This window comes from Rhyacophila brunnea, unplaced genomic scaffold (genome assembly GCF_057557595.1).
Source record: "Rhyacophila brunnea isolate RB1 unplaced genomic scaffold, BYU_Rbru_1.0 scaffold_1, whole genome shotgun sequence".
NCBI classification, from domain to species: Eukaryota; Metazoa; Arthropoda; class Insecta; order Trichoptera; family Rhyacophilidae; genus Rhyacophila; species Rhyacophila brunnea.
The window spans coordinates 39,669,159-39,793,022 of NW_028232751.1; the positions used below are offsets into that span (position 1 = coordinate 39,669,159).

The 123,864-nt window shown below is 34.4% G+C and overlaps 2 protein-coding genes and 3 long non-coding RNA genes across 11 annotated transcripts in view; 2 read left to right on the plus strand and 3 right to left on the minus strand.

The window, feature by feature from the left end:
- Nucleotides 1-956, minus strand: part of LOC147079762 (uncharacterized) — a 2,418-nt gene extending 1,462 nt beyond the window's left edge. Inside the window, exons 1-2 of the long non-coding RNA XR_015070545.1 lie at nucleotides 813-956; nucleotides 1-197 (exon numbers count right to left, since the gene is read on the minus strand). The exon at nucleotides 1-197 is cut by the window's left edge and continues 1,462 nt beyond it. This is a non-coding gene — a long non-coding RNA (uncharacterized LOC147079762). The remainder of the gene's footprint in view (nucleotides 198-812) is intronic.
- Nucleotides 957-7,007: 6,051 nt separating this feature from the next.
- LOC147079763 (uncharacterized) lies at nucleotides 7,008-13,371 on the plus strand. Its single transcript, XR_015070312.1, has 2 exons — nucleotides 7,008-9,778; nucleotides 12,632-13,371. It is a non-coding gene; the product is annotated as an uncharacterized LOC147079763 (long non-coding RNA).
- Nucleotides 12,938-59,682, minus strand: LOC147079764 (cohesin subunit SA-1-like). Of its 6 annotated transcripts, none has more exons than XM_085944013.1 (24): nucleotides 59,609-59,682; nucleotides 59,129-59,355; nucleotides 57,076-57,191; nucleotides 55,481-55,704; nucleotides 38,027-38,197; nucleotides 37,685-37,889; nucleotides 36,904-37,129; nucleotides 36,270-36,393; nucleotides 35,679-35,857; nucleotides 34,578-34,659; nucleotides 34,346-34,483; nucleotides 32,584-32,835; nucleotides 31,772-31,927; nucleotides 31,333-31,545; nucleotides 30,315-30,473; nucleotides 30,045-30,233; nucleotides 29,374-29,542; nucleotides 27,565-27,686; nucleotides 26,463-26,636; nucleotides 25,452-25,693; nucleotides 24,655-24,815; nucleotides 23,049-23,106; nucleotides 17,849-18,079; nucleotides 12,938-13,328 (listed from the first exon to the last, which is right to left on the minus strand). In XM_085944013.1, the coding sequence occupies exons 2-24, from the start codon at nucleotides 59,299-59,301 to the stop codon at nucleotides 13,100-13,102; spliced, it is 3,993 nt and encodes a 1,330-aa protein (XP_085800139.1). In that variant the 5' UTR covers nucleotides 59,302-59,355; nucleotides 59,609-59,682; the 3' UTR covers nucleotides 12,938-13,099. The 6 variants fall into 6 exon arrangements, with proteins under 6 accessions (XP_085800139.1, XP_085800127.1, XP_085800145.1 ...); XM_085944001.1 differs by having other exon boundaries at nucleotides 27,565-27,695; XM_085944019.1 differs by having other exon boundaries at nucleotides 59,570-59,682.
- A 27,495-nt stretch (nucleotides 59,683-87,177) lies between these two features.
- Nucleotides 87,178-99,287, minus strand: LOC147079765 (uncharacterized). The gene is made up of 3 exons (XR_015070314.1): nucleotides 99,138-99,287; nucleotides 88,524-88,675; nucleotides 87,178-88,360 (listed from the first exon to the last, which is right to left on the minus strand). It is a non-coding gene; the product is annotated as an uncharacterized LOC147079765 (long non-coding RNA).
- A 6,001-nt stretch (nucleotides 99,288-105,288) lies between these two features.
- Nucleotides 105,289-118,578, plus strand: LOC147079766 (uncharacterized). 2 transcript variants are annotated; one of them, XM_085943800.1, is made up of 8 exons: nucleotides 105,289-105,701; nucleotides 106,831-107,109; nucleotides 107,204-108,615; nucleotides 108,764-109,465; nucleotides 110,103-110,277; nucleotides 110,692-113,209; nucleotides 114,495-114,598; nucleotides 116,251-118,578. In XM_085943800.1, exons 6-8 carry the CDS (start codon nucleotides 110,692-110,694, stop codon nucleotides 116,911-116,913), a joined length of 3,285 nt encoding a protein of 1,094 aa, XP_085799926.1. In that variant the 5' UTR covers nucleotides 105,289-105,701; nucleotides 106,831-107,109; nucleotides 107,204-108,615; nucleotides 108,764-109,465; nucleotides 110,103-110,277; the 3' UTR covers nucleotides 116,914-118,578. The 2 variants fall into 2 exon arrangements, with proteins under 2 accessions (XP_085799926.1, XP_085799921.1); XM_085943795.1 differs by lacking the exon at nucleotides 110,103-110,277.
- The last annotated feature ends 5,286 nt before the right edge of the window (nucleotides 118,579-123,864 follow it).

The following is a 123,864-nucleotide window of genomic DNA, read 5'->3' on the forward strand; positions in this document are numbered from 1 at the left end:
TGCCGGTGAATACGAATTTCGAATTCGTATTCACCGACCACAAGTCCCTTTTTTGTGCTGAATATAAATTTGTCTGCTCAGCTATTTTTTCGAAGAGAGTGAGGTTGAAGTATTCGAAAAAGGAGCTGAGGACATTGTCAGCAACATGCCCTCTCACCAACAAATCTTCCTCCAATTCCGGACCAGCATTCGGCATACTGAAACAATAGGAAAAAAATATTATTACATTATCCATATTTCCTCATTAATTCAAGTATTTAGCAGTAAAAATACAAATAATGATGGGCAATAATATGTCAACTCCTCATTCGAGACAATCGCTACATCATGTGTACAAGATGTAATGAATTCTTGTTTTTATGCCAAAGCATGTAATGAAAATGAATCTAGTGTATGACCGGATGGTCTATAAAACCAATAAATATATTATTAAGAAAATTGTAAACCTACCATTTTGTGAGCCAGGGAAGATTATTTTATTAAATTCGGTTCTACAATCATATTATGCGAATGAAAGAAATTCACTATCTATTAGATAATTTACAAAACGTACAAGATGGGCTCGATGACATTTGTCATAAACATAACCTCAAACTAACGTAAAGTATTTATAATTCTACGAAAACGATGAGTCTACGCCTAAAATAATATATATTGATGATAAATGCATGATGGTGATTGAAAATACAGTATATGTAACTCTTTTCAATAATTTTTGAATGTTTGTTTGACAATCAAAACTGCGTGACATAGTTTGTCATTTTGATGTACGATAATAATATTATTTATTATACACTGAAAAGTTTACTTACTTGACAAAAATGTTACTGATGAGTCGATTCCTTCCTGTTTTCAAACAATATACCTAATAATGGCCAAATAAAGAAGAATAATTGTCATAAACCCGATATTCGATCTTCGATCGAGAGCACGAATGCTACCATATGTTAAAATGCGAGATTTGTTTATTATTTTTATCATAAATAATGATAAAAAACAGTTGTAATTTAAGCAAATACTAATTGCAAATAATTCGCAGTTTCAAATTTTGAATATAGGCAGGTTTCTACGTAAATTAAGTTAATATTGTAATTTCAATTATTAAGTTATTTGTATTCATATGGCAATTTCGCCTCAAACTGATAAACTGATTTTTGTCAAAATGCAGAGAAATGTTATTTTGTCTTGTCTATGTGTGAGTTTCATTTTCAACGTCATGTTATGGTTGTGTGTGTATTTTGTATGAAGATATTTTGTTTCCAAATAATTCCACGACGGCAGCACTATACGGCCAAGCGTCGGCTAAGTGTTGTCAGCATGTTGCCAATTCGAGCAATTATTATGGTTTCGATTTCTATCGATTCGTTAATATACAAAAATACAAGATTAAATTTAAATAACTGCCGTAAAAATTAATAAATAATATTTTTAATAGAAACGCTAATCGTTTTTTGCGATAAATTGCGTCTAAACCGACATATTTCGATTTTAATTGCATGCTTTCTAACCTCTAAATCGATGTTTTTTAAATTAAAAAAAAAAAGATATAAGGATATATCAAATTCCAATTTACGTTTAGCGTTTCGCTAGGTAATAGATTTAGGTATATTTTTATCGTAATTTTGATAATAAATCTTATGTCATTCATTCTTACCACCCGATAGAAATGTACCGAATTTGACACGTATTTTTGGTATATAGAACTCCACGATACATCTTAATTTTTTATTTTATTTTTATCATTACTTTTGAATATATATCTACCGATTAATAAACTTTTCTAGCTATTTTTCGATAACAACTTTACCTAGAGACATCACCTTTCGATTTTTCTAAAAAAGAAAGATGTGTATTTCTTCTTTTTTAAGTGTATCGAATTTAGTTTTGGTAGGTATGGAATCATGGCCACCACAAGGGAGGGGCTGACAGGGCTCTAGCCTGGGGGCCCGGCGTGGCGAGTCTACCGAATACGTGAGATAACACACATAGTTAAAGTGGCGCAATTTTACTTACAATTTATATATGCGATGAGTTTTTGACTATTGTGTTGATACTTGACAAGTCTATAATTTTATTATTCAAGTGGATCTGGGTATTAAAAAATACAATGAATACATACCCTTAATTTTATCTCGAACACCACTTGGAAAAAGCATCACACTGCCTTTAACCTCAGCAATAAGTAGTGAGGCCCTCCCAAAGATTCTGGCCTCGGGGACCGTTTCAGGATTTGGGGGCCATGGTTACAATATTGAAACTTGATTTGAACACTTTTTGTGATGTTTTAAAAAAATTGCCCAGATGCAAACGATAAGTGTTTATTTTGCTACAAACGTATCTGCTGTGTGAATTGACTTACATTTAATATTCAATCATTAGTCTTAGAAATTTTTGATTCAACTTTACTCATAATATAATATTTTTTAGGCTTTTATTCCACGTCATTAGTAGAGATCTATAATATTATGATTCATCCATCATCGGCCAATGATTCCATGGTGCTGGACCATAAACACGTGTGATGTCAAATTGACGGTTCGGCTTCCAGAATACATACCATTGCCCCGTTCAAACGCTTCTTTGTGTCAACATCAGATATCTATCACCAAACACTCATGCGCCATGAACTCGAGTGTTCGTGTCACTGCTGTATAAGTTCAGCCCTAGAATCTATTGGTAACATCAGTTCTCAAAATTCAGAAGCTGAGATATTGAGCTTTGGTAAAATTCCAGTGTAACAGGAAAGTGTTGCTGTATCTTGTAAATTAGTAAAAACAAAAGATATTTCGTATCATCGAATATCTACCTTGTGTAAGATTCTAATACCCATGTTTAATCATTTAAGAAATCAATCCACAAAACCTTTGGTATTCGTACTCATACAATAGACTAGATTTAAACTTAATAAATACCAGCGCATCTATTCTATACACAAGGCTGCTATCGAGGGTAGTTTATCATATTTATGCATTGAGGTATTATAATTGTTACAATAAATTAACCGTCCGAACTGTCAAAAAGTGCTATGTTTTAACAGCACCTCTCTTGGCTGTGTTAATTTTTAGAGCGAGATAGACAGTTTAGATGGCTAACTTATTGTAACAATTATAATACTTACCTCAATAAATAAATATGTTAAACTACCCTCGATAGCTGCCTTGTGTATAGAATAGATGCGCTGGAATAGCTATCATTTTATATAGACTTTGCTATTAACCCATTATTTAAATTTCGACAATCTATTTGGGCAGCTCAGAGCACAATACATTCCACTCGTTGTGGGTACGTGAAATAAAAGCGCTGGTTACGAGTGTAACAATATTTATACAGACTAGCTGAGCCAGCTGGCTCTCGCCAGTCTGTCTCGCTAGGTCTTGCAGACAGCTTTTCGTCATAGTGACTTGGTGTTGGATTTTAATATAATAATTGTAAAGCGTGTATAGACGGCGCCATAGTTTTCCCTTCGGGATGGATTTTCATTCACGTCAGACAATTGAAAATTTATCTGATTTGTCAGTTTTACGATCTGCATGTCGTCACTGCCAATACAAATTTGGGGTCATGTGCGTAGTCTATTCTGGAGTCTGGCCTTCTCAATTTCATCTGACACCATTTCTGGCTGCTAAGCCTAGCAGAACAGCTGGCAATCGCCGATTGCTACCACTATCATTTTAATTTTAATTTAATATATGTGTATGTATGTGCATTTAAATATTATAAATAATTATACATCTCAATCGTGATTATCATAAATAGCGATCCAATATAACGCAAATTTTAATCTCTTTCGGGTCCCATTTATATAATAGAAAAAGGTTAGCAGCATAAAAAATAAATTTAAACATTATTTTGTTTCATTGTCTTTAAAAAATAAATGCTTGGAGCCATAGAATAATATTTTAAAAATCATATTTTGTTTTAAAAATTAACCTTAAACAATATAGTTTCCCGGTGTGGGACATTCATATCAAGACAAATGTTAATAAATAATGAAGCAATATATATTATATCTGATAAGAATAGGAATTTATAACACCTAAAGATGTGGAATCAGCATAAAGAGGCCTTCATCCAGCAGTGGATTGATACAGGTTTATGACGATAATGACGATATAAATGGGTAGGTATATAAAATCACAAATTTAAAAAAATATTGCGGTTTATATGACCAAGAAGAGTAGAATTAGGTTGGGATAACCTTCATCCAGCAGTGGATTAATCTTGGTTGATGATGATAATGACGATATTATGAATAGGTAAATATAATATCAGCAATTTTGATAAATATAGCAATTCATATGACCGACAGAAATTCAAACAACTTAGAGAGGCCTTCATCCACCGGTGGATTGATTCAGGCTCATAATGATATTGGAAATATAAATAGATATAATATAATATCACCGATTTTGATAAATACAGCAATTCAAATGACAGAAAGGAGTATAATCAGGCATGGGAGGCCTTTATCCAGCAGTAGATGGGTTCAGGTCAATGATGATAAGGACGATAGAAATAGGTATAATATAGTAGTAGAATCAGGTTGCGGAACTCTTCATCCAGCAGTGAATTGATCCTGGTTGATGATGATGACGATATGAATATGTAGATAAATGTAATATCACCGATTTTGATAAATACAGAAATTCATATCACAGAAAGGAGTAGAATCAGGCTAAGGAGGTCTTTAAGTAGTGGATTGGTTTAGGTCGATGATGATGATGATATGAATATGTAAATAAATATAATATCACCGATTTTGATAAATACAGAAATTCATATGACAGAAAAGAGTAGAATCAGGCTAGCGAGGTCTTTATTAAGCAGTGGATTGTTTCAGGTCGATGATGATGATGATGATGATGATAATGATGATAATGACGATATGAATATGTAAATAAATATAATATCACCGATTTTGATAAATACAGCAATTCATATGACAGAAAGGAGTAGAATCAAGCTAGGGAGGTCTTTATTAAGCAGTGGATTGGTTTAGGTCGATGATGATGGTGATGACGATATGAATATGTAGATAAATATAATATCACCGATTTTGATAAATACAGCAATTCATATGACAGAAAGGAGTAGAATCTGGCTAGGGAGGTCTTTATTAAGCAGTGGATTGGTTCAGGTCAATGATGATGATAATGATAATGACCATATGAATATGTAGATAAATATAATATCACCGATTTTGATAAATACAGCAATGCATATGACAGAAAGGAGTAGAATCAGGCTAAGGAGGTCTTTAAGTAGTGGATTGGTTCAGGTCAATGATGATGATGATGACGATATGAATATGTAAATAAATATAATATCACCGATTTTGATAAATACAGAAATCCATATGACAGAAAGGAGTAGAATCTGGCTAGGGAGGTCTTTATTAAGCAGTGGATTTGTTCAGGTCGATGATGATGATGATGATGACGATATGAATATGTAGATAAATATAATATCACCGATTTTGATAAATACAGAAATTCATATGACAGAAAGGAGGAGAATTAGGCTAAGGGGGTCTTTATTAAGCAGTGGATTGGTTCAGGTATATGATAATGATGATGATGATGATGATGACGATATGAATGTGTAGATACATATAATATCACAGATTTTGATAAATACATACATTCATATGACAAAAGGAGTAGAATCAGGCTAGAAGGTCTTTATTAAGCAGTGGATGGATCCTGGTTGATGATGATGATGACGATATGAATATGTTTTTAAATATAATATCACCGATTTTGATAAATACAGCAATTCATATGACAGAAAGGAGTAGAACCGGGCTAGGGAGGCCATTATCTAGCAGTGGATTGGTTCAGGTCGATGATATAAGTATGATAGAAATAGGTATAATATCACAAATTCGTTAAACCGATAGTAGTAGAATCAGGTTGCGGAACCCTTCATCCAGTAGTGGATTGATCCTAGTTGATGATGATGATGATTATGATGACGATATGAATATGTAGATAAATAACATTAGAAATTAAATACTGTCAAGAATACAATCAACGTAGAGAGGCCTTCATCCAGCAGTGGATTTATTGAGGCTCGTGATAATAATGGCATTATATATAGTTAGGTAGATAATAATATTATATCACTGATTTTGATAAATATAACAATTCATGTGTAAGTAAGGAGTAGAATAAGGCTGAGGAGGCCTTCATCCAGCAGTGTATAGGTCAAGATTGATGATGATAGGGACGAAAAAAATAGGTAGATATTATACAATATCACACATTTTGATAACTATAACAATTCGTATTAATTTCTTTCATTGTTTGCAATGGCAACTTTTTTAGTATGGAAATTAGTAGCCTAGGTAATTATTCAATAACAAAAATAGTGGGTGAACAGCCACAAAGAAGTATTTAAAAAAATCAAATTTGGAATATCACGTTATCTATGATATGGCGGACAGTGGCGGACACACCTGTCAGATTTTTATTTACGCAGTGAATTGTGGCAAGATTATGGTTTTTTCACCGGAAAAAAGTGCGCCAATGCCTACATTACGATATTTGAATAAAAATAATCGAATCCGTTTGTCAAATAAAGGATTAGAAGGTCTTAAGCGACGAAGACGTCATTCACGCTATATGAGAAAATATCAGTTATAAACGTCACGTACCTGTAAAATCATTGAAAATTTGTGAAATGTGGTCAATTCAAACGGTAGATGAATCGGTAGCGCACATTTCGAAGTGAAGATGTAAAAATAACAATAAAATGTCGCTTAAATGAGCCGTTAGTGAATTTTCCAAAATCTCTTAGGATAATAATAATGAAAGATAATAGGTATCCCAATTAATTTAAAAAAGTGTGTTATTCATAAATTTAATAGCAGCGTACAAAATAATCTTAACATTTAGAAGGACCTCAACTAAGAAATATTGCACATACCATGCATGTTATACTTAAGAAATATTAAGTTTATATATAATATGAAACGTGTTTTTACCATGAGAAATTAAATAAACAATGAAACAACATAGAATAATATAATTATACAATATGTATCAGTGAGGATCAGAAAACATGAATTGACACTTAAAACATGCAATATATTTTATTTTGCTATACATATATAGGAAAAAGAAAGTCCGTTACCACATTGATTATTTAATGAGTACGAAAAAAAATTCAATATATAATATATGAGTGTCTAATTACAAAAAGCGACATGTCCACAATTCGATATTTGCGGGAAACAACGTTTTTATGTTTCCAGCTTCAATTATTTGTTTTAACGTAAGATTATTTTTTTATTTTTTCCGTTGTATTCTATGTCGAAATTAGAACCAAATGGCAATTTGTTTCAGCCGATAAACTCTTAAATGTAATAAATATAGTCAATCTCTATATATATAAAAATCTCGTGTCACGATGTTTGTGGTCGAACTCCTCCGAAATGGCTCGACCGATTTTTATGAATTTTTTTATGTATATTTGTTAGGTATGAGAATAGGTCAACAAGTATATTTCATAACGCTAGGTGATTAGGGTATCTCTATCCAGAAAAATTTTCTTTTATTTTTTTGACAATTTTTTTTATTATTTGGCATAAAAAATACCTATAACCCCAAATTTTTACCCTCCTACCCCCACCCACCCATTTTTTAATCGCGATTTTATTATTTTTGTATGAACAAATTTAACCGTCGTTAGTATTTAAAACAGAACAAAATAATTTATGTTGTTGAATGACAGATGGCGCTACGTCCGAGACGAATTCAAGAGAAGCGTCGCGTCATTTCGACATTTCATCCGGCATATCACAACGCAGTGCGTGCAAAATTTTGTACGATTTATTTTAATTTATCTATTTTTATGTGCGTGTATTACAGTGAACAATGCCAGCAAGACGCAAGGGAGGCCATTTGGGCCGTCGAACGAATAAAGCAACAAACATGCGAAATAGTAGAGCAGAAATAACAGACGAACAAATCCAACAAGATAAGAAAAATGTGCGTGTAAGCATGTCGCAATTGCGTGCATCTCAATCACAAGAGGCACGAGCTGAACGAAATCAACAACGACAATTGGAACGGAGCCAAGCGCGCCGGTTCGTAGTTAACACACGCAGAGAAAATGACCGACAACGCCAACAAGCACATCGAACATTTACATCCGCTTCGTTCCTTCGTCTCGCATTCGAGTACGAGCCAGATATTGAATATTCCGCTCATCCAAAAGTGCTGATTGGTGCTATGGACAAAGAATGTCCCCATTGTCATGCGGTCAAATTCAAACATGAGTCAGCCGGGATGTGTTGCGCATCAGGAAAAGTGCAACTACCAGAAATTGAGATACCACCAGAACTATTGAACGGCTTGCTCATCGGCACGGTTCCAGATTCAAACCTGTTCCTGAAGTCTATTCGCACATTCAATTCATGCTTCCAAATGACTTCGTCCGGAGCAACAGATACTGCGGAGAACAATACTGCGGCAAATGGTCAACAATTCCATTCTACGTTCAAAATAAAAGGCCAAGTATACCACAAAGTAGGCTCATTGCTGCCAATGCCAAACGAACCACATACATTTTTACAAATCTACTTCATGGGCGCGGTGGCGGTGAGGACATAAATCATGTGGATGCACGTTGCGGCTACAATAGCCTCAACTCGCCTAATGCCAGGCGCATCGTCGGCGAACTGGACGCCCTGTTGAATGAGCACAATGAATTATTGAAATTCTTCAAAGCACACATGCACGAATTGTAAAGAGACAATCACGCTATTGTCATCAATCCTGATAAAACACCAGCTGGAGAGCACGTACGTCGATTCAATGCGACTGTTGTTGACGACATTGCTGGAATCATGGTTGGCGACCGCACATCGATGCGAGAAATCGTGATTCGAAGAAGAAACAATAATCTGTAGTTCATCGCTGACACACACCGTTCATAGGAAGCTCTCCAATATCCGCTAATTTTCTGGAAGGGACAAGACGGATATTGCATAAACATTAAACAACGAGATCCTGTCACAGGTAATTCATTCATTATGAACATCATTACTCATTTTGAATTGAGAAAATGAATGGTTGATGTTTTTTTGTTTTCATCGGCGGTCATCGTCTACAGCGCTCTATTCCTCTTTCTGTTATAGATCCCATCCCCACACACTTACGATACATTCGTTATTTTTTATTTAACAACCAAAATATTCACTAGAAATAATTTATATGGCAGAACAACGTGTGCCGGGTCAGCTAGTAATAGTATAATAATAAGTATAATAGCGCTACTTGTACCTCACTTTTTAATTTTGTCCGCATAAGGCACATATTTCCGTGGCGCTGTCATGAATTTACCGGATGCTACAGCATGGGAGACGCCATTTGTAATACTGAACGATCCTTTATTGGTTGACTTAAACACGCGCGAAATCAACCAAGCTTTAAATAATATGAAACACGGACGTGGCGCAAAATATTTTTTTTCGTAGGGTTTTGTCGCGTTTTGGAATTTATAGATCAATACATAATGTGTAAAATTACACAAAGAATATGTCCGTATTTTTTTCTCGATTTTGACCAAATGTGGACTTATCGCTTTTTGGAATTAGACGCCTCATATTATGAATTATGACCATTACTGTGGTTACATTGTACAATAGTGTATTATACCACGGCGTTATAGTCCAACGCTTAAGCCGCGCGGCCACCGTGGGCAATGTAGGCCTCCGAATCCTCGGCTAGCTCTGGGCCTGGAGTGGAGGTACATTCAGATGTAGGAAGAACAGGTAGGCACTTATTATAGTCCAGTAAAAGAAATTTCACGATATTAAAACAATTTATTAAGTCCCACAATCACATAAAAATAAACAAAAGTTCAAATTACGAAAGTTCAGAACCACAAATTATTATCAGAGAAACTAAATTATTATGTAGCACTAATTATAGAAATTAATTATTTATTTATTTAAGAATTATTTATTATAAAGTGCGAGCGAGATTGCGCGAGCGCGGGTCACTGTCTGGAAAAGGTTGGGGACCGGGTCCGGTAATGAGAAATGAAAATTATGCGCAAAACGACTAAGTCGCTGACTGACACTTCGCGTAGGTACCGACGTACGAGTACCGACCAATAGGTATTTCTACCCTGGCGAACACTTCCACACAAGTCTCAGCGACTTGTATGTATAAAAATCCGGATAAAATTACGCCGCTGACCTTCGCAGGTTCAGGGTCGTAAACGAGAGCGAAGACTGATATAGAAATTAAAAATATTGGGTTTATATGCAAATCTGGCCGATTTCATCCCTTAGCTCAACGTTTTTCGGGTGACAAAATTAATTAACGGTTTCCTTACGAGAGTGGCGGAAATTGTACGATGACTAATTACCCGCGACATCTACGTAAGGGCCGACTAAGTAAAATTATGGGCGCGAGTCGACGCTCGCCGGTGGGCGGCGTCGCTCACTCGTCACATACGTCCTTCGAGTACCTAGGAGTACCGAGAGTGTGTAATTGGTGTAGCAGTACTGCAGTGTTTCTGGGCCAGCCCCACGAAAAACGCACCTACGAAGGCGTGCGAGGCATCGACGGATTCGTGGTTGAATTACCTATCGATACAGCACACCCCCCGCGTGGTGGCGCTCTTCATGGCTGAGGGAGGGGCGTTCCCGCGGCGGCCGGCTTTACGGGCCCTAGCGGCGCGAAGGTACCTCTCACCCAGAAACAAGAGTACTACAAAGTTAGCCTGGATGATAAGGCGTCATATGCCAGTGGTTAACTTGGCATATTTGCGGCACCAGGCCTTCGACAGCGCATACCAATCCTTCGGCCAACTACCGTTGGGGGGCTCAACTTTGAGGCACCCCGACGGCCTGAATACCTACTTGACGTTGGTCTAAGAATATGAACTCGGTAGATTGGTAATTTAACTACAAAATAAAAGCTTAATATAAAACAATATCACGCGGGGAAGTTACTTGATTCTAATATATAAATGTACTGGTCGCGCAATCTTTCTCACATTAACAACTAATATAGCTCGGTGTCGCCACAGGCACATACTTACGACTAGTTGACGGATGTCATTCCGTCAACCAAACATATAGGCAGTAATAATTGCTTAGTACATACTCATACCTAGCCGATCAAAGATTTCCCGTACTTTATTCCAGTACGTGGTCTCCTTGATCGACCAAAATCATTGATCCGATTCTCCCGTCGCGCGTGAGCGTGATGCCGTCATACACGCGAGCGAGAGGGGCTCTGTCACTGCAAAGCGAGCAAATTTGTATCGCGAAATCGGTTTCTACACATACGACAGAGACGCCGTCGTATGTGAGAGCAGGAAAGCTGCCAGAATACCGATTCGGAAACGCCGCGCGCGGAATGACCGCGGATATTAATGATCAGAATTGATATGCAAATTAATTACGCGGGATCGTGATTATAATCGGATCGATGATTGCCCAAGTGTTGCTATGCTTTGTGATTGCACATACGTGCAAATGGGAGCCTTCGCAACAGGCCTATGAGCATATGTTAACAATTACTGTGCCGTGTACGTGCGACGTGTAGCGACATCGATCTATATACCCTTATCATTACGTACATCTTAACTATCTTATATTACATACCATCAACGCCCATCCATAAGTCCCCCTTTATTACTATTTAATCCTTTGCCTTACATATGAATATTATATTACGATTTACACTATACATTATCATTACAAACAAATCATATTTAATTTAATTACCCTTTACCATATTATATTCGACAATCAAAAAATTCAATCTTATACTATATTACCTATTACCTATTATTTACATGGTCTGTGGTGACCGACTTAACCATCCACAGTTCACTCTGAGAAGCCGTGGGGCCTGTCAGAGCAAACTGCGGGACTTGACATATGAAATATTTTGTTCAGCTTTGCCAAGGGTCATCATCATTTCATCGGTGGCGCATTGACTACCAGGGTCAGACCGAGCGGCTGGGTGGCACTACTCCTTATGGGAGCGCCCCCCACAGGGGCGGAAAAACCTGTCGGTGACAGCAACTTATAATTTACAATCGCATATTTAACTCTACTTGGTCACCAGTACACTTGTATCCGTTCAATCCTCAGGACCTTAGGTCATAATAAGTTCTATGACAAGGTATACAAAATATTATTACTGCAATACTGACAAACTTGGAGTTGCCGCTGCCATTTAAGGCGGAATGACAATACTGGAGACCATCAAAATAACACGAAAACTATATTAAATTGTACGCTTCGTATTCTGTCGATAGATGTCTCTAGTAGAACTTCAGTGACACTGCATTTCAACAATAATTAAAAGAATGGTGACATTTTTATTTAAATAAAGCCAATCAGGGTGAATATTGGGTATTCCACGATAGTAGATGATAAATATTTGACATGTAATAGTTAACTGCTTTTGACTTATTACTAAAACATGAATGTTTTCTTACAAATTCTATATTTTAAAAATGGTTTTATTTTAACGAAAGTTTAAAAACACTAAATTCCATGGTAGTGAAGAGATTTAATATGATATCATATAACCCCACATGCTTATATATTTATTTGTAGAAAAATATTATTATTCATGGTAGTTATTTTCGTGAGCAGACACAACAGCCTTCGGTGATTGAAGTTATCACGAAGAGACGATTCACGTGGCTGGGACATGTATTCCGGATGCCGCCAAAGAGTGCGGCACTTCGTACCCTTGTGACACAGCCTCAAGGGTTCCGTCGCCGTGGCCGGCCCTCCCTCACCCTGCAGCGATGCTACAAAAGCGACCTACGTGCTGCAGGTCTGACATGGCGGGAGGCACAGGAGTTGGCGATGGACCGAGGGAAGTGGCGCCAACTTGTGCTTGCCCTATGCCCCAACGTTGGGACGTGACAGGGTGAAAGAAAGAAGAAGTTATTTTGACAAATCACGTTTATTGAGACATTAGTGGGTGCAATGAGCACACATGACAGAAGTGAAACTTTTTTTTTGTGACAATTTAAAAACATATATTATATTCTTTATAACACAACCTCAAAAACTAAAAATAACAAAAATTTCCAATTACATCAGTGACTAATTTTACTCCATGTCTTCATCTGTATCCATATGAACATTTCTGAATGAAAAATTTAGACTGCCTGTATCACTGCTTTCCGAGTGATGTGAGCTTTCTCTGGACTTCTTACTTTCAGGGAAATGAGCAATGGCCGAATCGTCAAGTTCTGCAGGCTCACTCCTTTCCGAGTGATGTGAACTTTCTCGTGGCTTCTCATTTTCAGCGGGATCATCTCCTGTGAGATGACCACTCCTGTAGGATGTTAATTTGTATAAATATAAAGCTTAATAAAACATCTACCTGTTTCTATTTTAATTTAATGACAGAAAATACCCGTGGCCACAAAAACCATTAATTCTAACACACATTAATATAACGGTTTTGAATCATTTTTTTTGGTTAAGGGGGGACATGCTCAGCGTAGGTCAAAATGGAACTTTTATTCCATTTTCAAACCATGATCCTGGACATTCCTTAAACGTTGTAGATAATCTATTTATATAATTTTGAAGCCTTGTTATCCTTTATATTTATTTATATTAATAACTCACAATACACTGACAAATAATAGTGACAATAAACCTTTTTTTACCTTTACATTCATAATTTTACGGTGTCTTATAGAGAAAGTTTTCTTCAACAAAACCAATAAATTAATATGTAACATTGAAAGTAACGAGACCAACACCTAAAGAGTCACCTACACTGCCAGAAGAATCTGACACCATTCTATTAAATATTACGAGTATTTCTAATGCAGACTTTATTAAGAAAATCTGGGATTTTTAACTACTACAGTGAGCTATTAGAAATGCAAAGCAATTTGGAAAGTAATAGCGCCTGTACACATCAGTGGCGAAGGGTGGAGGTAGGCTGTTAAGATCCGCCATAAAAAGTGCACATTAAACTTTGTTAGTCATACTTATTTGTTTTTGTTGAACTAAGACCACAATTTTACAGATATTGGTTAATTTTTAAAAATCAATTAAACGCTACCTAAACAAAACCATAATAGTTTTGGTATATTTTGGGCGATACGACAAAACTATGCACACTCTTTCATTCATACTTATTTGTTTTCGTTGGATTAAGTATACATATTACACATATTGCCGGTTAATTTTTTTAAATTCATTAACCCAATGGTTCCCGTGTTCATGGGTTCAGGGGTTCATGGTTTCCAAACTTCATGTTACTACGCCTCCCTTTAAAAAAAATCTAATCTTGGCGCCTCCCCCCCTTTATTACATTAAATAATACAGACACCTTTTTAAATAGTCAACAATGTACTAATACAAAAATGAAAAAAAAATATTATATAAATTTTAATAAACAAGGTTTTACTACTTATATTATATTCATTTATAAATTAATTTGTTTTTCCTGCAATGAATGTGCTTGTTTATTAGCACAATCAATTTCAATAGTTTTTTTTTTTTTTTTTTTCGACCATGTCCGATCCTGATCATATGGGCCTCCACAGAGTGGAGATTTGTATTGACAGATTTTGTTTTTTACGAGAAATGGATGTCAGCCACTTGCTCAACCTATTAGGTCCATACCCTGACACACACAAATTGAAAAACAATTTTTGTACTTGCCAGACCCAGGATTCGAACCTGGGACCCACGGCTTTGTAGTCCAACGCTTATGCCGCGCGGCCAGTCAATCCAAATTCATCACCGTTTATTGACAGATGGATTCTATCTATCACAGGCCCCACATCCTGAAGCGGGCCCCCAGGCCAGGATCTTTGGCGGGCCCACCTACCTATCGCTGAGGTTAAGAGCAGTATGGTGCTCTAATGTAATGTTTCCTAAATTATACACGGGAGTTATCATTTAAGTATTTTAATATCATATAGGTATCACATCACAGCCCTGAAATAAAGCAGCTCCGCAGGCGACTTTTTTTACTATTAATAAAATAATGTGAAAAGGAAACTAACCAAGAACTCAGCAAATAGATTTTTGTTTGCTTAAATATATCTGGCGCAGAAATCATTTAAAAGTGGAAACATGGCGAACTTATTTTTTTTGTAATTTTGATTTCCAAAGCTCCAACTTTTTATGAATGCTTTCACTTTGTCTTTTTAAATCAGTGAATGCATTAGTGGTCCTTGCATTGATTTATTCACTCAATTTTTTAAAATTTCAACCAAATAGACAAGTTTAACAACAAAATTATCATTCCTAAACAAATTGCCTCAAATTTCAACATTATGATTGGACCCTTTTATGTCATTTTTTCATGAGATAGCCAGCGCGCTTCACAATAGTATGGAAGTGAGGTATTATAAAATTAGTCTGAACTATACTGAACTGACTATAGATACATCTAGACGCCACCCGTTGCATTGCTAAATGAAGCCGCGTGCCTTGCGTTTGGTTTATGGGCGAGCGAACGCATTCGTCTACAAATGTTCGAGACCATAGACCATTTCGCTAGTGCTCGCCCGAAGTGCTCGCACTAGACGCTCAGAATTAAAATATAATTTTCTATTTTTTTATGTTATATAGAATTTTTAAGCGGTCAAACTGCAACCATTAGATAAAGATATCCATAATTTAAGTTATTTTAAAGAAACACTAGGTCACTGATATTAAAATATCTAATAAAATACAAATAAATTATCACGAATATGTATCAACTTACCTATGAAACGTAATACCATCTTCTTGCTTATCAGTACGGCTACCACATTTTAAGACAACACACAGAACCATCTTTTCTACTTAATTATCTAAAAATATTTACCACTGACTTTATGTTTAACACAAAAAATATCAATTTTAGCAACACGAGCTCGCAAGTTATCAACGCTATGTGAAGCGTTTCGCCCCGATTTTATGGCGATACTTTTGGAAACTAGCCCACACATGTGTAGACCGTTTATCTTACTCTAGCGCGTGTCGCAGAGATTGTAAGGGTGCCGAATACTTTCTCACTCGCACTCATGCATCGTTTTTGTTCAGGCCTTGGTCTGAATATTTACAGACAGGTTTGCAAACAACTTTTTCTATGACTCTTTTTTATGTAGTTTATAACTAGCAACCGTTATATAAATTTTGCAAACTGGAAACCTGTGGCTACATCAATTGTGTTAAACTTATCGCGCCACCCTTTGCAACACTCCGCGCCTCCCAGTTTGGAAATCGCTGCATTAACCCCTGCCTAACCAAACTATAACAGATAAAAAATATTATTGTATCTATAAAATATTCAAAGTTATGTATGATTTAATTGCGTAATTTTAGATATTTAGATATACGAGTATTTTTTGACTATTATCTATTATGGCTTGCTTTTCGCAGGGGGTTCAGTTGAATTTTAAAAAGTAACCAACATCATCTGTAAATTGTAGCCTTATTTCAATGAAAAAAAATATGTATGACTGACAAAGTTTAGTATGCACCATTTATGGTGAATCTTAACAGCCTACCTCCACCCTCCGCCACTGGTACACATGCATGGATTTAATGGGAATAGCGCATAAATTAAACTATCGTGACAAATTTACAAGTCATGAACACGTGCATCATAAAATTTGATAAACGACAAGAACAACTTGACACGTAACCTCAAAGAATTAGCCAAAGACACTTTATTATCTCAAACAATGAATGAATGAAATGAATGAGTGAAATCGATGAATGAATTTATTTTTTATTGGAATTTGAAATAACTAAATTTCAACTGCAAAAAATCTAAAACTGGAGCCGATCATGAGTCGCTTAGTCGTCAAAACTGCTCTGGGCAATTTTTCAATCAAATTAGTTTTGAATGTACATATCGCACCATGAGTGTAGAACCAAGGCATCTGCAAATTTTTCAATTTCGAGATTAAATGTAAAACAACTACAAAAGTCGTGAACTTGATAATGTAAAAGTGAAGTAACTGAAAAACATGCAATACATTGTAGATATAAACCAAATATTATGGTTTTTTTAAGAAACTCTATTTCTCCTAACAAAACGAAGACTTCAAACCCTATTATATCCAAAATATGTCTTTTGCAGATGCCTTGGTTTTACACTCACAGTGCGATATGTGCTATATCGATAGGTCTACCAGCCTATCAAGGTGAGTTTTAAATTCTGCTGTTTCATCAAAAAATCTAAATGAATATTGTCTCGAGTCACCGAATCCGCTATAAGATAAATAACAGGTTACTAAATCTGCTCTACATAGCCAACCAATCAGACGTCATGATTCAAATCGCTATACAAATGTCACCACTCAATATCATCGTAAATGCACAAAACAGTTTTTCGTGATTTACTCGAAACTCAAAATAACCTCCAGAATGGGTTTAGCGACTCATATGGTTTGTGTGGAATTAAATGATTCGTAATAAGGCATTTTGTTTTATGGCAAAATTTCCAGGAATGTATTTCCGTAAAATTAAGTATTGGAGTCGTTTCACACTTCACTAGCCACTGCATATACACATAAATGAATGGGCGCGTTCGGACGGAGCCACTAGTGTCTCGGGTTATATGTATATGCAGTATCCAGAGACACTGGTGTTTCTGGTGAAACAGCTCTTGGTCTATTATTATGTGAATGTCTGAGATATCATTTTCGACCGATTGATCTTTTGACATCACATTTAAAGACCGTTTCACAAAAGTGAATTGTTCATCCTGTAACATAGTCAAAATAACTGGCCAATACACAACATGGTGATATTACCTATTACTTTCCCTCTGATTCGATGAATACATAAAATTTCGGACTGGGGAGAAAATGCCATGTTTGTAATACTCACGTATTCATTGATACAGAAGAAATCCTATTCGCCAACTCTTCAATGGAAACTCGCTTCGGCTCAACAGGAGTAGGTTGCCTTGAGGATACACTCTCTATGCAAGGACTTTGAAACTCTTCTGAATCCTTATAAACGTTTTCGGAATCAACCACCGTTTTTATTGTGGGCATTTCCGTCTTACGTTTACTCATTAACTGCGACCCCTTGTTTGTCAACCTCCTTTTTCGGTAACTGTCAACGATAACAAATAACATCCGATAAGAAACAAAATCATAACAGATGAGAAGAAAAGTTCAGCATGGTTATAGAAAATGAAAGGAAAAAAGCGAGACTTCAAAGTGCTGAAATAATAAGTTTTATTAACATAGAAACCAGATTAAATTTGGATATCTAACAGGAAAAGTGGGATGTTATCTGTAAGGAAAAAAATATTAACAATGACAAAGGAATTGAACTTCAATAATATAATACAGTGAGCATAATAATCATAATGAGCATAATTCATTTCAGAATCTTACTCATAATGTGAAACACTCGTTAAGCGAAACAATTTTTCCCACATACATTAATGTAAAATATGATAATGCATTCCACGTGGAAAACAATTCTCAATATTTTTTATTTGTAACGTTTATTCAAAGAAAATTACTTATTATTATTTATTAATTCATGACAATAACTAATTTTTTTTTTGTGCTAGAAAACTGTCTAGACATTTGTTTTTGCCAATGCTTCAAAATTTGGTGAAAATGTGACACATAGCCACCGCATTATTAGGGTGATGCTTCTCAATATACGACGCAACAGTTTCCCATGCTTTCAGCATTTGCCAAAAGATTGTTGCTTTACTACCTCCTCCTCCACTGACAAACTCTTCTCCACAACCACAAACATGATTCAATTCCATAAGCTCTTCCGCATCACTCATTATGAGGATTGCTCGTAATGAGAGGTTCCACTGTAATTGAAGGGTGTCAAGCGTTTTGTATTTTATATTAAGCATCTTATTCCATGAACTAATTGAGGTAAGGATTAGAGCATCAAAGTTAAATATCATGTAATTATAAATTCTACAAAAATCTTTCAACATTCTGTCAATGGTCTCGAGTCTTGTCTTCAAATAATTAATATATTATTCCGATACCAAGAAGAAATATTGATAATTCTTTAATGTTTAAAGGGGTATAAGCAAAGAAAACAGCCAAATCAAATAATAAAATGTTTTTGTGAAAATAATGAGTTCAAGAAATGTTTTTAATACATAAAAAATAAAATAATTATAACGTTCCATGCAAAGCAGTCCCATAGTTCAAACCTTATTCACCCACAAATATGTATATGGTGATGTGTGCTCTTATGTTACTTCTACTTATTTTATCCTCGGTACCTCAATAATTCATTTAAGATTTTTCAATATACGCATAGCCAAGGATCGTTGCGCATGGTGGAAAAGTGAAATCTACATTTTGATAAAACCTATTAGACAAAAATTAATCCTGATCACAGCTATCCAAGCAGACTTCCGGGCAAGGTCCAAATAATACGTGAAGTCTGATGAGTATCACCCGCATGATCCAAGCAGCAAAAATCCATATAACGGCAGACATCACAAAGCCGTTGAAATCCATTATACATATTTTATCTTTATAATATATTGGGCTCGACGTCTATAGATACTGACAGGTATAACATGAGATGCGGCAGTTTGAAGAACTAATAGCTCGCAGCACACCATCAATGCTCACTATGTGTCTGTAGCGATATCGCCGCGCCTCAAGTTATAGTTGTCGGTATAAGTTTAAATATTGATGCAATTAATGACGGAACATGTTAATATTTATGATGTAATTTAATTACACAAGCAGACTTGTAGATGTATGCCGATCCTGAGCAATAATCAACCCTAAACAACAATAATTACACATAATGATTCAGATACCAATTCGATTGTGTCGACGTTCATATTATTTAGCAGCATATTATTTTTGTTTTGTATTATTACTACATATTATGTATCTATTAAAATAATGAATAGTCAGGCGACTTATAAATTATGAGATTATAAAATGTAAACAAATATCAGAGCAACATATGTACTTCAACACATATGTTATTGTTATAGCTTCAAGCTAATCTGTCACCCAGATCATTGAGTTGTCAGGCTAAAGTAGAAATTGTTCTATTCTGCCCACGACTCATTGAAAAGATTCGTAATGACATTTCTATCGGCGAGACTGGTCGTGTAATCTGTGCTTTAGGGATCCCATAGTAAAGCACTTATCTGCCACATTGCCCGTCCATAAAGAAACCAACACTCGGAATAAAAAAGAAATCGACGGGTCCTGCAGATGGGTCGAGTCTTGGAGTCAGCAGCATCAGGATCGAGAATTATTGAGTCATATTACCAACCATTTATCTCTAGATTGATTAGAGAAGAAAAATTAGTGTAAAGCACTTTCGATTCAAATTTATTTTGACTACTCCAATTTCCAAAAATACTGATGTCTTAACTCTTGTGAAATGGAAATTTCAATTTCCAAGTTTTCTGTAAATCAAAATTTGCAGTTTTCTCGCAGACTGCATAACAATCCTAAATTGGGAGTTTGTAGAATAATTTTTCAATTCGTTATAGCGAAATTCCATATAACGTTAAGCAAAAGTTGAGTGTACTATATAATTTTATACTACAAAGGTCAAGTCAACCATTTTAACTAGGCATTTCCTTGTTAATTAATCCATATCCTGTAAAAAAAATATCTATGGTTCAAAGGAAATGTTGGTGAAATAGGACAAAAAAAATATTCTTCAATTGTTTGATTTATTTCTTAAAATATTTAAAATACATACAAAATTTTAAGAAAACTTAAAAATATCGCTTCATTTTTAGTACTATATTTCTAGCTAAGACCATTTTTATAAATATATTGTGTTAGTGTACAGATGTTGTAAGTGCAATTTTTACCTAGATTAAAGTTATTAAACACAAAACACCCATTTTACGACATTCATGCTGTAAAAATATACATCCAAATGGGTATTCGAGAAGATATTGTCTTTTCAAATATATATCCATTTCTCTTTCAATTTGCGAAAACATACAAAACTGGACGTACAACATTTATCCACTAACACATTAATATGTATTTTTTTAATGTATGTAATAAAGACTGAATAATTACTATTCCTATGAACCTTGATATAAGAGACATGAAGTTGTATTAATTCTCAACTAAATCAGTCAGAATTCCAACAAAAAATTAAATGAATTCGCCTATTTCGTTGAGGATTTTTCCCTAATAATTTATTATGTCGTGTCATACCAAGATTGATAGAAGAATACGCTTGCCCAAAAGACACATAGGTCATATTCTTTGATATACTATTTCGTCACCGTTCAGGCAAAAGTCACCAACCCAAAAAACATCATTTCGAGATATCGTAATTTGAAAGTTTGGAGATGAAGGAAAAATCAGATTTTAATGTTTTTAAGGTATTATCTACATTACATAATTTTCTCATATCTTCTTAATAAGTTATTTAGGTTACTTTTACTTTTTGATGCTAATCAATACATCTGGAAGGTTTTGAAGGAGGCAAGATGGCTGATATGCGGTTTGGTGGCTTTTGCTCGTTAATAATCTGGACCAAAGCGATCTTATTATGACAAGTTAAAGTAACTATTCCTGTTTAGTTATTGTTGCCTGTTTCAGACAAGTATTAGAAATTTTCAAATGACAAATCAGTAAGTCACCATACATAGTTTAGTAACTTTTGCTTCTATATTTATAACGAAGGATTTATTTTTATAGTGTCAATAATGTCTATCTGCTAATAATGACTTATGCTTGTTAAGATTCTATCGAAAGTCATTCAGTGAAAAACAAATAATTCGGATTTAAGCAACATTTTACTAACTAATGTACCGTGGTGACTTTTGCATTTTCCGCTTCGCCGCTGAGCATTTAATTACCACATTTAATAACAAGCTAATTAAATCTAATGGCCCCCTAATGAGGGCACAACAGCTGTGCCGTCAGCGGTGAATGAGTTTTAAAGAACATAATTTTACGCTTCGGGTGACATACTCATAAAAAGGCAGTTTTTGAGGGTTGGTGACTGCCTGAACGGTGACGATTTGTTATGAGTAATTTTTAACAACGCATACACTCAAAATATTTTCGGCTGATTTTAAATATACGTTATGAAAAAAATTCCACTATTGGATATTATTATTCACATTAAATCATTCTTATCCTGAAACCACTTACACATGTTGATTGAAAAAAAACAACATGTGGATTTAAATCAATCAATGGGAAAGACCATCTGGATCTATCGGGCACAATGTTGCCAACTATAGATCCACCCGTATAAGTTGTCCGCTGAGTGAGGGCGGCCACATGCTAACATTAAAATTGACATATTATCATTTAATACTTTTTATACTGTGATGAGCTTAGTTCTAAATTCAAACACCCGACGAATTCTTGAATTAAAAACAATACTGTGAACAATTTATCATTAAAGTACTTATGTATTATTTAATTTAAATTTTAAAATTGTATCATGACCATATGTAGATCTTTTGGGGCTATGTTCCAAATAAAAATTAATGTACATACATACTACTTTTGGGTAGAAAATGCATTTGTATTGGTAGAATTGTGGTTTTTGTGAGGTCGTTTCAGCGGACGAGAAGGGTGTGGGGAAATTATTCAAAGGTAGATAAGAATTTCCACACGCCCATCACAACCACTTATACGAACTCACAAATGTCACAAATAAATGTAGCTACTCTACTTTAAAAAAAAAATACTAAATTTTATTGAAGATCGATGAATTAAAACGAAAGTCCACCTCAGTACCTGTTGAAATATGAAAAAAATTGTTAGATACTTCATTAGATAAAAAATTCATCAACGGAAAAATCTCCCACACCAGACCTAAATAAATTTTAAAATAATATAATATAAAAATATTGGTACAATATTATAAACAGTTTATAAAAGTTTAAAATTGAATACATAACAGTGTGATAAATGGATATTTTTCATTAAATCGATAGATTCCATAGTCGATATCATTTCTGTCATCATCCAATAATTCTTTATAGTGTCATAAAAATAAATAATTCTCACACTGACAAATTGATTTATGATGATTATTTTGGAAGAAAGCGGTACAAATTTGTAGGACTCACCCCTGATTCTCTTGATCAGAATCTGCATTCTCGTCTACATCATCATCGTCTGCTTGACCTGAAGATAAAAAAGATAATTAGTTAATATCTTAATACAGTATTATGTAAATCTATCCAGTGGAAGAAATTGATGGGTCATCGGAATTGTATAACTCTTTTACATTACGAAAACACTTTGCCGAGTTGGCAGCCTATTTTAACTCTTTTACTCCCAGCTGATTTAGCCTAGCATATGCGAAAACTCCCAAGCGTTTTTTGACAACAAATCGTCGATTTAGTTTTTTTTAAATAACTAATTCTACACATGTTTTAAAAATTTGAAACTTTTTTTGTGTGTTCTCAATGGTGTATAAAGCAATAATAAGTAATAATATTGATAGTTTACATCAATAAAACAAAAGAAAAAAATAATGTATCAATATTTATTTAGAAATGAACGGATAAAACTATGTTTGAACAACAAAACAAGTGTGACAACATTTTTTTATTTATAATTGATATATCAAATTTTATAATATAATCTATCCTTATGTAGTAACAGAAAAAAAAATAAACATATTATTATTTCTCTATGAAATAGAATTTTTATAAAGTAATCAAAAAAAATCGTATAGTGTCAAGGTATTCAAGAATATTATTCAATTCACGAAATCGCAAGAGAATTTGATACAGTATCGAGGACTAACTGATAAGGGAATGAAGTAATTTCAAAAAATAAGTCTCAAAGCACTAAATCATTTATAATAATATTTATATTCATGTATTTTTTCACCATCTTACCAAAAGTACAGTGGCATCCATTGTTAGTTCAAAAATTACAAAACCCATTTTGTAATCTGATATATGAATCATAAAACAACTAAAAGAAATATCAGAATTTAAAATGTGTCATAAAAATAATGTTTTATTATTTTTATGACCCTCTTTGGTCTCAAGTTCGACAGCAGAGCAATTATGACTTGTGAGTTATTAGGGTATGGCATAATTATAAACAATGCCGACACTAAAATAAATGTTACTCACCACCCAACACACAGTGAATATAAAGCTTCGTCTACATGAACGAAATATGACGGGAAAAAATTTGGAATAAATCGTAAATTTGGTTCCAAACTTTCGGCCGATGGATCGGCCCAGATGGAGTTTTCGCATAGGTATGGTGGGCCGAAATATCGGCCCCGTGGGAGTAAAAGGGTTAATATTACATATTTTGAGAAATGAATCTCCATTGTGAAATGAATTACAGTAAATTTATTCATTATTATTAGTAACCTGTTTTCAGCTCACTTTCATATATTTTTGTGGTTCTTTCTATATAGAAAAAGTTTTCACACATGTCTATGATTTTTATAAATTAAAATGGCGTTTACATGGTCGACTGAACTCCATTATCATTCTTTGAAATTTAAATGTTTTGTTAGTTCTATGAACCAATCCAACATCCAATGAATATACTAAAAAAATTAAACAGTGATCATTAACGATCAGCTAATCATGTGGAAAAAGAGGTTACTGTGTTAACAAATCTACTTTGGTCCTTGTACACGATGGTGGTCTAAGCACAAAATTAGAAAAACTTGTTGACGTTCAAACAATCAACACTCACCGTGGTCCTTACGTTTCCTAGTATACACTCGTTTGGATGGTTGAGGTTGAGTCTCGGCTTCCCCATGCACGAGAGAATTTCTATAGAGAAATAGCGGTTGCCAGTCTTCGCCTCGCGATGAAGGCATTCCTGCTGCGATTCTTTGGTCCAATAATTTTAATCTGCAAAAAGAAGTCCACTTAATATTGAAATCCCAGGAAAATAAACAAATAAGTGTAATCAGGGTTTTGGTTGTGATTTTCGCGGAGTATAGCATATCCTCATTAACCATCAAAACCGCTGTCCTGACAACTTTGTTAAAATATATTTTTTAATATTTTCTGTTCATTTATATTAGATTTGGCAATGTTTTTCTTTGTTTAGACATTATTTGAACGGGTGTAAACAAAAAAAATCGTAAAAATAAAAACTAAAAATGTCAGCAACAAATGACTGTATCATTCAAGCCGAAATGCAAAATGACAAACAATAACCATCGCCAATTGGCCAAAATAAAAGATCGTCCACCAATCACATTGTGTAACCTTTCTTTGCTTAGTTTAATGATTGCCATGCATTTAATTACATATAAGTAAATTTAATTTTTATTATTGTCCAAAACTTCTTGATGTATATGTACATAGCACCTATATTTGAAAAACAATAATTCAATTGAATTCAGAAGGCTAGCATTAAAAATATGACAACATGGTACTAATACGGCCATACTTATTATAAGGGGTTAATCCGATCATCGGTGAGTTTTGATTGGCAATAATGACACAAAAGAGGGGTGATTGAATTGAATTCATTCTTACACAACTCGTTTATCCTGCTTGAGGAGTTTGTTGGTGAACTCGGTGAGGATCTCCAAGAACATGAGGTGGGGCGGTGGAGAGGAGAGGTCCATCCCAGGCGTCATGCTGCCATCCTCTGTGCCATTTGCGCCTCCCCACTCCTGGACAGCAAACGTTATCCCCGCTCGGTGAAGTGCCGTTATTGCTTCTCTGTTCTTCAGAGCGTTCAAGCCAAACGACAAGGCGAACCGCTTCGCCAATTCCTTAAAGAAATTAGAACATTTTGGATCAAAATCTCCCATAAGTTATATCTTCCTCTTTGTAGATTTGAGCCATAACAACACATTATTGTGGAACAAATTAACCTTGAAATTGCGCAGATTGCGATTACTACTGTGTACGAATTACATAGGATAAATTTAATTATTTTCTGACTATTCTTGCAAGACGCATATTTCATCATTTTCTCTCGCTCAGCGTCGCTCTAACTACGTCATATTTTCTGTCAAAACAATTGAACTTCACGCTTATATGGTATGTTTGTAGTACACAGATGTTGTATGTTTTGAGAAATGAATTAATCAAAACAAATACAAACTCGTCTCGACTGCAATATGTAAAATTTGTCGATGTGATTTTGTTGGCATTCACAGAACACATGTAACTTAATCTATAGCATCAACACAACACTGATGATTGAAAAAAACTCACTACCACACATACCTAGAGTCCATACTATTTATAATACACCGATCACTTTTCAAGCTGGTATAAATGATTGCCTCATGCATGACTATGAGATCACGAAAGATCTTAAATAAAATTCATAATCAAATAACATTTCAGGTTAACAAATATTATTGGAACACTATGCATTGGTATATTTCAAATTGATAATAATTAATGTATTGCTCAGTTCACATATTTGAATAAAACAGTATCTTGCAGACAAGCTTATCGCGTATATTAACTCAATGTCAGTAAAAAGTGGATTTACAACCACATTAATAGAGCGACATGTTCTTAACTTACCTTCAAATCAATGAATTCCTGCATGTTCCGTGTGACTCTGCCATCGCAAAGGGGTAACATGTCAGTGAATAGACTCTGCATACTTAGAACCATGGTCAGCGCACAGTTCAGCTTATTTTGTTCACGTGCTTCACGTAGCGTCGCTTTGATAATATCTCCATAGTCATTGTAGCACTAGAAATAAACACAATTAATAATTAGTTTGAGATAATAAATGTATTCATATAGGATTACAATATCATTGTAGTTATGAAAATGAAGACATTGGATATGTGTTTCACGAACAGATAATATGCGTTATGTCCTTCGCTGTTAGAATCAGTAATGGAGTTTGCATTCGCAGTTGGAACTACCCAAGGATATTTGACAACCATATAACGAGGCTTAATTTTAGTGTTTTTAAGTTGTTAAATTTCTAATAAAACAACTATCTTATGTAAATTGTATGTCATCAGTTTTCCCACCAGCATGGTATTTATGAGTGGTTATACATTATATTTGTAAATTCAGAAATATCATACGAGTTGCAGTTTTCCTAATAAGCTAGCTAGCTATTTGCATGTTTGGCTTTCTATGGTAAATCAGATTATGATTTTAAATTTTAGTATGCTTGTAAATTCTCAAACTAAAATTTAAAAACATTTCTGATTTACCACATAATACCAACCTTACAAATATCTGCACTGAGAATTGACGTTTTTAGACTTATCAACATATCATCGGTGTTTTGTAAAAAGGGCGAATTAACCAAAATGCTATTTTACAGGAGGATTTTTAACTTTTGACATTTATTTGTTTATTACTTGTGGATGATTATAAATATCTAACAAGTTTATAATAAAGCTTCGAAAGAATACTTTCATTATAATTAGGCATTCGTAAATAACATTTTAAAAGGCACAAATATGTCACATTCGCTTTTTATTCGTAATTTTAATTAATTTAATTTTAGTCGATTATCGTTTTTAAGTACTTTTCTGTGAAGATTTTCGGTCCCATGGAATTCGTACTAAGGAGGTTTTGCTGTAAGTACATAATTTTGGCATTTATATACTGGAGATCTGATAACAAGGACAATATCAATTACATATATTTCTCTTACCTTCACGTAATGCTTAAAGATATCAGCTGCCCGTTTCGTAGGGAGTACATTGTAAACAATAAGTCTACAATAACCATTTAAAAAGATCCTCCGCTTGTGAAGCTCTTCTATTGTTCTTTCATCTTGGCCATCTAAAATAATAATCAAAGTATAATGAAGGCCTTCTTAACGTTAAAATAAAATGTTATTAGACTTATGTATGTGAATATATTTTCAACTAAAGGCCATTCGACAAGCAAGTTATTTCTAGGGTTAATAATAATAATATACTGTATGTTAAGAAAGCAGCGAAATAAATGCAATTGCTCGGTTATTTATTTTAAAATAATAAAAGGTTATAATTATTGTATATTAATAATAATTGTAGTAGGTACATTTTGAAACTGTTTCAAGCATTTGTTTAAAAAAATACAGTCGAAATTGGTTATTACAACGAAGAAGGGACCGACTGAATTTGCTCATTATAAGCGTTACTCGTTATATCAGAGAATAGGTATTTTTAAATGAGCGGTCACATAACACAAAAAGTTGAAAATAAAAAATCTGAAAACCATCGTAAAAATCCCCGAAACAAGCATGGCATTCATAAACAACAAAAGAAGTTGTTTATTGTAATGAACGCTGGTAGGTACCTACTGACTTCACAAGCCTTGGATTTTTTACTTATTTCAACCATATTATGCGTGGATACTTTTTCAATATTGTCGGCGAAAACACCAATTAGGTAGGTACTTAGACACTTAAATAGTGTCATAAACGTAATGTGATCCCGGCGGCATCCTGTAGAAATTTTTTTAAACGATTCACCAATCCAATATCCTCGTTACAACAGTGAATAAATGTATGGAGAATATCATAAACTAAAATGTCAACAAATGTTTCCTCATTATATCCGAGATCTCACTATATCCGTGATTGTAATAACCGAGTTCGACTGTATATTTAATAAAAGCGCTTTACCACAAAAGAAACAAACCAATATTACAATAAAATAAAAGTTAGATTAAATATTCTGAGTGCGGCATGAGTATGTAGTTGTTTTGACACTGGGGAAAAATGTTAATATAAAACATAACGAAACACAAACAAACTGAAGAAAAATTAATGCAACCGGGCTAATTTTTCCTTAGTAATGATTGCTGATGTGTCGTGACAATCTCGTGTAATCCCGAACTGTCCCGAATGATTTTATAAAACTATTTTTCGAAAAAAAAGAAAAATTTTCCACAAAAAAACATATGCATTATTTAGAATGTACGAATCCGAAATGTACCGTTTATATTAACAACGTATCCGTATGCGCCAGTATATGGTTTAATCGGTTCACGGAAATATCTACCATCGTCTGGAGTTATTTTGGAATCGTGTTAAATTTTGCAGACGCTAATTAACATGGCCGTTAGTCATTACTAAGGGAAAATAAGCAACCTTAATTTGGCAATGTGAGATAGACCATAATAATGTTCTTACCCAAATCGGAGCAATGAGTAAGCGGTCACGTTTTTTAATTGGTGTGACATGGAAAACAAAAAACAACAACACAAAACATGAGCCGAATGCTTTCGTAAACTACCAACTATGTCACTATGTCACACTATTCCACATCATCATCATTGTATGTATGGGGCAGTATTCTGAATAATGCATATTATCTTTTGGCAGATTTTCGCTGAGGATCGATACTGAAGGCATTCTTCCAGAATAAGAGCCATCTCGACCGAAACATCAAATAATAATAGCGCTTACATAAGATAACTGTACTCTTAAAATAAATGCAGTAAGTGATTTATTGGATATTGAAAGACCTACCGTAGTTCTGTTGATCGAAAACAAAGTGCTGGACAAACAGATTCAGTAATTCACACGTTTCTGAGTCAGGTTCGTACACGAGAGACTGCATTTTTGTTTCATCTTTATGGCGAACAGTGTAAAGTTGATCCGAGAAATATATGAGAAGATCGCAAACAGAAATGTAAGCCTAGGAAAAATATAGTACACCATTAAAATAATAAAATTATAAGAGGATTCGTCCACTTAATAGTCAGTCCCTTATTTATAGTACGAAATCGTGGGTTGTGATCAAAGTTTGATGTATGCTTTATTTAAGTTTACAATGACAATATAATTACTACGGCGAGTCTGATCATGTACCTAGATCAATCGACCAACTCTCTTGACTCTTGGCTGAACACAGCAAATCCATTTTCAGAGGTCAGTTAAGCAAAATTATTGTACTGAACTAGACGATCTACATCGTAGACTGAGCCGTACTCAATGATAACCGGGTGTCAAGTAGTCCTTTACATAGCAAAACGGGTGACCCCTTCTTTGCCTCTGCCTGAACAAGTGCGCGAGAAAGTATTTGACTACCCACGCGCTATTATATTAAAATCACGGATATGACATCAACATTGAGAGAAACACATTAGCCACAATAAACAAATTTTGCACTCTGAAGAAAGTGTTAAAGTTAAACTTACTTCTTCTTTAAGTCCTTTATCAAAGCTTTTGGCAATAATATTTTTACATTGTTCAATGTAACTATGGAGTCGATCTCTAAGAATCTCAACACTGGTAGTAATGTCCATGCCGGCTAGCATTTCATCTTCCAAGTCGATCAAGCCCCACGTGATTGAAGAGAAGCAGCATTTGATACAATACATGAGAGCCTGAAAAAATCAATGTTTCGATTATTTTTTTACCTTGTCTTGAGATCGGAATACTTTCATACTAACAGAAATATTCCATACCTGATTGGGAAGATCGGACGGTTCTATGCATTTGGGTAAATCGTGAAATATTGAATCCCATATATTTGTGTTGTTTAGATTGTGGCAGATGTACATTATGGAAATTTTCTTTAGAGAGTTCGTTACGCTGAAAGTTTCGTCAGCCTCTGACTCCTCCCCCTAAAGTAAAAAAAAACACATAAAATCACTATAAAAATACGACAAACCTATTTTTAAAAGTCCTAACTGCATTATATGTCACATAGATTCCCCCGATTATACATCAGTAAAGTCAGATATTTTCAGAACTGTTGAGTGTTGTAGAACAACACTATTAATTACATAAAACATTGTGATTGCAGGCATTAAACTATATTTCTACAATGGTCAGATGTCGAACTATCAAAGATCAGACAATCGGGAATCTCTTTTATTTCAATCAAGAAAATGCTTAACGAATTGGAATAAATGATGCTGGCGACGACTGCTGAGAGGATTCTGGACAAAGTGCAAAGCCAATACTATTTGCCTTCATACTGCAGGAGCTGAACATCAGTGAGACTGTCCTCGGTGTGCCTGTGTTGTATACACGATTCTTCAGACACAGTTCACTGAGCCACAGAAAACCTTGAATAGTTAATTGTTTTTGGCACGGTGTCAAGTAGGAGGCAGAGGGCGATCGCCGATTAGGTAGCCTATAAATAGCATCAGCTGTAAGGCTTGTTGACGATAGAGAAAGGCAGAGAAAACTAAAACTGAATTCCACAGTGTCCATTCCAGAGTAATCACGATCCAGTCATGAGTGACTACACAGAAGAAGATGAAATATGCATCTTTCAACAAAGATTATATTGACTGATTATAACATTTTGGTACCTTGGGAAATACTGTCTTAGGATCAAAAGATAAGTGTGCTAAATATTACAGTCTCTTTGAGTTGAGATCTAATTTCTCTTAATATAATAGATTGGTTAAGAATGGAAAAAAATTCAACTGTTTAGAGAGAAAATATTTACACTATTGTAGATAAAGCACTTACGTCTTCCATGAGAATCCACCAATCGTCAATGCCTTCTTTGTATTGGTTGACGCACATGTCTGTGATGGTGGACCGTGCAGCATTGCAGCGCGTGTAAATCGCCGTGCCTTCCGTGCAGAGGATTTCCAATGTCTTCCCACAATTCTCCAACACCTCATTTTCAGTTTGACAAGAGACAATGTCTTTTAATTTGTTCAGCAAGGCTGTCAAATTCTGTAAATAAAATCTCCATTATTATCTCAAGACATTGACTGCTGACTAGATAATTAGTAATTAATTACCACATTTAAATAGCATGCTAATTACATCTAATGGCCACCTGATCATTACGCGCTAGCGTCGAATGAGTTAATACTTTGGACGCTGAAGACGCACCTTACTAAATTACGAAAAATATGCGAAAACTATGTTAAAAAAGATATTAAAAAAAGAATCATACAGTTTCTTGATGAGAAGTAGTGTACACATCCAAGTCAAAATATTGAGGAATGGCGACGAGATTTGACAGTTTCTCAGCGTCAGCACCGTATTTCTCCAAAAGCGGCGGTAAGGTTTGTATGAAATGAGCTGTCAGTCGTTGTCTATCTTCAGAAACCTGAAACATTAAATTTGCATCTATGAGAATAACATATCGGATAGGTACGATATGATACAGAAGGCTGATATTTTTACGAGCCTCACAAAGAATTGTAGAATTCATGCTATCCACACAACATGTAGCACTAGTGAAAAAGAGTACCAACATACGTTAAGACTAAAATTTGTGGAGATCCGGATGTCACTTAGGAATCAAGGTAAGTGCCCATCAAGTAAGTGTTGATACCTTGATTCAATCCACAAAAGCCAGTCTTCAGTAGCATGAATACTATTTCATCGTAATTAGATAGTGCAGGTGGCTTAATTGGTACAGCACATTGGCCAGAATCTGATGGATGCAGGGTAAGTCCGGTCAAGATTTATTCTAATAGGTATGTTTCTGCGGTGTTTCAAATTATGGATGCTAAATATATAAGACACCCATGATAGCCAAACAGTTATATGCCGCCTTATAACGTGTGTCCAGGGTTTGAATTCAAGATCTGTCAAATTCACATGTCTTTTCTATGTGTGTTTGGACCGAGAGTATATATTCGGTCTAATGAATTTTTAATAACTCAAAAAATAACCATGAGAAATATTGAATTTTCGAATGGCTGGGTAAAATAAACTACATCACATGTAAAACCATCATTCAGAGAATTCGGCACAAACCTTGTTCTGTTCTTTATGTGAGTGGTGGCCCTGCTTTCTTTGGACGCCCCTGCCAAAGGGGAGCTCTCCCGTGGCGGCCTGTCTCGCGCAGCACACCATCAACTCGATGAGGGAAGACTCTTGCCGGTTGTCTAGTGCCTCTTCGCCTGCTCCCGCCTCTTCCAGGAGCAAATCTGTCATCGACTCCCAGTCTTTCATCATGGGATTGGATTCAATTAGAGAGTCCACTAAGTAGGCACCGTGTTCATGTAACTGAAATAACAAAATGTGCAATCTATTGAATCAGCACTCTATAATCACTGTTCTTGAGTTACTATAAGATGTAGAGTTCAAATTACTCAGTTTCAACATCAAGTTTTAATCGAGGGTTGACTACACGATGGTCTGGCCAAGTGAAGGATGCTACGGGGGCTTTTAATAACCTCAGCTATGCGGACAGCAGAATGCAGGGATCGTTAGAAAGACATATGTAACTAGGACATTTAAAAAGACAACAGTAGAGAATATGAAGATGAAATATTTAAACAGTATATCCCACCCTCGCAACTAAACTGCCACAATCCAAAAAACGTCAAACAGAGAAAATCAGCTTTGAAGTTTTTACCTTTCGCATTTTTGTACTGTGTTTTTGAAATATGTGTAGCTGTCAGTATATTAGCGATAATATATCAAATTATTCGACCATTCCCAGTGAATCATATTCCAGTAAACAACTTATCAGCGGATCGAATAGCGACATGAAATACGCTATCGCAATGGAAATGGATTCAAACATCTATTCCCATAATCTCATATTACATTACGACTGTAATAATATTATAACATTCACGGGTACTCGAATTTAATCTGCTGATTTCTGTAAGATAATTATGTACTAGAATATAATGTTATTGTTACTTTTGACTGTATAAATAACGAAGAATAGTTTATTCAAATGTCACTCGAAGATACGTAACTAGCCTGTTACCATCGCTGTCTCGATATCGCTTCGCTCAACATCTGATTGTACCGAGGTGCGGACCTCGGCTCCGTACCTATCATAAGTACTGTCATTGTAATCTGAACTGCTGTAACATCTATTGTACCGACCATTACGCTGCCAATAAAACTCGCTCCTGCATACGCCATTTACGACTTCATCATCATCATCCTACATCCCCCATATATGTTTAGATATTGTTGACTTGAATTTGATGACTTAGAGATATGAAATTTTCGGTACATATTATACTATGAACGATAGACAGACGTAGTAATTAACTCAAAACACGTAAATTTGGACTTGTGGCGGTTTAGTTGCGAGGGTGCGATATTATCTAGTGTGTCCACATCTGAATATGTGGTCCAGCGTTTAATAACGTTTGTATGTTGTTTTTTCAATGTATGCTTCGTTCATAGCAAAAACTCAATGGGTTAGGCAAATGGCTAACCACCATCCCTCATAAAAATCCTTAAACAACCTCCACTCTATGGAGGAGTAATCTGCAGTAGTGTTAATATAAAGTTTATATTATAAACCTTCATTTTACCAATTGTTAAACTCACAACTGTTTGCTTTGTGGTGATGATTAGCCAAATGATGCAGGTTTTTAATCATAGAAAAAAATACCGGAATTCGAAATTACGACATGACCCATGACGAAGAAATATGGTAATTTTTGCATATTTTTGTATGTTTCTCAAATTCTTTATACATAAACGAAAACATATTGAAGATAATAATTATATAATATAACATCTAATAGTAGATAAGTTTATTTACCTCAGATTCAATAAAGAACTGGACAAGATCTCTTATTAGCGGTGTATTAGGAAGCCGTCTTTTGCCTCTTTTTGTTCGAACACTCGGTGGGTCATCTTCTAGTCTGAATAATCTGACGTTCAGAAATTCGCCGGCCGCCTGAAATAATGCAATGTTGAGAAATGCTAACTTATAAACGGAGGAAGTCACAAACTTTTACTGTATAACGAAGAGCATCTTAATAACTCGTTACCTGGCCTACGGCTCGGTGAGATGAATAGACCAATTCACATACATGCTCACAGTCTTTGTCAGTCAAGATGTCATTATGAATTCTGAAAGAAGAAGAAACTATTAAGAGTTTGGAAAGTGATACACATTGAGTAATAAATGAGCCCAGCAAAGTCAGAATTATGTTAGATCTGCTTCAAAATTACAGCTGGGATTAAAATAACATAATACATACATAGATATAAATTTAAGTGGAGTAATTAATGAGTCGAGTGACGGACTCGAGATGAGTAGTGAGGAGTTATAGATTGTCTTCGCTATTTATTTAAACGAAATCAATACATTACAAGCAGAGTGTTGGAGCGGAGCTCGGAGCACGGAGCACTGGAGCAATGGGATTTTACCCAGAGCACGAGCACCGAAAATTTGTAGTGCTCCACTGCTCCGGATGTTTTTTTTTATTATTAAATTTTCATCCAAAAATCCAATGAATAGTATTTTGACTTAGCAACACTGGAATTATTTGAAATATGGCAACACTGCCGAGTGATAAATAGCTTTTTCGACAGAAGAGGCAAATAATGAGAGACGATTTGCTGTGGGAAATTTTGTTTAATAGAATTAACACAATGCTTACGGGCCCTTTTCATTAATTTTGTAATTAACGTGTTAATTTGCATTTGAAAAGCAATTAGCAAAAACACAATTTTGTGTGGCCCGTAAACAAATTGTTAATAATGAAAATGACAATTATTATTTAAAAACTACTTATTTTTTTAACATTTGTATACATATAATACCTACTTATTAAAACTTTTTACCCAGAGCGGAGCAGACCTTGGAGCGGAGTCGGAGCAAGTGTTAGGTCCCGGAGCGGAGCAACTCAAAAAAGGGTCCACTCCAACGCTCTGATTACAAGTCATTGTCGCAATTAAATAAATCATAATAGACACTGTTGATCTATGTTATGATTGAGGAAATCCTGACAATCGCTTCCGCCACTTTGATTTGTTTTGACAACAAAACATAAATATTGAAGTGTCACATTTGAAATGCTGAGTGGTATGATTGATCCACGTCTTAACTTGAAATTTGGTACAATCAATGAATTGTTTTTACTTACTTTAATATGCTTATGACTAGCTTGACAGCTTGTACAGCAACATCATATTCTTTGTCTAGTGTCATAAAAACGATGCGGTCCTTGTATTTGCTGGTGAACAGCTCCAGTTTTCCCTTCAGTTCTTCGCAACTATACAGAGGTTGCAACGCTTGCAAGCATTTCAGTCTCACCTCTCCCACCTGAAGCGAATATTTCATACGAAATGAAGATTTACTTTTCAAAGGCGAATATTTATATGACATGGAATGGCTGGGCGACAGTTCACTGAATGGCACAACCACACGCGTAAAATACAATATAAAATTATAGCGCAGAGCCACACCAGGCAGTCCATTTTATTGCCACGTGAGGCTCGTGCCACTTGAGAGTCAAGTTTTGGCAAAAAATCATTTTTTTTATTATTAATTATAAAATATATGCCGTTGATCTACTTTCCACAATATGTAATTGAAGGCAAATATATTAAGAAAAAATTTCTCTGGTGATGACATCGCATCTCAACTGTAGAGTGCGGTAGACATGCCACCCCACACCCTCTCCTGTGGGCTCTATGTAATATATTTCTCATTAAACATTTATGAAGAACCTTACTTTATCATCAAGGGTCCGTCCGATATATTTCAAATAGAGATCATCTAAAAAGTTTCCAGGGAATTTGTCCATCCAAACTCCAATCTCCGCCATCGTAATGGCACGTATCTCAGGTAACGTATCTCTAAAAATAAACATTGCAGATTCAAAAGGCTATGTATGAATTTGACATTAATACATTGGAAGCTAAAGATGCGCCTAGCGCGTAACAATTAGGAGGCCATTCGATATAATTAGCATGCTATTATAACATGCCTTCTTAAAATAAGTAATTTATGATGTTTTAAGAAAAGTCGGCCACAATTTATTTTCAATGACTGGCTCATGAAATAGAGTACTTTATTACGATTTATTGAATATTTTTATATGCCAAGACTCTGAAATGATTTCGAATTAAAGATATGGTTGTATATGAAAACAATGTTTAAGGGACTTTTTTTTCATGAAAATTTCGAACTATGGCAAATTTCGAATTATCCGTGTTCTTATTAACGGGGTTTTACTGTATAGCTTATACTGAAATTTTTTGAGTTAAGTAGAATATGGTGAGTACTGCATCGCTACAAATAGCGGTCATAGAATATATTATGAGAACCCATTAAAATACATTGTAACGAGTGAATCACATCATTACCTGTATCTGTGTACAAAGACTGACTTAAACATGACGGACAGCATATTTTTTATTTCGTCCATATACATTTCTATTTCTTGTTTCTTGTATCTTAACACCTCCAAGCGGTCACATGCTCTCTTGTCCCTGGCTTCATAACGCTCCGCTTCGTACTGCCTAAGGCAATTATCATAATTTACACTACCCAATAACGCGACGTCCACTAAAGCCGTCATTAACTTCATTACTGGAAAATAAAAAAAATTATTATCACCAAACGGTAGATGGAATTCTGAAGTAGTCATTCAAACTAGGACTAAAACATAGGGACACATCTTTTCTGATATCTGAGTGCATTAACTATATAGAAATAGAGTGATCACGTGGAAACAATGACAAAATCCCGATCGAAACAACCTTATTGTATTCTCGAGTAAAAACGTCTGCATCTTTACTGACATTTCTTTATTTTTGTGCTATGTTATTGACTGCAAATTAGGTTATGAGCTATCATAACAAGTGTTACCAATCCATTTTTCACTACTGACAACCCCACTTTTGAATATTATGTGAGCCATAAAATATTACCAGAATTTTTTTTTACGTTGCCGAAGGGCAAGTGATTTTTTTTAAATAAATTACTAACTAGAATAGATGATTTTATTTCTTGTACAATAGATATTCTGGTGCCATACGAGTTATGATGATTGGATACATCAATCAAACATGGGTTTTTTTTATAAATATATTATACTTTTATTTCATCAATCTATATTTAGAATTATTTATTGGAGAAACCTACTAGCTAATGTGGCAGTGTGTCTAAAGGCTCGGACTTGTGAATCGGAGAGACCGGTGAGGAGCGATATGATGTTGTCCATCAAGAATTCGTCGTAGATGATAGAGTGCTGACACAACTTCACCAGAGTCTGCACAAAGTCACAAAAGTTTGTGCGGAATTTCTTCCACGCCTGCCCGTTCATGATGAGAGGGTATTCACTGCTTTCCTAATAAAACATAAAGCAGTATAAATAAATCTTGAAAGTGTCCCCCGACTATATTGATCACCGCTGAACAGAAATTGTACATCAAAATAATATAATGAACACAACATGTCATAATTATTAAGATTGCAATGTCTTACCTGATCAAACTCCTCAGTCATTTTTCTGATAATCATGACGTGTTCCATTTCAGCCATTTCGGGTGTGATGTGTCCCTTACATCCGGATGCGTTAATAAAGAACTGCATAAGTTGTACGAACGCCGCCTCCTGGTTTGATTTGTAGCTTTCAATCCAATTGTCAACAATTGTCTGAAATTATAGTAAAAAAATGTTTTACAAATTTCCCTGGTAAAATTATAAATTTCGAATTCAGAGAATATGGTACTTCTGCCCATATTACATAGAGCATAATATAGGTACATATGTACACTGAATAACATCAAAATACAGTATAACCTCATTTTTACGTGCCCGAAATTCACGTTTTCCCGGCAATTGCGTGTAATTTTTTCAGTCCCGATGTATTTCAGTACGTTTAATACCTGCATTTACATTTTTCTTTCCCGCAATTTACATCGGAAATATTCAAAATATGCGAGTTACGCGCGCTTGACAATGATTGGGTCGAGACATTCGAACGGCGTAAGGTGTTTGAAGGGAAAGCTCTGTGTCTTTAGAACGGCGCCCGGTGATTGGTCTTTACATAACAAAAAAAACAAAAATGCAACAAACTATAGATCTACCATCGTAAGTTGGCAGCCGGTCGAATTTGAAAGTAAAATTGTCTATCAAGGATAAATTTGTCACAAACACCATTTAATTTTACAACATGTTTCTCGAATTATGGATTGCGCTTGCGTTCACTTAGCTCTCATGGCGTCAAAATATCAAAAACACATTATATTTAGTGTTGATAAATAAAATATACCTATTAAAAAAAGAGATCAACAAGTAAAAAAAGCTTTTTCTTTTTAAATAAGGAATGTACCTGATACATAATTTTATATTTGATATAGTATTTTATAATCGAATGAGTGCTTGTTGCTAATTTAGGTAGGTACGCTGTTATTCTTGCTCGCAAGATTTTTATTGTTTGTACATTTGAAACTTGCACCCACGATGGCCGCGTGGCTTAAGCTCCGGTCTATAGTGTCGAGGGTCCCGGGTTCGAATCCTGGGTCTGGCAAAGTAAACATATTGTTTTTCAATTTGTGTATGAGTCAAGAGTATGGACCTAATAGGTTGAGCAAGTGGCTGACATCCGTTTCTCGTAAAAAAAAACTGTTAATACAAACCTCCTCTCTGTGGAGGCCCATATGATCCTATTAGGATCGGACATGGTCGAAAGAAGAAAGAAGACATTTGAAAACATAAAGAGCATTTTAGATTATTAATAAACGAATGTGACCTTTTAATATTTGACATTATTCGATAGCTACTTAGCACCAATTATTTGTTAAGTATTTAAAGTAAGCTATATTTTAATATAATCAACAACGAATTATGTCTCCACGAAGAAATGAATGCAGACGAAGCGCAACCTGAAAATAACTCCGGGCGATCGGGCGTTACAACAAATTTATTCCAGACTGAGTCAAATGTTTACATTGTGAAACGTCAGCGTGCAGAATTCGGGATATATATTGTGTTATTTAAAATACAGAAGAAATACGTATAGTGCATAATGGCAAGTAGTTCTAAAACAGTTCGTGGGAATGCCAGATCATTCTAAACTATGGCAATTCTGCGATGACGAAAAAGGACAAAAAGAATTGATTATTTATATCGATAATGGAATACAGCGGCCAGCTGCCATGACAGTTGAAGATTTATTTTCAGTGTTTTTTTTTTTAGTTTTGTTCAAAGTTATGATATAAATAAAAATTAATGTCGGATAGCAATATAAATGAATACTTACTTATTATTTGTGTATGTAAACGAATTTATAAAGAAATTTAGTATAATAATTAAACTGACATTTACAAGTTTGAATTCCATAATATGACCACGACTAGTTTTATTTTTACCGTAAATGGTCCTCAGAGTGACACAGAATCGGATGATAGTCTATCTGGAATTGAACCATTATAGTATCTAGTTATATAATTTCTACATTGTTTGTGTAATTTATAGTTATCGTGTTTCATTTAAAATTCCATTTATATTGATACTATTTTACAGTCTTTAGAGTTAATTTAATTTATTTTCGCTCTTTTTATTATATTTTTTTCCATGACTTAAATATACACAATACTACTTTATATTTTCCAATTTCTGATTTTTCCAACTATGTATTTCTTCCTCGTGGTTATAAAAAAAGTAACACGTTTTTATTTTGATTGTGTTAATTTTTTATTTTAATAATATTTGTACATAAACCTATTACCAATAAAAAATTATAAATTACCATTTTTTTGTTAGTTATGGCAACATTCTCAATGTCATACTAGCGCCCTCGCTGAAATGCCAATTTATGATGGTAGATCTATAATATACATGATTTTTTTTTATAAAAAATAAAAAAAATTTCAATAAAATTTTTGATTGAATGTTGTTTTTTAATAAAACGTTATTTTTTTAGAAACATAAAATTTAAATATTCTTTTTTTCAATACCCCCCTTTTAAATTTTCCCTCCAATTAGGTTTTTTTTCTTCAGTCCCTTAAGGTGATGTCTCTAGGTAAAGTTGTTATCGAAAAATAGCTAGAAAAGTTTATTAATCGGTAAATATATATCGTCACCGTTTTAGCAAAATCATCTATGTGTCACTTTTATCAAAAATGACTTTTAAATACCGAGTCATTCCTTATTTTTTTCTCTATAGGCCAGTAAAATGATCTATGTGTTGGGTAAACTCGCTCCGAAGTTATTTCAAAAAATAAAAAACAGCTATGTGTAAGGTTCAAAAACCACGATTCACAAAAACAACTATGTGTATATTATAGTAACATATAAGTAAGATGGTATTTTGATATCGAGAGTGTAATGTTTTTTTACAGTTTGGCTACACATTGTTTGTTTCTATGTTATATGCTATGCATTATGGTCTTGCACGACGGTTTGAAAGATGCTTTCTCAAAAAGAGAGACAGGAAATATTCAATAATTTCTGGAAGATGCTTACATGGTCAATAGGGTATAGGCGAGAATTAATTTAAAAGTTGGATAAACAACTACAAACGTCTCGATGACAGTGGCCAATTGAAAGCAACAATGACAGGTAATAAGAATCTGACTGAAGATAAATAATTGGTAGTGCAACCAAAAATCAAAACGGAGAGATTTGTGGAAAAATGTTACATTATGGTTGGATCTAATTCCAAAGTTCCCAGCCATTATTGCAGAGAAAATACCTCCAGGGTGTATGTGGAATCGTGTTTCCGATCCAAAATACAAATGCATGATGCATATAAAAAATGGTCTCTGGAAAATGGTCATAAAGCAGCAGAATATACTCCAGTATATTTAGCACCAAAAAATCAGTATCCACCAACCACGTAAAGATCAGTGTGCCATCACTGCCATCTGCTGTACTTATAAAATGAAGAATGTTTCAGAAATGGAATACAATAGCCACATTATTAAAAAAAAAAAAAAAGATGCTAGAAGACTAAAAAATGAAATGAAGGAGAGTACCAGAAGTATTACTGGACGGTTAGTAATCACAATGGATCTCCAAAGTGTGCTGCTATGTCCAAAACACAGGCACAAATGTATTATAAACAAAAGCTGCAACTACACAATTTCACCATATACATTCTTCATAATGTATCTTCTAATGAATTTGTCTCATCTCATCGAAAGCAGGACAATACAATGAAATAATTCTAATATCGGATGGGTGTGGATATCAAAACCGAAATAAATTATTCGCTACTGCTCTAAGTTATTTAGAGAGAAAAAACATCGAGATTCAACAGCTTTTTCTGGAAAAAGGCCACACCATGATAGAGGCTGATAGTGCACATGCCACCTAAGAAAAGTATTTTAAGCCTCCAATATATTCACCATCTGATTATATAGCACGTATGCGGCTAGCAAGACCAAAACAACCTTATAAAATTAATGTCATTGATTTTTAATTTTTAAGAATTATGGATAAGATTAAATCTGGATTAAGTTCATTAAGACCAGGAAAACGAATCGGAGATCCTGTTGTATATGATATTAAAATGTTACAGTATCTACCAGATGGAACAATCTTTTACAAACTCAACTTTATCAGTGCAACCGTTTGACTGCCTTTGTAATATATATAATGAATCATTGCCAATATCGCAGTCGAAATACATACATCTTCAGGAATTAAAAAGTGTAATAGAGAAAGATCACCACTATTTCTACGATAACCTAACATTTAAACCTGCTAATAGAAAGTAAACGAACTTATAAATATAATATCATCTCACTATTGCATTAATAATTAATAAAATGATATTGCAATTTATCACTAACGCACTATGTATATTTCAACTATTATTTATGTAACAGTTTTTCATGAATTTATTATTATTCACATTTTGATGAATAAATTAAACTATGTGTATTTACAAAACGGTCAAAACAACTTATGTGACATCACAAACTGTATTTTTATTATTTTTGTATTAAAAATAAAAGATTTTTGTAAACAAAATAATAATCTTAGACCATTTTCTGATTATAATAAAGCATTCTTCATAATTTTAATGTTTAAATGTAACATTATTTTTTTATTCAGTTTTATCCTTCTCCTGCACAATTTGAGAAAGTGCACATAGATGCTTTTGCTAAAACGGTGACGATATTCAAAAGTAATGAGAAAAATAAAATAAAAAATTAAGAAGTATCGTGGAGTTCTATATACCAAAAATACGTGTCAAATTCGGTACATTTCTATCGGGTGGTAAGGATGAATGACATAAGATTTATTATCAAAATTACGATAAAAATGTACGTAAATCTATTACCTAGGGAAACGCTAAACGAAAATTGGAATTTATTATATCCTTATATCTTTTTTTTCAAATTTAAAAAACATCGATTTTGAGGTTAGAAAGCATGCAATTAAAATCGAAAAATCTCGGTTTGTACGCAATAAATGAGAAAAAACGTTTAGCGTTTCTATTAAAAATATTATTTATTAATTTTTAGGGTATTTATTTAAATTGAATCTTGTATTTGTATATATTAACTAATCGATTGTAGTGATAATGGCCCAAATTGGCCCGAAATAACAACAGTTGTGCGTGAGGTGCTGCCAGCGCGGAAATAAATGGAACCCAAAATACACACATACATTGAAAATAAAAACACACTCACACATAGATAAGACGTATGACGAATAACATTTTTCCAAGGCAATGGACTATCATATATCAACCTCCACTTTTTGACATAGTGTTGTATAATTATTTCAGATATTTATTACTGTTTTGACGTATCTACCTTTTATAAAGCGATTTTAAAATACGTATAGTTTCATAATAATATAAAGAAAGCATACGAGCGAAAATGCCTCAGATACTTCTGATACACATCAAATTTATTCTTTGTCTAGTGACTGTACAATTTATCCCTATTTATGTTTAAGTGTTTAAAATGTTATAAGTAAATAAAATTCGTCTATTCATGCGGTAGTTGCAAAAAATTATGAACAATATACAATGTTAAAAATAATAAGAATTGTTAAAATTTCTAGTCACAATATTATTCAAAGACAAATTAACCCGATCCAAACAGTCTCGACAAACTTCCGCTTTACTAACTTTTGTTCTATAATATGTTTATCCTGGATACAGCGGCAAACACATTTTGAAAATAGCCGATATACTGGATTATTTGTTAGTTTGGGTTAGTTTAAGTTAGATTAGGTAATCCTAACAAATAATCCAGTATATAGGCTATTTTCAAAATGTGTTTGCCGCTGTATCCAGGATAACCGACTTGTACCCTAACTTTAATTACATACATACTATTATACTATATTTGGGCCATCAAACGTTCATTCCTGTCTACGGCCTTAAAATTATTATCTACGTGCCTATATAACTGTATGCCGTCCTGTCAAAAAGTGGAGGTTGATAATTTAGTATGTAGAAAATAGAAGTTATTATTAGTCTCCGTAAAATATAGGGTAAACAATTCAGTGAATGAACACATAAGAGGTGAATTTGAAAATAAATTTAATTAAAAACGATTAAATGAACTAAGAAAATTATAACAATAGGTAGGTACAATAAATTGTGTATAACCGTGGTATTACTAATTTTATGCCGTGATACTTTGATAGTTGAACTTTTCATAATATTTGGATCACTATTTAGTTGCTCATTTATCTGCTACATCATAAAGTCGTAAATATTGTTTTTTTTATGAAGCAATCATAAATACAAAAAATTAAGATCTACTTTTCAATCATAGTAGATACCTAGGAATATGGTATAGGTGTTGATAATTTTTAATTATTTATTCGAGATCTTCAGGGAATTACAAAAGTCCACACCTAGAAACCACTGGGCCAATAAGGTTTCTTTTTATATCTCCAAATCCATTTCACTTACACATTTATTTATAGGTAAAATAAATAAAACTATCTTTTATTTTATCTTGCACTGTTCTTTAAAATCGACATTAGATTTTTTCAAAGAAATAACGTTCTGTCTTTTTCTTAGAATATTATGTAATCAGTGGTGCACTTACTTCAAATTCTAAATTTTTTTCTTACGTTTTACAATTTTTTTTTTAATTTGTCCTTGGGTTTGCTTATCAAGATTTGTTCGCATGTTTATTTACGTTTTTTCTTACCTCCAACTTCTTTTTTATTCAATTCGTTTACGTCTTACTTTATTCTTATCTCAGATATAGTTAGTTAGTTAATACAAACCGTCCACTCTGTGGAGGCCCATATGAACCCATTAGGATCGGACATGGTTGAAACGAAATGAATTGGGATGTCTATATAATATCGACTATGTGAGCACCTTATTATCAAAAGATACCTAACGACCATTTTCGAGTTTTTTCAAATTTTGATGCCAAACTGTTCTCTATGGCAATACCTATAGAATAAATATTCATTCGCTTGCGTAACTGCTTTAAATACAGAGATAATTCATGTTGAAAATCATGTTCAGTATCAAATCGTGCTCAAATCCTTAATGGTTTAGTTTCAAAATAGACTCATATCCATACAACCAATGACATCCGAGATGAAAACCGCCATTTTGATTTTTCGTCCAATTAAGACCGTAGAAGGAAAGGTCACTGCCTTTAGTCTAACCTTCAGGATTGTTGTGACAGTAATTTTCTCCGTGTTTTCACTGAATTCTTATTACATTTTTGAGATTTTTAAGACTATGAGTGGTTCAGTGTGTTCAACAATTCTACTAGCACATATTGGTAAAGCTAGAAATCGCCAGAGGAATCCGGAAAGATGAAAGATGAAGTCGATTACAAAAAAATGACAGGCAAGTTATCTTGAAGTTTTAACCAACATGGGTGTATTCTTATTTGTATCAATTTATTTGATTTTATTTTACGTAATAAAATTTTTCTTTAAAAAATGCTTTCATTAAGTATATGAATATAATATTTGTATAGATAGATAATAAAATGTACCTTATCCGCATGTAAATGTACATTATATGAATATAATATTTGTATAGGAATAAGTACCTGCCTACTTTTTTTACAAATGAGAAAATCAGAAAACATTCTACCTACTAATTGAAAGTATGTATTACTAAATTCTCTTTACTAAATAAAATTGAATTTACTAAAAATAGAATGATGTTTGACAGTTAAACATAAACTAACAATAATGACGTGATACGATATTTTATGATTGACATTGATAAAAACAAACATAATATCCATTACCACACTTTATTCATGAATACTTATGACTCTTATGAATCTTATAATGATACTATCATACTATCTATCATACTTCTTATGAAATTTTATGATAGTCATTGATAAAAACAAACATATTCATTACCTACCGCACTGTATTCATGAATAGGTACTGTGGGTATTTATACCTAGTATTAATTGTTATTATTAAGTGTCAGGCTAGCTATCATTAGCTGCTGCGTCGTAAAGATATTTAGCCATATTAGTTTAAATACCATTGGTGAACACGTGTAAATAATAATATTTCGCAACCTAAAATAATCGGAATACATCGAAATTTTATACACATTATACCCACAATACATAATAATATAATATAGGTATAATAAAGTATAAATAATGGAATGTAATGTGTAAAATTTAATGTGATAACTGATAAGTGATAAGAAAAAAAAATATTTTTTAAAATTACGTTTACCCATTATTAGTTCTACAAAAAAATGGTTTTTGTCTCTCGTGTAAAATTTGCGCAATTCAAGATAAGTGTTAAGATTGCGCAATTATTACTGTTTGTATTTTTAAGGATTTCGGACTTCGGGATTCCGGCCATTTAGGATTTCGACCGTTCGGGATTTCAGCATTCGGGATTTCGGCATTCGGGATTTCGGCTTAAGGAATTAAGGCTTTCGGGATATCGGCCATTCGGGATTTCAGCATTCGGGATTTCGGCCTTTGGGATTTCGGCTTTCGGGATTTCGGCCATTCGGGATTTCGGCATTCGGGATTTCGGCCTTCGGGATTTCGGCTTTAGGAATTTAGGCTTTCGGGATTTCAGCCATTCGGGATTTCGGCCTTTCGGGATTTCAGTATTCGGGATTTCGGCCTTCGGGATTTCGGCTTTCGGGATTTCGGAATTTCGGCTTTTAGGATTTCGGCCTTTTGGGATTTCGGCCATACGGGATTTCAGCATTCAGGATTTCGGCTTTAGGGATTTAGGCTTTCGGGATTTCAGCCATTCGGGATTTCAGCATTCGGGATTTCGGCCTTCGGGATTTCGTCCGGCACCCGGTATATTGTATTATCGTTTTATATTGCAAGTATGTAATGAAGACGTATAGTGTAAAGTTTTAATGTCGAAATTATTTTTTTAATTATCACTAATATTAATTATTGTATTTCAACAATTTTAGTTAGGTTAGGTACATATCTCTAAATTTTACATTTTTCATTTATTTGCTAGTTTTAATCATTATATTACATATACTATAATCACTATTACTATATTGTATTATCGTTTTATATTGCAATTATGTAATGAAAACGTATAATTTAAGTTGTAATGTCGAAATTATTTTACGCCCAATATTCTTTTTTCTTTGATAAAATAATAATTTTCCAAAATAAATAATACAACACATCTTTCATTATTTCTTACTCCGTCATACACCCCTGGCATAAACTTTTATTCCAATCCACTTTATTTCCTTTCAAAAAAGCCTATATCCATATGATTGACTTTCAAAACCTACTCAAATCCGATGTTAAGTATCAAAACCTACCTAAGTGAATTCTTAAACACTAAATAACTTTTTAAATGTTGCTTTTACATTAGTAACCCGGCAGGTGACGTGTTATTATCTACTTCTTTATTCATTAATTTTATCTTTTCTTATATTTTGCAATAATTAAGCCCACAGCAGTTTTTTCGCTTTTGCCAACAATTGTGTTTGTGGAGTTAAGCAGGTTTTGATAATATACGCCTCATGTCATAATTATAACTACAGTCGAACTCGGTTATTACAATCTCGGACACAGCGAGATCTCGGATGTAATGAGGAAACAGTCGTTGACATTTGGTATATGATTTTCTCCATACATTTTTATTCACTGTTATAACGAGATACTTATCGGATATACCGAGCTAAAATACTGGTAATGTGTTGATCGTTTAAAGACATTTCGACCCTAAGCAATAAAATCCGATCGGACAGGATGCCGCCGGGGACAGATTACGTTTATGACACTAGTTAAGTGTCTAATTGTTGTTTTCGCCGACAATAAAAATACCTATTCTCTGATATAACGAGTACCGCTTATAACGAGCAAGTTCAGCCGGTCCAACCTTCCTAGTAATAACCAAGTACAACTGTATATTCCTTATTTTGTTTAATAATAATTCGAATGGCATTTGTTTTGCTATTCATTTCATATCATTCTTTTATTCCACCTCTAGTAGAAATTCGATGTAATTGTCAATTGTACAAGATTAAACTCAATCTTATAAACATTTCGCACCGTGAGTGTAAAACCATAGCAAGTGCAAATTTTTCAATTTCGAGATTTAAATGCAAAACAACTGCAAAAGTCATAAACTTGATATTGTAAAATTGAAGTTACTGCAAACTTAAAAATTTTCATTAAAAAAGACAGATATTTGGGTTTTACAATACAAAGATTTACTTCCATTGTTAATGTAAAACCATAGTATCTGCAAATGATTATCCATGACTAATTGTGAAACCCGAGCATCAGACGCATTCTTTTGGTGAATGCAATGTGGCATTGTTTTTATTATTGTGATAGCAGGCAATTATTGAAATGATTCAGTGTTAAGACTTTGATAACGCATCCAGACGTATTCTACAACACATTATTGTTTCCTTTGATTCAAGTAATGTAGTGCAGTGTATTTTGTTTTTATCAAATATGAGTTTAAGGATTCGAATGATGGTGGAGTTAGCTTTAAAAGCTGAAAAACTTCTAAAAAGGTAAGACTTTGTGATAAATATTATACTAAAATGATATACAAAACTAACCTTAATATTATTATTGTTATGAAACTTATTATTATCGACTTATCTTATGTACCTATGTATTTATTTTATGCACCTACAATAATAAACTCTTTCAATTAACAAAACAGTATATCAATCAGATCTATGATATTTTTGTTTTTGCAATGTTACAGATTTTCAAAAATGTGACAAGTACATTTCCTGATGCTGAAGAACCCATGTTGGATATAGATAAGGATGCTGCTGGTTTGCAAGAGGAACAATACCCATTATAATATAGGCTTTTTTCAACCAAACAAGGAACTATGTGACTTTTGTGAAAAATATAAAAATTGCAGTAGCGAAGAGAAAAATATAATTCAAGTTAAATAATATATAACATTCATCAAAAAAAATAGAGAATTATCGAGAACACAGAAGGCGAAAGACGAATAAAATAGTATGTTGCTATAATGTGCAGGCCGTATTATAAACACCAAATGCCCAGATATTATAAAAGGGAGCTTTCAACCTATAATTTTACCATCTTACACACATTAATAATAAAAATGGTTACTGTTTTGTTTAGCATGAAAGGACTACAAACAAAGGGGCCAATGCAATTGGTTCTTGTGTTGTAAAATTCCAAAAAAGACCAATCAATTGGGAAGGAAGTCATTTTTTATTCGGATAATTATGCCGGACAGAATAAAAATAAAATTATTACAGCAATGTATTTATACGCCGTCCAGAATTTTAATATCCCGAAAATCACACACAACTTTTTGGTCGTAGGATTCACCTTGAACGAGGGTGACTCTACAACACTCTTGCATAGAGAAACAAAAAAATAGTCTTGAAGTCAGGTCCAATTTATATACCAATACAGTGGATTCCAGTGATTCACTGGAAATTGGCACTGACGAGATTTTTGATTTTCACAAGTTAGCAAATGAAATGGGCAATAATTTTCAACTCAACGAAAATAGTAAAAAGGTTAGTTGGGTAGACATTTGCGTTATTGAAGTGAGGAAAAACAATCCTTATTGCCTGTTCTATAAAAATAAGTATGAAACAGAAGTGTTTGATGTAATAAATATTAAAAAACGTCAGGGCGGACGTCAATCAGTACAACCTCAACTACACAAAGCATTTATAAAACCACCTCGGATCTCCGAAGCAAAATTAAATGACTTGATTTCCCTATGTTCATCAAAAGTGATACCAGAAATACACCACAATTTTTATAAAAAAAACTTTCATCTACACATTTAAATACAGATTCAGATAATAATTGACGTCGATAAAATTAATTATAAAAACATTACAATTATTGTAATTTGCTATTTTTATTTTGGTTTAAAATTGTATGCATCTATTTTAATAAATTATAGTAAGTAAGCTTAACCTATTCCTCGCGCGCGTCATGTAGAGATGCCGGTGATCGCCGTATATGTGAGCCGCGAGCGTCGCCTAGAGGTGACAGTAAGTTTCTACTGCTGTATTTTCGTTATTTGGTAAGCAACAGAGACGAAATTTGTTTTACGAACTTGCTTCATTATTATTCTACTGACATCTGTTGATTTTTGTCATCCAAACATTATGAAATAGTTCGTAATATAGCAAAGACTCGACCCATATCGACTTCCTTCAAAATACAAATAATCAGTTTTGTCAATTCAAATATCTCCGCTAGTTGGTTGCGCAATATGCGCAGGCGTGTGATGTCATTTCCGACTTCGGCTTTGTTTGGAATAGTGCGGTGATACTATTTCAACAGTGTGTGTCTGGTTTCGTACGGTTATCGATACCATTCAGTTTCGGCATTTATAAAATTACTTTGAATACGCGATTCTGTGATTAAGTGTAATTATTTTAATCATAATATTGGAGATTTCATACATTTTACCCATTGAAATTAGTGGAAAATGTGTGTAAAAGTAGTATTTTAAATTTCAATAATATAATTTCGAGTTCACAGATTCTTCATATATATTTTTATATACATTTGTAATAGTGACAATAAGTTCGTGTAGGTACATTGTGTAGTGAAATATTTAAAGTTAATTTTTGTACATTGCGATCAAAATGTCTGCGCGTGATAGTGTATCCGATGAGGAAGCCCAAGAATCCATTGAATACTTGGATTCCGATTATGAAATGGAAACTGATGATGAAGGAGAAACAGGGCTGGCAGAACCACACAATATTGACGACCCTTCTGATGTTGACCATAATGTGGGAGAGGCTTCCACTTCCACCTCTGGACATGAAGCACCAGAGGCTTCCACTTCCACCTCTGGACATGAAGCACCAGAGGCTCCACGTCAACCGTGGACCGCGGGACCATTTGTGCCAATTGTGTATGACTTTGACAGTTTTAACACTGGTGTTAATCCAAGTGTAGGCTTGAATGAGAATTCAAGTGAAATGGAGTTTTTCACACACTTTTTAAATGAAGATATAATGGGTAAAATAGTGAACTTTACCAACGGCTATCACGATCATCTGACCAACACACAAGTCCACACACCTAACGCCCGAATTCATAACTGGTATGATACTTCCATAAGCGAATTGTACATATTTTACGCTGTTACCCTATTGATGACGAGAAACCGCCGTCTTACAATAGAGGAACACTGGAGTACCGACCCTTTGTTAAATGCAAAAATTTTTAGCCAAACGATGGTCAGAGATCGTTATGAGCTAATTTTGCAAATGCTTCACTACTCTGACAGTGAAACCCCTGCCGGTGATAGACTTTACAAAATTAGAACACTTCTCGACCACTGCAGAAATTTGTTCAAAGACTAGATGTTGCCGAATGAAAACCTCTGTATAGATGAAAGTATTATAGTATTTAAAGGACGACTTATATTTAAGCAGTTTATACCTTCAAAAAGACATAGGTTTGGGATTAAGTTATTTGTTATTTGTGATGTTGAAACTGGATATATTTTAGATTTTATAATTTATTGTGGCGACGGAACTGAAATTACCGATAGTGAAAAGTTGGGTGTCTCTGGGGCTGTTGTGACCACATTGATGAGGGATTATTTTGGCAAAGGCCATAAACTTTTTTGCGACAATTGGTACAGCAGCCCAGAATTATTTGAACATTTGTTTAAACAAAAAACAAATGCGTGCGGGACAGTTCGCAGCAATCGGAAGCAAATGCCGAAAATTCAAAAATTAAAAAAGGGTGAAATAAAATCTTTAAACCGACACCCTTTGCTTGTGTTGAAATGGCATGACAAAAGGGAGGTACACATGATAACTACCATGCACGACGACTCAATGGTGCCCACACATAAAACCAATAGAGCCACGGGACTACCCATTATAAAACCGAAGTGCGTTGTTGATTACAACAAAAACATGGGCTCTGTCGATAAAGTTGACATGATGTTGAGTAGTCTGTCGTGCATGCGAAAAACAATTAAGTGGTACAAAAAAGTTGGTTTCCACATCATTGATTTATTTTTATTAAATGCTAGTATTATTTACACAGTCATAACCGGTAAAAAAACTTCTTTGGCCGATTTTCAGATTAAAGTAATTCGTCAATTAATAGAAAAATATGGTAGTGCCTCAAAACCTTCAACATCATTAAATATACCTTCTTCCAGTAATAATCCAAAAAGAATGTTAAAAACCGAACTTTTAAAACATTTGCCACGTCAAGTTCCCCCAACTGAGAAAAAAGTCAAAGCATTTAGGCGGTGTCGGGTATGTTCCCAATCTACCATTAAAAATACAAAAAGAAAAATGACAAATATTATGTGTCGAGAATGTGATGTAGCTTTGTGCCCTCAGCCCTGTTTTTACGATTACCATGAAACTATTAAATTTTAAATTCTTGTCCGATAAAATTTTATGTTAAGTGTTTTGAAATAACCCCTCAATAATAAATAAAGTGATTTCGTAATATTTTTTATGTGCTCTGTAAAATATTAATGTGTTCTGTGTTTGAAGTGGGGTTCCCACGTATCGTGCCCTAATAAACTTGTCATCGGCGCAAGTGTCCATGCCACTTGAAGCACGACAGTGGCCGCCTGGTATGTACCTATGCATGGTTTTTTTACTATGGGACGTGTTTGTTCAAGCTATATCGCCCCATTTAAGTCGTATTTGTTTATTTTTAGATGTCGTAAAATTATTAGGAATGTATATTTATCGGTTCTACTGCTTCTCGGATTTTTAATGACAGTTTTTAACGAGTTATGATATGATTTATGATTCGTAAAAATCACGCCGCTGACAAATGATATACATTGGGGCGACCATTGGCGCGACGAAAAGGTTAAAATATCAAAATATTATAGGTAAATATCATTATTGATTTATTTAATAATAATATAATATATTATATTATAATGGTATTACCAAAGTTCCCAATAAAAATCTTACTGCAATTCAGGTAACTGCGAAATATCAACATTTTCTATGCATCATGAAAGTGTAAAACCATAGCAACTGCTAAAACTTGTAATCTGGATGGATTTATATGAAAAAAAAATAAAATTAATAAAAGAAAATGTCATAATGTATACATACACCAAATATTATGGTTTTATTTTAGAAACTCTATTTATCCTGACCAAATGAAAACTTCAAACCCTTATATCTCCAAACTATGTAATTTGCACATACGTTGGTTTTACACTCACGGTGCGATTTGTACTTAAATGTTCATTTACTACTATAAATAAATTTTACTGTAGAAAAATATTTATATTAATTCGTATTGACAACGTAAAAAAATCTGGTTCATTGACTGGACAGGATACCCTTTTATTGCCACTGTAAAAAAAACTACGGTAAACAAAATGTAAAAATCATAAACACTTTAAATCAAATCAAATAGACATGTTAGAATTGTAAATATTTTATGGGGTGAATATTAATTGTAAATATATTTACATAGGTAAGTAAATATATAATAAATTTAAATGCATTTTTATCAAGCTTATGATTTTTAATATGTGGCGACACACAATATTTTATTTTATATTTTATTGCCATCTGGTTGCGATCGACGAAAGTTTTTAGTAACAAATTTTTAGAAATTCATGGTAGATGCCTGTAGATGCCTTTAGATGGCGTTGAAGTCACATTTGATCGTAAATTGAGGCAAAGAATTCGCCTTAAAAAACGTAAAATAGGGGTTATACTGTACACTTAACAGGTTGACATTATATCGATGGGTCAGTGCACATATGATAGTGTATGTTGTGTTTACCGAGATTAATACACAAAACATACGTCAGCATCATATCTCAACCTTTATGCTGTAAAGCATGGGTGGCCAACCTTTTCAGCAGCCGGGCCAGATTCTAAAAATGAGACTTCTCACCGGGCCGCACAACCGATTTTTTTTATTATACAAAACAAAAAATATATATTATATATTAATAAAATAAAACAAAAATGAGAATCCAACATATTTATTAGATTAGACTTTTAAATAATAAAAAATAAACAAAATAAATAAAATAATAAATTTTAGTGAGAAGTTTGATTTTGTGTGGCAGAACTAAGTGCATCAATATCGATGTCGAGTGAGGTTGTTCCTACACGCAAACAATTTTCCAAATGCACGTCAGTGATTCGTGTTCTCACTCGGGATTTGATATACTTCATCTGACTAAAAAGCTGTTCACACGTGTAGGTGTTTTCAAATAGCGAAGTCATCATTAGAGCATGTTTGTAAAATGCAGGATATTTCTCCTTGTCCAGATATGTTTTGTAAAACTCTTCCAAACTAACCCGATGGAATTTCTCCTTCAACTGTTCACATACATATTTCACAATGTTTCATTTGCAAATTTCCCGGTAATAAATTCACGTCTACGGAGAATGGAGTTGCAAATGTAGCAAAAAGCACATGGTGCTTTTTAAAATCTTGAGCCAATATCGAATCTCAATTTGCGAAATTAGCACATCTAGCGGCTGTATTTGACATTATTTTTATTTTCTCACTGCTCCATGGGCCACAAGTTGACACCCAGTGGGCCGCGGGTTGGCTACCCATGCTGTAAAGGATGAATGTTGTCTTACTCAAATCGACACCTCCTAAGTACCTAACTGCAAAATGGTACTTTTCAATAGTACGTTTTTCATCAATTTTAATGACCCCACAATGTTAATTCTCATTGCTGGAATCATAATTTTTTAGTTGAAATTATAGGTATATTATATTGATTGAATTTTTGTTTTTTTTTTCGATTATCATTATTGTATCTTTAAAATAATTTTATAAAGGCAATCAGGTCAAAATACCCTAAAACGCAATTCCGACCTTTTACGTAGGAGGTGTCGAAATACATAATGTCCATTTTGTCTTTGATTTGTTTTAAAACATACATAACTGGACATAAAACATCATTGCATTAACCAAACAATATTTTTTTTTGTAATTTCAAATCCTATGTAGTTTTTATAAAAGACATAAAATTGTATTAACTCTCAACTAAAAACCGCCCACGATGGTCTAGCACTAGCTGATTACGCGTCGGCTTATAATGTCGTGAGTCCCAGGTTCGAATCCTGGGACTGGCAAATACATATATGTATTGTTTTTCAATTTGTGTTTGGAGTCAGAGTATGGACCTTATTACGTTAGCCACTTGCTCAACCTATTGATTGAGCAAGTGGCTAACATACATTTCTCGTAAAAACAAAAATCTGTTAATACAATAATAAATACAATAATAATAAATGGTCAAAATAAAGAAATAGTAGCAAAAATGAGCATACACATTTTTCACTCTTCCACAGATTTTTACTTGATTCCATTGAGATTAGATAAGTAAACATCGCTTTGCATTATTTCAAGCACTAAAAACATTTCTTTATAACACAAGGCAAATGTTAAATAATCGCTTAATTAAAAGTTTTCGTTCACTACTAGTACACAATTTGTACTTTTGACGTGTGATTTTTGCGATTGTGAATGAGGCAAGTAATTTAAAACTTACATTTAAGGCTACTTTGTTGTTCCGGAGAACATAGTATAGACTGGTCTCATCGTCAGCAGTAGAAACAGTTTGCTGAACAGCGTAATTCACTTGGTTGGGTTTGCGACCAAGCTTGCGTTTCTTGACCGGCTGAGAGATGGCATCTGGGAGCACCGCGGGCGGTGGCATCCGAGCTGACGCTGACGCGTTGGCACTAGCGCTTGCACTCACCACATTATGAGGTACTTAAATAAATAAAAAAACATTTAGAGCCACATAACCAATGAATGTTTCCAATAACCTTAAGACTTAATTACATTGGCAGACGCGCAGACCCAACCCGATCCAACGAACCACGCCGACCGTGGCCAACGTTTTTACTCTATTTGCAATTACACGCAACGATTCAATCGCGTTGGTCCTAGTTTTTGATTGATTTAAAATGAACATAGTGTTGCTATTATTAAAAATATAGATTGACCGAAAACTATTTCTTCGTTAGATTGGTGGAAACACTGAACAGTATTCCTGTGCAAATTTACGTCAAAACTGAGCTGTCCTAGAAAACTAGTAAACTAGTGGGCGATGTTCGGATATCTTCGTACATTGTCAGCAATCTTCGCTTGGATCGGGACGACAGAAAATAGAAACTATCCCACTTTATTCACGATCGCTCCCGATCCTTGAAAACCATAGAGAATAGATTTTGACAGTCGTGGCAGACGATCGGGCCAGACGCAATCTGCCAATGTAATTTGAGCTTAAGAACATTCCTTTGTCATGGTTAGGCGTAAAGCTTACAGACGATCACACAACTTACAAGTGCAGAGCATACCGGTCTCGAATTCCTCACAAGACAGATTGAAAAAATTGTTGATCGATTTTCGAAAATTAACTTTTTGTTATTGATTTGAAATCTTCACACTGCGATTCTTTGATTGATTTACAGGTAGATATGTAAAAAAATATACATGCCGTTAACCTTCTTCTATAGGCTTGTCACTTGTTAACGATTGTGAACAGATCACCCCTGTGTGATCTTCATATTGATGTCTATCAAAGAGGTTGAAAAAACCTTCTACAAAGATGGAGCCAAAATGTATGAAATTGAAGGAAAAAAAGGATCACTGGTCCAGATATGAAGTTAGCTACAGGTGACTTCACATTGCAGGTTCATTTGCAGAAAACTTCACTGCTATAACATTTGTTTGCCAATTTGCAGGGTGTATAAAAAGACAATCCATCACAATGAGTAGATAAGCAGGCAGCATTTTATAAAATTTGTGTAAATAATCACAATGAACATAAAAAATGTCCCCCGTTGCAGTAAGAAAATCGGAATGGCAACTGAGCGCTCAGCTCAATGTTTACGGGATGCACAAAATTGTATTTTTGCTAATTGATTTGCATATAACACGTTAATTACAAAATTAATTAAAAGTGCCTGCAAATATTTGTGTAGTTTACCAACTAAAACACGATTCAAGCGCTTGCAAAATAATTTCAAATGTCATATCAGAAATAACATATAAGACTCCTTCTATCCTTCTGCAAAAATCTTTCAATGTTCTTTCATTTGATATAGGCAAAAATTAAAAGTGAAGGCAGTCACATACCTCTTCCTCTGCTTCGTGTAATCTTTTTAGTCGGCTGTGGAGTGGGCGGAGCATGTGGAGGTGGTCCTTCGAACGAGTCCCCATCTTTCCCGGTCTCGTCCATAACACTGTATTCTCTGCAATTGGTAAAAAATGTTATTATAGATCCACCAGTATAAATTGTCTGCTGAGTGAGGGCGCCACATGCTAACATTTGACATATAATTTAATACTTTTTATACTGTGATGGGTTTAGTTCTAAATTCGAACACCTGCCGATTTATAATAGTATATCTATACCAAGGCATGAACAAAACCGCCATGTAAGTGCGATGGAGAATGTCTTCGAAAGCACTTAGAGACAAGGACTCCAGTTGGTGAGTGCAGCCACTTTATCAATATTGACCTTGTAGGTGATCAGCCAAATACTACAATCACAGTACCATTTATTGTCATTTTTATGTTTGTGCAATGTGATAGGCAGAAGAGGCAACCACTTGAACTAAAAGCGATTTTGAACGAGACGAGACGAGACCGGACCAGACCAGACCACTAACCTATCCTACCCCAACCTAATATAATCTTAGTTTGTGATAATGATGCATCAAAATGTATGAAAATTTCAAATTTTAAATTAATAATTGGATCGAAAAGCCTATGCGCCGACAGAAAAAGGTATTTATTATAATTGTCTACATGGAATAAACTGTTTTCGTAAAAAAAAAAAAAATCATAAAAGCTCATGGCGGCATTTGCGGCACAATTACCCAAGTCGGTTATGGGGAAGCCGGCGCCAAACACATTTTGAAAATAGCCCATATACCTACTGGATTATTTGTTAGGTTGGGTTAGTTTAGGTTCATGAATTTTGACAAAATCGGCTATGACAATTAGCGCGGTTCCCGCCAGGCCACCCCATAATCGACATGTACCCAACTTTTTAAATTACACACTTCAGTAACATGTATGAGAACTTTGTAGCAAGTGCTATAGATTCACCAGTATAAGTTGTCCGCTAAGTGACGGCGCCACATGTTATCATTTGACATATTATCATTTCATACTTTTTATACTTACACCTTACGATTTATGTTATATCTATAACAGCTAACTTTTCAATGGACAATGTTGTGTAAGCCGGCTCTCACGTCAAAACTCATCTTGCCTAAAACGTGTTGAATATGTCGATGTGACGTCATCGTTATTCAACACAAACAATAAAACATACATTGCCAAATGGAGCTCTGCTCCGCAGATTGGTTGAATGCGACGGTTTTGTTTGAAAAAAACATCTGCTGTTGCAATCGACAAGTTGCATCCTTCTCGGGCTCCGAGTCCAAAATCACATATGAACACCTACATATTGGTCAAAAGTCATTTTTATTTGGTGTGCCGTGGAAAAAATCCCATTTACCAGTGTGCCGTGAAGTAAAAAAGTTTGGTAGACACTGATCTATACGTTTCGTTAGGTAGATGTGCGCGGTCATCACAAGCAAGTACTGTGCACATTAAGAAAATGTATAGGAAAACATGTACCTATTATCCTGCAGTTGGCAAGATTGCGTGCAAGAATCAAACAAGTTTGGAAGGTTCCAAATTCAACACGCCAGTAAGATTATTTTCGATCTGCGCCTGCGCAGTAGAGCGATAGGGGCAAACATGCCGGTAAAAAAACGAACTACTCATTTTGAGCTTAACCGTACAGAGTACGTATTATCGTACAAATTGCAAGACTGGATGCATGAATCAAAAAAGTTTAGAAGCTTCTGAATTTTCAAGTGACAATTTGGACTGAGCAATAGAACGATAGTAGCGAATCTGTTGGTAAAAAACGAACTACATCGCGCAGACTCATTTTAAGGTTAACTGATTATCACTACCTGTCAAATAGTACTATAAAATGACAACATCGCGCCTCGCTTACTCTTGAAGAATGACATTGGAGAGACAGTCAGCACTTAGACACGCACACAGTCGGCGCTATTATATGTTTGTAAATATTATGATTGTGAAACGTAAATACATGTTCATATCTTTGTTGTATCGAGTGGAGAAATTGAAGAAAGAAACTCACGTTGAATTAATTGCTTCATTTTGATTGAATGCCGAGTAATTCATTTGGAAAGGCTCTGGTTCGTGCGTCGGTTGTCCGCCATGTTCCACGATCGGGGTCATCGGCGTCATAGGATTTTCGTATTCCGGTGGAGGATCGTCCATCCGGATACGCTTTCCTCCGCGCCGCTGCATCTCTCAACGAATATTATTGTCTTCAATAAATAAAACAATGTCACTTTTACATTCCTGAAAGATAAAACGGACGTTTAGAAAATACGTGTATAGGCGTTGACTGATTTCAGACAATATGTGTTTGGCGGGAAAGGTATATACTAGCGTCTTGCTCTGTCTGGCAGATCAATAAAATTAATAACTGCAGACTGTATATTTCATTGAAATCTTTGCGGTTTTTTGCAAGTATCAAAAAGAATATTCATAACATTTGAATAAAACATATTACATAAACGAGCACAGTGAAAGGTGTGTTAAATAAATTTACTTTTTACGTCAACATAAATTTTCACAGCAACACAGAACACCACTGCCACCACGCCATCTTGTATCATACAATTCATACAATCAAAAGTATATTAGTCTATGATACTATCAATATCAATATATTAGTCTATGCATCAGTGTTGCCATATTTTGAAAGTGGAATTATAGTACAGTGCCTTCAAAATTATAGTATTTCGGCAAAAAATATAGTACGCGTTGAGTGACCGATAATTTTCTGCATTTTCATAAAATTATACATGAAGGGTAATTAACGTCTTGTTTTTTTAGACAAAAATTCAAATGTTAAGTCAGTGGTTTCCAAACTTTATGTTACTACGCCTCCCTTTAAAAAAAATCTAATCTAGGCGCCCTCCCCTCCCTTATTTCATTAAATAATACAGACACCTTTTTAAATAGTCAACAATGTACCTACCTACTTATGAATTCAAAAATGAAAAAAAAATAAACAAGGTTTTACTACTTACATTACATTAATTTTTGATGAATGTGCTTGTTTATTAGCACAATCAATTTCAATAATAGTCAATCCAAATTCATCTTCGTTCATTCACAAATGGATTCTATCATGGACCCCACATCCCGAAGCGGACCCCCCGGGCCTGGATTTTTCAGTCATATATTTAAAATATTTAATAGTTCCGAAAGAAAGCAGCGCCGCAGACGACTTTTTTTTGCTATTAATAAAATAATGTGAAAAGTCCATTAGCAAACTAACCAAGAACTCTGGTATAGAAATCATTTAAAAATAATACAGACATGGCGAACTTTTTTTTGTCATTTTGATTTCCAAAGCTCCAATTTTTTATTAATGCCCTCACTTTGTTGTTTTAAATCAGTGAATGCATTAGTGGTCCTTGGATATTAATATATTCATTTTTTTTTTTTTTAATTTCAACCAAATAGACAAGTTTAACAACAAAATTATCGTTCCTAAACAAATTTGCCCCAAATTTCAACATTATGATTAATTTGACCCTTTTATTTCATTTTTTACGAGATAGCCATTGCGCTTCACAATAGTATAGAAGTGAGGTATTATATAATTAGTCTCCATATTTGCAGAAAGATTTGGAAACAACCTTTTATAGAACTGTTTTTTTGTGTAGTTTATAACAAGCGGCCTTTAAACTTTGCATTTGCAAACTGCAAACTTGTGGCTACATTAATTGTATTAAATTTTTCGCGCCTCCCTTTGCAACATTCCGCAGTTTGGAAATCGCTGTGTTAAGTAATTAACGTCACCTTTTTTAGACATGCGGATTATTTTTTTTTTGCTTCTCACGGATTATTTTGGCGATGTTTTTCTTCTATTGGCAACTTTTTTTCCGATTTCTCAAAATTATAGTATTTTGGGCGTACTATACCTGTTTTATATCGTACATAGTACGCAGACGAAAACTATAGTACAAATACTATAATTATAGTACGGTTGGCAACACTGCTATGCATAGTTGCATACCAGTGTTGCCATATTTTGAAAGTAGAATTATAGTACAGAGCCTCCAAAACTATAGTATTTGGGGATAAAATATAGTACGCGTTGTCAAGTACGATTTTCAAAATTATAGTTTTTTGGGTGTACTATACCTATTTTAAATCGTACATAGTACGCGGACCAAAATTATAGTACAAATACTATAATTATAGTACGGTTGGCAACACTGCATTTGCACCAATGCAGTGTTGCCATATTTTGAAAGTGGAATTGTAGTACAGTGCATTCAAAATTATAGTATTTCGGCAAAAAACATAGTACGCGTTGAGTGACCAATAATTTTCTGCATTTTCAAAAAATTAAACGTGGGATAATTAACGTTTTGTTTTTTTAGACAAAATATCCATGAAGGGTATAAAATTTAACGTCTTGTTTTTTTTAGACAAAATTCAAATGTTAAGTCAGTGGTTTCCAAACTGTATGTTACTACGCCTCCCTTTTAAAAAAATCTAATGTAGGCGCCTCCCCCCCTTATTTCATTAAACACCTTTTCAAATAGTCAACAAAGTACCTACTTACGAATACAAAAATGAAAAAAAAAAATTCTAAAAAAGTCAGGATTTTTTAACCACATATGTATATAAAATATTTAATAGTTCTGCGTTTTTTGCTATTAAATAAAATAATGTGAAAAGTGCATTAGCAAACTAACCAAGAACTCTGACGTAGAAATCATTTAAAAATAATGGAGACATGGCGAAATTTTTTTTTTGTCATTTTGCTTTCCTAGGCTCCAATTTTTTATGAATGCCTTCACTTTGTCGTTTTAAATCAGTGAATGCATTAGTGGTCCTTGGATTGATTTATTCACTCAATTTTTTTAAAATTTCAACCAACTACACAAGTTTAACAACAAAATTATCGTTCCTAAACAAATTTGCCTCAATTTTCAACATTCTGATTAATTTGACCCTTTTATTTCATTTTGTTACAAGATAGCCATTGCGCTTCACAATAGTATAGAAGTGAGGGACTATAAAATTAGTCTCCATATTTGCAGAAAGGTTTGGAAACAACTTTTTATATGACTGTTTTTTTGTGTAGTTTATAACTAGCGGCCGTTTTATAAACTATGCATTTGGAAACTGCAAACCTGTGGCTACATTAATTGTTTTAAACTTTTCGCGCGTCCCTTTGCAACACTCCGCGCTCCCAGTTTGCAAATCGCTGTGTAATTAATGTCACCAATGTGTTTTTAAGAAATGGGGATTTTTTTTTTGGTTCTCACGGATTATTTTGGCGTTGTTTTTCTTCTATTGGCAACCGATTTCTCAAAATTATAGTATTTTTGGCGTATTATACCTGTTTTTTATCGTACATAGTACGCAGACGAAAATTATAGTACAAATACTATAATTATAGTACGGTTGGCAACACTGCTGTTAATGGCACAGGATGAAGATGCTAGGTTGCCAGCCCGAAGTTAGAGAAATGACACTAGTTACCTCCTTGCTCCGAACTCCCATTTCCAATTTTATTATTACTACCTAGGTAGGTACCTACGCCATCTCGTAATAATATCCCTGATTCCAATCTCTTTGCCTGATTCCTATTTTTATCTGAAACTTTATCGTTCAATTTATTAATGTAAACCTTTGTAAATTTAACATATTTCACGAGCTTTTTGCGCTGTTGGTGATGAACTTATTTCATGAGAAAAAATATTGAATAACTTTAAAATCCGATTAACACATTATTGTCAGTATTGTGTAGGTATCGCATTCATTGGATTGAAATATTGAACCTAATAAACCATTAATTTTATTGGATTTAAATATTATAGCATTTATTTATCATTAACCACAAGTGGTATACAATAACCCTTGTTCTTGGTTATTGGTTATGGTACCGCCGTTGCGAGATATTTTTGTAAACGGCAGTTGGCAGTACTGTCTCTATCTTTTCAGTGGATTCGTTTGAATGGCGGCTTTTTCTTGCTTGCTGAAAAAATAGTATTTGTTCGTCTTGAAAACTAAAAACTTAAATTCTGTGTTACTTTATAGTTACCTTTGTGAGTGATCATTGAAGTATTGCAACGAATTTTACGAAATTGTGTTCTTTGTCTCTTCTTCGCTAGTATTCAAAAGAAAGATACAACACGTCCATCGTCCATTAACTTTCAGGCGTTGTAAGTAAAGCAATAATTATATTATTATATTTTGTTTGTATTCTGTTAAACAACTGTTCAAAATAGTATCTTTATTCAACCACGCAGCAACAATAACCAATTTCCAAATATATTTCGATAACCATACAATCGTGAAAGTCTCAAATATTATAATTTTCAAACCGTGTAATTTACGAGTGGGCTCTATGTAGGTAAGTCTACATAACATGTATATCGTTTCGTTTAATAGATGATAACATTCATAACTATTTATAGGTAAGGATTGACTTATTTATGTTATAGTTTGATTTCATATTTATCCATCCTCCATTGTGTTAGGAGAATCATGGCGAGTGGCGTCGCCGAGACGTTAAATAAATTAACACATTTTTCAGCTCATGGGAACCTGTTAAAATAGCATTTTTCGGGTCATACGTTGCATGAATTGTCAGAAAAGGTTTGATTTGCAGGTTTAATAGTAACATAATCCGCATGTACTACCTTATTATTGTTGTCATTCTGTATATGGTTTTCCATGGTGGGTAGGTACTCGGCTCTTGCTTGGGAAAAAGGTGCCGCTAAGGTGGCGACCTTAGCGAGCACGACGTTAGCGCGCAATTTATTATTTTTATATGTTATATACTTATATTAATTAATTTATTTATTATATTCATGAAATGTGTTATAATTTATTATATACATAAAAAAGAACCCAAAATATTATAAATTACTTACATTATAAAAAAAAAACATGAAAAATTGAAATCAAAATAAAACATACATAATTATAAACTGTTTATTAAACACATATATTTATAAATACAAATTTAAATGTCATTATTATTAGCGATTCTTCTTAAGGGCGGACATGCTCAGCGTATGTCAAAATGGAGCTTTTTTTCTATTTTCAAAGCATGATTCTGGACATACTATTAAATGCTGTAGATAATCTATTTATATCATTTTGAAGCCTTATTATCCTTTATATTTATTTTAAAAATTTGATGACTGTATAAAGTATTTTTATTACATAAAATAGTTTTCTTTTAAACCTCTCGCTCTAATGTTTTAGAATATAGTCATATTTCAGTACACAAATGTGCAGTGGTGTTACGATTTTTTACATTTATTAATTTTCAAACGCATTTATAAAACCATCAGTATAATTTATATCGACATTATTATTGTGAAATATTTACGATAAAAAATTATATTGATAATCTCTTTGATCCCAAATTTGACAAGAATTGGGCATTTTATTATTAAGAAAATGGGTAAGATTAACACATTTGAAGATAATTCTAAAGATACTCATTATAAGCTATGTCTTTGACCATTCAAGTGTGATAAACATCTTACGAATAATGATTACTTTATAATAATTATTGACCTAAGAATAAGGTTGTGTTTTTTTTAAATACGCCATTTCTTTTGGCATTTCCCAGTGGTTAAGCTACAACATACGGCCATAGCCATAAATTGACAAACTATAATTGAAGTAGGGAGTAAAATGATCAGTGACGTCCCATGGGGGTATGCAGATTGAGCGTCGCTTGGGGGCGGCAGTTACTCGAACGGTGGCAAATCGAGGAAAATCATTTGGAATATACCTATATAAATAGCTACCTAAACTTAGTAATAACGAAAATATCTCTCCATTAAAAATTGAGCTCACTGGTTTTGTCGGATTCGCGATATCTAGTTTACTTCCGTTGCCCTTTGACGTCCTTGGTGACCAGAAACGACACGTGCAGATTTGCGAATATTAGTCTGATGTTTTGTTAGTAATGTATCCATACAACACATTTCTTAGATATTGGACTCATGGAAGGATGATAAAAATAATGTATAAAAAATGAGGCGGCATTTTAGCACTGCTTACGGGCGGCATTTTATCTAGGGACGTCACTGAAAATGATGTTAACGCTTGTGTTTGAACATGTACCTAACCGATTTTTTTGAACGGTACCTACATGGTCAAACACGCTCGTTAACATCATTTTACTCCCTACTTCAATTTTAGTTTGTCAATTTATGGCTACGGCCGTTCTCATTCTCATTCTTTAAAAGAATAGATATTATTTTATGTAATAAAAATACTTTATGCAGTCATCAAATGTTTAAAATAAATATAAAGGATAATAAGGCTTCAAAATTATATAAATAGAGTATCTACAACGTTTAAGAAATATCCAGGATCATGCTTTGAAAATAGAACAAAAGCTCTATTTTGACCTACGCTGAGCATGTCCCCCCCTTAAACATTCTGATTTACTGTCAACACTGTAAGTTGGAATTATCGCTTCCAATCTTTTATGTAATTTGGCGTATTTTGATTTTGAGGAATTTCCACGCCTGACGCCAGATTTATATCTTAGGGTTATAAACTCGGTATGGTCTTGCGCCACGAGAAATTGGTCGTACAATTTATATACTGTAGGATACATATGATTACAAGTTTGTTGAAAAGCACGGTGCCATGCTTCCATTGAATTGTTGGTTCGAGGAAAGTGGGAAGCCACTCTACTTCTCATGTTCCAAATTTTTATTGAAAACTTTGGGTTCGGTCGTCGGCCTCTTCGTTGTCGCCCAATACAATTGTCTTCCCAGTAATCTATTACTGACCTCAACTGAGGAGGACAGTCGTCTACCAAATCCTCAATTGCCGTAGGAACGTCGGCTACGGGCACGAAACTAAGTGCGAGGATCATTTTTAGATGAATTCCTATATTTTCATCTTCACTGTATTCGGTGGCGAGATTGCATTTGTGAGTTTTTCGCCAGAAATTCTGGCCAAGGTGAAAATATTACCCGACCATTTCAGCTCCAGGGAAATACAATAGAGCAAGCGTTTTGACTCGCTTTTTCAACGTCTGCCATTCTGCTGCTGGGATTTAGCGTCGGTTTTAATTGTTTCAGCTTCCAAAATATTCTGGCATAGCTATCTTCTGATTTATCAGGAAGCAAGATATAAATTAGTGGTAGAGCAGTTCCGTCGATGGGCGCATGAATCGTGAAGACTTGCAGAACAACGTACAGTCAGCGCCACTTTGAACGTCCCGTCAATGAACCAGTGATCATGCTCGTGAAGAATATCAAAGTTGGAAGAAGTCCCAAACATCAGAACTATTTTCGGAACAAAGCGCCGGAATCCAGAAATTCTTCGTCTCTTAATGTTTCTTTAAGAGAATTTGGAATATCGATATCGCCGATCTAATTTACTGCAGCATAAGAAACGGGATGTTTCTTTTTTTGTCTTTCAATCGTGCATTGCGATGATCTGTATTCCGGAAGATATCATGCTAACTCCAATGAAACTCCGGCTGTCGTTTGTTGTATTATTTGACGGGGTGCCTCACCAGTCGTTAACGCTCGTTGGCGCATTTTTGACACGATCTTAATCGCTGTGGCTTCGTTGGGATTTGGAGCATGATTATGTTTCGTTACCATAGAAACCACAGCATTCTGACTTATTTTCAGACGTCCAGAGCAAGTTCTTTTTGGAATGACGTCGCTCCATCAGCCAGAAGTCGGTCTTTATAATGACGATATCCTCAATGCAAAATATGATCTTTGTTCTTCCTTGATTCAATTCGTTCCATGGCTAAAATAAAAAAAATGTAAAAATTAAAAAATATAATATTATAAATGCATACCTGATCTTAAAAAAATCCAGACGTTTCTAGTCTCTGTAAAGCTGTAACACTAACATACCATAAAAATATTTGGAGTTTATATACCCAGTGGTTCCCCTTCTTCACCCTTTCTTATCCTTAATTCATGGAATTCTAAATTGTTAAATCTATGATTTTAGTATTATTTACGCTGGAAAAACCCGTAACTAATATTTTATAATAATTATATAAGTACCCTAATAATTAAACCTAGATAATATTAAACACTTAAAAGGTAATTATAAGATAATTTGAAATAACAATAATACATTTAATATCAATAGAATAATAACTGAAAAAACCTAGCGGAATTAATGGGCTAGCGACGTAATGGATACTCAATTCCAAGTAATTTAAATTGATAAACTTTCAATGGATTAAAGGTTTGTAAAAGTACTTACCAATTAATTTTAAATAAGATGTAATTTTGGATCAACTGTTATCTAAGGGGTTGTATTGCGCGCTAAAGTCGTGGTGCCAGCCGCCCCATAGTGCAATGCCCTACGGGGTCTCCGGGTTCGATCATTAGTGATCTCACAATACATACATATTGTAATTATCTCAGCGATGTATTTTGCCACTGTAATTGAACCTATGGTATGCCAATGATTGCGATTTCGCTAATTTATACCGAAATTTAATAAGTTTACAATAATGTAATCTCATTAATTAATTTATTAGCAAACGAGAATTAGTATCGAGTTAATATTGCAATTAAGAAATAAAGTAATGTAGGTACTACGATTCACTCAAGGACACTCAAGGAATATAGACAGGGCTCGAAATGGACCGGAGCGCCGTTCCTGTTCGTGAAATCGGTAAAATTATCGCTCCGTCTCGTGGAATAAATAATTTGACCGTCTGAGCTGGATAGGCCATATAATAAAAAATCTTACACACTTATTTTTATGAAAAAAAAACACATAAACTTTGATAACTTTACTATGTAAAAATCTTCAGAAAACTGTCGAGCGCTCCGGTTCGTAAATTTTTCCATTTCGAGCGCTGAATATAGAGAATATTGAACAGACAGGGTTAATGCTGAATTATTCACAAATATACCAATTCCCTGCATAAAAAAACTTAACAAAGTAAATTTGAATGACATACCTACATCGTGTGAAATAACAATAATATAATAAGCTATTTCTTTTATTCAACCAGTAACGGCGACGTTTAGTAGGTAATCGGACCACTCAATTATTGATAGCTTGACTTGAAACGCAAAAAGCGACAGCCAGACATAACGCAATTGATGTAGAAACTAAGTACCTACTAGTTAATTTCGTAGCAATCAGATAGGATGCCCGTAGTTTAATTATTGGGTAAGCACATTGGCGCGAATCCAGTGGTTACAGATTGAGGTCCCGTCGAGCGTCTTATATTTTTCTAGTATGTACCTATGTATTTTAGATGTTTTCAAATTATGTATGTACCTACATAGGTACTACTTATTTATATTATTCAAATAAAAAATGTATCAATAAATAAAATTAGCTACTTCGCATTTTATAACGTTATTTGTTAATTTATTGTAAGTTTATTTTAGAGATTTTTTGATTTTAGATACATCCTTCGATTGACTTCTTCCACAATGCTAAAGATGCTATAATCCAGGACCCACGAATTAGTAGTAACCCCGTAGCCGTAACAGTCGCCTCCTCGACAATCTCGAAGAAAGTAGGTAAACACCTTTAATAAACCAACTTTAACATTGAAATTATTTACGGAATGTGGGGGGGGACAGAAATATGTGCAAAAAATTACTCCTGTGAATGGAATATTACTTCTTCTTTGTCAGGACCTCATACCTGAGGATCGTGTGATTTGGTCATCGAATAGTCTTCTCAACGGATTGGCCTTCTCATCTCGGTATTCTACGACGCGAAGGCATGTGGTGGTAGAAGATCCATGACTCATGAATTGGTGCAACCGTCTTAGGCACTCGATGTTTGCTTTAATACAGGGCTCGAAAGGGACTGTAGCGCCATTCCGGTTCAAAAAATCACAAAAATTACTCTCCGTCTCGTGGAAATATGTATTTGACTGTTTGAGCTAGATGTGTGATATTATAAAAAATCTTAGACACTTATTTTTATAAAATAGACATACAATTAGATATTTATGTTAATATTTTGCTAAAACTATCGAGCTATCGAGATAAACTATCGTTTGTAAAATATTCTATTTCGAACGCTGCTTTAATATTATGGTTAAAAGACAAGACACAAACGGACACCAACAATCCTCGCAAGAAAAATCGCAATCACTTAGCTGCAGGTCAGGTCTTCATCGCTATACAATACAGAACGTGCTGAATATCTGGGTATATGGTCCCAGTGACGTCCCTAGATAAAATCTCGCCCCTAAGCAGCACTAAAATGCCGCCCCATTTTTTTATATAGTGTTTTTTTATCATCCTTTCATGATTCCAATATCTACGAAATGTGTTGAATGAAACAGACTAAAATCGTGCCAGGAGTGGAGGTGAGACGCTCTGTAAAATAGGGTACCTACATCTTTAGTTTCGACAGCCAACGCAACATCCGTGCGCACTGGTTAATAAGTCAGACTGTAATTATTCACAAATCTGCATGTGTTGTTTCTGGTTGAAGGACGTCGAAATGCAACGAAAGTAAACTAGACATCGCGAATCCGACAAAAAAATACAGTCATGTTAAACCTTTTATGTTAATTAATACATTTTATTTCCAACTAGTGAGCTGATTTTTTAATGGAAAAGATATTGTAGTAATTAAGTTTAGGTAGCTATTTCTATATATACCAAATGATTCTCCTCGATTTTCCGATCTTCAAGTAACTGTCGCCAAGTGACGCTCAATCTGCCTACCCCCACGGGACGCCATTGTATGGTCCACTAGGGAATCTTGCAATTTAAGACATTTTTTGTATTAATTTACTTTTTAAAGTGTTTTAATAAATTACTTAATACATAAGTATAATATTTTTTATTTAGAGTCATAGAAAACTCACAATTTAAAAAAAAAACGTTATAAAATTTTAATTCGGAAAAGGATAAGTTTAGTTTTATCTGATGTATTGAAAAGATTTTCGACCAATTGATAGTGTTAATGTTTTTTTTTATATTTAGATTTACAGAATTACATTACATTTACAGAATTAAAATATTATTTTCTATTTTTTTACATTATATAGTATTTTTAAGCAGTCAAAATGCAACCATTAGGTAAAGATATCCATAATTTAAGATATTAAAAAAAAAACACTAGGTCACTTGATATTAAAATATATTTATTTATATATCTCTATATATATAAAAATCTCGTGTCACGATGTTTGTAGTCGAACTCCTCCGAAATGGCTCGACCGATTTTTATGAATTATTTTATGTATATTTGTTATGTATGAGAATAGGTCAACAAGTATATTTCATACCGCTAGGTGATTAGGGTATCTCTATCCAGAAAAATTTTCTTTTATTTTTTTGACAATTTTTTTTTTGTATTTTTTTTATTATTTGGCATAAAAAAATACCTATAACTCTAAATTTATATTCTCCTACCCCCATCCTCTCATTTTTTAATCGTGATTTTATTAGTTTTGTATGAACAAATTTAACGGTCGTTCGTATTTCAAACAGAACGAAATTATTTATGTTGCTGAATGACAGATGGCGCTACGTCCGAGAAGAATTCAAGAGAAGCGTCGCGTCATTTTGACATTTCATTCGGCATATCACAACGAAGTGTGTGCAAAATTTTGTACGATTTATTTTAATTTATCTATTTTTATGTGCGTGTATCAAAGTCACAATGCCAGCAAGACGCAAGGTGGGGCATTTGGGCCGTCGAACGAATAAAGCAACAAACATATATACGAAATAGTAGAGCATAAAGAACAGACAAACAAATCCAACAAGATAACAAAAATGTGCGTGTTAGCATGTCGCAATTGCGTGCATCTCAATCACAAGAGGTACGAGCTGAACGAAATCAACAACGACAATTGGAACGGAGCCAAGCGCGCCGGTTCGTAGTTAACACACGCAGAGCAAATGACCAACAACGCCAACAAGTACATCAAACGTTTACATCCGCTTCGTTCCTTCGTCTCGCATTCGAGTACGAGACAGATATTGAATATTCCGCTCATCCGAAAGTGCTGATTGGTGCTATGGACAAAGAATGTCCCCATTGTCATGCGCTCAAATTCAAACATGAGTCAGCCGGGATGTGTTGCGCATCAGGAAAAGTGCAACTACCAGAAATTGAGATACCACCAGAACCATTGAACGGCTTGCTCATCGGCACGGTTCCAGATTCAAACCTGTTCCTGAAGTCCATTCGCACATTCAATTCATGCTTCCAAATGACTTCGTTTGGAGCAACAGAAATAGTTCACAATACTGCGGCAAATGGTCAACAATTCCATTCTACGTTCAAAATCAAAGGCCAAGTATATCACAAAGTAGGCTCATTGCTGCCAATGCCAAACGAACCACATATTTTTTTTATAAATCTACTTCATGGGCGGTGAGGACATCAATCATGTGGATGCACGTTGCGACTACAATAGCCTTAATTCGCCTAATGCCAGGCGCATCGTCGGCGAACTGGACGTCCTGTTGAATGAGCACAATGAATTATTGAAATTCTTCAAAGCACACATGCACGAATTGCAAAGTGACAATCACGCTATTGTCATCAATACTGATAAAACACCAGCTGGAGAGCACGTGCGTCGATTCTGGTGCCTGTTGTTGACGACATTGCTGGAATCATGGTTGGCGACCGCACATCGACGCGAGAAATCGTGATTCGAAGAAGAAACAATAATCTGGAGTTCACCGCTGACACACACCGTTCATACGACGCTCTCCAATATCCACTAATTTTCTGGAAGGGACAAGACGGATATTGCATAAACATTAAACAACGAGATCCTGTCACAGATAATTCATTCATTATGAACATCATTACTCATTTTGAATTGAGAAAATGAATGGTTGATGTTTTTTTGTTTTTATCGGCTGTCATCGTCTACAGCGCTCTATTCCTCTTTCTGTCATAGATCCCATCCCCACACACTTATAATACATTCGTTATTTTTTATTTAACAACCAAAATATTCACTAGAAATAATTTATATGGCAGAACAACGTTTGCCGGGTCAGCTAGTATATATATAAAACAAAGTCGGGTTAGTTACACCATTTATAACTCAGGAACGGCTGGACCGATTTTCATGATCTTTGATTTGTTGGATTTGTCTCCGCCCCGAATAGCAGAATAACTATTAAAACATCCGATAAATCACGGAAAAAATAAATTATGAAGAAAATTCATTTTCTCATATATTTTGTATGGAACGGCTTTTGACTGATATCGATGAATTTGAACGATGAAGCTCGCGCATTCGAAAATAAAAGAAAATCACAAAAAAATTTAATCCGTATAGGTACAACGCCATCTCTGATACATGACATAAACAATAAACAAACAAACAAAAGAAAGAATGATTGTCGAAATGTCTAACTGTCAATGGTGTAGTGTGCCCAAGCCCAACATTTCGTGCTTCATGTCAACAGCTCAATTTGCTTGAAAACGATACGAGTTACACCATTTATAACTCAAGAATGGCTGGACCGATTTTTATGATCATTGATTTGTTGGATTTGTCTCCATTCTGAAGAAAATTCATTTTATCGTACATTTCGTATGGAGCGACTTTTTTGATGATATCTCGAGAACTGATTGACTGATTTCGATGATTTTTTTGTTCGTCATTTGTTGTTTGTTTTGTACGTCAAAATCGAGACGGAGCGCTTCACTTTCGTTCGGTTGAACCAAGCCAAACTGCGTTCGGATGAGTATATTCATTTACGCGATGCAATCAGCACCGAAGGAGATGTAACTAATTTTGGTCGACTGACTATTCTACTGGCGACGTACATTGGCAGCCCGCGTCATATGCTCAATATGCAATGACATAATATTATGTTCATCATTACGGTCATCCAGATCTATTCATCACCTTTACGTGCAATCCGAAATGGATAGAAATTGTTCAATTGCTGCCCCCGGACAAACATCAAATGATCAGCACGACATCACCGCACGTGTCTTCAAACAAAAAATCCTGTCGCTGATTAACTATATTGTTAATCATCGCGTCTTTGGGGATATCGATGCTGGATGTATTCGATTGAATGGCAAAAACGAAGCTTACCGCATGCACACATTCTTATTTGGTTAGTTACATTAGAATTCGACCAGACCAAATAGATGACATCATATGTGACGAGATTCCTGATCCCGAAACCGATCCAGACCTGCATGATGCTGTAATTACTAACATGATTCACGGACCGTGTGGCGCCATCGACCCCCAATCACCATGCATGGTCGACGGCAAGTGTTACAAGCGTTATCCACAAAATTTGACGGCGGAGACTATCACTGCGAACGGTGGTTATCCACTATATCGGCGTCGATCACCCGATGATAATGGTAGCACTATCACAACGAAAATGAAAGGAAACGATATCGTGGTCGACAACACTTGGATTGTTCTGTATTTGCCACTTCTTTCCAAAACATTCAAGGCGCATTGCAACGTGGAGTATTGCAATCCATCAAATACATCTGCAAATATGTCACCAAAGGCAGCGATATGGCGGTTTTTGGTGTTCAAACTCCCAATACCAACGATAAAATCACGCACTATCAAGTTAGTCGATATGTGAGCTGCAATGAAGTGATTTGGCGTATTTTCTCATTCCCCATTCATGAACGTCATCACACCGATGTACATTTGGCGGTGCATCTGGAGAATGGTCAACGAATTTATTTCAATGCATAGAATGTTGTTGAACGTGCTGAAACACCTCCAGCGACAACATTGACCAGTTTCTTTTCGATTTTCCAAAGCGATCCGTTTGCGCGAACGTTGCTCTACTCTGAGATGCCACGTTATTACACTTGGAAAGCTTCATCGAAGAAATTTCAATGTCGGAAGCAAGGCGATGCAGTTCCTGATCATACGGATGTGCGTTTTGCTGATGCTCCTGGTCGCATTTACACAGTTCATCCGAAGAATGACGAATGCTTCTACTTGCGGTTGTTGCCGGTGAATATTCGTGGGCCGACATCATTTGAATCACTTCAAGCTGTCAATGGTGTAGTGTGCCCAATATTTCGTGCTGCATGTCAACAGCTCAATTTACTTGAAAACGATACTCATTGGGACATGACAATCGCTGAAGTAATTATTGTTTCTGCATCTCCAAGTCAGACACGCACATTATTTGCTATCATTATTTCGACATGCTTCCCATCGAATCCACCTGAACTGTGAAACAAGTACAAGGATGACATGTCAGAAGACATTTTACATTGAATTCGTGTCAATTCAGGGAATTCCGATCTCGGGGTGAATGAGTAGATACATAACCAGGCTTTGCTTTTGATCGAATACATGTGTTACCTCATGTGCGGCAGTTTTTTAGTCAAGTTAGGAATGCCAACGCCACATCGTGGAATAGACGACTCTTTCAATCTAGAATTGTAACGTGAACGTGAATATGATTGAGATGCATTGGACCAATCAGTTCGAACGAATGTACCACTGTTGAACCCCCAACATAAGGAAGTGTACGATACGTTAATGAAGGCAATTGATGATGAAAATGGTGGCTTATTTTTCCTCGATGCGCCCGGTAGAACTGGGAAGACATTCCTCATGTTCATGACTTCGCCACTGTTCGTGCGATATCCGAAATTGATGTAGCAGTTGCTTCTTCCGGGATAGCGGCCACGTTGCGCGAAGGATGCTGAACGGCTCATTCAGCGTTGAAATTGCCGTTAAACCTTCAAACGACTCAAAAACCGACATGCAACATTGCGAAACACTCAGCAACGGCCAAAGGTTTGGAAGCAAGTAAAATCATCACCTGGCATGAATGCACAATGGCGCACAAACGCGCATTGGAAGCACTCAATCGAACTATGAAAGATCTGCGATCAAGATGTTTTGGAGGCGCAATGATTCTACTATCTGGCGATTTCCGCCAAACACTACCAGTCATTCCAAGTCGACCGCTGCCGATGAAATAAGCCCTTGCCTCAAATCATCGACTCTGTGGCGCTATGTGAAGAAACTTCAGCTGACGACAAACATACGTTGCATTGCTAAACGATCCATCTGCCGAAGATTTCTCCAAGCAATTGCTGACTATCAGTAACGGCCGTGTTCCTGTCGACGAATCGAACGGATTGATTTCGTTTCCGCTGAATATTTGCAATTTCGTCTCAACGAAGGACGACCTCATCAACAAAGTGTTCCCGAACATCATTGCTAACCACGATCAACAAATCACAAGGCCAATCTATGAGTGTTCGTGGCCTGAACCTAGAAAATGAATGTTTCTCTCACTGTCAATAAAATTGTACGTAGCATGATCACGTGTCGGCAAACCATCCTTTTTGTTCGATCTCGCACTTTAGGACAAAACGAAAAATGTCGTATAGCACAAGTTACTTCAATGAAGGGAATCGACCCGAGTGCAACCCATCCACCAAATAGTTTAACAGAAAGTAGTGCAACAATGCTACGCGAATCATATCAATTCGCTTCAATAAAGCAAATGCCTTGCTGCCACTTGAATTACATTCATTTCAATGTAATTAAAATACTTTTCATTTTAATTTGATTTTTGCACATTTATTGAACTTAATTAATTTTGAGTATTCATAAAAACTGAATTAAATTCAGCTTATAAGTTAACACAAGATTTCTTGATTCAGAGGCGGTACGAAGCTCGCCGGGTCAGCTAGTAATAATATACAAATAAATTATCACAAACATGTATCAACTTACCTATGAAACGTAATACCATTTTCTTGCTTATCAGTACGGCTACCACATTTTTATACAGCAGACACAACCATCTTTTCTACTTAATTAACCAAATATTTGCCACTAACTTTATATTTAACACAAAAAATAGCAATTTTAGCAACACGCGCTTACAGGTTATCGACACTTAGCTATGAGACAAACTAAGATTTCATAGTGACACCATAGCAAGATATCTTACACATCTGTAAACCTTTTATCTTACTCTAGCGCATGTTGCAGAGATTATAAGAGTGCCGAATACTTTCTCACTCGCACTTATGCATCATTATTGTTCAGGCCTTGGTTTCAATACTGTGTCCATACCAAAATGAAATTTCATTTAAATAAAAGCATTTCAAGTACACATCTTTATTTTCTATAAACATGTTTTGTAAAATAAATATAAACAATACTAAAACTATGAATTAGTCAAAAATCTTTTCAATACATTAGTGAAAACTTGAACTAAATTTTACACGATCATAAAATAATAATTATTTTTATAACGCTTAAAGTTTATACTAAGTAGGTACCGTCTTTAAATAAAATGAAATAATTTTCATTTTAACGATTTTAGATGACTACATATTTAATAATTAAAATACTTTATAATGTAAATTATCAAAAAATTCTCAAATTGCAAGCATCTTCTATTATTATCGCTAGGTGGAGTATTCATGTTAATAATGGCGGCACGTTGCGTTGTGCGTGGTTCCCCCAGTAACTTTTTATGTCTATTTTTTACCATACAGGATCATAGTCAGATGACATGTTTCTGAATTAGTTTTAGTGGATGTTATGCTATTTACATAGGTAGTTAATTTGATTTCTTACATTGTTCATCTTCATCTTATGGAGATTTCGAAGTATACCTACAATTGCTTTTCTGGAAGTTGTATTATTGTGTTAGTCACAATCATACTTTGGTTAAAATAATTGCAATTGTAGTATTTTTCCCCGATCACTTCTCAATCCTACTAACTCACCATTTTTACCATTACCGATATTTGCATTGAAATCTCCTAATCAGTTTCAAACACCGACTTGTAATATGTACATATATTTTTACTTTTTTTTCAGATTTCTTCAACTTTCAAATAATATCTTCAATTCCTCAAGCCGCATTGATCGACAGCCAAAACCCTTCGCCACCATAACTTCACGTCATGGATCAACTTCCGCCAGAAATGTTGATGTTAATATTTTCCTACTTACCATACGAGTCGATAACAAATGCTGAGAGTGTATGTACACACTGGAAAGATGTGGCTAGAATTCCGGCAGTTTGGGATCGAATACCGATTCAATTCGATGGCAGTTGTCCTCAACCCGTGAAAATGTTTCTAGACGCATATGGTGCCCATAGTAATCGAATAAGAAAGCTTGAATTGACCAAGGTTGTGGGTTTTAATGTATTAAAAAGTATTTTGGAAATTTGTCCCAAAATTAAAATACTTACTCTGAGGAATTGCTTAAGTTTTGAGCTTTGTACAAGACTTGTTGAGACTCTTTCTCAATTGGAAGAGCTTAATATAACTGACGTTCATTGTGATATAGATGTTGCGATAACACTTGATTTCAGTCCACTGGCTAAATTAACTAGTCTCCGTAGCAATTTGCATTGGAGTGACCAAACGTTGAAGAGCCTTCTACACTGTGGAGAATTGGCTCATTTCAATATTACAGATACACTTGCAGAGGTACCCGAAAGTGGCATTATAAAATTGATAAAGCAGCAGAAGCTCAAATTAAAAACGTTGGGCTTGCCAAAGTGCACTGAAAGCATAATGCTTCATATATCAGATTGTCCCAATATTTACAAACTTGAACTCTCCCATATTCTTGGTGTGACGAATTTAACATTAACATCGTTAAAAAAAATTAATAATTTACAGGTTTTGATTTTGCTGGATAATCCTACGCTTAACTCCAATGAATTGATAGATTTATTCGTAAGTGGCGCGATGGATAACTTAGTTAGACTTGAAATTATCGGCGTTCAACATTTTAGCCAGGGCTCGAAATGGAACGGAACGCACCGGAGCGCCGTTTCGGCTCGTGAAATTTGTAAAATTATCGCTCTATCTCGTGGAAAAAATATGTTTACCGTCTGAGCTAGATAGGCCATTGAATAGAAAATCTGACACTTATTTTTATAAAATACACATACGATTCGATGACTGTGTAAATATCTTCAGAAAATTTGTCGAGCGTTCCGGTTCGTAAACTTTTCCATTTCGAGCGCTGATTTTAGCCCAGAAGTATTAGATCGAATTGCACAAAGGTGTCATCAAATCAGAAAATTAACGATTGGATTTTGTCCACTTATAAAGGACCGACCGACATTGTTTGAGATTAAGGAGAAATTTCAAAATATTAAAACTATAAATGACGTATTTGTCTTTTATGAACTGTAAAAATCAAAATGGGATGAACGTCGTGCATCCCATTTTGATTTTGCATAGGTACCCATTCCCATCAGATTGAATACACCTAATTCATATTGCGTAAAGTGAATTAAAAATGAATATCTATTCAATTCATAGTACTTATCAACAATTTTTATTTTATGTTAGCGTTAGATGTGTTTGATTATTTCGTGAAATAGGTCTTGACAAGTTTTTAAGACATTTCTCTAATAACATTGTATCTCATCTCTTTCTTTGGGGTTACTTGTGAACATTATGAAAAACAATAAAAATAGTAGGTATATCTAGCCAGTGTCCCATATTGGTTTTGCATATTAATATGTATTCATTATCGTCAGCTTGAGCACCACTCGCATTGCGTTAAGCGATTTAAAAAGTGACTATTCGTTGAAACACATTCTTTCATAGTATTAACAATTTTTATTTTATGTTGGCTGTTTTAAATTATTTAGTGAAAAAGTCTTGACAAGTTTTTAAAACATTGTCTAATAACGTTTTATCTTGTCTCTTTATTTATTAAATATTGTGTTAAATAAAGGGGGACTCTTGTAAACATTGTGGAAAAAGATAAAAATTAAAAAAATAGTAGGTATATCTAGCCATTGCTATCTAGCATTTTATTATTTCGTAAAATAAGTCTTGGCGAGTTTTTAAGACATCTAATAACATTGTATCTCGTCTCTTTCTTTGGGGATACTTGTGAACATTATGGAAAAAAATAAAAATAGTACCTATATCTAGCCATTGTCCTCTATTGGATTTACATCTTATTATGTATATATTATCGTCAGATTGAGCACAACTCACTCGCATTGCCTTAAGCGAATTAAAAATTAACTAACTATTTGTTGAATGTCATTCTTTCATAGTATTGATAATTTTTATTTTATGTTGGCTGTTTTATATTATTTAGTGAAATAAGTCTTGACAAGTTTTTAAAACATTGTCTAATAACGTTTTATCTTGTCTCTTTATTTATTAAATATTGTGTTAAATAAAGGGAGACTCTTGTAAGCATTGTGGAAAAAGATAAAAATTAAAAAAAATAGTAGGTATATCTAGCCATTGCTATCTAGCATTTTATTATTTCGTAAAATAAGTCTTGGCGAGTTTTTAAGACATCTAATAACATTGTATCTCGTCTCTTTCTTTGGGGATACTTGTGAACATTATGGAAAAAAATAAAAATAGTATATCTAGCCATTGTCCCCTATTGGTTTTACATATTATTATGTATATATTATCGTCAGATTGAGCACAACTCACTCGCATTGCGTTAAGCGAATTAAAAATTGACTAACTATTTGTTGAATGTCATTCTTTCATAGTATTGACAATTTTTATTTTATGTTGGCTGTTTTATATTATTTAGTGAAAAAAGTCTTGACAAGTTTTTAAAACATTGTCTAATAACGTTTTATCTCGTCTCTTTATTTATTAAATATTGTGTTAAATAAAGGGAGACTCTTGTAAACATTGTGGAAAAAGATAAAAATTAAAAAAAATAGTAGGTATATCTAGCCATTGCTATCTAGTATTTTATTATTTCGTAAAATAAGTCTTGGCGAGTTTTTAAGACATCTAATAACATTGTATCTCGTCTCTTTCTTTGGGGATACTTGTGAACATTATGGAAAAAAATAAAAATAGTATATCTAGACATTGTCCCCTATTGGTTTTACATATTATTATGTATATATTATCGTCAGATTGAGCACAACTCACTCGCATTGCGTTAAGCGAATTAAAAATTAACTAACTATTTGTTGAATGTCATTCTTTCATAGTATTAACAATTTTTATTTTATGTTGGCTGTTTTATATTATTTAGTGAAATTAGTCTTGACAAGTTTTTAAAACATTGTCTAATAACGTTTTATATATAATAATAATAATGATTGTGTATATTAGTAAAGTGTACCAAAAATAGTTTACTTTTGTTAAATAATATTATATAAGTTTTGTTTAAAACATTCAATTTCATTCCATTAATTAAAAGCTTTGATACCTATCTCTCAGTTGTGTTTTATTACTCACCCCTTACCTATCATACTACCTACTTCTTTCTGGCGGTACAGACCTATGTGGGTTTTCGCCTTCTTCAGCAACCACTTCCATCCAGGTGACATGACCCGGCTCACGGCTAGCTCAATAATGCTACCGGGCCGTCACTGAGGAGACTAGTGATGAACTAGGAGAGGTGGATCTCCTTTGTAGTATCACAACTTTTGAATTCCCGAATAAAACTCTCAGCTGGTGTGGTGCCGAATTTATTCAGGTACTAGAGTTCACGGTCACACAATAAGGTTAACTGTCATTGTTCCCGTAATTAAATCTCATTAAAGTATCAGCAAACTATTTATTTGTTCACTATAGGATCTCTGTGAAATCTTTCACAAGTTCCCAAAAAGTCACACCTAATTCAGAGAATGTATACGCAGATATTCTTTGGATATTTTTAATTCATGAAATATTTTCCCATAAGAAAGAAAATATAAATTATTCTTTGGTCACACAGTATTAGGTTTATAAAAGAATAGAATTATTTTATTGTTGTTTATAAAGTTTATTTATGTTCACAGTGTATTTACAAATATTTATTTGTGTTTACAGACTTGTTTACAAAAGGTTTGCATAATGTTTACAAATTTATTTACTAAAATTTGTTTTTATGTTTATGAATTTGTTTACTAAAATCTATTTTATGATTATGTTTACTTAATAAAGTTTCAAAAATTTATTTTATAATCCCGAAAAGATTTGTAAAATTTATTATTACAGACTGAGTTTATTAATTTGTTTTTGTAAAACAAATCCGATCGCGTAATTTATCCCGATTACGTCACCTCGTATGATGAGTAATGAAAAATAAAATTACTCCGCGTGTACGTCACTACCGGCAGATACGTGCTATTCGCGCAGCGTTTTAGCGGCCGACGTCACTACCGACAGATACGAGATATTCGCGCTACGTTTTGCCCGCCGGAGGGGACTTACTGGTACGTATGTATCGCGAATTTACTGAGAACCATGTCTCCCAACTTAGCAGTGAGGACTGCTGCTTGCTGAAGATCGCTGGTGAAGAGTGTAGAAACTAATGATTTTACGGGAAAAGTGGTCGCCTTTTATACCCTTCGGATAGAGGTTTAACAGGAAACAGTCCGTAAGGGATAGCAGATCTATATCTTTCTCTCACGGGATGAATTTACGTATATCTCCCGTTCCTGGCAACTTTCTAATAGAGATATCTTCTAATTTAGTCGGGTTAAATTTACTCTACTTTATTTTCGCAAAATTAAGACTCAATAGGGGTGTTTCAAGCACCCTCTAGAACATGTCCCTTAAATGCGCAGTTAGGATGACGTAAGCAAAATAGTTGATTTTATATGATTTTTCGTGTTCAAACGAAGGGGAAAGTTTCTAGCTTTCCATCGAGGTATCGGAATAAGTATTCGGGTACTAAATAAGGGAATGGCAGTCTTTAAATTTAAAATGTCAAAATGAAAGGTTGACACCCACGTACTAGTCCTTTCCACCACTCTTGGCCTTTTTAGGCCAATAGAATTTTACTAAGTTTTAATAAAACTGTTTGGAGCCGCAGAAACTTTCTCATTCGATATTTACTTTTCGGACGAATATTATTACGAGAAAATACTATAATATTATACTTAACATTTCAACTTAAATATATAAATGCTTAATCCTAACAAGATGTTATACACGAACAGTTACTAACTTATTTAATCTTGCATAGTGACTTTTATATAGTAATATGGATGTAACCTTGAATCTATTTTTACCTCGCGAGCCAGCACAGCTGGGCCGTAAATTCTAGTCGGACAGAATTCAGTTAAAGTTCAAGGTCACACGCCAATTTGTATTTTTAGTTGCAGTATTTAATTCTTTTATTTACCCAAGATCCGATTAAGATTTATTATTGTTTATGGGTAGAAACCCATCTATACCAGAATCTTAAGTTTTTCCAATTGTTACTTTTACAATATTCATTATAGTCAGCAAGTTATAGCATTAACAAAATCTATAATTATAATTACGCGTCTATAAATATAGGTACGCGTTTACAGTATTTTTATAACAGTAGTTAGCTTCTATCTTGTATTGATAAAATTAGTATAAAAATTCTTTATTCACAATTATACAGTACCTATATAAATTTATAAATATTCAATTTTCTTTTCCAATTTTCATACACTTCCATTATTGCTATAAAAGTTATTGAAGCATGTACTTGCTAAATTTTACGTAAACAATCTCTTCCATAACTTATTTTCTAAGTTTAATGGAGATTTCCCGGAAATTTATATTAAAAAATACATCGCGCTGATATTTCACGACGTGACATTTCGAGGTCTGTGGTCACAGCGTTCCAATTATACTGGAGCACTCTTGTTTTTCGGAGGCGAAAATGTTTTTACGTAAAATTTTATTACATTTACAAAGAAAAGGTTAACAACATACATTTTACTTCCTAATACTAAACGATTACGCTAGTGGTTACCTGTTCATGGTCTTTTTGACCATTTCATTCTTGATTCTTCCATAGTTTAGAACCATGGGACTTATATATCCTGTCTGAACCGTGTCGTGAGGTTGTCGCAAGGCTATTGAGAAGTAGAATTGACTACAAGGCTAGATTTGTATAGTTATGTCGTTAAACCATACTCTGCCACAAACACTAACTGAAGGTCGGCGTTTTTGTTCGTGTCACAGGGTACCAACTTTACCAACAATCCATTGTGCCCAAGGTCGACCAACTCTTCATTTTCTTTCTGGCTTTCTGAATATCAGTTGTTAAGAACAGATTTACTGGTGCATTAACAGTGCTCGAAATGGAAAATTTAGGGAACAGGAAGCTAATAATTTTTCAAAAATGTGCAATATTAGATATAATATCTATAATATAAACAATCTTAGTTTTACATAATGTACTTTATAAAACATTTTCATCATCACCTTCATGCGAATCATTTGTTGGTAACATAAAAATATAAGTTTACGAAATCGTTTACTAAAAAATTAAAAAAAAATCATTTATAATAATAATTATAAAAAAAAGCCTTTTTATTTCTTACACACAAAAGTAAATGACAGTTAATTGACTATATCTAATGAATATATAACCTATGAATATATATATTATGTATATATATCTATCTATGATTGTAGTATCTACTTATTTTCTAGTTTATATAAAATTAATTATTATTATTTTTGTATAATACATAAATATACCTATATTATGATTTTTTATTTTGTATATATACTATTAGATAATGTTTATAAATTAGACAGTGATATGTAATTAGTTTGTTTGGTTTGTAAGAACCCCTCTTCTGGTGAAGGCCTCCTCCAAAGAGTCCCACTGGACTCTGTTTGACTCTCTGACGACTGTTTTTGGCTATTTGTAGCCAATTTGGGCCCGCTGTTTTTATGATGTCGTCTTGCCATCTCACATGGGGTCTTCCTCTATAGCATTTCCCTTTTGGGCAGTTCCATGAAGTAATTATTTTTGTCCATCTCTCATCTTGTAGTCGTGCTACATGACCCGCCCATTTCCATTTAAGTTTTTGAGCATGGATTAGAGCGTTTGTGGCTTTTGAAATATTTCTTATTTTTGTGTGAAAAACACCAACAAAAACTCACAACCAAGTCACCATAATTATTATGGTACCTACTTGATTTAGATGGGTATGAACTTTTTTATAATTACAATGGTTTTATAAATAAATACTACGACGATGTAAACGACCTCTTGATAATCCAGGATTGCTGTTTAAACTAATATTTTGTAAGTAAATTTATTCTTTCAAAGCCCTCAAATCAAAAATTACATGTGCTATTTATTAGCTATTGTTTATAAAACCTTTTTTGAGACAAAAAAATCTCTTCCTTACGCAACAGTTTTGTGAATTTGAGAGCAATAAATCTTCACCTACAATTTTTTTTAATGCACAGTAGATAGGATTCATTGTATTATTATTGAATAGTAAACAGCTTTGCTACGAAGAAGTTTTGTGAAACAAAAATATGAACTAAGTACGTACCTACCTATATTGATTTATTTCAAAGGACCGTATCACTGTGGTTATTTTAATATCCTCAACAATTTATTTTTTCTTTTAGCATTATTTTCTGTATAACATGAAGGGATAGATATAGATAAGAGTTTAGGAAGGTACCTACCTACGCGTATTTTTTCACTGCGAAGTATTTCTGCCGAACTAAAATCGAAATTAAAAATAAAAGTAGCTCGGCATGATATGAGTCTATAAACGTTTAAATTTGTTCGTTATCTCTGATGAAGATGCCCATAGACGCAAAAATTGTACAGAAACCACTGATATTTTAATTTACTTGTACAATAGCGATAGAAAACCTCCTCGGATGCATATCGCTCCATACCGATGGGAAGACACCTCGTTGGTTGCATACCATCTAATATCAACAGGTCGACTAATGAACGGCCTCGATTATCTTGTGATGTATTGTCAAAACTATTAATGCGTCAAGCCTACCTATGTAAAGTTAGCTATCCTATATGTTACGCAATCGTTAATCGGACAGTTATGATTTTGTTTCTCCCATTCATTTCTCTCCCGTTTCATTCCATAAAATATTGTGACATCCACTGCCATATCCATTACAAATGTACTCAAAATCAAAACTATTTGGGAACCCGCGATTTACACTCTTACCAGTCTTATCCAAGTCAGCTAAGCTCTGTGGTTGATACCAAAGGGTCGAAAATCCAAGCCTTGGTAGATACCTACACTGAGGTATATTTATTCATAAAACTTTAATTAACAAATTAACTATTTTTCACAATAATATTATGTAGATATTTCATGTGTTTCAATTGAAAATTAAATAGTACCTACCAGTGTGTATTACAATTATTAGGTAGCTATGTAATAATTTTACGTTATTATCGTTATTAGTAGTAGGTACCTACCCTAAATAAATTATGTATTTTGTGATTTTGTCTTCAAGCAAAAAAAAAAACTTGTTAATCACTATAGAATAGAATAATAAATACTATTATCTCATATTGTCTTAAATAAAACGGAAGAGGGCAATAAATGTAAAAGTGCTTTCTTCAATAAAAACTGTATTTTTTATTATCAGACACATGGGTTGTCTAGAAATGCATTGTTAGGAAAAAATATACCTAGATGCATTTCTAAGAAGAAATTTGGCTTACTGTGGCACCCATTTGTATCGACATGTACAAACTATTAACAGGGGTAGTCAACAAGTAAAATCATTGTTTAATAGAAAGATTTTTTTATATATTTATATGCTTACCAATTTATATTCCTCAATTTCAACATATTCTGAACGCCATATTAAATATTCTGATGAGGCTCGAGAATTTTACGAGACATCTCGCTATCAGGATTCTACAAGAAGGAACGGTAGATTCGAGGATGCCACGAGACGGAACGGAATTGTCGAGGAATTCACGAACCGGAACGGCGCACCGGTGCGATCTGCTCCATTCCGAGCGCTGTAAGTAACATTAAGTAGGCGTAGGAGTAGCGCTGTCATCATAATAAATGAATTTTCCGAATATTGAGAAAGATGTCATGATTTTGACAATATAACCTTGGCTACGATTCAAAAGAAAAACGTTTAACAAATTATTAAAGTTGTGATTATATTGAGATGCATGCTGCGTACTATCATGCTGTCACGGCGACAATTTTAATCTATGGTTTAGTCATTTTGCAGAATACATATTTTGAACGAACACAATATCTGTAAATTTAATGATGGAGTAACCTAGTAATGAGTCTCTGTAAATTTAATAATATTTTGAAAAGAATCCAACCCGCAGACCATTGATAATAGACAACATTCTTATAGAAAATACAGAGTGATAATGATAAATGATAAAAAAATCGTTCATTGAGTCATGCAGGTGTCGATGCAGTACAATACAATGTGAGGTGACCTATTGTACTGGTGATTTCGGCAGATTTTTCTAACTGACAATGTTCGTTTAATTTAAAGGTTCAAAATGTGCTACGAGATGGGAGCATCAGTCTGATAACATTTTAAACACCAATAAAAATGACATTACACACTTTTTTCACATAGCGGCAGTTTACTGTGACATCACGTGATAGTACGCGACATGCACCTCAATATATTTCGCGCTTAAAAGGTATTCAATGACACAAAACTTTATAGTCGAAACAATTTACACAGTTTGCGATAAGGCACTCTCCTCTATATTGTAATGATCTGTAATAAATTGAGTGAATATTTAATTTTTAAAGTTATACTTCTTTAGACACGTTTGGGAAAACAGATCAGTGTATTTTTGGCGTGTGACGCGCGCACATGTAACGCATTAATCTGGTGTGGGACGTGGGATGGAAGTTTTGCCCGGCGACGCAACATAATTTATTTTGCGTGGCGACGTTGTAACTAATGTTGCAACTTTTATTATGATTATTCATTAAGATTTGAGGATATATTTATGTACTTAAGTATTATTTATGAGTAAAATTATATATCAATAAATAAATAAATGTGAATGTTGAGTTGGTAAATAATTCAAACAATGGTATGTTGTAAATTTACAATATTTAGACACTTTTTTTTTTTTTTACAAAATTGTGATGTACCTTCCTACTAGTAACCAGTGTAATGTATATAATAGGCAAATAGCAGTCTGCGTTTCCGTGATTGGTATCTTTACATAACGAATTGCACATATGAGTTTAAATCTGATGCAGTTCCGAATGATGATGGAGCATTGAAAGACCGGGACATTTCTGGACAGCGGGATGCTACGCGACTGGTGAGTGAAGGAGTCGGTGATTGACATCGGAAGGCAGATCAAGTAGCAGGGTGAAGAGGTTTGATTGAAATAGCCAAATTAAAAAAAAAAACATTTTTATTTAACATAATATTTTATAAACAAAGGGAGAGAAAACACGTCATTAAACAATGATTTAATTAATTTAATTAATATAAATTACGTATACTAATACTTTAATATAGGTATTCACAACTATTTTAGGAATTTCATCGAAAACGATGATTATTTATATTATAACTAAGTACATAATAATATTAATTACAATTATAAGTCAAATTTTGATTTGGACAATATACTACTTCGACATACATAATGAAAAATAAACTGAGATAGACTTTTGACACCGAAAATGATGTATATATTTATTTTTAATTCTTTATATTTAAATAATACATGGAAGATTAGTATAATTTAATAATAATGACTTTTTGGTGAGAAAAACCTTTAATATTACACATTCCAGGGCTCGAAATGGAACGGATCGCACCGAAGCACCATTCGGCTTCATGAAATCCCCAAAATTATTTCTCAGTCATGTGGAAAATTTATTTTGACCGTTTGAGCTAGATAGGCCATATTATGATATAAATGATATAAAATCGAATACACTTATTTTTATAAAATATACATATACTTAATTAGATGACTATGTTAATATTTTCGAAAAATATCCAGCGCTCCGGTTCGTAAAATTTTCAATTTCGAGTACTGACACATTCCAAATAATTTACATTCACGACTAGTCGATACTACAATGAATTAACATATTCGGAATGTTTTTAGTTATTATTATTTTTATTCAATACTGAATGGTTTTTGAGAGTTAGATTATAGAAATAAAGACAATTTTTTTAAAAACTCAGAAACATACACATTACAAAAAAAGTTGGACCAGGTGGAACTCGAACTCATGTCTTTTAAAAACTGTGTTGTTCTATTTATTATGACTATTTGCCTGTTATAAAACGGGATCACGACTTGAGAAAGGTAGGGGCCTGTGCTCTTATCACATGAGAAGGTATAAAAAAGAATTCCTCATAAATGCTGTAATCAATCCATGCAGTCAATTGAAAGATGACATTTATCCAGAAAATATAGGATAGAGTAAAGAATAAGACTCTACATTTACTACAGACATCTTTATTTATCAAGAAGGTAGTGAAGAAGAATCGCCATAGAACAGATATAAGTACCTCATTAGGAGGGTAGGATTGTGAACTACGATGAAACATCCACCATTCCAGGAAAGTGGCTTTGACAGGAATTCTTCGATTGGTTCTGTGATTGTTTCACTATCTGAAAATACATAAAACATTGATAAAATCTACTTCCGAATAAATACCTTGACAAATAGAGACCGAGAAAAAGGCGATTGGTGTAATTCATTCTTATTAAAATGTAAAGGTGTTTTATTTAATGTTTTCTCAACCAATCTAAATTCACTGCTGGATGAACTTACCGCATGGCTTACTGTCTCCACTCTACCTGGTTCTTAGTTTTTCTTAGCCACATACTTCCACTAAACGGTGTTCGGAGGCTGAGCGTTTGTGACATGCCAGTTGCCTCTTCAAGGCTATCATTCAATTCTTCCAGAGTGTAGGCACTCTGCTCCTGTAAGCATTTTATTGCATAAATTTAGGTATTAATTACATACAACACAACACAATTCACATAAAATGTTTCCTGTCTTTTCCTAACAGTATCAAATTGAAAGAATTGATTACCAAACATTTAACTTTGTAATTATGGCCGTTTAATAAATACTCTGAATAATATTTCTGAAACGCCAAGCCCAAAGGCGCTGAAATTTTTTACTGAAGATTTCTTGGCTAAAGCGCAGATCACCACAAAAAAAAATTAAATGAATTTTTAGGTTTAATTCACGAGATATGAACATTATTAAAATTTGAATTTATAGACGTTTACTTAATTAATTCACTTAATTCAATAATCGATAATGAAGACAAAATTGTCTGAAAACATTATTCAACATTAAAAGTATATCGATTTGAATTCAGAATTCACCAATAATATTTACAATTTTACAATCACGTCGTAATAATGAATAGCAATATTGCAGGAATCCTCATTCGAAGAACAAAATGAATTGGAAGATCTTGAACGAATGTAAGATGTTTTTGTGGTATGACATTCGAGAAAATAATAATTATTATTTAATATTATTATGATCGGCCTGATTCAGTGGCGCACTCAGGATTTAATATTGGGGGGAGCCCAAGGAGGAGAATGTAAATTAGTCCCATAGGCTCTTTTTCTTCTTCATATATTATTTTTACATATTTTCACAATATACGGCGGTATATTTGTACAGTTTCTGCTAGTTTTTATTAAATTGGAAGCATAGTGGCGATAACCATGGAGCGTGTCATCAGCGACTGGCGGATTGGAAGTGACTAACAGCGACCATGCTGGACATGTGCGCCTAGTATGCTAAAACATTACTCAAATAATATCGGCTATGCTATCAGCTTGGTCTAGAGAGCTACAGTATTTATGACGAATTCCACTGAAAAAAAATGTTCTTTTGATTTACACCATCACTGACTGTAGTGGGTGTAGTCGTTCTTTTCGCTGAATGTTTATCGTCGATTTTTCCTTTTTTTATATTGAGGTTTCAAAATATTAATTGAAAATGGACAAAAAAAGTATTATTGCATTTAACTTATACACAAACCTACCTATTTAAAGGGTTCCAGTGGCTAGCTCAGGTGTCGATAGAACCCCGGATTCACAAAAAATTTAAATGAAAGAAATTAAATAAAAAAAAAGTCTTTCTTGTTCGTAACGTGGTCTTATATTTTTAATCTCTAGTTTTACAAGTTTATTTTCTGGTTTTTACAGTTACAGTCATCAGGTCCGTATACTTTAAATAAAGGACGCTCACTAACTTTTCTCTTGGGGTTCCCTTTTTTGAAATTCGCCAACTCACCAAAGAGCTCTCGTGATTGGCCAAATCCGATCGGATGATCTTTGGATTCGGCGAATCACGAGGCTGACTTTGGCGCCGGTGCGCGAAGATTTTAGCATTGCGCAATGCGCGGCAAAGTTTACAACATTTGCATTTTTATTTATATATTTAATATAGTCTTAAAATTATCTCTTTCATCCATCATCATTTATACTTTAAAATTTATCTTAATTACACCTCCGCCCAGTAAGTGATTTTCACGCACCGGACGAAGGCCTTTACCTATGAATAAAATATTTACGTAGTTGAGCAAGGAATCAGATTAGATGTTTTATGAAGCCGTTTCTAGAGGTCAGGGTTACGTTTCGGCTTATAACTATTAAATGATTATTTTACACCGGGAGAAGCTCGCAAGTAACAAGGATGTGTCACTACTCAACACAACACAGCCTAATTTCTCGTTTATCGGTCTTTTGTCTATTGCACTCGGTGTACCTACATGATGGTCCCCGCATCCTGAAACGGGCCCTCAGGCTAGGATATTTGGTGGGTCCCCCACCTACCGCTAATATTAAAGGCAGTGTGAAACACTACATTAACGTTTTTCAAATTGTGTTTTATTTCAAATTAAGGGTACTTATACAGTAAATTATTGACGATTTTTAATACATCTACTTTAATAATGGAGCTGTCGAGTATCGACAGATAATAATCAGAAAATATATTGCACAATTATATAATTTAAAATGTTCATGGCCAAGAAGTATGACAGTATGACTTTTTTTTACTATTAAAGCTAATTTTATGATGTGTGTTTATCTCACTTATCTGGTCAACCTGACACGCCGGGGCCCCAGGCTAGAGTCCTGTCAGCCCTCCCCAGCCATGACCTACACCACTCCGGGATTCGGGTGGACACCGAGAATTTTTTGACAGTTTTATTAAGGACTAGCTGAAGTACCCGGCTTCGCACACGGTCGCTTCGTGGTTATATTTACGAGGGTGGGTCAATAAGTCCTTAGAAAAGCCGACAGGTGGCGCGACTAGTACTGTAAGCGGTTTGTTTTCATGCAGCGGCACTACCGATTCAGTATGCTGCGAAGTTTCAATCAGATTGGTCGGGTTGTTGTGTTTCTCGTACATTTAAAAAAAAAAAAAGCTTGTGGAAAATGGAAAAATGGAAAATGGAGAAAATTGAGTTTAGAGTTGTTATTAAACATTTTAATATAAAAGGGTTAACAGCAAAGGAAATAAAAAATGAGTTGGATTTAGTTCACGGCATATCTGCTCCTTCACTTGCAACTATTTATAACTGGTTAAATGAATTTAAACGTGGTCGTACATCAACAAAGGATGAACCACGCTCAGGACGTCCTGTAGAGGTGACTACACCAGAAATGATCAATAAAATCCACGATATGGTGTTAAGTGACCGAAGATTAAAGTTGAGTGAGATAATTGAGGTTACAGGGATCTCAAAAGGTAGCGTCATTTCTATTTTACATGACAAATTGGGCATGAAAAATATTTCTGCAAGATGGGTGCCGCGTTTGCTCACAGTCGACAATAAACGCAATAGGTTGGTGGCCTCTAAAGCCCTGTTGTCGCTCATGCAACGCAATCCGGATGAATTTTTTCGTCGCTTTGTGACTGTAGATGAAACATGGATACACCACTATACTCCCGAGACGAAAGAACAGTCAAAGCAGTGGATTGCGAAGGCAAACCATGTCCAAAGAAGGCGAAAACCGTAAAATCAGCTGGTAAGGTTATGGCTACTGTATTTTGGGATGCACGTGAAATTATTTTCGTTGACTATTTGGAAAAAGGAAAAACAATAACAGGGGATTATTATGCATCTTTATTGGACCAGCTAAAAAACAAAATTGAAGAAAAACGGCCTCATTTAAACAGGAAAAAAATCCTCTTTCATCAGGACAATGCCCGTGTTCACACATGTTTACGATCAATGGCTAAAATTGAAGAATTGAAGTTCGAATTGGTCGACCACCCACAGTATTCGCCAGATTTAGCCCCCAGTGACTTTTTCCTTTTCCCAAACTTAAAAAAATGGCTAAGTGGACAACGTTTTCTTTCAAATGAAGAAGTCATCGATCGGACAAATGCTTATTTTGAGGACCTTCCGAAAACTTATTTTTCTGACGGTTTAAAAAAAATTGAGAAACGTCTTACCAAGTGTATTGAGCTCCAAGAAGATTATGTTGAGAAATAAAAAAAAAATACAAAAATAAAAACTGTTTTAATGCTTTTTTCTAAGGAATTATTGACCCACCCTCGTATCTTAGATATTTAAAAAATAATAAGAGGTAATTATTTTTTTAATATTAAAATATCTGTGTAATACAATATGTCAATATGAAAATAATTATAATAGGAGTAAAGGTCAAACAAAAGAACGCTAAATTAAAACCGAATCCAAAATATGCAAACGTTATTAATGTTATTAATATGTAGTAAAAAAAATTAAAATTAGATGGAACAAACAAACAACAAACTTTGTATTTTATATAATACTAATTTAGAAACCTGCACAACAACTGACAAAAGTTTCATCGCAATCGGATGAATGGTATAGGAACGCATACAAATAGAAGATGATTTTCTAATTCAGAAATCTTCGTGGGCATACGCACGACAACTCACCAAAGTTTCATTGCAATCGGATGGATGGTATAGGAACGCATACAAATAGAAGAAGAAGAAGATGGTTGTACTAATTCAGAAACCTTCGCGGGCGTGCGCACAACAACTGGTCAAAATTTCATTGCAATCGGATGAATGGTATAAGAACGCATACAAATAGAAGAAGATAGAATAGAAGAAAAAGAAGAAGAAAATAGTTGTATCAATTCAGAAACGTTTGTGGGCGTGAGCACAACACTTGATCAAAATTTCATCGCAATCGGATGAATGGTATAGGAACGCATACAGGACAGACAGGCAGACATTCATTTTTATATATAAGACTAGCTGACCCGGCGAACTTCGTACCGCCTCAGAATCAATAATCTTGTGTTAACTTATTAGCTGAATTAAATTCATTTTTTTATTAAGTTAAAATGAATATTCGAAATGAATTAAGTTCAATAAATGTGCAAAAATCAAACCAAAATGAAATGGATTACATAGTTTTGGTTGGTTCAGATTTCGAAGAATGATGACTACCGAGCCAACCTTCAGTTGTTAATTGTGCGGTGGCAAGCCAGGAAGATCCAATGAGTTTAAAAATTCAGTTGGCTAGTTGGTTGCTTCGTCTTCATTTGTTAGTGCAAGAACGTATTGATCGCGCGGGGGTGGCGCGCCGGCATCTTGCGAAACTCAAACGTATAACCGTGTGTAAAATGTTCTTAGACAGTGTCTTTTTTCGGGCATAATACACATGGCTATACGTTTGAGTTTCGCAAGACGCCGCCGCACCACGCCCGCCAAATTACTACAGCCGAGCACTTACACAGTCGATAGATTTGAAGGAATGCAGTAGACCAACGATTTGATTTTGAATTGTGAAGTTTAAGTGATCCACATCTTTGTTCTTTGCCGCAAGAATTGCTCGTTCACTCAACCAATTGTTGACACGAAATTGCAAAAATTCAGCGGAAACGAAATCATTCCGTCGACAGGAACACGGCCGTTACCGATAGTCAGAAATTGCTTAGAGAAATCTTCGGCAGACGGATCGTTTAGCAATGTAACTCGCATGTTTGTCGTCAGTTGAAGGTTCTTCACATAGCGCCACAGAGTCAATGATTTGAGGCAAGCATTTATTTCATCGGCAGCGATCGATCTTGGAATGACTTGTAGTGTTTGGCAGAAATCGCCAGATAGTAGAATCATTGCGCCTCCAAAACATCTCTCACAATGCGCGTTTGTGCGCCATTCTAAATTCATCCCAGGTGATGATTTTACTTGCTACCAAAACTGTGGCCATTGCTGAATGTTTCGCAATATTGCATATCGGTTTTTCAGTCGTTTGAAGGTTTAACGGCAATTTCAACGCTGAATGAGCCGTTCGGCATCCTTTTAGCAACGTGGCCGCTATCCCGGAAGAAGCAACTGCTACAGCAATTTCGGATCTCGCACGAACAGTGGCCAAAATCAATGACATGAGAAATGTCTTCCCAGTTTCACTGGGCGCATCGAGGAAAAATAAGCCACCATTTCCATCATCAATTGCCTTCATTAACGTATCATGCACTACCTTCTGTTGGGGGTTTAACATTAGTACATTCGTTCGAACTAATTAGTTCAATGCATCTCGATCATTTTCACGTTCACGTTCCAATTCTAGATTGAAAGCGTAATTCACTCCACGATGTGGCATTGGCATTCCTAACTTGACTAATAAACTGCCGCACATGAGGTAACACATGTCTTCGATCAAAAGGAAAACCTGGTTATGTATCTCCTTATTCACCTCGAGATCAGGATTCCCTGAAATGACACGAATTCGATGTAAAATGTCTTCTGACATGTCATCCTTGTAGTTTTTCTACAGTTCAGGTGGATTCGATGGGAAGCATGTCGAAATAATGATAGCAAATAATGTGCGTATCTGATGGAGATGCAGAAACAAATGCTTTAGCGATTGTCATGTCCCAATGAGTATCATTTTCAAGCAAATTGAGCTTTTGACATGCAGCACGAAATGTTGGGCACACTACACCATTGACAGCTCGAAGTGATTCAAATGATGTCGGCCCACGAACATTTACCAGCAACAACCGCAAGTAGAATCATTCGCCATTCTTCGGATGAACTGTGTAAATGCGACCAAGAGCATCAGTAGAATGCACATCCGGATGATCAGGAACCGCATCGCCTTGCTTCCGACGTTGAAATTTCTTCGATGAAGCATTCCAAGTGTAATAACGTGGCATCTTAGAGTAGAACAACGTTCGTGCAAACGGATCGCTTTGACAAATCGAAAAGAAACTGGTCAATGTTGGCACTGGAGATATTTCAGCACGTTGAGCAACATTCGATGCGTTGAAATAAACTTGTTGACCATTCTCCAGATGCACCGCCAAATGTACAGCAGTGGGATGACGTTCATGAATGGGGAATGAGATAATACGCCAAATTGTTTCATTGCAGCTCACATATCGACCAACTTGATAGTGCGTGATTTCATCGTTGGTATTGGGAGTTTGAACGCCAAAAACTACAATATCGCTGCCTTTGCTGACATATTTGCAGATGTATTTGATGGATTTCACTGAATTGCAAAACTCCACGTTGCAATGCGCCTTGAATGTTTTGGAAAAAAGTGGCGAATACGGAACAATCCAAGTGTTGTCGACCACGATATCGTTTCACTTCATTTTCGTTGTGATAGTTCTACCGTTATCATTGGGTGATCGACGCCGATACAGTGGATAACCATCATTAGCAGTGATAGTCTCCGCTGTTAAACTTCATAGATAACGCTTGTAACACTTGCCGTCGACCATGCACGCTGATTGGGGGGGGTTTGATGGCGCCACACTGTCCATGAATCATTTAAGTAATTACAACATCATACAGGTCTGGATCGGTTTCGGGATCAGGAATCTCGGCACATATGATGTCATCTTTTTGGTCTGGTCGAATTCTTTCGACTAACCAAATAAGAATGTGTGCATGCGGCAAGTTTCGTTTTTGTCATTCAATCGCATACATCCAGCATCGAGTTTCCCAAAGACGCGATGGTTATTAATGTAGTTCATCAGCGACAGGATTTTTTGTTTGAAGACACGTGCCGATCACTTGATGTTTGTCCGGGGAGTAGCAGTTGAACAATTTCTATTCATTTCGGATTTCATGTAAAGGTGATGAATAGATCTGGACGACCGTAATGACGAACATATTTCATTGCATCTTGCGCATATTCATGCATATGACGTGGGCTGCCAATGTACATCGCCGATAGAATAGTCAATCGACCAACATTAGCTGCATCTCCTACGGTGCTGATTGCATCGCGTAAATGAATATACTCCTCCGATCGCAGTTTGGCTTGGTTCAACCGAATGAAAGTGAGGCGCTCCGTCTCGATTTTAAGCAATCGACGAAATCGCAGCAAATAGTTGTCAGCATTTTGACGAATCATCAAATGATAAACACTGGAAAATTAATCACATAATTCAAAATTACATAATGAAGCAGTTATCGATGCACACACAATCACAAATTTGATAACCTCACAAAGTGAACATCTTCGAAGGCAACTTACCGTTTGAAAATCACGATCGAAATAGCTATTTGCGCACCTAGCTGGTAATCGGCTCGATTATTCACGTAGATCAATTGTCGAATGAAGTTCGAAGGATGGATTTTGAAATTGGTAGGTAAATAATGAGCAATACCAGCAATGAGATCATGTAATTTTATCCTTGGCTTTATTTTTGGACGCTGTCGAAGAAGTAAAAAAGATTCAGGCAGGACAACTTCCTCCAAAATTCACCGGAGTATACAACAAAGTCTTTTGGGATTATCTGAGGCTGAACTGAATCAACTGTCAAAGGATAGATAATGCACACAACGCTTTTCATTTGTTTCTTGTTTATTCTTTCTGTCATGTATCGTTGTATATGGATTTAAATTTTTTGTGATTTTCTTTTATTTTCGAATGCGCGAGGTAATTTTTCAAAATGTCAAAATGTATGAGAAAATGAATTGTCTTCATAATGTATTTTTTCCGTGATTTATCCGATATTTTAATAGTTATTCTGCTATTCGGGGCGGAGACAAATCTAACAAATCAAAGATCATAAAAATCGGTCCAGCCGTTCTCGAGTTATAAATGGTGTAACAAACCCGACTTTGTTTTATATATATAGATAAAGCCTGTACTCTTCGCGAAAGTGCAAGCAATAAGTTGACAAAGTTTTATCGCAATCGGATGAACGGTATGGCAGCGCATAGAATACGAACAAACAAACAAACAAATATTGATTTTTATATTATAGATTGGGTTTCTAAATAACGCGACATTAGTGTTTCGAAATTTTTGTGTTTATTATTATATATATATATATATATATATAAATTATAATCTAACAATTTTTTCTAAAGCTGGAGAATTACAAATCATTTTTTTGCCGTGTTTTTATTTGTTTAAGCCCAAAGGTATAGTTTATTGGCTTTCAATTTCAATGTTTAAAATCATTCTGATAATTTTCATGTTTGGGGTGCCAGGGCCCGTTAAACTTAGGCTAGGCTTAAAGCTTTCATCATTAGACTTATGCCATTCACTCTCCGCTGAGTCTGAAATTTCAACACTTAGGTTAGAAGACTCGGAAGAAAAACGCATTTTCTTCTTGACTGCTTTCAATTCCCCCATTTTTTTTCTTCTTTTACTAGCTCATTTAGTTGTTTCTTTCTTTGCCTCTCTGCAGCTCGTTCTTTTTTCAACCGTTCCATTTCTTCTTTCTTCCTCTTTTTGTTTAGGAAATACTCCTGGCAAGGTTTACCGGAAACACTGGTGGGGGTTTTTTTCCCTTTTTTGCTTTCTTCTTGAATTTTTCTTCCCCTTCACCGGGGAAGAAAAAATGTCTCTTGAATGGACTACGAATATTTGATGGACCAGCCACGGGTTGACTGGCGATTGGCGACGAAGTATCATTAAAAATCCTTATACCAGCCTTAGGTGCACTGGCGATTGGAGACGAATCACCATCACAAGTCGTTAGACCAGCCACAGGTGCCCTAGCGATTGAAGATGAAACATCATAATAATTCATAGTATTTCAGGCGGCCAAAGACATCATATCATCGGATTCCTCTTCTTGCAATGCATCATCGATGAGTCTGACCGGGTCAGGTGGAGTGATATTTTCCGACTCATTTTTTACCTTTCGTCACAGTGCGAACAGTGACTTATCATCTTTATCAGGTTCGTTGTTTTTGCGGAATGATTCAAGATTTTCCTCATCAATGTTTTTACTCAGGAACTCTCTCTAAATACCGCTTGGGTTCCTCTTATGTAACCATTGAAGGCACACTTTACGATTCTCCTGGTACTGTTACAGCTTAAGGGCTCCATGGACAAAGTCCACATTTTCGGAAATTTCTTGATGAATTCTTTTGTACCTGTATAGGACTGTCGTTGGTGTGACAGCCCCACCGACACTCCCTGTTACTATGACGGCTATGCATTCTTTATCGTCGGCATTTACCTGCTGGTACACTGTCTCGATTCCTTTTTTGGCTAAGACCCTGCTCCTCTAGGGGCGGCAGGTTATATGAAAGTATGGTGAAGCAGGCAGGTTATATAAAAAAGTATAGTGAGGTAGGCTGATAAACAATTTGCGGCAAAACTAACGTTAACATTATTAATTATATGGGTACGTTATAATGACCAACGTAAACCCTCCGTGATGCCCTGCATTTTTTTTTATCGCGTCGCTATTTCTCATAAGTTGTCGGCTATTGTTGGCCTGCTTCATTCAGTTGCTATATATTCAGGGCTATAATTCAAGAAATTTTTGTTTTCCGAAGAAAAAATACACAAACCCGTTGCTGAAAAAATAAAAATAAAAAGTTGACGCCTAGGCCATCTACTGGACAGAACCACCCTAGACACTTCTAATTAATAAATAATCATTGTTCCATACTTATGAACGTAAAAATTGTTCAAAACTAAGTGAAATAATTTTATTCTATTTATCTAGTAGTTGACCACCCTGGTCAACTACTGAAAAAGTATTAAAAAAAGTTTGAGTAGTTGACCCCCCCACAAACTTGCTTCCTTGTAAATATAACTTAAAAATTACAAATGATATCGATACTTCAATATTATGACTGCCCGTAATGCATTAACTTGATAATATGAAGTCAAACACATTCAATTGCCATATGCTTACATCCACTGATATCCTTAACAATTTACTTAAGAAATTAAAAATAAAATGCTTACGGCGTGATGTGTTGTTTTCAAATAGCTGCTATGATGCTCCTATGACATATGGTGATGTGTTAGTTCCTCAATCCGACCACAGACAGCTTCACTTGTCTCAACTTTACAATTTAGAGCAATCCCGTGTCTACGTTTCTTATTTTGGGCATTTTATTGAAAAAAGGTCAACTACTGGTACATGGTCAACTACTGGTACATTTACCTTAGTTAGTTATTGTTAAATTTACCTTCAATCTTCTTGGCCATTCCCTGGGGATCGTGCCCAAATTTTTGCCACAAAAACTGGTAGCATCATGATAATATAACAGTATAGCTTTTCTGCCAAAAATTTGACAGCCTGTTTACATTTTTACGAGACATTTATCAACAAAACAAGTAACAACAAACTGACCATAGATATTACCAATGTTGCCACTGGAAAATTTTCCATAAAATAATAAAATTCCTAAAATATTATTTGTTGGAGAATAACCTCTATGAGAATAAGTAGAATAGGCCAAAAATCAAAGAGATTGGACTCCACCCGTCTTCAATCTCTTTGCCAAAGATGCTAGAATTTGTACCATTACTATCAAATAGTATCAGTTTATTCAGACGCGCACACAAGTTACTGGAAGGTTTTGACTCCGGTTCGATAATATGAATTATTTAGGAAAATGAAATAGATATTACTTCTTCTATTCTTCGTCGAGGCCTCTTCACTGCGGATCGCGATCCTGGTCAAATTTAGTTGATGAACAGTCAATGAACGACTTGGCCACACTCCTCTCGGCAATCTTCGACACGCAAGACCTGTGGCTACTGGAAGACCCGTGCACTCATAAATTAATTGATTCAACTATCTGGGCCATCCATCTAGCCGCATTGGATTTGCTATTTTGGATTCGACCAAGGTCTATGTAATCACACTGAAAAATTTCTTTGTGACGCAAGGCGGTGATTCTGATGAATGTGTATGTTGTCGTTAAATGTAATGTCAACTTTACTTTAATTATTTAGAACCGTATTTTTGTAGCTTTCCCGTGGAACGCTTGGGACTAAAACTTCTGAACATAATATTATCCTGCAGAACTATTAAGGTTTAATATATTTTTTATCCATACTTATATGACTCCAATAACTGGATCTGAAAGGCATGCATCATTGTTATTAATTATCACCGTTTATTATTTTGATTCTTTTTATTATATCGATGCATAAATTAAAAAGCGCACCTCCTTTTGCCTCGTTTGCCATGGTCCCCGAAAGGTTTCTCCGCGACTGTCATGTAGGTATATAGGTAATAAAAAAAATCAGGTTGTCTCGCTCCTTGCTGAAAACTGGACAATCGAGGACTACCTGGCTGATGTACCTATGTTAGCAAAAAATACCTCAAAAGGTATAGATAAATAATATTTGCGTTTTCTCCCTTAATTTTCTATATCTTAGCGACGCACAATCTGCCTACTCCCACGCAAAGAGATTGACCACGGGACGACACTGATTTTAACATTGGTGAATGATAGTTGGACGATCGTTCTGTGAAATCTATATCGACATTAATAATAAAAAATGCGAGAAATGCTATTGTGACTATTTAATATTTTTATGACTGGTTTGAACTGTTTGGAGGCCTCCTTTTAAATTTTATGGATGAATCGGTTGCGTTATTTGCGTCAAAGAATATTCTTATCTCATCGCCCACAGTGCAGTGTGCATATACTAATAAATTAAAGTGTGTCGATTGGGTGTGCATATTGCATTTGCAATTAAGGTGGTCAAACTATGTAAATAAATGCTAAGTGCAGTAGTTTAGCTCTAGTTTCACAATTATTAGTGTCTAGCAACAGAATATGAAACATGAAAATTAATTATCTATTACCATTACTATTACCTACCGTAGACATTTTTTAATATTTCTTAATTTTAAAACGGAAAACGTATATTTTTTATTAAAAAATAGATCAATTTTTATTAAAAGCGAAAATGTGCATTAAGTAAGATGACATCCTTTTTATTGGCATTTTAAAAATTTGTATTCATTTTTCGCGGAACCCGTTTAGGAATCGCTGTTATTACTATATAAAATACATGATAGAAAATAAGCCGCTGCCAGTGCACCATATTTCCCTGAACTGGAATAGAACAAGTCTACTGCAGATAACAAAATTTGCTAGAGCCCAGAAAGACTCTCAAACTAAGATACTCACATAAAATATTAAATGATTGTTATAACAATTACTACCTACTATCACTTCCCTCCATTTTGCGTGTGAATTTCTCAACTGTCACTTTTATTTTTTGTATTCTTTTTTATCGTCTGTATTTGGGATGAAGGTGGATAATTAATACACTGGAATTGTTTCGGAAACGACGAGGTTTATTTGGTGTTAATATATACTATATGGTTACATTTTGAATAATTTAATTTTGCGGATGGCGAAACGTGCGCGAGCGAACGGTGTTTTCTCCGTGCTGTCAAGGACGCTTCTCTCCGCCAAAAAAAAAAAACCGTTGGACTCGCGAGCTGTGCACAATGCGACGTTGCCATACTTTTTTTTTTTTTTTTGACAATGTTGCCGGTCAGATATTTATTAGTGGTATTATACATTATTTAATTATTTTCGCAATCAGCCGTTATTATTTGTTGGCTTTGATACCGATTCGGGCGTCTCCAGGTACACAAAGACACACCCAAATGGGGACCATACGGGGGTGTCACACTACTCTTATTGTTTATGAAATAAAATCATCATTATCATCGATCCACTGCTGGACGGAGGCTTCCCCTAGCTCATTTCACTCTTCTCGGTCCCTAGTTCTTCGCTACCACGTGCATCAACCAAACTTTATGAGTTCATCTATCCAGTGGGTTTTAGGGCGCCCCTGTGGACATTTAGTGCCCATTGGGTACCTACACTACTGTATGAAAACATTTGTCCAGCGGTCATTAACTCGCCGAGCGATATGTCCAGCTCATTGCCATTTCATCTACTTAACTGGGAAGTTACCCGCTCCCGAATTGCAATTTAATTACGAAACTGTGCCATAAGCGGATAATAATAACTAAGTTTAAGAAATAAGAATAGTTTTAATCTGATAAATACGTACCTCGTAGGAAATAATCACTAATAACCAAACTAATAAATACAGAGAGTAGAAAAAATACATACCTACTCGCGAGAGGACGCGATAATTAAGTTAGCGAATTCCCGCGCCAAAAACTTAACCGCAAAACGCATGTCGGCAACTATAATAATTATTATAATATACATATAGGATATACTTAACCTTAGGAAACTAATTAAGGGACAATAAGAATAAATTTTTGCACTGTTTAACATAAGTTTCTTTTGTATAACGATAACGAAAATATAAAACCACGTGCTCATCCAAAAAAACTATTTATTTAATATTTAATTTTGTAAATCCTGAGTTCTACCAACATCTTGAGCTAACCACGAACCCTGGATATCTCAGTAGCTCATATAGGTACTTACTTAGTTAGGTACATTAAAGTTAAACGAACAAAATATCAGTGCTCGAAATGGAAAAGTTTACGAACCGGAGCGCTCGACAAATTTCCTGAAGATATTTACATAGTCATCAAATCGTATGAGTATTTTATGAAAATAATTGTGTCAGATTTTCTATTCTATGGCCTATCTAGCTTAGACGCTCAACATATTTTTTCCACGAGACGGAGCGATAATTTTACAAATTTCACGAGCCGGAACGGCGCTCCGGTGCGTTCCGTTCCATTTTGAGCCCTGCAAAATATTGAATAGCAGTCTTAAACATCTGAAACCAATACCGTTGTTATTACACACTACTAAAGTTTTGAGCAAAGAACATAAAAACTTAACGGAAAAATACCATTTTTTATGAAATATAATACGCTGTCAAAAATTGTATTATTTTTCCTTATTTTATCCACCGCATTAAAACAGTGCATGGTTTTTTCTACCCCCGCGGGTCGTCACTGCTTTGTACTTTAAATAAATAATGTAATATTTCCGGTCGTTTAATTAGTACAATAGCATAATAATAATACATATCATACAATATTCACAGACATTGAAGATGTCGAATCCTGGAATAATATTCCCAAATCGTACTGAATGGCACAAAACTCTCATTAATCAGAATTATCGCATACATAAAAAAACTTTGTAACAAAACAACACAAAATCTTATTATTGTTTGTAGAAATGAGTGTGTACGGATTGTCAAGTTTCTTATTAAACTTTTTTAAAAATGTTACATTCCGAACCGAAGTGCTATTTTTATTTTTTTTCACGAGACCGAGCGCTAGTCTTGAAGATTTCACGAACCGGAGCTATGCTCCGGAGCGCTCCTACATTTTGAGCGCCTAGCTATTGCTTTAAAGGTAGGTATAGGTAAACCATTCTGCAGTGGCACCATTCATAGGCGATTCGCGCGTGTATTGAATTGCTTCCGACAATGCCTGTTTCAATGCTATCCAACAATACCACTATAACTCCAAGCCGCATTTGCCGTACCCATGGTGCCACTGTAAAACGATTTACCTATACCTACTCTGGTACTAGGTATTATAAACGAAACTTCAGTTCAACATGACTTGCAAATAATTAAATCATTAGACAGTATTACCTGTTCTTGGCTTACTTTCGTATAATGATAGACTAAGTCCAGGACTTTTTTGTCAGTTAGTTAGAGTCGTTTTCCGTGTCCCGTACCTGTGTCCAGCCACCGGGGTGTCGAGATGCTGCATTTACATATAAATAAACGCGATAATCACGTGTCTCCGTCTGAACGCGCCCATTCATTTATGTATAAATGCAGCATCTTGACACATCGGTGGCTGGACACAGGTGTCCCGTGTGAAACGGCCTTACGCGGTGGAATGGCGTTCCGGCACCTTTTTTCACGATATAAGCAATTAGACGAATCAGTGTTCGCGCTTACATAGTACAAGTTAATTTTCCTGAATTATCTCATATAAAAGATATGTCCTGAAAAACTATCGCGTTTGATATAATATGCATTGAATTCTATTACCATTTCTTCAAGTTTAGTGAATGTGAACGCGTATTTTCGCAAATGAATCTAATTATTACCCCAATAAGAGCTTCGTTGAAGACTGACCCAGTTTCGGCACTTTTGTTCATCAAACTCATTAGACCACCTTTGACACTTTTCGATCCTTCAAAATACGATGATGGGTGGTTACTCAGTGGAAGACATTTGGCACTAAGAAAGGGAATCGAGATGATTTGCCAGACGAAAATTGGACTGAACTTTGGAAATCACCATGGCCCCCACAAAGGGGAGCTGACAGGGTCTAGCCTGGGGAGACCAGATAAGTGAGATAAACGCACATCACGAATTTGCTCTAATCGTTAAAAAATCGCCTGCGGGGCTAATTTCCTTCAGGCGTATTATATGTGGTTGTGTAATAGCATTTTTTGGTTGTTTGTTGATACACTGAATACCTATCCTTAATTTTACCACGAACACCATTATTTGAAAAACGATACTATAGGGCGTCAAACCGCCTTTAACCTTAGTGATAGGTAGGAGGCCCGCTATAGGATGTGGGGGCCATGGAAATCACTATAATATTATAATTTTATTCAAGTACTTATATGTTTTTACAATTTTATTTTTTACAACTTTCAGTTGCTCAACAAAATGCATATTGTCGTACGGAAACTAAAATATAAATAACAAACACTAAGGCCCGTTTCAGACGGGACACCGGTGTCGCATCCGATATAATGTAGGAGGCCTTTGTATTCGAATAAAGGGGCCTTTGTATTATGTTTATGAACGCCCTAGAGCTAATGAGTCAACGCGGTCCGGTACACTTCGTACACACCGTCGGCCGCTACATTCTCAAGCCGCCGATACACTTGTTTTTATTACTGCAGCCAGTTTTATGTTCTAATTTATAACGCGAAATTATGAGTTGACTCATTAGCTCTGGGGGCGTTCATAAACATAATACAAAGGCCTCCTATATTATATCGAACGCGACACCGGTGTCCCGTCTGAAACGGGCCAAAGAGTGCTTGAAATAAGGTATAGAATATGTCAATGAACTAATTAGGCGAACTATTAGAATGAGAATTAAATATGAATCAAAGAGGTTGGAGGGTGCCTTTAACTTAAGAACTTAAAAAAAATGCGTCAATAAGATTGTGGATTTGATTTTTTTTTTTTGAAAAGGTTTCGACTAGGTATGTTTTTTGAGTGAGAAAATGTGGAATTGAAAGAATACCGTTCATTATATTTTTTTCCAGATTTTTGAAATTTAGCTAGTAAGTGTCGAAATACGTTTTTCCGTTGACAGCAAAAGACAAAAGTACCTATGTTCTCTTTATTGGTCTCTGTCTCTATGATTGACTTGTTGGCAACATTAAATAGTGGATTTGTGGTGATGTGTGTTGAAATTTGAGCTTTTGTTTACATAATATTGTTATCAACAAAATAAGTATATAAATTCATTGTTTTTCAAATTCTACGCGCTTATTGTGTTGATCTATTATATTAAACTAAACTTAAATATCTTTTTGATAAGCCTTATCAACAAATGGACTTACAAAATGGCGACAGTGAAGAGCGCCGAGTAATTCGTAAAACGACTGTTCTAAGTCCAATTAATCTATTAGTACAACCAAATTTCCAATCCATTACCACAAAACGATATTCTAAGAAAAAAACAATACCCCTCCCATCGGAAAATTTGGTGACCGGGGAACCTCGTCGTCGTAAGAATACCATAAAAACAAAATGTTTAGAATTAACCTCTAGTAATCCTTCCAGGGGTGAGTACCTACTAATGAATTTTTGATGGATTATAATTTTTAGTCTAATTTGGGTTTACGGCTTCCACGTGTTTGACCACCAATTTTTCATCATGAAAATCAATGTTGAAATAAAGCGTTTTTACCAAAATTTAGCTCAGCCAGCTTAGGTAGGTATATAAATATAATCAGGGCTGCATTAACATAATTTGGGCCCCCGGGCACAACCTTATATTTAAGCCCATCCAAAATAACAAGTTAGTGGATACTATAACATTTTCTTTAAGTACAAGGACGAGCACTGTAATTTTTCTCTCATTATGAGTTTTTTTTTGGGATCTGGATTGCAAATCAAAAATTTTCTTTTCCACAATGCTTTCAAAAAAATTGGCCTATTTGGGGAAAAAATAGTGCAAATATTTACTGAAAACTATTATTCAGAGCTGCAGCAAATGCATACAATTGCTCGTAGCATGCACCTTTGAGCCTTCTGTTTTCTATTACACTAATATCTGGCCATTAGTTTGCTGATCGGTGCTTTTTACTGGTTCTCCGTTGTCTTTATCTGTCAGTCGCCATTTTGGAATCCAGCTATCTTTTTGTCATCGAAATATAGTACGCGGGTCAAGACATTATAGTATTTCAGCAAAAATTATAGGACATGTTGAAAATGTAAGTTTTTTGTTTGTCACATAAACATAATGGAGGTTTCGAGAACTTCTGATGCCCTGCTTTATTAAAACACCTCTTCCGACCAAAAAATGCTGCCGCCGTCATTAACTGTCACGTTAGTTTTTTAGAGTATATATCGCAAGACTACGTCCATAGACTAATATCGCACACTGAGATCTTATATTATTTATATTATATAGATTATACTTACTACGTCCCTCGCTTCACGTTATTATGATTTGCTGTGATTGTACGAACATTTTACGGAACTTTATATAGACAACTTTTAAAAGCAATGAAATAAGCAATGGGGAATATTCGCACAACCGGCGAATTCAATTAATTCCATTTTTCAAAGTAGCCGGAATACTAGCTACTCAAATTCTTGATGATCATTATACACTAGACATATTGTCTCAGTTAACAGTGTCCCTCTGAAACGAACGAAACCTAAAACCTGTCCGTCTTACCATTACAGGTTTTTCCTGGAATGTCACTAAAAAAAATAAAACTATTGATCATAAGCGCAGTACCAATAAAATGCCTACTAATTCAAATGCTGTAGCAAATGACAAGAGTGAATCGTCAAAAACACGTGCAGACATTGTATTAATGGTTAACCAAATCGTGACTGAGCCAATAGGAAGAACTGGTGACATACCAACTGCCTGTGGAGAAATTGAAACAAAATCAACTGAAAACTCGGTTAAGCAAATGACACATTCTACTACTTTACAAAATATGGAAACGAAAATAGGTGAGCAAAATCAAAATAAGGAGTTTTATTCTACTATTTATTATAAAAACTTTACTTACCCATTTAATGTATTTTATAAACTTTTTTATTACAGATACTGCAACGAATTCTGCCAATAATTTAGCATCTAAAAAGTCTGCTCAAACTGTCCGCTATATGAAGAGACAGAGATATATCCGCAAACAAGAATTAAAAAATGAACTTCTCACGAAAGAAAGAATGAAAGAGCGAAGAAAACAGTGCCTAGAAAATTTGCAAATAATCTCAAAAAAATTGCTACAAAATAATATTGAAAATAAATCTAAAAAAAATTTAATTCAGTCATCTGCTAGGTCAGGGGAAATTATGGAATCAGTAGAAATATCTAATCCAATGGACAAACCAAAATACTCGACGCATGCATCATTAGCTGAACACATTGATAGTCCATCCGATACAGTTTCACTGTGCAATAGAGAAACTATTGATACAGTAATTAACAGTGCAGATACGGTATTGTCCGATCAAAATACTCCAGCATCCGAAGGCGACCAGACAAGGGAAAATATTAACTCAAATAAAAAAAGAATCAAACTTGATAAGAATTCCATTCATAACACTGATTCACCCTCTTCATCCACACACCATCATTCAGAAAAAAAGAAGAAAACTGAGTTGAATACATCGGATGTATATTTGTCCATTGCATACCCTTATAATTTAATTACAACTGTTGAAAATAAGCTATCGATGACTTTAAAATCATCTAATAATTTAATGAATGAACCTTATTTGGCGAATACGGGTACTTCAACTAGCCTCAGTTCAATTCGAGATATTAATGAATCTAAGAAAATTGAGAATCATTTTTTAAATGAAATAGGATCGTTATGTGGAATACCGAATATTCATGACATGTGCAATTCTTCTAACACTCAAATATTAAATTATAGTTTGACAGAGAGATATAAAAAGAATAAATCGTGGAGTAAATCTTTCGACAATAAAAAGAATTCATTTTTTGGGGTCAAAAAAGTTATAAAAAATAAGCCGCAATCCAACAAAAATTACTTTAACCAGTTCCAGTCATCCTTTACCAATCTAAACAATATAAATCTTACACTCTCATTGGAAGATATACGACTTGATTCCGAAAATAACTCTTTATCTACAGTTGAAGATACCGATCAAGATTATATGAAGAATATATGTAACGAAATTTATAATGCAGGTGTGGCCAAAGAAAATAGAAAATCTGATTTATTCGATAGATCTGAAGAAAACCAGTCATCACATATAGTATCTCCGGAAATACTTCCTTCTTCAGAATTTAATAACTGTTCTGGGAACTCATTAAATGCACCAAACTTGAATTTGGTTTTCACGAAAAGGTGTAATGATAATATGACGAAAATGATGTACAAAAATAACACATTTGGGAATCAAATTAATTCCTCATTCAAAAATGAATTGAGTTTATTAAACTCGTTCAACGAATCACTTCGGCATATACAAATGGTTGAAGATGTGAGTAATTTTTTTGTTACTTACCTGAACTTGCAATAGTTTAAAAAAATTCAAAATATCTTAGTACCAACTATCTTCATTTTTTTTGTAAACGTTTTTTAACCTCAAAATAATATCTAATCTTAATGTGTGTTGTTTTTAATTGCAGACACTTACTTCTATTAGAAAAACTGAAGACAGTCCTGGTGCTGCAAAAGTGCTGAATCTATCGTCAGATGTTTCAATTATCACAAAATCAAAAGTTCAGAAAGGCACTAATATTACAATGGAAAATGAGAGATCCACATTTGATGTAACTAAGTCAAGTCCTGTAAATCCCGTATTAACTAATTTCAATGTGCTTTCTGATAAATATACATCGTATAGTCCGGCAGCAAGGAATAACTTTCTTAAAGGAATAAGAAGTGAACAAAACAGTATATCATATTCCGAGGATGAAAAAAATGGAACAAAAATAGTCACCTCACAAATGTCAATTCAAACCACTACATTTAAAAAAGATAACGAAATCAGTATTGCTGTGGCGAGTGACACTACGCCACAGCGAATGCATATTGATTCTTGTGAGTTTAAGCAATCGAGCATTTCACAGCTGGACAATACTACTGGGTGTAATTTACCAAATAAAATGCTATTCACCAAAAAGACTCATGACCATGAAAAACAAGACTCAGTTAGAGATGTCATAGACGAAGAATCTACTGATAACTCATTGGCATGTGACAGCAATATTGAAACTGGAATTGAACATTTGCTACATGACACATCAAGCTCTTTCAAATCAATATTGAATTCAAAAAACACCAATCCACATATGCTCAACCATCTGAACCGATTTTGCGTTTTCATGGTATGTATGTTTTTAATTGATACTCATAAACAGTGCTACATAAATCAAAATTAATATAACGTTTGAATTAGATTTAATGATGGGTTTAATAACAAATATGTCAATACAGCCTGGAGTGGACCATGACCACTTCTAACATTAATCACGGGTGAAATATGTCGACAGACAATTTTTTTGCTTCCACTTCATCTGGCCACGAGAACTATGGTATTCTGGCATAACGTCATTCCGAAATTGTAACCATGAGGCACTTTGATGATGTATTATACATTATGATACAATGAATGATTAATCAAACCAGCAACCTCATACGTCAAATAAAATGTTATTGGAAATAATTCGCATGAATCATAGACAAACTTAAAGGCCCGAGGACTCACCCGTAAAATGAAAAATGTGAGTCAAGTCCCATCTGATCAAACTTTTTTTTCTAGGATTTTATCAAATAGGTATGTTCCGAGGTTTTTCAGAATTACATTATTTACTATGGAACCTAGGTAGACTCATCCATCTATTCAAGGCAGTGACCATAAAATAAAATAAATTAGTTTTGGAGACCACTTGCCAATGTTCCCTGTAAGGTGTTCCCGCACAGTCCTCACAAAAAAATATTGTAAAAGAAAGTTTCCTTTGCCAGATTTTAGTTTTGCTCGAATGCACGAAACCATCACATGCACAATTCTTCGACTCATTTCTCAGAAGGCGAAGGTCAAGTGCGACTAACGCGAGCACGCAAGTGAAATTTTACGTCGAGCGGGATCACCATATCTGTCCCGTTGTATCGCATGCCAGAGTATAAGAAAAGAAGATAAGTACGTATTTTAGTGTTTATCAATGACCACGTATGTGCCGGGTCCTCTACATTTCTTAGTCTTTGACATGCTTCAACTTGCAAGAAACATTGTCAGTACAGTCTCACAGTAGTCCTTATTGTGAAAACATCACAGTTCTTACAATATTTTTTAAACGGTAAGTGTTCAAAATATGTATGTAGATAGTGTCAATATTACGCTTAAAAGTCTACGTTATCTAATCACATATCTATGTGTATTGTTTTAATGTTATATTCTGAAGTAAATTATGTTGCCTTTATTGTGATTAAATGGACACTTTTAATATAGGTACTTTAAAATAATTATACAATTATTTATTGTTATCGCTTTATAAGTTTTAACCTTTGTTAACTTCATCAAACTACTTCAATGTATGTTTCTCGCTTGTTTCAGATGAGTCAATATATGGAAGATGAGAAAGTAAGATCTGAATATTTAGATATGTTTCTTAAAGTTCGGGAAAAGACTTTAATGGATGCTACAAGAAGTGAAATACTGTTTTTAGAAATACAGAAAAAACATTTTCAAGAGCAGGTGCCTTACTTGAAAAAAAAGCAGCGGGGGCTTCTTGTAAAATTGCAACAAGAACGCAATGAGATAAGAAACATTAAAAAATTTCAACACGAACGATCCAATGAAAGAAAGGAAACTTTAAAGCGGCAATTAAAATACTTCAAAACTATTTTCTCTTCCAACTCAAGTTGTAAAGAAAAGAAAAAATCACCTAATAAGTCTAATATACTTGTACATACTAAAAGTATTGCCCGAAATTCGCCCGTCAAAGCCTTTAGTCTATCCTTAAGTGCCGATACAGACTCGCATGATAATTCGTTATCACAAATTAATGAAATTATACAGAAGAAAAAGTTTGCTCTAGCTAAACAGAAGAAAAAAATGAATGACCTACTACTTTCTCATTACGAACTCCAAATGGATGCTGCTGAAATAAAGGCTATAGGAGATAGAATTAAAGATTCTAAAGGATCGCAGCTACGTGAATTCTCTGACTTACGAGATTCAATAAACAGAACCCATCAGGAAAATAAATCGTCAATAATTCCACAGACAAATAACGTCATTAAAGTGGAAGAAAATAGAGAATCAGAAATTGTCTCACATGAAGTAATTCCAAAACATTCATCAGTGGTATCACCAATATCAAAGCCTCCAGAATCTGAAAATATTATTAGTAATGATTCGACCACTGGTATTATTAATATACCAAATAATTTTGGTATTATACCTTTAAATGTTTCAAAAATATCAATTCTTCCCAAAAACACCGATAGTATTGAAAAGAAGATATTCAACAATGAATATAATTTAGAAGCGAGCAGCATATCCCTAAATATCAGATCTATTCCGAAATCCATAGAGTTGGCTGATAGAGACAGTTGTTACGGATTAGTAAACGGTTCAAATTTGAATATGCTTTGGAGAAAGATCACAGGAGAAAAGGTTGACAAATATAACAACTCTAATTATTATGAAATGTCTGAAGAAAAACTAGATATTTTCTTTGAAGGAGCCAAACATGTGGCTCTTCAAAATTTGTTGAGACTAAAAACATTTGAAGCTGTCAAAAGTGAGATGAAAACTGTATCTACGAGTATGGTTTCTCCGAATGATACTGTTGATGTAAAATTAGTTGATTCAACGGAACAGGCCATTGATACCATTTTGAAACCTACATCCAATTTCAATAATGCCGTTCATTATTCTTTGAAGAACGATTTAGCATTTCCTAGTCATTCTGATAGTAAAAAGAGTTTGTCAAAATTTCACAATATTTATAATAATAAATGCGCCATTGAAATTATCACAGAAAAAAATAATCCGGAAGAATTCTTGTCAAACGCGCAATATGAACATAATGCTACATCGGCCAGTGCTAAACTTACTACTGATAATTTCACAAATAAAGTATTGAACAAACACAGTGATATTTCAAAATATAATGATGGTCCAAATTTGGCTTATCCAATTGGTTCTGTTAAAGAAAACTCAGATCAGAGTGATTCCTCTGAGTCTACTGCCAGAAGTTTAATTGAAGAGCTTACACAGTTTGATAGTTTGGTTCATATGAATTCTTCATATACAGAAGAATGTGAAAAATCCACCCTATTGCCGACTCCACGCAGTGTATTAATTTCAGCGAAGGACGAGACTCTCATACCTTCTTTACAAAAAACAAGAGACAATATTTTAATGCAACATGTTGAAAGAAATACTATTGTGTCTTTTGAAAAAGAAAGCATCACAAATCTCTCGATGACTCAAAAATTGTCAAATGAAAACGATTTGGATGCTTCCAAAGATACAAATAATTTGAGTATTACTAAACTGAATCATAGTTATACTATAAATAATGAACTTGAAATTACAAATGAACATTATGCTAATATGGATAATGAGGCAACTTCTGTAATAAATTTAAATGAGGATGATATCGCAAATCAAGAAGTTCGATCTGATTTAGATTCAAAATTGGACTCGCATCTTCCGCTAAATGTCATTGAATGGCAAGATTCGCAGCAAATAGATAACAAAAGTTTAATGCAAGTACAACCAGGTCACATAGAAGAATATAAATCTAATGCGGCATTGGTCCATACACCTTCTGAAGAAGATGACTCTTTTCAAAATGATTTTCGAATGCTGAACCAACTGGTAAATAATTCAAGCCATCTCCAGGATATGATGAATAATCAAAACGCTAACATCAAAAAGGAGACTTCACCTCCATGTGATTCATCACAAAATGAAGCATGCAGCGATGTCAGCATTGACAAAACTTGCAATGATTTGCTTAAGACAGATGACAATAACGATGGTAAAAATAATAGACATCATGATTTAATATCGAATACTTGGGATTTAATGTCATCCAGTCCAGAGCCCAGTCCTAGAGGTAAAAATATTGTTTTGTTTATTTAACCTGTTCTATGCTAGGAGGTATTAGTATGGCCATATATACGGAGGGCCGCGATTTTCTTTGAAAAAATAAACCTTAGTAAATATACTTTTTTTGGCATTATATTAATATTATATCATATAAACTTACCAAATTAATACACGATGTGTCCATTTATGCCGTCATTTATCGAAATAAATCAAACTTAATGTTTCACAAAACGTCAGGGTTGTCACAACACTTACGATGAGTACGAGACGTAGAGATGAGAATGTGATTATGTATGAGAAGTAATTCTACAATATGCAGCTTCATATGCACTGGGAATCAAAACATCTTGTTCCTCTTCATCAAAATCACTGTCATACGATTCGACAGTGACGCCTGTTCGGTATTTTCTGATGTACTTTGTGTTCCTTCCATTTTTATTAGGAAAAAGATAATATCCCATAATATCCTAATAAATATCCCAGAAACTTGACTTATTATAAAAAGATATAATACAAAAATATCAAATAAGTTAAACACTATGCAAATAAAATAAGTCCCGACACTAATATCTTATAAAATAAACAATTACCGACACAACACAGATTACGAAGGTTTAAAAATTACGAAATCGTACCCGTAAATTACGAATAAAAATGCAAAAAGTGTATAAAAGAAATGAATTATAATGTGAAAATATTTCAGCCGCGAAACCGAATTAGATATGTCAAATATGACTACGAATATTTAACTGGTATATATTCCAAGATGTGTCACTCCTATTGAGTATTCGTATATATTCAGGAATCACAGAATTCCCCGTTTCTCGTATGCATAAGCGAACCATAATTTCGATTGCATCTACTATAAGTAAACGGGAATCCCGGCGTGTGATTTGATAGATATCGGATCCGTGGCACAATCCTACTAGCGACGCGTTTCGGTAACCCAAGAAAGCTTTGTTTAAAATTGACGGTTAGTTGATGATAATATAGAAATTGTCAAATGTAAGTATTACACCGTGATCCTAAGAGATGTCGCTGTGTGGGCAATGTGATTGAATTATTCAAAACATTGACCTCGGCCGATATAATGCGTTTCAAGTGGAGTGTCTTTGCACGCGCATTTTGCTTGGCCGGCCGTCTGTTCTCGGAATAGAAAAGCGTGCTAAGATGCTGGCGGCAGTTATCCGGTTAATTTAAAAAAACAATTACAAAAATCACTTATTTATCTGGATTTCATTCATACCATATCTTTTATACCTAGATTATGAAATATGTAATTATGTTTTCAGATTCACCTACAGGAGAATATTCACCGGCAACTGCAGCCTTTTCTGTCTCATTGAGTCGCATTGATGAAGAGCTTAGAAAGAAACAACTCGCCATTGAATTAGAGGTAACTAGTAACTTGTTGGAACTATAACCCAACCTAGATACTGTTATACCTAAGCTTATGTTTGTATCTTTATATATTATATTTTGTTCATGGCATGTTGTGAATGTCTTGAATTTATAATTTATTCAATATTATAATATGTAAAATAAGTCAATTTGAATATTATGTTCTCCGTGTATGCTGAGATCAACAAGGGGGGGACTGACAGGGCTCCAGCTTGGGGGCCTGGGTTTAGGGGGCCCTGGCGTGGTTGCTCGACCAGTTTAAGTGAGATATACACCTCAAATTTGATTTAATAGTAAAAAAAAGTCGCCTGCGGAGCTATTTCACTTAATTTCACAAAATATATTATGTAGCTTAGTGACGCATTTCAATGCTATGACTGATATAATTACTTAAATGATAATTCACATGTAGATTTTTACTTTAATTATTATTAGTGTTTCCGGACTAATAAAAAATGCTAGAAATACTCGGAATGCCCTTAATTTTACCTTGCGGAACCCTGGGGATCCATGGAATATGATTAAGGACCACTCCTGTAGATCATCATACTGCCCTTAACTTTTGCGATAGGTAGGGAGGCCTGTCAAATATCCTGGTCTGGAGCCCACTTTAAGGTGTGGGGGCCAGTGTTGCCATCTTTTTCTATGCTGATTATAGTACAAAGGCTTAAAAATTATAGTATTTCTAAAAAATATATAGTACAGGAACATTTTTCGTCTTGAATCCTTTAAAATTATAGTATTTTGGTATCTTTGGCGTAAAATTATAGTATTTTACGTTTTTCGCAGAATTAAAAATATAGTGTTGTACTATAATTATAGTGCGGTTGGCATCACTGGTGGGGGCTATGTCTGAGATACTATCTTGCCCCAGCTCAGATCGTTAAGCATTTGGTTTTTTTTCGTAAGAAATTTAATTTTTGCTATCATTTTCAGATCCAAGTTTCTGTCATTTAACTTCACATAATTTCAAGTACAATACAAAATTATATATTATGTAATAGCCCATCAATTGCCGGGGGGGTATTAGCATGACGGTACCCGGTGGGCCGCAAATTTCTCTGAAAAAAAAAACATCTTGGAAATATATTAAAAGTATAATAATCATAAAGTCTTGTATTTCGGTTAAGTATTACACCATGATTCCAAGTTAATTATTTAGTTAAAATGTGATCTTTGTTATTAATTGGACCAAGACCTGCCAGGGATTGTAGTGCCATAAATGATAATTAGATATAAAAATTATCTTAATTCGCTTCAGTGTCATTCTTTGAGTAAGTGACATGATGCCCATTTTTGTGACAACCAGACGAAGTTCGAATTGTATATGCTAAAGATAAATGTATTTTTTTAAATAAAAATTACGTCTATAAACTATGAAAATGAATTTAAAAAATCAGTCAAATTTTATGGGTAGAGTAGCAAAACTTAATGTGTTTCTATTATTTTCCAAAATAATGCCTTATCGACGATTGTTTTCTCACGCTCAAATCTTGTTTAAAAATTCTCTCTCATAATTTACACCAAACCAAAATTTCAGTGCCAGATTACTGGACGTGTCAGATTTGTGAGATTCTACTATATTATTTATGTTTCATAAAAAGATTTCTCTTGCGACTTTATGTAACTATCATATTTAAATTTCAGATCAAGGCATTGGAGCAGCAGCAGACTCAATTACCATATTGCCTGGTGAGGGAAATACCAGATAAGCCTCCGCCACCATATATTCCACCTATAGAAGATACAAAGTTACCAATTGTATCTAGTCCAAAAGATGCAACCGTTGTGGCTAAGCCGATCATTCATGTATCGACTGCAATAAAATCAACGTGTAGCTGGCTCTGGTCCCAGTACAGTGGAGAAAATACAAAAAACATCAACTATGCCAACTTCGATAATGATGTCAATCTATCAAAAGATAATCATTATTCTATATTTCTATTTGATTTGTGTAGGGAAACGTTTGAAAAAGAAATTGTCAAGAGAAAATCTCCATCATTTGTTTGGGAATATAAGAAAGTTAAACTTTTGAAACCGGAAAAATTGAATGTATGTCTTGTGGTTGAAAATAAAGTAAAAAAGTTTTTGGGTTTAGAGATTTGGCCGGTGAAAAAAAACTTAATAACAAACTGGGCACAGAAGAGACAGGATTACATTAATGAGTTGCTTCTCAAAGAATTATACAAGGAAGAAATCGATTGGGCTAATATTGAGGAGGTTGAATCAGAAGTTAAAAATAATATTACAGATACAATATTGGAATCATTATTACTTGAAGTGTGTAAAGAGTTTAATGAAGTTTTTTAAAATACAAGTTAATGGAAATACAATGTAATGCGTATTATCCGGACTAATTAAAATCAGCGGTATCCCGTATAATCAATAATCCGGGTAATTGATTATAGTATAGTAAAATAAAATTTTAACACTAGTACATTCGTAGACTTTATGTCATCATGATGTGAGTAGGACACATGTCCTTTCTGGGGGTGAGGAGCGAGATGTGAATATTGTATGTTCCAATGTGCATGCTTGATTTCTTATTCGGTTTCATTATTCTTGTCCATGCTGGATTGTTGGTTAACAGAGCCAGCTGTCGTCCTTGTCTACAGTTTTTTGAGGGCTGTGTAATTGTGCTGAAAACACGCTGTAAGAAAAGGGATTATTATATTATTTACTTTCATAGTTGCTTCGTGAAATAAAAACCGATCTCGGAAAAGAAACTTACTGAAACATGCCTCCTTCAATACAACAGATAGTTCCTTGACCATTTCTAAGTGCTATGCCCCCACTGAAGATGCCAATGAGCCGTCCAAGGATGCATTCTACGACATCTGCCACGTAACAATCACCATTATCCTCTCAAAAAGACCGCATGATCCATTGGGAGATTACGATGCAAGAGTCGGAGTGTATCCGGCGCTCGCCTTACGGTAATGGGGCAACACGGCCTCGGTGACCCTTACGACAATAGTGAGGAACTCATAACTTTCCACCATGAACAAACTCACCATCGATGGGACCGTCTTCCCCACAGATAGACATCTCCTGATGGACGCAATACTCCTCAATGAGTGCATTTATAAAGGCGCTGATATTTACAATGCCTCATCTGAAGTATTCATTTGAACGCTTGGCAAAAACTCCAGTGCACATGAATGATAAGAGGGCTCGACAGACTGACTACCGGACCAGAGACAGGGAACTCAAAATATGCATACGAATCGACGAATGCCAATTTATTAACTGGCAAATTGAAACAGCAGAGATGACTTTTATGTACCAAGACTATGTTGTACCAATTGTTAACTGATATAAGTATATATGCGTGTTGTTTTTGATAAGTTGATGACTATCATTATAAACGCAAATGTTAAACTGATAGGATGCGCCGCATTTGTCAAGTCAATCTGTTACCCCAATCATCGAGTTGTCAGGTGAAAATAAAAATTGTTCTATTCTGCCCTCAATACAACAAAATAATTCAAAACCATGTTTCTCAATGGAGACAGATGGTCAACATGATTTTACAAGTTAACTTGTCTATGTTTATGCTTTATTAAATCATTCGAAAGATCGATTGAAACAATAATTTGTACTGAATTTGTAAGGTTATTAAGTTTCGACTGATGATAAACTGATTTCTGACCTAAGAAGAGGGAGGATATTGAATGTTATAAAAACATGTATTCTACTTTTAACAAACACTAGTCATTCTATTAATCAATTGTAATTATCCGGACAGGTGTTAATATAGTAATTTTTGTAAAAAAAAGTCATTGGAATCACAATATTAATTTGCTACCCCTGATATAATAAAATTGTATTTAGTATTATTATGAATAGCATTTGTTAAGTGTACATATTCCTCATCGAATAATAATTGTGTAAATATTTTTTTTAAACAATATTTTAATTAACCATGTGAATTATATGCGTGGCAATGTTAATAAAGTACTTATATCTGAAATTATTCTTTTCTTTCTTCTATTTCATTATGTTATACGTTATATTATTAAGGAATGGGACAACTGGGCGGCAGGATAATTGGGTGCCGCACTGTCGAATGAAATAAATAGACGTTTGTTACGATTTTATACAGAAAGTAGACGAGGAATTTTAATTAGTTTCTATCTATGATTTAGTAGTTTTAATTCATTTTGCTCTTGACATAATGTTTTTTGAAGTTATACTTCTTTTGGGACATAGTGAAATTGAGAAACCGTTACGGAAGTGGAAATGACATCGGCCACGTAATAAAGGTATACCAACATGCATTTGCGAATTAATATGCTGTCCTGTCATAGCGGCCGTCTGCGCCCATAGATAAAAGACGTATATAATATACTGCGCCCCACCAATAATCATTTATTTTCAAATGAAAAAAACCGCGTCCACGGGTGAATTCGAACCGCCGAGTGTTCTTTTCACTACAATAATTTTTGATCTGAGAACAGCATCGATGAAATAATCTCCAGACACGCGTATACTAGAGCTGTGCATGCACATCTCTTAGTTTACCTTGATTTGGGATACAATTGAATTTACCGAAGAAGAAGTAGGTGCACTACATTACCTTACTAGTAGCGTTAATTGATCGAACGGAGTTATCAAACGCTCATTCCAATGATACTGTCTTTAAAATGATGACTGAACTGGTGACTGGAACCTTCATTTATTTTGAAAAGTATTGAAAAAATGTTTCCATTCTTTCATGCAGCAGGCCATTTTCTTTACGCTAAAAGTGCCCATTTGTATCTTCAGGATATGCAACAACTGAAAGAGAAAATGGACCTTGCTGAATTTGAGGAGTTCATTAGCAGAATTTATTGTACAATACGTCGCTCTGAGAAACACTGGAGTGGAATTTGGTCGCATATGACCACCGACAAACATTAATGAAAACAATGAAGATTTCTGGAGGTCTAACACAGAGCAGAGGCATAATTGACAGTGTTCTAACCAGATGGATTTTGGGAATGGTCAGTATGCAGAACATATGCAATGAAATTGAGTCATTCTGTAATGTTCAGTCCGAATCATCGGAACAGCATGTTGACATGAGAAGTTCCCGAATTGACCGAGACAATGCTGACTCAAGTAAGTTTCTTGAATGGCTATCATTATCTGAATACTAACCATTCCCAAAGTCCATCTGGTTAGAACACTGTCAGTTATGACCTGTGTTAGACCTCCAGAAATCTTCATTGTTTTCATTAATGTTTGTTCGATGGTCACATCCGACCAAATTCCACTCCAATATTTTTTTTTTAAAAAAAAGGTGCCGGAACTCTATTGTGAAAATGTCATATATTTTAATAAAAGTATATAATGATTTCCATGGTACCCACATCCTGAAGCGGGCTACCTACCTATCACTAAGGTTAAAGGCAGTGTGATGCTCTATAGTAGCGTTTTCAAATGGTGTTCGAGGTAAAATTAAAGGTATTCAGTGTATCAACAAACATTAACCAAAAAATGCCATTACACAACCACATATGTTAATATATCCGAAGGAATTTAGTACAGAAGGATCTTTTTTATGATTAGAGCAAATTTGTGATGTGCGTTATTTAAATTATCTGATCGATCCCCCAGGCTAATCCATAGGCCCTGTCAGCCCCCCCTTTGTGGGGGACATGGTGATTTTCAAGTTCAGTCATATTTTCGTCTGACAAATCGTCTCGATTCCTATTATAGTCTATGGCCGAATGTCTTCTTTCACTGAGTCACCACCGATCAATGTATTTTGAATGATCGAAAAGTGTCAAATGTGGTCTGACAAGTTTGATGACCAAAAGTGCCGAAAATGTTTTGGTATTCAACGAAGCTCATATTGGGGTAATAGTTAGATCCATTTGCGAAAATTCGCGTTCACGTTCACTTGAAGAAATGGTAATAGAATTCAATGCACATATCAAACGCGATAGTTTTTCAGGATATGTCTTTTCATATGAGAAGATTCAGGAGAATTAACTTGTACTATGTAATCGCGAACAATGTTTCATCTAATTGATTTGAAACATTAAAAATACTGTGAAAAAAGGTGCCAGAGCGCCGTTCCACCGCATTACATTACAAAAAATGCCCTAGGTATACCTATAAATTAATTAAAAAACAACACAAATTTCATTGTAGCAAGTTTTTCATATTATCTTTCAGCATATTTTCCAGATGCATGTAATGGCATTGCCAGTACAAACATCACACATGCTTCACATTGATGCTAGAAATTTACTTTCATAAAGGGTTATCTATGTTAAATTTTTTTTTTACACACAATAAAGACTGTTTCATGAGATATATGGCATTTGGCCACATCCTGTTCACTATTTCATGATTTTTAAAAAAGTATGGCCCAAAAACCGTACCAAACAGTAACTTTTGTTCAGTATCAGTATGATGAGAAATGATCCATTGTGAGACTTTAAACTGACGATAGATATGTCACAAACTGTGCACAAAATATTTGAAAGGTAAATTTGTTGGCCAGCTACCTGCACTTTTGACCAAGAATGAGATTTTGATGGCATCTTGTTATAAAGCACGCTTTCTATGCTCACAAAATTTCAAATTCCTAAACCTATAAATAAAAAAATGCCTTCACACAAAACAATCAACTGCAGGTACCAAATTTCCAATATGGTGAATGGAACAACTCGGCTCTTTATATAAATTTTCTTTATATTTGAAAAGGAAGCTAAGTGTATTAATTCATAGTACTACATAATATAGTACCTACAGCTTATTTATAAAAAAAAATTCTAAGTGCATTTTTGAAATTCCATTCCCATTGCCGCTCAATAGATAAATTATTAAGTTTTCTCTCCTTCCTCAACAATTTGCCCAACTGGAGTTAGCCGATTTGCAGAAGCAATCAGTATGTCAAAAAATACACACAAAATATTTGACAGGGATTTATAACAGATGATAGGACTGTGAAATTTGTTGGATAACCCTATATGCAGGGCTCGAAATGGACCGGAACGCACTGGAGCGCCGTTCCGGTTCATACAATCCCCAAAATTATCGCTCCATCTCGTGTAAATATGAATTTGACCGTCTGAGCGAGATATGTCATATTATAAAAAAATCTAACAAAATCGTTTTGTTAAATACATATAGGTATGTATAGAATTAGATAAGTAACAGTGTTAATATTTTCGTAAAATTATCAAGCGCTCCGGTTCGTAAAATTTTCCATTTCGAGCGCTGCCTATATGTATTGTGATTATTACAGATTAATCTACAGGAGTTGCAGATGTATTAGGGGTAGCTCTGGATAAAAAAAAAATTTTAAGTAACTTGTAATTCATTTATTTCTATATCGAATTTTATAGTTTTTCAATTCTTATTTTTATACCTATTATTTTTACAATTAATAAGAGTATATACAATTCAAACATTTTGAAACGTTAAACCATATCAGAAGAGTACATGTAACGACCGACATATACGACAAGAGCGCTAAAAGCATTGAATAATTAATATGTAAATAAAAGGGAAGTATTTTCATGTTATCGAGGGCAATAAATAACATTGTAGGTAACTTTAATAAATGCCATGCAATATAACGTATATTCAGTCTCTTATCGCAAAATGTGTAGATCTTAAGGGATAAAGTTTCTAGTAATTCATTTAGTCAATTCGCCTCCCATGTACACCCCTTTACAAAAAATCCACTATCATTCTGGTCAGCTCTTAATGTTAAATATTATGAACATTCAATACTGAAAACACAGAATCATACAAAGTCATATTTTTCCAGGAAGTATTTACTTAATTGATTGATGAGAGGTAGATAAAAACTACTGTGATGTTCATACAGACACCATCAATATTTATCACGAAATTAATTAATTTACGAGTGGTTAGATTAAATTTGTGATTCACAGAAATCTAAATTCATCTTAATTTAAAAAAAAAAAGCCTTACAACCTAAAATCAAAGTAAGTTCATGGTAATTCATAATTTGAACATTAAACTTCAGTTTTAGATACATCCTAGGTAGTTGTTCATCATGGTCAACCTCACTAAAGAGTTTTAAATATATTATCTAAGATGGTACAAACTGTTACATTTTCACTTATATATTAAATTGTATTCTTCGTAATGTTTTTTCTGAAAATATTCAGTACCTCAGGGGTCACCCATATATGATATCATCACGCCTTGGGGAAGGGGGGGGGGGGTTAAATATTTTGTGACATGGGGGAGGTTAAAAAAATACTGAAAATCTCATATCATTTATCGACGATCTATATTAGAATAAATTATGCAGAGTTATTATTATTTTCTTTAATAAATTCATGTAAACTAAACTAAAATTTTTATATACGTAATATAAAATGGGTGTATATATTGCCATGTCCCCAGGTGCCATTGATAGATTTTTTCCACAAAATAATTATAATGTTTGGTTTACATAATTTTATTTAATTAAATTTGATCTACTAGTTTTGATGTGAGGAACTTTTATGTAATAAATTATATTATGTCAGTGTAATTTTAAATACAGTGTTTCTTTTTAAATGGAATTTGACTTTATAGTATTTTATTTAATAAAAGTAACACACGCCATAGCCTAGCCCGAATATTGATCATTGACTATTGAATCATAATTAAAAACAGGCTGAATAGATAAATCTTGAAGTTTTGACAACCACCATGCAATTAAAGTTTTAAATTTCTGACTAGTGATACATTAATATTTGAATTGAATAAATTATTTGACACGCCATGTAAAATTACAATACAGGGTTTAATAGATATATGGTTGTTTTTATGAGGATTGGTTGTAACAGCTCATTGGCTTTATGCTCTAGATCCAAACGGACTGAAAAAATCATTTAAATTTATCATTGTATGCAGCATGTCCGAACCCAAGAACCAATAATTTCGAGGTGGGCATTTTCTTTACTGCAGGTGCAGTGATTTATTTATATAATAACTAAATCGTATGTAGCAAAATTCCTCAAAAAGACATTAAAAAAATAAACGGTAAAAAAGTATTTACATAGATACTGAAAAAATTAAACTGCACATTTTTTTATCCAGATACTTTGGTGTTCCACAAAAATTTAAATCAAATTTATTTTTATAATAATTAATATTATTAAAAATTATATAATGTACCTACGTTATGTCTATTTGAATAGAAACAAAATTTTAGTCAAAAATTCATTGAAGTAGTAATTCTACCATTGAATAAAACAAACAAAAAATCGTCTTTTCATTTGCTTAATAAAATCTGGTCCA

Excerpts from the sequence above, each read along its gene's own strand:
- LOC147079764 (XM_085944001.1), bottom strand. The coding sequence starts at position 59,301 with ATGCAGCGGCGCGGAGGAAAGCGTATCCGGATGGACGATCCTCCACCG. Across the intron at positions 31,928-32,583 it reads CACATAAAGAACAGAACAAG|GTTTCTGAAGATAGACAACG; the intron begins GTTTGTGCCGAA and ends TTAATGTTTCAG. Across the intron at positions 23,107-24,654 it reads TAGGAAACGTAAGGACCACG|GTCAAGCAGACGATGATGAT; the intron begins GTGAGTGTTGAT and ends TTTTATCTTCAG.
- LOC147079766 (XM_085943795.1), top strand. The coding sequence starts at position 105,467 with ATGGACTTACAAAATGGCGACAGTGAAGAGCGCCGAGTAATTCGTAAA. Across the intron at positions 105,702-106,830 it reads CTCTAGTAATCCTTCCAGGG|GTTTTTCCTGGAATGTCACT; the intron begins GTGAGTACCTAC and ends TTACCATTACAG. Across the intron at positions 114,599-116,250 it reads AACTCGCCATTGAATTAGAG|ATCAAGGCATTGGAGCAGCA; the intron begins GTAACTAGTAAC and ends TTTAAATTTCAG.